Here is a 121,896-nt window from a genome sequence, read left to right as displayed (position 1 = left end):
ATAAAAGCTAATTTTTTTGTTGTTAGTATTTATCTAGCATTCCTAAGTACACAACCATATGGTTGAATGTGACCAATTACAGTGCCACTTTACCTCCAGTTTTTGTAGGCAGGTATGCTGATTAAACACTGATTAAAAAATCTTTGGGGGACGGGGGGCCCGGTGCACATGTGCAGGTCCCTTTGTACCCTCAATCTGCTATGTTGTAGTTACACCACTGGCCAGTTAGATAAATTTGATTGATTTTTTTTGCATTATTGGTAGAAATAGGTGCCACTAGAACTTCGGTGCAGTCGCTATGAGCATACATGCATCAGAATAATTGAACTTGGATGTTTGCACTGCAGCTTATCACCAAAAATATTAAAGCAGACTGGCAAATAATCTCTATATGGGTAGACCAAGTTAAAACAGGATTGTGTCATATTTAGACCAGGGGCTATTGGACTGAATATGTTTTTCCCCATTTTATATTAGGCCACACCATCCCCACAAAGAGTTTTGTCAGCATTTTGCAGTCTTGTCTTTGAAAAATGCACAAAGCTGTCTTTGATTGCTTTGAAAGTAAAAACATACAGCTGCCACAGTTATAACAAATCTGCGCAATATCATTTCAGCATGTAGGTAACAGTTGTGTACATGTAGGTAACAGTTATGTATATGCGCAAGCTTGCAGGATTTGTGCTTGCTTAGGGTGTCCGAACAGTAGTGAGAGGTAATAAGAGACAAGGGCCCTCTATCCATTACCCATTTGTCGTTCATGCTAGTTTCACCGAAACTTTCACGAAACAACAAAAATTTTACGAAATGCAGGTCATGCATGACTTTTTTGAGGTTGGCATCTTTTTTTTAGTGTGGCTCACGCCTTTTTTGATGCGGCTGCTCTTTTTTTTTATGTGGCCGCTCTATATTTTTGGTCAAAATTTTGCAGGAGTTTTGTAAACAATTTGCCAAATAAGAGGGACCAGGCCTTGGGTCTCACAGGTACAACATCTTTAAATCCAGCCCTGGTTTTATGATAAAAGTTATGGGCGTTAAATAATTAAGTAGTGCAGGAAAACCCTGACTAAACTATGTACTTTCATGTAGTTGCTTGTAAGCATTATTCAAGGTAACACTTCTCTAGAGTGCTGCTAGTATTTGAGACAAACTGGATATATTTCAGTTATATTTTCTATTTAGTTACACTTTCCATGCCAGTGTACTGGAGTGATTCTCACAATGTATAGTTTTACTCCCCCTTCACTATAGGGTCTAAAATTTTGGTCAGGGCCCCTCATACCCATAAACAATATTTGTAACATGCACGAAGATACTTTTGGGGATATATATAACAGCAAATGAAAGTTTACCTCAAATCACATCTTAACAGCCAAAATAGTAGAGCAAATAATAACAATAATGCAAATGTTCCAGGCCTTGATTTGACTGGAGAATGGAATTGCTATGCACAAGTCAAAGGATTCAGCACAATTAAATTATCACTGCTGGTGAAATGTGGCACACTGAGAGATTGCAGTGCCAGCTACAGGTATGTTGTTAAAGGAGATTTCTGATGGCAGAGATGGCACTTTTCTTGTCCTTTAAGACTGGGCCTATATAGCCCCCAATATGGAAATCTTTGGCATTACATTTTCTTTTCCTGATGTTACTGTGCATTCACTACAATTCCCTGCTTTTTGATATAGGGAAAGACTGGCTTGTCATGGACCAGAGGTGTTAATTTAAAGTTCATGTAGGGAGCCATAGGGTTAAGCTGCCCTATGGCTTTAAACCCTACCTCTTCCTGATTTGTACTGTTACTGTTTATAGTTATTGCACGTGCCTTATTGGTTTATTTGGTTGATCACACCCCTTGCACACCAATATAGTGTTTAGCAAGGAGGTGTGGCTTCCTCTTTGGCTGCCTCTGATTCAGAAATAAGCCCCAGTAAAGCCAAGCCATTTGCCCCAGAGCTTAACATCCACTCTGGTGAAGTCAGTGACAGGGCCCCGTGAATGAGGACTAGAATCTAGAATTGCAGAATACTGCAATAGCACTTTTTTTCACAGCAATTTGTGCACAGAGTTTTTCTAATTATGGACTTTTTTCTAATTGATGGACTTTTCTATAAATATTTTGTAAAAGGAAATATATGGTGATCTAAATTAATTTGGCTGGATATTTTCAAGCACCAATTAGTGCTTAGGAGGTGGGTTTATGGGTTCAAATGTTCACTCTGTTGTTAACTAGTTAAACTTGAGAAAGGGCATGATACAGCCCGAAACATGTTGTGTGCTGTGGTTTGAATAAAGGCTGAAGCAGTTCATCTGCGTGAAGGTGCTCTCCTCTTTTCCTGTGATACTGCAATAGCACTCTCTAGGAGAGTGAGGTAGATAGATCTAGATAGTAAGAGCAGTCTGTTCAGCTGGAAATACAGGCAATGTTGCCTTAGCCTAGGGCCACTGTTTTAGACGCAGGATACAGGTCAGTGTAAGGCTAATGCCACACCAGGCGTAGGGCTGATTTTTTCGGCAAGCGGAAAAACGCTTGCCTAAAATTCAGCCCTACGCCTGCTACTTGTGCCTGCACCCGAATGAATGAGATACGCTCGGGTGCAGGCACATGTAGCCGATATACGAATGAAAACGCGAGACTTTGCATTCTCACGCGTTTTCATGCGTATATCGGCTACATGTGCCTGCACCCGAGCGTATCCCATTTATTCGGGTGCAGGCACAAGTAGCAGGCATAGAGCTGAATTTTCGGCAAGCGTTTTTCCGCTTGCCGAAAAAATCAGCCCTACGCCTGGTGTGGCATCAGCCTAAATCCCTGATCCATAGTCAGTTATAGTGCCCATACTGGTTAAAGGTTATCAACCTGAGGATTGGAGTAACTATCCAGACTGGTGTCTCAAGGGGTGCTTTACCCTGCCAAGTCTCCCAAACAGAGGTGGGATAAACTGGTGGCATCCTCTCTTACCAAGGTGTCTGCTATCTCTCTGTTTATGTGAGTATTGATTGATCCCTGAATTGCTATATCTCTGCTTGGACAATAAAGAGTTACAGTTTGATGCAAAAGCTCCTGGCGTTCACCTTATCTATTAATGTAAGCAATTACACTACACAGTGGCAGTGGGAGGTGTAGTTTAACAACACCATCCAGCAGCTCGTTCAATAAAGAGAAGGCCCATTCCAGAGAGATGCTATGTACCCCATGCTCTGTCCATAGCTGGTGTTTAACAGGTTAACAGCCAAATAGGGGTTACATTTAGCTTTAACACGACTCAGTGGCTCTGTGATTACTTGCATGGATGTTAAACCATTGGTATGTTTCTCATAAGACCATCTGAAGTTGTTGCAATTGAACTTAGTTAATGTATTCAGTAAAATGCATTGGAAAACGTAGTTGATCATTTATGTAAGTAGGTAACACATTACACTTGTTGCTGCATATGCAGTTATATTGGTTATAAAATCTCTTGTCCCATTTAGATGAATACAGTGAAGGGACTCTATGGGACATGGCTTTCCCGTTATTTGGAGCTTTTTGAATATTGGGTTTCTGGATAAGTGATCCCATTCCTGTATTAATATTCTTTATGAGAATAAGCTTTAACTTGCAAGTGACTTTAAACCTGGAATATTCTGTAATTATAAACAGTCAATACTGTGTGTGAATCTTGTGGAATGACCCCCCCCCTCAGCAGATTCTTTACTTTCATAGTCCCAGTTTTGGCAATTGCTTTCGATTACCTCACAGAATCCCTCCCTCTTCTTTCTGCCTGCAGCTTCTTGTCCCCTAAGCTGATTTCTCTCTGTAATTCAGTTTCTCTGTTGTCTCTTTTCCTGTTTCTGCTGCTTTTCTCCATACAAAAATGATCTCCCCTCAGTGAGAAGCAGCTATTTCCTCACACAGGAGAAGCCACTCCTACCAGACTATTGTGTGCAAAATCCCTTTTTTTTTTCAATAGAAGAAAAAAAAACTTTATTTAACTTTTGGTGCTTATAGGAGTTGGAGACTGCGGGGAATACGAGCGGAGTGAATACTATGTCCAGGTGAAAACTGCCAGTCCATATTTTCAAGTTAGGAAAGAGAATGATGTGGCTATTAGCCAATTAAGTCACCAATCCCACCCCTGACATCATCAACTTTTATCCCCCATCCAGAATTTACCAGTGTAAAGGTGGCAACCCCAAGCATCAAACACTGAAACGCTTACTACCAATAACGAGGGTTGCTACCTCTTTTATCCATAATACCCTGTTTCACTTGGGACTGCGGCAATGATATCACAGTTTGCAGAGAAATGGGTGCATGGGGCATGCAAATGGGCAAGCCAGAGATAGGGCTCTTTTTATAAAGGGTGATCAGCAGTGTAGGGATTTATAGGATATTACAAATTTACCACTAATTACATTGCCATTAAATTTGTAATACTAGCCCTGGCCTTTGCTGGGCATTTATTAGCTTGGCCTGTCAAATACCGGCCACCTGTTACAGACAGAAAAGCTCAATGTAACAGGCAGAGAAGTCTAAATTTAAAAAATGATTTCCCTTTTCTCTGTAATAATAAAACAGTACCTTGTACTTGATCCCAACTAAGATATAATTAATCCTTATTGGAGGCAAAAGAATCCTATTAGGTTTATTCAATATTTCAATGATTTTTAGCAGACTTAAGTTGGGAAGATTCAAATTACAGAAAGATCCCATATCTGGAAAAAACCAGGTCCGAGCATTCTGGATAACAGGTCCCATACCTGTACAGGTGTTTTTTTCTTATGGGTTGATTAAGCTCAGGTGACAAAATGCACAGTGTGCCATGTTCAAAGGTGCAGATCATTACCTTTAAATCAGTTCAGATAGCAAGGCAGCAAACAAGAGTATTACCTAGCGGTTTATGGGTTCTCACACTTGTTTTAGGCACAAAATAAAACGTACATAACTTGAAAATGTTTATTTTGCTTGTGTTTATCAGTTTATTACAATTATAAAATTACTATCTAAAAACTACAGAGAAATACATAGTTAATCAACTTGATCATCTATATATATTTATATACATGTACACCAATTTATTTGGTTTATTGCACATTAAAGCACTTGCAAAATAAGGGTCTGTTATAAAGAAAAAACACACTATCACAGTTGAGAGTGAACCCATGGAATAAAAAAGGAGCAGTATATAAGCTCTGTATGTAACAGTGTACAAATGGTGAACCCTGCACCCAAGGCACGTGTGAGATAATAAAATAAGTGTTAAGTGTTTATTTTCTTAAGGATTCACTTTGTTTGTCTCTTTTAAAGTTCAAGGATTTAAATGTCTTAAGGTGAAGTAGAGGGAGCATGGTCCATGCTGGCATTTCATCACTGATCTTATAGATTGGGTTTCACAATCTTCATAGAAACATAGCCCTGTAAGAAATAAAACACATTTTGATGTAGAGGAAAATCATAAAAAATAAAAAAAAAAAACATTCAATTCACTTCTTAGATGCCACCAAATTCCTTTTCCTTAACCAAACCCATACTGCCCCGACCATTGACATGCTCGCCTATAAGTTAACTTTTAGTATGCTGAGTATATAGAATGGTGAATTCTTAGCAACTTTTCAATTGGTCTTTTTTTATTGTTTGTAGCTTTTGATTTTGCTTTCCTTTTCTGACTCTTACCAGCTTTTTAATGGGGGTCACTGACCCTGGCAGCCATAAAGCTATTGCTCTTGGAGGCTATAATTTTACTGTTACATTTTATTACTTATCTTTGTATTTAGACCCTCTTCTATTCATATTTTAGTTTCTCATACAAACCACTGCCTAGTTGCTAGGGTATTTGGTTCCTAGCAACCAGATTGCTGCTAAAATTCCAAACTGAAGAGCTACTGAATGATCAGCTAAGACCAATTAGAAATTGTCTCAGAAAAGCACCCTCTACAACATACTACTAAAAGTTAGTTTAAAGGTGAACAACCCCTTTAATGATAATGCATTTAAGTCAAGGTCAGAGAAAATTGGCAATGTCTTTCCTGGCACCATGCATTCCTTTCTTATGGTGGAAAAAAAAACACATAGATTCTATGATATACAGTTTACATAGGTTTAAAGGGGAATTAAAACCTTATTCTTCTTAATTTTTCAGTATACTTCAATTAAACCTTGTCAAGGCTTTAAAAGTAACGTGTATATGTCATTGCTATTGAAAGCAGCATGTGGACTACTGGTCCGTGAGTGCTTGCCAAGTCAAGGCTTTAAGATACAGATATTACAATACTGATTTTTCTCTAGAATGACTATATTGCACTTACTGTGTTACTGTAGTAATTTCTTAAATAAATATATTAAGATCCTTAAAGTATCTTATTTTGCGCTAAATGACAGCACTTTTTTAACAAGTTGAAAAAAATGAAATGTGATTATTATAAAATGAGAAGTATTTAAAACATATTTACATGCCAACTGATGTAGTTCAGAATAAAAATATATTATAAATGTATAAATAAAGGCAAGTCTTACCGGCAAAGAATAGAAGAAAACTCCAAGGAACAGAAGTACAAGCAGCAGGATGATGAGTCCAATAAACACCCATTTAAATCTGCGCCATATGATAAATTTCATTGTCTTGCATGGGTTTGTAAACCAGAGGAAGGAGGTGTCTGGTCGGCTGCAATTTCAAAGTAACAGTGTTTATTCCTTTATCAAACAAAGGGCTATTTTTTAATTATTTAGTTCTAGAGAATATTACGATTAAACTAGCAATGAACTTTGAAGAGAATAATGAGCGAAATCTAACTAAGAAAAACAACTGAACATTGATTATTTATGTAACATTTCAAATGGGCACTTAGATTTTCTTTTGGTATGTATCCAATAACAATACCAAATTCCTTTGCCTATAGCTTTATTTTCCAAGTGTTACTGGCAGTTTTAGCTTTAATATCCCTCTTTATTTTCTAGCTGTCCAGAGTTTTTAAATGTTTTCCCATTGCCCTCCTTTGTCATGCCCTTAGCACTTGGGAATATGGTGTCTTTTGACCTCCACACTTAAATCAACTATCACTGCTTTCCATGGAATACATTGGAGATAATCTGTCAAACCTGGGCCGAGGATTTAAAATAGGCCCTGGCATTTCAAGTACACAGAGGCCCAAACCGCCCCCCACCAGCCCAATAAATAGTGACTGTCTATAGCATCTTACAGCCACCCCTCTGGCAGATTGCCAGTCCGGATAAGCATTGAAGGGCAATTAAGATGTGTCTTTACATTTTTTTTCATAAGAAATGATGTGATGCCAATAACGACTTCAATATGTACTAAGCACACATCAGCCATTACATTTAATGAATAGTAGTCCTTTAAAATGATAATGAAACATTTTAAAAAATGATAATGAAACATTCAGGCCCCTGCCATCCTGGGGATGACTTTTAAAACCCTATTTTTAGCACTCCAGCAGCCTTAGCAGTCACTATAAAACACATGAAGTTGGACTGCTTCCTACTATTCTGTATGTGACTGTATAATACTCTACATTTAAACTGCTTCTTAGAGGGTCAGACATAAGTTTCAGGCTGCGAAGCTTTGAAAATAGGTCGGGCATATTAAAAAAAAATGTAATACAAAGTATAATGGTCATTTTTCACAATGTGTTCATATCACTTTAATCAAGCATGAATATAACTGACTGGATAAAAACAATGAAATGCCTGAGAGAAAGTGCTCACTTTGGTGGGTCTAACTTGGGGTTCATGTTGGGCTCATCTCGTCCCTTGCCAGCAGGCCTTTCTTCTGCATCTTTTTCATTCAGGACCTCAAGAGTCATCTCAATTTTCCCCTTTAGAAAACAAAAGCAAAAGCAGATTTAAGAAATTGGCTTTAACTTTTACACAAAAACTCAACAAGTCTCTCAAAAAGCGATGTTATTTCTATAAACTGATGGAAATCTGATAATATTATACCTACACTTCTTCAAAAATGTGTTTAAATTTGATTTTAGGTCTTATGAAAGAATCTGAAGAGCCATGTTTTCACAGTGTAATATACCATCAATATTAATATCTAATTTACAATGTGTTAATATGTATATATGTATATCATAAAAGGCACCTGAGAAAAACTGAACATATATTTGACAATGATCACAAGATATCCTTACAGCTAAAATCCTTTTCCCATCCTTCTCTGCATGGCATGGCCACCATCCCTTCATGGATTTCTGCTCAAACAGAGAGGCCACCTTTGAATGCTTGTCTTGATCAAGTAAGTTAAAACTGCATTTTTCTGGGACTTTCGCAGGGATTGTTGTTCGATGTAAATCAAGTTCTACAAAACCTAGAATAAATTTATAAGCATTAGATATGTATTGTTTGTAATGCAAAATTAATATTTTTATTGGTAATCTAATTATATATGAAATACTGAATACATAAATTGTTTATTTAATATACCCCAATGTGGGCAGTTTTTATTATCAATGTGTTATAGTTTTTTTTTCAGGAATAAGGCATTCTGTTCTTAATCCTTCCTGTGTAATCATCAAATAGATGCAGCAGGCACTAAGGCCTTCATTTAGGATCCCTATCATGTGGTGCAAGCAAGAGATGCTGCAGAGACTCATTCTGGGGCATTTAATAGCAGGAGTTATGGCTCCACAATTAAATTTTTTTTCACATTGCCTTTAAAATACACTGCTTGCAGTTGGTGAATTTCACTGCTTCAGGAATAGCTAACCAGAGATATCCAATGCACAGCTCTGTAATATTGTTTTGAGGTAGAGGTGAACCCCCTAAGAAAATCCAGGTAGTAACCTTTCATAATCCCATGTTTTTAACCCCAACTACTGTACATGACATCGCTAGTATAGATTGCTGTGTAATATGCATACAGGGTGCTTAGCAACTGGTAGTCCATTAAGCATGTACAGTTCTGTTAGCATGTACAGCCCAGAGTACAATGAGCATAAAGGTAGAGTGGATCATCAATCTTCATAGGTCTGATGTACATGTGGGATAGTACTAATGTAACCACTATGCTAAAGATGTCCAGTTGTAGTCTGACCCTTTCTTAAACTTTGGTTGGCCCTTAGCAAATACTGAGTACTGTGAGCTGCCCCGATAGCAGTTCTGGTAGTAGCTACACCTATTGGCGTAAGTTCTTTTTTGTGATAGCGCAGAACTCTACACACTAAGTAGCAAATGTATTAAAATTAGAAACAAACAAATTTTCATTTTGCTAAAACCTGGCAAACTTCTATATAACTCAATGCGAGGTTTTTAAGGTTGAAGCTATTGAACTAAAACATTATGTTAAATCTTCCTTTATTAAACAATAATTCTGGTAACTGATTTCTATCAGTTGGCTATGTTATTTACACCAGTCAAGGGATATCTTTTATGGTGAATGGGGCAGGGCACAAGGCCAATCAGTTATTACAATATCAGTGAACATTCATACCTAAGTAGTCATCCAAGGAGAATTTATCATTGTCCCATATTTGAAGAATTAGTTTGGGTGGGAGCTTAAATTCCGTTTTGTCAAGGCTCCAGAAATGTTCCTGCATAGAAATATAGAAAGAAGATGAATTATATATAATATAGCACAGAAAATTATTTTCCCATAGTAATAATTCTGTCATCTCTTATGCAAAAATTCCCGTTCTGCATCAAAGTAGTAGTGAATAAAATTGGGGCAAATTTACAGCCATATTGGGTACACTAGAAGCTGTGAGGCAAGGTGCCCCCTTTAGTTGTCAAAACATCCCACTAAGAAACAGAACAAAAAAGCATTAATTTGGCTCAACTTCACCACTATTTCAGTTTACACTGTAAGAGACAGTTATTCTAATATGTACTGATAGGCAGTTTTTGTGCATGCGTAGTAGCCTTCTATGGAGGGTTCAGAAATTTGAGTCTTAATGAATTGCAAAATGTGCCCACTGCGATTTCATAATGCTCTAAGGAACATCAGGCATGAATATACATACAGCACACCACCTGTTGGAAAACCTGTTACTTGAAGACGCACATATACCACTGCCTTCACTGAGCAACTTTATCTTGCGTTCCACCAGGGGTGCTGCTACCATGAGGCGAGTTGAGAAACTCGCCTTAGGCAGCAGCACCTCTAAAGTTTCCAGGGGCAGCAAAAATCTGCTCCTGGTAACTTTAAGAGCTTCATTTCTGGTATTTAAAACAAAAATTTGGCTCTGCTAGTGCAGAGAGTGCTATTATGCTTTCTACACTAGCGATGAGGCCCCCCCTGGATCCCCTCCGGCGCTGTGAAGGTGAGGGGGGGGAGGCATTGGAGGAGCCGTCTCGGGTGGCTCAGGGGCCAAAAACACCCCTGAGTTTCACAATGTTTTTAACTGATTCACAGAAAGGTGCAAACAGGTGCAAACCTCTCTCCTACATAACCTAGACCTTTCTGCAGTTCCCTGTTCTTTCTACAAACTACTCAACTGCAGATATCATGTGTCTACTTACCCACAGCCTTCACTCTACAGGCTACTACTGATCAAAACATACCTTTCTTTTTTGCCCTCACAAATCCCTGCACCCTTCCCTCCCTACAGCCTTCTGAGTTGCAAATTTCCTTCCACTGCCTTTCTTGCACCTCATGAAATGCTGGATTCCACACTGTGCCTGTCATGAAACGTTAAGGAACACAGTATCTGTCATGAAATGTTGGGGGGTCACACCCACAGCCGTTTTTTTAGTGGATTAGCCTATGCGCTCCATGGCTTGGATTCACAACAATTTTACTACTCATGTATAATGCACTGAGAGGAGCTGAAGCTGTTGCTACTGCCACCTACATCAATGCACAAGTAGCACTACGTTTGCTAGTGAGAAGTGATTTAAGTACCCACCTTCTTAGAAACAATGCACAACTGTTCGGCTGGAAGATATTCAAATGGAAAAACAAATCTCCAATTAAAGTTTCCTTCCCCATCCAGTGACCTGTAGTGTACGTCGGTTTTCTGCTTGTTTTCTTCATTGCCAGGAATCCACCTGAAAGAAACGTTTGCATGTATCTAGGACTTGTATGACTTTCTAGCAAAGAGTGAATAGTTTTAGGTACACCCACAAGTGCAGTTGCAGTCCCCACATGGTACTTGGATCAAAACTTACACATCCCTATAGTTACACTTGCTACCGCTTAGTCCTTCCTGCCTTTGCTCTGAATCAAGTACTGCTGCAGCAACTTGTGCCTAGAGAATCATACTCACATGTTACTTGCAAGGTGAACATCAGAAATTATGTCAGGTGGATTTCTATGCAGTTGCTTTTGATTTGCATGTGTAGTTGAGTTCATTTTGCTAAATTGGATGCAATTGCGGTAGGCACAGAGCAGCTGTAATCAAGTGCAATGACCCATTGCAACCACAATGATGGCAGCATTTTGGGGAAAATGCTGAATTTAAAAAAAAAAAATAGTGATTGAGCTCAAAATTGCACTTTGCTTACTGCACTTGTGTACATACATACATACATACATACATACTAATTTTGTTTAAAAAACTAGTCCCAGCGTGGATTTAGCCTACACCCTTGTTCTCATTCCTTGTTTGATTTCGAACACTATCGCATGTTGCCCAGCATTGTCCCATCTGATTTCCATTTGGAGCTGCCAAATTAGAACTAAGCATTTTGGTGGCTGAGCAGGAGATTTCAGCAGTTGACATTCCTGGAAAGCTTAGCGGGGAAGTCTGCAGTCTCGAAATTACATTGCTAGCCTGTGAGTGGTATATGATGATCATAAATTAGTAAAGGTATAGGACCCGTTATCCACAATGCTCGGGACCAAGGGTATTCCGGATAAGGAGTCTTTCCGTAATTTGGATCTCCATACCTTAAGTCTACTAAAAAATCAATACAACATTAATTAAACCCAATAGGATTGTTTTGCATCCAATAAAGATTATTTATATCTTTGTTGGGATCAATTACAAGGTACTGTTTTATTATTACAGAGAAAAAGGAAATCAGTTTTAATATTCTGAATTATTTGATTAAAATGGAGTCTATGGGAGACGGGCTTTCCGTAATTCAGAGCTTTCTGGATAACAGGTTTCCGGATAAGGGATCCCATACCTGTATCTTATTTTGGTAATGAGTGGTAGAAATAGGATTCACTACGCTGAATATGGACTCTATTACAAAAGATCTGGCTGAACTCCGGACCAAATTCAAACCTTTATTTGTATAGGCAAATTAGCAGAATTCACCAGTCATTAAAAAAAAAACAGCAAGTTAAAAAATTACCACTTTCATTTGTCTACTGGCAAACAATCAATTAGTACTAAGGGTTTGGATCTGTTCCTATACTATTGAATAACTGGTCCTTTACTGGTGGTCCATTAAGTAATTCTGACATTTTAACTGATAGGGGAGCTAAACCAAATGAATAAATTGATGGGTCCATACTCAAAGTGCTTCTCTAAACAAACTATAATCATTTTTTACCTTAGAATAAGTATTTCTAAGATATTTATGTATTTAGACTGTTAATAGCAGGGTTTCGACTTTACTGAACCATCCAAGGATTTACTAAATTCAGGAAGTTCTTACATAGAATGGGTCGCTACCATTCTGGGCCTTTAGAAAGAGCTGTTGAGCTAAAAGCCTGCTATTAGCAGTCTAATTAGTTGCTATGGGTTACTAGACCAGCACAGATGAACTTATAGTATCAGTATATGTACAGTAAATGTGTGTGCCCGCAATGATTGCTTACTTCAAACTTAATGAACACATACAGATGTCAGGTCTTATGATGCCCATGATCTACATGGCAGCTTCTTTCTGTTGGCAGAAAGCCAGTCACAATCTATAATGTATTAGTAAATAAATGGATATGAATTAGACATAGCTTACCCCTTCACGTAAATATCACTCATTTCTTCTCCAGTAATACTTTTCTCATCTAGAATGACATCTTTGGTATTCCAAACAATAACACGAAGTACATACCTGAGATACAAAGAGGGATATGTTAATCTTTAGTGAGAAATGGCCAAGGAGCAGATATTTTGCGCAAATAACAAAATCTTGTTAGAGATTCACCTTTGGGTTAAAGAATGTAGGCAGTGATATTGTAAGCCAATTTGTAATTGGTGATTTTTTTATTTATTTAGCTTTCTGTTCAGCAGCTCTCCAATCTAGTATTTTAGCATTTACTAGGTTTTTATGTAACCTAGAACCAGGCAGTGGTTCAAATAAGAGACTGGAATATGAAAGTGACTGCATAGTAGAATAAGGAACAATAAATACAAATTTTAGCCTCACAGAGTAGTTTTTTTTTTTTTTTGCTATAAGGGTCAGTGACCCCCATTTCAATTAAAAAAGGGGTAAAACAGAAAGACAATGTTGTAAAACTCCACAGTTGTGTCCTTACTTACTTCTTTGCTTTGCGTGGAGTAATGTTGAAAGGTGGCCCTGGAGGTCCTAAACTTTTTGGGAAAACATCAACCCACATTTCTAGTTTTCCCTGTTCAAATACATAATAAATACATAGTAAAAGACATAGAAGCACATTACATATATTAAATGCATAAGAAAACAGCATTTCTTATAAAATGGAATTGCTTTTAAAGGGGTAGTACACCTTTCAATTAACTTTTACTATGATGTAGACATTGATATCCTAAGACAATTTGTAATTGGTATTCATTTTATAGGTTTTCAGTTATTTGGGTTTTTGCTCAGCAGCTCTCCAGTTAGGTATTTCAGCAGCTATCTGGTTACTAGGGTTTTAATTTTCTTAGCAAACAAGCAGTCGTTTAAACAGGAGACGGGAATATGAATAGGAGAGGACTTGCATAGAAAGATAATAAGTAAGAAAGAAAAGAAAAATAATAAAATTGTAGCCTCACAGAGCTTTTTGAAGTTTATGACTTCCAGGGTCAGTGTGACCCCTATTTAAAAGCTGGAAAAAGTCAGAAGAGGAAGGAAAAAAAATTAATGAATAATGAAGACCAATTGCAAAGTTGCTAGGAACAGGCCATTTTATAACATACTAAAAGTTAACTTAAAAGGTGAACCACCCCTTTAACATAACTTACTCACAAGCTTTTTACCGGATTATGTGTTGCACTATACAAAGATATTAATATGTATGGCTTCATGTGTAACCTGTATGGCTTTATGTGCACAGGAATGTTCTCTCTTCAAATGTATGTACTAGGTAGTATAACTGGCTAGTTTTGTGTAAAGCCCATATTTAAAACCATGACTGGACATTATAAATTTCCTTTAAACTCACTTGGGAAATGTTTGGCTGGAAAGTGCTATACAAAGTTCTAGTTTCAACATGCTCTGGAACAAGCCCTTGAGTTCTAAGGACATACAGAGCAAGACGCTCGTTTGGTGGTCCGAGATGCTGGTGAATCTTTCTATTATTTTCTGAAAAAAAGTTGCAAATACCAATCAAAATCACTTCATAAATACCAAACCAAATCATAGTTTGCATGTTTATATTTGAGGCTATTGTTCCAAACCGTCAAACTATCAGCTTGTAAAAAGTAGTCTCCTGTTGCTCACTGCAGTGGAGCCATATGTTAAAAACAGGCTTTAATTTAGTGCGTTAATGTGCTTGGGTCCTGGAGTTTTTCATATAAGGGATATTTTTGTAATAAGATCTTCTAATGTCCGGCCAGATTTGGCTTAAAACTATATTTACTTAACAAAGGCAATTCGCTGACAATTGACAATTTTCTCTTTCATAGTTTAAACACACAGGGGCCCATTTATCAAAGTACGATTGCTTCCGAATACAAAAAAACGTATTTTTCTAAGTGCATATTTTCAACGTTGTTTATGCTAATATGCACTACTTTTTCATACTATCGGTATTGTTACTTTCCTTGGGCCAGGTTGGAGCTGCAGAGTGCCATTGAGCCCTATGGGAGGCTTTCCTTGGGCCAGGTTGGAGCTGCAGAGTGCCATTGAGCCCTATGGGAGACTTTCCTTGGGCCAGGTTGGAGCTGCAGAGTGCCATTGAGCCCTATGGGAGACTTTCCTTGGGCCAGGTTGGAGCTCCAGAGCGCCATTGAGCCCTATGGGAGACTTTCCTTGGGCCAGGTTGGAGCTGCAGAGTGCCATTGAGCCCTATGGGAGACTTTCCTTGGGCCAGGTTGGAGCTGCAGAGTGCCATTGAGCCCTATGGGAGACTTTCCTTGGGCCAGGTTGGAGCTGCAGAGTGCCATTGAGCCCTATGGGAGACTTTCCTTGGGCCGGGTTGGAGCTGCAGAGTGCCACTGAGCCCTATGGGAGACTTTCCTTGGGCCAGGTTGGAGCTGCAGAGTGCCATTGAGCCCTATGGGAGACTTTCCTTGGGCCAGGTTGGAGCTGCAGAGTGCCATTGAGCCCTATGGGAGACTTTCCTTGGGCCAGGTTGGAGCTGCAGAGTGCCATTGAGTCCTATGGGAGGCTTCCAAAATCATGCACAGAAGGATCAAAGTCAGAAAGGTTTTCCCACCATTTACGATCGTTCGGATACGAAAATTTAGTGACTTGGATTAGTGACTTGGAATACGATATTATCGTGACTAATTCGATTTTTTCTTAAGCATTTTCGTGACATTTGCGATCATCTGAAATTATTGTATTTAATCAAATTTTACCCATTTCGGGATTCAAACTCGTACTTTGATGAATCAGTCCCTAAGTTGCTAATAATCTCACTGTTATTTTGTCAGAAACCCCAAGGCAATGAAAAGACAAGATTTGTATTAAAGGAGCTATTTTTGAGACTTATATGGACTTTATATCTGAATAACTAATTACATGTATATAATATTCATAGTTAAAATAGATAAAATCAGTTCCTACTAAAAAAAACACACTAATACTGTAAGGAAACAGAAAATCATACCAAATTCCTCTAATGTATAGTCTTTGCTGGAAAAAGTAAGTCTTGTTCCATTGTCTGAAAACACAGGGGGAGGAGAGGATTTTAATCTGGCGAAGTTTTGTAGGATTTGGGTAGGTGTCAGCTGGTCCCTCCATTGGTTTATTCCTGAGCTGAAAAGGAAAAACTTTAATTTCAGTTCTGTGAAAGTAAAGGTTATAACATGTTCACGCATGAGGTGAGTACGCGTGTGCCTTAGATAGTACATGTATAACAGAAGAGTTCTCATTATCAATTATTTACTTGCAAAATGTATTAAAAGAAGAATTACAAATACAGCAGAACCCCCATTTTCCAGGGGGGCATGACGAAATTGTATAATATTAGAGAAATGTATTAAGGTAAAGTATTTATTAAAAATCTATGACTGCCTGTTCTTCCAGCATCTCTGCCGGCCCAACGTTCCAGTAGCTCTAATTACACTACATGGAATCCTGGCTCTAGCACAGGCTTAGTAGAGCAAGCACAGATCCTGCGCTGAAGCCGACAATCTCAATCCCTTGTGACTGTGATGAAGCTTGAGTTAAACGAGCATTGTTGCCAAATTCTTTGTATCTGACCACCCTTCTCAAGTCTAAAGCTGTAATTTTGTGTCCATTTCTACATTGACGTGCAACAGACAGTGGGAAGGGGGAGTATGGGGCAAGATGGCAGATGCGAGAATGGTTGGTATGGGTAACTTCACCGTTGGAATATAGCGCTTAATTTAGTAAATCAGCCTCTAAATGAGCCTTTTATTCCTGTAGTACCACTGAAGCAGGTGGCTTCAGAAGGGCCAAACCCAAGTTTACAAAGCTCTGCTTATACTAAAATATGAAAATGAATCTCCAAAGTACTGATTAAAAAATGCAAAAATGTAATTATATAAAAATATATTTGCAATAAATCCCTGAGATCCTGTGTTTAACTAGATGTTGTGCTTTTACGCAAATTTGAGCTTGAATAGATGTTCAATTATTGAAATTAAACTGAATGTTGCTCATAACTTTGCCTCGCACCTATTTAACCCATCTGCTACTAACTGACTGATTAAAGGAACAGTAACACCAAAAAATGAAAGAGCTTTAAAGTAATAAAAATATAATGCACTGTTGCCCTGCACTGGTAAAACTGGTGTGTTTGCTACAGTAACACTACTATAAATTATATAATAAGCTGCTGTGTAGCCACGGGGGCAGCCATTCAAGCTGGAAAAAAGGAGAAAAGGCACAGGTTACATAGCAGATAACAGATAAGCTCTGTAGAATACAATAGTGTTTTATCTGTTATCTGCTATGTGCTTGTGCCTTTTCTCCTTTGAATGGCTGCCTCCATGGCTACATAGCAGCTTATTTGTATAAATTATAGTGGATTTTCTGAAGTAAACACACAACTTTTACCAGTGCAGGGCAGCAGCACATTATATTTTAGTTACTTTTATACACTTTCATTTTTAGTGTTACTGTTCCTTTAAGAAACACATTACAACAAACTATTTCACTTTTGCACAAAACATAGTTGTCTATAAACAGGTGGTTTAAAGGAGAACAAAACCTTTGTACCAATAGGGATTTTTCGTTAAGCTTTAGTTCCTCTTTAAGGTGGGGCCCTATGTGAGGTAACTTGCGCAAGCAGGAAGGTAGTGACCAAGGATGTTTTTTACAGCCTACAAACCAGCCAAACATTTAGTGGGTGTTTCATTTATGTGCCTAAGGGACATATTTAATAACCTTGAAAAGTAAATCTATAGCAGTGGAGATCTTTAGACTCTGGTTCTATAAAATAGCTGCTGTCAAACCTCACTTACATTGACCAGTAACATATTGCAGTTTTTAATTAAGGGGGCAATGAAAGATTTCTTTTTAAAAATGTATTTATACCTCTAACCATACCTATTAATATTAAACTAGTGGTTGTCTGGCAATGCAGAAATGTGACACATAGAATACATTAAGACTCACATGCAGTAAGTCTGTGGCAAGCCACAATGGCTTCCAAACCGAGAGAGGAATCTGTTCTCCAGATCTATTGTTGTTTCGCCGACTTTTTCATCCCGGGTTAATGTATCATAATCATACACAGAGATCTTGAGGTCCTTTTCTTGAGGTAGGAAGCAGCTGAGTTCATACATTCTGCAACAATAATAAATACATGAAATGCACCATGAAAAATAATGATAACCCTTATTTCATATTAGGTCTTTATAAAACAGATCACAAACAAACAAAATCTGTTCATTCGGAATGGTGCCAGTAGAACAGTAAAATAATAAAATTCCTTACATATAAGCATTGAATGCAAAGAATTACACTGGTCTCTGTATGCCAGTTTACTTGCAGTTCACCAGTGTGTTATAAAGAGGCAGCATTTGGGCACAAAGCACTTGTCCTTGCATAATAATGCTATAATTGATATCCGTTAATTGATCTAGCAGTTTATCCATGAGGCAGAAAATTATTTGTTTCACCCCCCCAATACTTTGCAGCAGAAAGAAATACCTTTTACAAAGTACATTATAGCAGTGGATTTAGTTCACAAATACTATACCTGCCAAATAAGGGGTTCAGTGTATTTGGTATGTAGTGATCTCGATCTTCAATCACCTTTTTATTCAATGTAATTTTAATATATGGGTCACACTAAAGACAAAGGAAAATTAGTCACAACAAACCCATATTAAAGGTAACATTTGAGTAGCACATTTTATGGACATATTTCAAAGATCCCTGCATTGTATGGCAGATGGTATATCATATAAGGGTACTCCCAAATAATAAACGTTTTGCTAACTATAAACCCTTGTTTTGTAACACCATCAACTACTCTTTTCCTCCTGCAAGGTAAAGCATCAGTGCAGGGTATGTTAATCTGTCAGTGTTCCATAATTTGGAGTTATTGAGTTTTTAAATTGAAAATTTTTGACCTCTTCTCAATGCAGCCATGGGTTTGAATATATCTATAGATTTATTCCTAAAAGATAACTCTTCCATATGTCCTGGATGAAAGTGTATAATGTAGCATGCTCCTCATCGGAACAGGCTCAATCAGACAGTGTTTGATACCAAGGCAAGGTTAAAGAGATCCACAGCACAGATATGGATTATGAAAAAATATAAAGGGAATACTGATGTGTCTGTTTCTGATTAGCCACAGCTATTAAACAGGGTCTGTAGAAACTTTGGGAGGACATGATTCTTCCATTCAGCTGTATTGATAGCCTGTGAGGTTATTAAATCCCTATTGGTACAAGGATATGTCAGGTGATTTTCTGCCAGTGGATAAAATGTAAATGAAGCTGCCATGTTAGACCTTTTTGGGTTGCACCTATGAAGAGGGTGAATGTGGAGGGAGCCCGAGGCAAAAAAAAGTCCTCAAATAGAATATCATGGGGTAGGAGAGACAGAAGCGAGACTAGCTAGTGACAGACCACATCCCTTTGTGAGATAAAAGTTAGTTATCAGACTAGTCAGAGGCTCCAATAAGAAGGGTAGAACCACAACTATAATCTGCCAGGGACCAAAGCGGGTTGGATTTAGGAAAAGTCCCTTGTATGGCCTTGAATCCTAGGTCTAGGATCCCTGTAAGAATTCTACCACTGGCTCCAACATAAGCCCTGGCTTGCCTGTGGCACTCGGAAACAAGCCCAAATGTATTGAGAACAACTATGTGTGTGTAACAGCTTGAAAACATCCTTCAGCTTGTAAGCCCATCTGAGAGAGAATTTTCTCAGTGGAGTAGTCAAGAGCAGTGCATTACATAAAAGACCCGGACATATTTTTCCATTTCAAAATTTATTTCAGGATTTCACAAAAAATCACTATAACTTACCAGTCCATTGTTATCCTTTGGTTGCAGGTCTATGCCTCTCACAATGTATATACGAACAATACACTCCTGAGATTCAGTTCCTGGCAATTCTAGGAATTGTCGAGGAGGATATGGAATGTTTGGATCATCTGGAAGTGGGTAGATACGGAAGGAACCCTACAAAACAAAAATTTGACATCTTGGTATTTCCTCACTATCATTTGCATGATGCCAGTGCAAATATATAATGAATACACATACACACACTGCAGTTAGCCAATTTGGGTTGAGTTCAACCCCTACAAATGACCCCCAATGTGGTTGTTGGGGCAACCTAGTGACACCTAGCACTTAACATAAATGTAATTATTTTCATAACATCTACTGTTTCTTTGTACTGCAGTCAAACGGGACTTACTTTAAACTCTCCTACAACAGAAGGGTCATCACTGTCTTCTGCTTTTCCTCTGTACAGCTTGAATGTGTCACAGAAGTCTGTAAGGCCACGGAACTCAGAAACATTCTCCAGCTCACATTTATAGACCTATTTATAAAAAAATAAATTATACTCTTAGCCAGAGAACAAGAAAGCAAGAAACATAGCTCATTTCAAACTGACAGCTATAGTTCAACTTAAAACCGACTTTTATTATAATATAGACAATCAGTATTCTGACACATTGACTAAATGTTAAAGTAGATTAGTTAATGTATATCTTCAACTCCAGGACTATATGTATGCTATGGGGCCTATTTATTATTCGTGAACAAACAAACGCTAATTTACTAGAGAATAATCTTTGAAACTTTAAATAGTTATTTATTGGACTAAAAACCCACGAAAAGGTGCCAGAAAAAGCTTTATTTAATTCTTTTACCAGTTACATTAAACCATTCAAGTTTGCTGGTCTTAATAATGGATGGAATAATGTAATTCTCACTGGCATGATTTTTTTTTTCTGTGAAGAAATGCGTGTTGCAATATTCTGTCGTGTTTTTTCTTAAGCTAGCATTCAAGAAATATAGATGAATGAATGGTTGCGTTTGTGTTTTTTCTGAACTCCAAAAAGTGGTAAATATGCTTCTAAAATGTTCTAATTATTACAGTTACCTTTAAGGTGGTGTATCCTTTCTGAATATACTGCCCACACTTCTCAGTTTCTCCAGTTGAAGCATAGTATTTGCTCCACCAGTCCACTACTTCTTCCTCCTGTGATGACAAAAGTGTTTTTAACATTATGCATACAGAGGATTTACATTTACTAGAGAATCAAAGAGTCTGAACCACCATTTACAGTTTCTCCCATCTGCTTTTCCCATCAGATCTGCAATGGTTGTTTCTTTATTATAGAAGCTACACATTACAGTATGGTTCCTGCTACTACAAAAGCACCAGCGTTTATGCACATTTTTGGTTTTATTGCAGCGGTAATGTTTGCCCATCCATTTAAATGAAGTTGTACATTTAGAACTGTCAGCAGTGTAGCTGCTAGAGCCATGGTGTGATTTGAATGTTGGTGCATGCAGGAGTCTAGTTATAGGAAGTTAATGTCATAGATGTGCATATGTACATAACAGTAAACTGGTGACAAGATTGATAGTTGTATAAGCTACCCAGAATAGCACTACATGTTTTGTGCAACATATACTCTTATTCATAGTCTTGGGCACATGTTTTACCAAGACTTGTACGTTGGTTATCTCTGGATGTTACCACAGTTCATAAACCTACTGGGTGGATAATTGCCCTGTGATGACAACAGATGACTGCGTGTTTGGATATGTATTACAAAAATTAGAATGTATGCTGAAGGAAAACTTCTAGTCAGAGAAATGAGTCAAAACCAAATTCCCCGAAGCTACATTTTGCACAATGCAATTAATTGCTAAAGGAAAACTATACCCCAAAAGAATGTAGGTCTCTATAAAAATCCTATTGAATAAACAGCCCTTATGTAAAACACTGTTTTATCTACATAAACCATCTTTTTTAAAATATACTTTTCTTTTTAGTAGAATGTACTATTGGGTAATGCTAAATAAAAAAATTGCAATTTAAAGTACTTAGAGCTGCCCCCTTGGATCATATGGTTTACGATGTACCCAGGGAACACATGGACAAAGTTTTTTTTACTCCTACACACTTTTTGTTAGGTGATCTCTCTCTCTATATATAATAGTCCACTTAATAGGATATAAACTCTTTATTAGTTAAGTATTCATTATGGAAGTGTAGTTTTCCTTTAAATGTATCTGCTCAGTATACCAGCAATTTTGTATTTCCCTTGTTGTGTGTTTTTACCTTTTCTTGTAGCTGTTATTGAAACACAGGGCCAGCAAAGGTACACAGGGTGGGAGAAAAAGAGATCACATATTAGAAAATAATATATATCAGTTTTAAGACTGCGAAAGACAGCTCCAAAAGATAGAAATTCTTGTTATTATATACTGTATGTTTATTAAACACTAAACTTATTACAATACAGGAACCAACTATGCCCCATGGGGCATATTTACAGATACTAAGCAAATTAGCACATAGACAGTAACCCGTGGCACAAAAATGTAATTTTTGCTTTCATTTTGTTAATTGCAGCTGGCTGAAAAAGACTTCACTAAATGGTTTCTATGGGTTAGTGCCCAAATGCAAACTTGCTCAGACTTTATAAATCAGGAGTGACTGTTTTATGCTTAAAGTATGTAATAAACCAAACATTTTTGGGAGGTGAGAAGGAACATATCTGTGATAAGATGAAAAATTAAAACACAAAACCTCACACATAGATGTGTTTTCACTTTGAATGCAATTAATTGGACCAACATGGAGTTATAGTATAACTGTTGAAACAGTATTTGCATTTAAATTGACCTAGTGGCTTACACCATTTTTTTTGGTATTTAGCGCATTTTTAAATTGTAGTGATTGGATTGGGTCCCCTTATTAATAACTCCTTATTAGTCAGGCCAATAGTCTCGCACATCTAAGTGAAAAGGAAGGTGTGAAGCTAGCCTAAATTTAAACAGTTCCATGAGCATGCAACATTAAAACTTACCTTTGGAGAAATAATTAAATCTTAGATACACTGGAAACCATGTATGTTGCAGATGGTTTTAGATTATTGTATTGTAGAACACATTTTGTCATGCAACACACATAAATGGGGATTTTGGAGAGAGAATGATGTCAACTTCTAGTAAACACCAGCTGCAACCATGCCTTCCTGTAAAATCTTAAATTAGTTATAGGAGAACTATCACGAATATGACATATCAATATGAGCTTCATTTCATTAAAAGAATGATCTTTCTAAATATAATCAATTAAGCATTCTGTATTGTTTCAGAAATAAATAATTTATCTTTAATATCCCCCTCTTCCAGGAGTCGGAGTCAGATTTTATTGGCATTAGGTAAACTTCATTGGTAAGTACTTTGCCTAGACAATAAATTAGAGCAACACAAAGATGCCTAAAAAGAAGGGAATATTGAAGAACAGTATGATTATTTCAGAAATGGTGTCAAATTTTATATTGATTTTATTTAGAAAGCGTCTTATTTACATGAGATGAAGTTTGTATAACTTTACTGGCATGCACAGGGCCCTGGCCACAGCCCAAATGAACACCTGTGGGATGAACTTGAACACTAAATGCAAACTAGGCCCCCCTCCAAACTCACTAGTAGCCTTGTGGCTTAATACAAAAATATTGTTCTAACTGACCTTTAAGCTAAGCTTCTGGGAGTATCAAATCTTAACTGGCCATTAGGCTGGACCCCCAGCCCCAGGAAAAGCCACATGTTACTAAGATATTAGAAGCATCCCAGAAATCCACAACCTAAACTGTATAGAATAACTAATGTTTAATGTTTACAGCATCTCTGTAGTTTCAGATAAAACTCCCTCCAAAATCCCGATTCAAATGTAAGGTGAGATGATTTCCAAGAAACCCTAGAGCCCAGGTGTGATAAATACATTTGTTGAATAACATACATACATGCACTGTAGTTGGAGAAGCCATTTTTCCGATTGCTGTTGACATACTGCTTAACAACTGGAAATTGGAACACAGTTTTGTGTGACTTGTCTCTTCTATTCCTTTATTAATTTGTCACTTATCATTCCAATAATTTGTTGGTGAAACATGTAAAAGCAGCTGTTTTAATCTTTGTAAACCTTGTTCATATGATATATAGTCTTAGGAAGCAAAACACAGTAAGCAAATGTTGGGTAAAGTTTCACATTGCTTCCAGTCAGAGATGATGGATATCAAACTGATAAATGCTGGTGTGTCAGAAGCGCCAACATTTCTATTATCTACAATAGCTTCGAGACAATTCCTGAGACAAAACCCCATGTCTGCCATTGCATTAATTCACGGTACAACCCTACTCAGATACCTTGTGGAACTGAATGCTGGGTGTCAGTGTCAAAGTTTTGTCTTTAGTCCCCAGAAACAAGATCTGCATGTAATAGTGCATGGCTTCACAATTTTTAAAGGTAATTACATATGAATCACTTTAATCTTAACACTGGTTAATTAAAGCATCAAGGCAAATAGCTTTCTCTGCAGATACTACATACGGTGACGGAATCAAACACTAACTATTAGTACTGAGACACATAACTTTCATGCAGATTAAGGCCTTCTGTAAAGGCATGCATGCAGAAATGAAGGCACCTACTTACCGACAGATTTTTCCCGCCTAATATCCCAATGCCAGAAGATCCCTATGGTAAAGAAGCCATGCCCAGTTGGGATTAGGGAAATACCAAAGAAAATTGAATCAGGAAGCCCCCCCATGACACTCTTTCTCTACACCACCATTATTTGGCTTCAGGAAAAATACCATAAATATGAAGGATATATGATGAGGTGCTACTTATAAAAAAAATCACCTTTTTTTGTCACTATGCAAAAGATCATAAGAGACAGAATTGACTGCACTATGTGTGGTTCGTGGTTAAAAAAAGAGTGAAAGACCTGCCAAAATCTTGAAGATATAGAAATTCTAGGTATATAGTCAAAATTTGCTAAGTGTTTGATTTATTTTTTTTCCAAGCTATAAGGTAGGCGGGATTTGTTTGGTGAGCAGCACTGTTCATTGTTTTCTCATAGAGCAAAATGGCACTTGACTGCATAAAGCAGGAAATACATTACCGTGATCTATTGTCTCAGAATTACATTGATATTTGATTTGTTTTAGGCTTAACCTGCTCTTTCAGCAGCACAGCTTTATATTTGGTAAATGCATAGGTGTTTAATAAACAAATCAATAAAGTAGTAAAAGAAAATGTTGTTCTCACAGCACTACCACAAAGCAATATATAGTATTTAGTGAAACGTATTTCTAAACTTGTGTCTGTAAAACCAGAAAGGTATCGCTAGAAACATGGCTAATGTACAATACTATAATCACTTTCTATAAATTAACTATTCTCACCTACAGAGGTAGTCTTTCCCTGACACCCAGGGAAAAATAGCAGCGCTCACAGTACAGTAGGGGCATTTTAACCACCGTTGTTGCATCCCAGAGGGCATCATCAGCTAAACCCCCATGTGCAATAGGTTTTAGAAATGTGGGATTTGGTATTGGTAATTGGTATTGGGCTAAAGAGTTGTGCTCCATGTCATGTGGTTTCTTGGATACATTAGAGACAGATCCAATAAGAGACATACAATAACCATAAGTCAAGGCAAGGTAGAGAAAAACATGCAACAGGAGAAGCTAACCTAAAACCTTCCACTATCTCGGGGATCAAATTGTCAGAGCAGATTAAAGAAAGAGAATTAGTATCGGATCGTTGCACCTCAGGAACTAGTGTCAAGTCTATTGCATTTTTCATGCATATAAATTTGTGAGCTTGCATTAATATACTAAATATTAATACTAAATGCAAAATATTTAAAATACAGTTGCCCAATAGGCTTTTAAACAAAGATACATTTTTAGCAAAGCCCAACAACATATCATCAGAATAAATCAAATTTACTGACACATATGATCATACATAAGGGTCAGGCAAACTGGCCATTTTAAGATGTCCCATTAAGTACAAGGCTACTGTCAAACCTTTTGAGGTTTTAAATTTGAAAGCAAGTAAGCTAAAGGTAAACCTCAGCCCCTTAGTTAAATGTATATTGAAGCAGTAGAATTCTTAATGAATGGCATAAAAGTGAGTGTAGGACTGGCCAGACTGGAGATAACTTTGACGTAGTTGGCCAGCTTGTATATATTGCAATATATGGACAAACAAACCTGGAGGGCATTGATTGGTAGCTTAATGCAAAGAATGTCTTAATGCCCTATATATATTGGTAATGGCTGAGTGCAGAGGATCTCTTGTTGCTGTCTATATGAATATTGTGGTCACAGCCTTATTACTCCCCCGCCTAATGGTTAAAAATGTAGTGGTGAGCACAACTTTCCTTTGTGGTTTTGTTTAAACAGATAAAGGTAGCAATGTAATAAAAGTCCCTAAGTTTCCCCTAATTCTAATAACCTGCAGCAACAGAATTAACTGTATACAAACAAAATCAAAAGAGCAAAACCCATACTGGCACCTCCCCACTTAGTGATTACTAAATATTTATTGAGAAAGCAGAGTTTGATACTGAGACATTATTCATACATGGACCTATTATTGCAGGTCTAATCTAGGGCAACGTAGAGTCTGGTGGGCTCAGCCTCACCTCTATCCCTGCCTCTCTAAGGAAAAGTAATCAGGACACCAGTAAAAAAAAGCTTTGTCAAGGTCTCTTCCGTTTGATTTTGTTGGTATACTACTAATTTAACTTGCCTAGCACACCACAACTGCTGAACTGCAAATCACTGCATACATGGGTGCTACACTTAAACTTTGTCTACAAACAGAATTAACTGGTCAGGTGTTCAAGACTAAAATCTCTGCTGTAACTGAGGAGATTTAGTACAATGTATTAATTGCTGTGCTAGTAAAATAATAGGCTAATATAATTAAATGTTGCTGTGCTAGTAAAATAATAGGCTAATGTAATTAAATGTTGCTGTGCTAGTAAAATAATAGGTTAATGATAATAAAATGTTGCTGTGCTAGTAAAATAATAGGTTAATGTAATAAAATGTTTGCAAAGGTTGCACACCAATTCTTGTAACCCTTAGCAACCAGTCACCCGGCATCACTTACTGGGAACCTGTTTGAAATCTCATTGGTTGCTATTGGTTACTAGACTTAACACGGTGCAAGTTATTAGGCTTCTTTAGACATACATTAATATACAGTGCAAGTACATAGATAATTGCTTTTAGCTAAACATTACCTGATTAGCCAGTAATGGTTTTGTGTCTTCTACTTCTATCACAACATCCCGAAGTGGGGAGGAAGTTAAGCGTGCAACTAAAGGAAAAGGTTTAAATGTTAAAAGTTGGGAATAGGTATAATCTGTATAAATATTCACATGCCGTGCATAAGTGGTCAGGACAGGAGCACAGGGGTTAAGCTGTGAGGATCGTATATTGCCACACCTGCCTATTCTGAATATCTCCATTTTGATGTTGATACTTGTGTATGCAGTGGTGTACAGTAGACCAGTGCATTAATAGAACAGACTGGGTCAATACAATAATAAAATCCAAAGAAATACAAAATACAGTTATATTTCAAGTGCTAGATAGCATACTCTGAGGAGCATATATATATATATATATATTTAAATGACCTGTTTATAGGGGTAGATAGATAGGATTTCATTCTTAGGTTAGCACAGGAAAACAATTTAGCCTTTCTCTTGTTTCTTTAGGGAAAGCTTATGTATGCGCAGTTAGTGCCGTAATGTTGGACTAGGCTGCTCCATTTACAGTACACAGATAGCCATCCTTAGTTATGTTATGGGCTATGGCACTAGGCTCCTTTGCACTAGCCACAGCTTGTATTTATATGGGTTTAACCCTTTGTTCATCCTTTTTCAGAGTTACTTTCCCTTTTCTTTCCAAATTATTTTTACTATCAATCTTTTTACAATGCCTGTGTCACACAAAGGGTTGAGAATGTGTTTGCTTTACCTCTGAGTTCTGGAGCATCTTCGTGTTTAGTGAGGTAGGGATCACATCTAAACTCTTCCAAGCACTCAATAGTGCATTGTCCCACAACAGGTTTCCTTCCAAAAGGACGATGGTCAACAATTTTGATAATGATAGGAGGTACGTACATTTCATCTTTTGGCAGAAGCTACAGAGAAGAATATAATGTCATTGCATGCAATTACACAAATACATGTACAAAACCAATATTTGGGTTGTTATGTTGAGCCAATAAAAACGGTGTATTGGTATTGATACTTTTACTTTTACATAAAGGAATCTTTAGATTAAATTAAAAACATAGAGTATCTCTGCAAATGACAGACAACACAATTCTGTGTATGCAGATCCCCCCTTGCAGCACTTTGCCCTTCTGACTTAGCTGGTTTCTTTTCTCAAGTTAGCCTTGTTTACTCCTACCCTGACCTTGAGGACTAAACCAGCTGTTAAGCTGGTGAGCAGCTTCACATCTCTAAAGGTGGTTATATATAGGCAGATTTAAAGATGATAATTTGGTCCCTTCAGACTGATTTGGCATCGTATCTGCCTGTGTATGGGTCCCGCTAATGGGACTACCCGACCAGTATCGGGCAGAATTTAAACAGGCAGGTTTGATGTGGTCCTCAATCTGACTGCTTGCATTAAAGCAATTATGATCCTGAAGGCCAAACGATCAGATTAAGCCTTTATGGCCCATATATTGGTCAAAGATCTGCTCATTTGACAAGGTTTGTTTTTGTGTGCTTTGAAGAGTTAACTTCCTGAACTGCTTGTGCATCTCTTTACCAGAGAAAAGTCTATACAAACTTGAATCTTGGTGAATTTAGAATCCATGCAGCTTGTGTTTTTTTTTTCATTTTACAAAAAATAAATGCATTCAAAATACTTCTTTAGTTAAAAAAAAAAAAAACCCCATGGGTCTACTTGACTTCATAGCATTACCACTTTCATAAATAGGACAGAGCTATAAAAGTTTGGCGTTTTTTTAAGGTTCTTGATCACTGCAGTCTCAACAATTTCTCCACCACATTCAACAATAAGGCTCGGAGATGTCACAGACGCCAGCTGGTAACTTTTCATATTCCGCAGGCCCCAAGTAAGAATCTGTTAAGGCAGTAAGATCTGTTAACAAGATCGCTCATTTTCATACAAAATATTGGGAAAAGTTAGGTTAAGAGAATATGCAACAACCCGTTATCCAGAAAGCTCCGAATTACGGAAAGCCTGTCTCCCATAGACTCCATTATAAGCAAATAATTCAGAATTTTAAAACTGATTTCCTTTTTCTATATAGAAATAAAACAGTACCTTGTAATGGATCCCAATTAAGATATTGGATGCAAAACAATCCTATTGGGTTTAATTAATGTTTTATTGATTTTTTAGTAGACTTAAGGTGTTGAGATCCCAATTACGTAAAGACCCCTTATACGGAATACCCTTGGTCCCGAGCATTCTGGATAATGGGTCCTATACCTGTATTGTGTGGATGATATAAAAAATAGTTACCTCAATAGCCGTTAGTTGGACCACTGGTCGAATTCCTTGTGGCACCATGTATATCTGTGGTGCTCTCTGTGATGGAAGAATTGGCAAGTTGGACCCATCCTGTTTAAAGAGTATTTCCACATTAAACATATTCAGTATTAAACATTTTTTGCTTTTACATGCCTAAAAGTAATCTATAGCCAAAGAAGAATGACATATTGACTTATGTTATTCTTAAAATGGAATTTTCTTACTCGCACAATACCGTGTAGTTTAACTTTGGATAACATTGTATATTAATTTCATATTTGGAAGTGTGTAGTTTTAAAATAGGAAGTGAAATGAAAGGGCCACAGCTACGTTTGGAAACCTACTCACCTCTGCTTACAAGTTGCAGGGCTAGATCTTTGGTAATAAATAAAAAATAAAATAAACCCTTTAAAGACAAGGAAACCACTTACCTTTTCTCGAATGATAAGCTCTGCAGCAAGAAGGAGGTCCCCACAATGCTTATTTGAATTCATGACAGGATACCACAGAAGTTTAGGTGCAATATCAACCTCAGGATTCAACTTCACCATAGGCATGCACACACTTCTGCCAAGAAACTCGTCTTTTCCCTGCACAGAAGCATACAAAAGTTAGAAGCAAATGCATTGTTGATCAAATTCCACTGAAGCACAATAAAAGTACATTATACTTACCACTTGGTCGTAGTCAAATATCTCAATAACTACATTTGGAGGATTCTGTGCAACTGCATGGGGGTCTCCGTAGATATCAATAGTATTAAATATAAGTGTCTGATCCCATGTTGGATTCAGAGTGGAGCGGATGGTTTCTGTAGTTTTACTTCGGTGAAGGAATGATACATGTGCATATGGGTCTAAAAATAAAACACAATACATGTAACAGTGTATTAGCCAACGATTATGATTGATTTAATATTTTTAAAATGTTTTCTTACCTGAAAAGCTGTCTTTATCCAATGGCGTGAGACCCCGGGCTTGATAAATGTAGCAACGCAAGTGGTAGGTGTAGAATTCTTAGAAAAAGTACAAATAATGTGTTTCATTTTGTCAAACCAAGTTGGAAACCAATATTTTATTCAGTATATAGCTGCTAAATGTAATTTTATATTGAGCATTTCAGGCTTTATATATGCTCAAACTCCAAATGAGGACATTAATTTCACCATATTTCCCATGTAAGATGGCAACTTTTATTAAAGATATCTATAACTAGCAATTTGTGGTTACTTTAAAAAGCCAAAAGGGGTCACAAAGATCAATTAGGGGGCCTCAGCCAGCTCCAGAAATCATAAAGAAAAGGATCCATGCCATTCCTACACCACGCTGTCATATGATAATCACTTAGGGAGTTATGTAATAAGCAAGCAGAGTCAGACTCAGCCTGTGGGAGACAGGAAAGAAACCTGGTGGGTCTGCCTGCCCGCTCCTCCGCACGGTGAACCCCTGGCACCCCAGTCCAACACTGTAAGGAAGGTACTAAGTTTGCTCAGGAGCTGTAATGCATAGCAGCCAATCAGCAGGCAGCATTTACTGGTCACCTGTTTAAAATATAACAAGATGCATTTTACTTACTGTCAAATGTACAGGAAACAATCGGCGTGTTTGCACCAAAGACATTTGTTGCGGTCTGCTTTTCAGAACCTTTTTTCTCCTCATCTTCAGTCATATCAGTTCCCTACAATAAGTGAAGAATTAGTCTACATATTCAAAATTTGCATTTTCTGTGCATATGCAGTTTATTTGTTGTTACACACTGCTTAATTATACCTAATATGAAGAATGATATGCTATGAACACTTACTAGAGCACCCTCCAGTTTAAAGATTGCTGCTGCACCATGTTGATCAGAAGGAGCCATTTTCCTCCTCCAGCGTCTTCGGCGGAATGTGTCTGAGCTGCGTGGTGTAATGTGAAACTTCCAGCCTATCAGAGCAGCATATTCCCATCCTTCTTGTTCCTGCGGAGTCAACGCTGCCTACATTTGCAAACGAAAACATAACAGTTGAATAAATGCATTAATATAGATGTAGACAAAATGTGCTCAGGTTATTATGCAGGGAATATTTATTTTGAAATGTAATATAATTCTAAATTAGCATACAAGAAAGGGTGATGATTGGTCATCAGTTTATTCAGAAGTAAAGCAGAGTACATCATTTTGTGTTCCTGAGTAGCCAGTGTGTGCAGCAAATATACACTGAATTACCCAGGCATCCCTAAAATTTACAGGAAATGCTAGGAGGGGAAAGAACAGGGTAAATGCTTGTGTGGGTTTTAAATATTATTTCTATACTTTTCACTAATACTATGTAGATAACATTAGACTTTGAGGGTTGCTATAACATATCTATGATGCTCTTTGGTGTTGGTTAATGCATACCAATAGTTTTTTTTTATTTGTCTAAAATTCCCACTTTTGAAGGTAAACCTCTTGTAAACCCCACCCTATTTTATCTTAGTGTGTATACACTCTAGTACAGTTTCATAGAGATGTAATACTATCATCTCGACAGCTTGCAATTTTTACTTAATCAGTTATCCAGTAAAAACTATTACCTAGCCTTATATTTTCAGCATGTAGAATGTGAAGATAAGCCCTTTTCATGAATTTAATTGCTTCTACATAATCTTTCATTTATAAAACTGCGGTCATGTTTGACATCACTTGCAATGTGGTGCTACATTTTACCTTTGAGGTAGTTGACACTTTGGGATCTTTCTTTCTCTTCCGCACCAGCCTTCTACGTCTGTTTGTGTGGTACATTTTTTCAGCTGCAACCCAAGACTTTGGTTTACTGTCGGGAGGAATGGTAAGGCCGTATTCCCAACCTAAACAATAGAGGAAAATTAAGTGGCTTTTTTGGGGGAAATTTCTATAATAAAATAACATGATTAATACAAACTTGGGGAAGACTTAAAGGAACAGTAACACCAAAAAATGAAAGAGCTTTAAAGTAATAAAAATATAATGCACTGTTGCCCTGCACAGGTAAAACTGGTGTGTTTGCTACAGTAAAACTACTATAATTTATATAATAAGCTGCTGTGTAGCCACGGGGGCAGCCATTCAAGCTGGAAAAAAGGAGAAAAGGCACAGGTTACATAGCAGATAACATATAAGTTCTGTAGAATACAATAGTGTTTTATCTGTTATCTGCTATGTGCCTGTGCCTTTTCTCCTTTGAATGGCTGCCTCCATGGCTACATAGCAGCTTATTTATATAAATTATAGTAGACTTTCTGAAGTAAAAACAAAACTCTTACCAGTGCACAGCAGCAGCACATTATATTTTAGTTACTTTTATACACTTTCATTTTTTGGTGTTACTGTTCCTTTAAAATTACATAAGATATCCCATACCACCAAGTATCAGCAGCACTCTATTAGCTACATTTTACATAAGCAGTACATAATGGCTAAGATAAGTATGCCTCTGCATTCTTGTATAGCAGCAGCCAGCAGTTAAAAATGACACATATGCACACTCTAGAAAACATCTGAAGGAGCACTGTACTGTACTAAGAATCTGAATGTTACAGTTCGCCTGATTTTACAATTTCAGATCTGAGAACATTCTATACTTAATAAATAATAGAAAAAGTTCCTTTTACCTTATACTATACTTAGAAACTCACTCTGGTAAATAATATATCCTGTCAAACCAGAGTCCTTTTTTATATAGCCTTAAGTTTAATTATTGTATTGTTGCTATTGCTCATGCTATGGCCAATGTGACCAGTTTTCATATGCTGTCCTATCAAAACTTATTGGTTAACAATAAACCAGTTTGGGTTCAGGCTAAAGGCATTGAAGAAAATGCGATTGTAGCAAATGCAGATCAACTATACCATTTTCATCAACAGCTCGATTTATATCACGCATCCATCCATCATCATCCCAAATCCATCCAAATGGGCAGGAAAGATCACTAGGCGAGGCAGATTTTTCTCCATTCTAAAATGATAAATAATGCTTATGAAGCTTAGAATTTAATTTGTTTAAATAATAAAGCAGTTTTGAGCACAGAAACCTACAGATTTTTAAATGCCTAAAATGTGCCACTGTCGAACAAGAACAGACGTTACGTTTGAATCATCTGTGTAAATGTCCCTCAAGAGTAATATCTGTAGATAAGGCATTAATTAAAATTTGGGCCCAGGCACAAGGTGTTTATATTTGTAGCCTTCATTGTTCTTCATGAACCTACTATACCAAAATAGGACATGTCTTATGTACCATCTGATGGGAATATAAAAAATGATCATTGGGCATGGATTGAAGTTTGGGTTAATTGATCTTTAGCTGTAGGCCTAGCATTTATAGGTAGATTGAGTTATTATGGGCCACAATAACTATGACAGGTGTAGGTAAAGGCTTTTGAACATATATTGACATTATTTTATGAAGATAAAATCCTGTCCTTTTTATCAGTTTCAACATTTATTGTTAGAATTAGAATTTTGTATCATACTATTGACACAAGTAAATTGATAACAGTGTAAATACCTTTCTGTATATCTTTTATATTGCAAATATGTTAGGTAAAAGGGTAGATAGCACATAACTAAACCAAACAGAATCGTAAATACCTGTTTATCTAGGGAAAAAAACCTGTGGCAACTGAAATTAAACTTTATAATATACTGAAATGCTAAAAGGGGCACTGGCCAGGAATTCAAGGTTAGTGAGTGCAACTCCATATTTCCTTATAAACTGACATTTCAGGTTCTTGCCACTTCTTCCCTATAAGTATTAACCAATTCTCCCAACACTGGGAATCACAAACAAGTAACCCACAGTAACCAATGAGCAGATATTATTTACTGTTCACCTGCTTGAAAGCAAACTTCTTAATGGTTGCTGTCAGTTACTAGACCTAGTAAAAACTTTGCAACTCGTTATATTTCCATGTGACTCTGGTACAACAAAGGGATGGGTATGAAATGTACTTATAATATGAATATGGTCTAGTAATGTGCTGTAGTGCCTTACTGCATCAGTAAATGTTTCGTCTGCCTTCTTCCATTCACCACCTGGATAGCGAGCCTCATTTTCAAAGATTTCATCTGTAAACTCAGTATGACCAGCATCGGCTTCAGTTAGTAAGCTGCAGTGAATTAGGAAATGGTTACTGAAACAAGAATGCAATATTGCAAAAAAAGGAGAACCCCTACACAAAGTAACCAGATAAGAAAGTCAGATAATAGTGATTCCTATCAAGTTCACCAAAGGAGGGCTAAGGATCTTTGGCTAAGAGACATAATTTGGCTATTCTGAACTTTGGCCCCCAGGCCAGGGATTGGATCACATGAGGGCAGGTTAGATATTCATCATAGCCACAACTAGATGTAAATAACCTAAAATTTTGGCAATATACATAGCCATCAGCATTGCCCATTTTAGGGTGACAGCTTGCTTACTTTTAGGATGCTTATTAGATGGACAAAATGTGCAGCACTTAAAGTGATAGTATTCCATCAGTGCATCCACAGAATTTGTCATTGCAAATATAAGCAAATCTCACCTCCTTTCAGGGTCCACTTTCCAGTCATCTTCCCATTCCCATCCCTTTGGGGGCAAAAAGCTTTCTCTCTTTAGCTTTATTGAGCCAGTGACATCAGAAAATTTGTGGCGCTTGAGAAGACCTGTGGTGCCCCATTTCCCAAGTAAGAGAGCTTGATTTTCATACTAGAAGGAAAAAGTGTATTCGTATTACTAGTAATTCTATTTATGTTTAACAAATCAACGTTAAACAAATACTCTCTAAACCAGTCAGACTGCTGATGTAGGCTACAATAAACCAAAAAGTCCCCCACTTGAAATTAATTCAATTTGTCTTAAACAAAAGGTAACATTCAGTACACACTGCAAACTTTGAATATGCAGTTGACCCTCTGTTTGAAAGTGTAGAAAGAGACTTGCAAATTGATGACCAGTAGTTTAAATGCTATTTCATGATTATTGGCTTATTTCTTTGATTAACCATGCAGATAGAACATAAAATACGAGAAGGTCAAGGTTACCATTTCAGCATAAACACTAAAGGTTCCTTCTGAATAGCTGTTAAACTTCTTTTCAACTTCCGACAGTCCCAGCCAGATGTTCACTCGTAGCTCAGTAGGAATTTTTAAACCTTTGGTCTTGTCAAGTGGGTACTAGCAGACAGCAAAGCAGAATTAGACAATTGTTTTCTACTAAATTACTAAATACAAAGTCTAGCCAGATGGTTCTGTCTCTCAATGCAACTTGTTGGTCAGCCCAGGAAACTTGTAAGTACCCCCATTGTACTCTATTGCATTTATGCCAGTTAGAAGCACATCTATGCTGGGATGAAGTACAAGCTACTTTTTTATTATTACAGAGAAAAAGTTTTTTAAAAAAATGATAATGATTTGATAATTAGAATAATTTGCCAACAATGAAGTCTATGGGAAATGGCCTTCTCATAATTCGTAACGACTGTATCTGGATAACGGGTTTCCGGATCAAGGATCCCATACCTGTATAGCATTTTGTGCTACAAGGTAGAATATGATTGCATTAAGTCATGTTAAATATCTGTTTACTTTTATTATTAGTGCTCTTCACCATCCAGAAAAGATGGCGTGAACTTTCTCAAACTTTCTTTAGGTGTTGAGCTGATGGCGAGGAGTCTGACTAAAACCAGCACTAAACAGATAAATGGGGAAATGTGGTTAACGAAAACTTTTATGTACAGTGCAGAATTGTCTTTGCCAGTGTGTAGTGTACTGGAAGACCTTTAAGTCGATTTATAACCTTTTAAATGCCAAGTGATGCAGCTTTCTCTTTTGGGTCCACGTGCCAGTACCGAGAGCAATAATATTACAGTTTAATATGGAAGCACCCTTTGGCATTTAAATAATTCATAATGTTTATATACCTGTAAAAAAACAGTTTGGGTCTTTCCGCAGTATTTTCCACAGGCTTCCTCGCTGGTTTTGGAAAAGAGAACCTGATGAGCTGGGACACGTGCGTAGGCAAGTCTCTTCTCTGCTCGAATCATCCAGATGATCACGTCGGGCATGCTGTTCTGTGGCTGTGATGCAACAAGAAATGTTTCGTAATTAATAAGCAGGTCAGTATTTCAATACATTATTACAAGAGTTAAAACCTTTAAAATACACCAAGCCTATCAAAATGTATTGATTCTAATCACAAAAAAAGATCTTTTTATATTTCCTTCAACAAAAGGTACTAGAAGGATTGGTGACAAGTTAAAAGAATTTTCTTCTAAAGTTAAATCATATATAGAAACCAAGTGTCCTTTTGGATTTGTAGCATTAACTGTGTAATAAAACCATGTAATAATGGCTAAGGTTGTTTTACCGGGTATCAGGAATTATTGGATGTCCGAGGAGGTGGCTGTTTTTTTTGTAATGAAATACCTTAAAAAACAGAAATTATTTATAGGCTACACAAAATTCCATAAATGCTTGGTTGATCCACCATATAGGCCAATATACCAAATACCTAATCTAGATTACCATCCTCAAACTAACATGTGGAGGCTCCCTGCTTATATTTAGAGGCATTTAGGATATCCTTTCAAATCTATGGCGCTAAAACTGATTAAAAGATTTAAAATGAAATTTATTTGCAAATATTGAGGACAGCAATGGAAAGCTCAAAGGCACCTACATATGTTCTTTTGTTTATGTGATCACTAGAAGAAAAACAATCTATGAAATAATGCATACCTGTTTCTGACATTATTATGATAACAAAATTTGTGGTTTTTCAGAAGAAAATTACTTCATAGAATATAGTAATATCTATTGGCATGGGTAATGTTTGAAAAGTTCGTATCACGAAGAAAGGAAGACGAAAAAACAAGAACAGCCTCCTTCAATAGGAAATAGCATTTTCGTATTTTGTAGATTTCTGAATAATGGGATCTGGACTTTTGCGAGTCCAAGATTAATGATCCTCAGATATTAAATAGAACTATTTACAAAGTCAATCTGCTTTGTTGAACGAGGACCTAATACAACTTTAATGTCCAAAGACTTAAATACCCTCTAATACTGATAATTGTTTTTAAGTTTAGATTATGCTGACCGACCTCTTCAGACAGCTGCTGTAATCGATCCAACCAGTCCTCAATCTCCGTCAGTGTTGCTTTCACATCTGTTGCTTCCCCCCTCATTTTAATAGCTGCCTCCTGTATGTATTTGAGGGAGGTCTGCCGAAGTTTATCGCGCTGCTTATCCAGCACTGTAACATTGGCTTTTCCTTCCAGGGATGGCATTGGCCTCCTTTTTATGAAAAACAAAGACATGTTAGCATTCAGAAGTTTTGGAGATTCCTCTCCAGATTAAGGGTAGGTTGGTATATTTATTCCTGTAAGAGGTAAGAGTGTGGAGCAGTTGCATTGCACAGTGAAAATTGCAATTGTCCATGGTAGTTTAAATGTGTTAACAACCAAACTGCAAAATTGTGAAATACCAGACCAAATACAAAATGATCTTTCCTCTGCTTACATCATACTAACAGTTCATTTAAAGGGGATGTTCCCTTTTAAAATATCATTGTGATCCAGTCAAGGTACATTCAGATAAATTCTACTTACATCGTATCTTCAATAAGTTGATCAATAAGCCTCATCCATATTTCTGCAAGACGTACATCAGGAAGCTTTGCCTGTATTGCAGATTTCAGTGTGGATATATTGGATTGCTGGAGATAAAGTATTAAACTATTTGTTAGTACCACGCAGGACTTCAGCTTTATGGATATAATAAGCATTCCAAAATTATTTATTATGCTAAAATTTTAACCTGGTCAGGTTTTCAATTGAGTAAAATAATTGGGTGCCATTTGCCATCACCTGCTGTTCCCAGTACAGATTAAAGGGGCAAAGGCACGTAAGCATATTGACCGCAGCAGTAAAATCAACCCTTTTCACCTGTTAGAAATGAATGAGAAGTTACATAGCGAATGGACACAGAACAGGGACAGGTGGACCTCAGCTCTCCATGTGCATTCAATACAGATGCAAAACATACAAGCTTCTATTATGTCTATCCATGTAATCATCCATCATGGTATGTGTGCAATAAATGGATTGCATTCATAATGGTGTATACTCTTCATTTGTACTTTATCTTTTAAACTAGTGCCACGCAAGAAGGGGTTGGATGGCTTTTTAGCAAGTGAATAAATATGGGGTTATAGAAAATAGCTCTTTGGACAAGTTGATCTAAGAGCTGGTCTGATTGCCAACTTCGAGTCAGGAAGGATTTTTTTCCCCCTTTGCAGCAAATTAGAGAGGTTTTTTTTGCCTTCCTCTGGATCAAAGAGAAGTGAGGCGGTTATATATAGGCATTACGTTTGAACTTGATGTACGTGTCTTTTTTCAACCTAACTTACTATGTATGTTACTATGTATAACAGCACAAACATAAGAAATAAGGATAATAAAATAAAAATGACTCACCAGTCGATCTGTCATGGCTATAAGAATATTAACTATGTCCAGTCGATGGCTTATGTCTTCCCAGTAAGAAGTTAATGTTACAACAGGCTTTGTGAATGACCAGGGTAGGTAGTAATAATAGTTGCCTATAATGGAAAAAGAGCAAAACTCCTCAAGCAGTGGAAAGAAGGATGATATTAATAGAAAGGGAACTTCTGGCAAATCACACCATAGTGAATGGATTTTGTCCATGCAAACAACCCTTCTTTAGACAAAATGTCTGCCCGGAACATTCTTCTGTTCTCAGAATACTTTCCTCCTTGCATTGGAAAGATGGCCATAACAGAGAGTACAACCCTTTTCTATTTATTATCAACAAACATACATTACTTTGGGGGGAGAAGGAGCAGTACATGAATGAAAGTATTATAAGTGCCCAGCAACATAACTGACGAAGAGACATGGCATGTATAGGCATTGTGGGCCATCCCCAACAATGCCTTCGTATTTTTTGTGACATCTGTATATAGATGTCAATCTACTGTGCATGTCTGGCAGTACTGACTGCAAGATCTTGTGAAACCAAATTGTTAACACAGGTTAACTCCACTTACTACTTAAGAATATGAGGACTTTTTTTGGTTGGTTGGCTGTTACAAAAAAGACCTTATATACAGAAGGAGCAGGCTGCAAATACTTACCATCAAATATGGGACGGCTGTATTGGGTTGTAGATGCCAGTGGTTTACAAGTGCTATCAAATTTGTTGCCATAATTGCCAATGCTGACTTCAAACTGTATAGCTTCACCAATGTCTTGTATCATGGTGGCTGAATGGAAAACTGCACATAAACAGTATTTTCGTCTGCGCTGATATTTCTAAATCAGGAACATTTGAAAAAGTAGTTAACTTTAATACTCAATAGGTTATATTCAACCAATAAATCTTGTTTTAGTTGCTTTAAGCTTAGCTATCACAAAGATTCCAAGAAATTCATTTTTCATTTTACTTTTACTACTAAATTTGAAACATTTAATTAACAAAGTCCAAGCTGCTTCCATGAAGAACTTGTATTTGCTGTTCTTCAACATACATATAATCTCTTCAACCAGGGTAGGCTAGAGCTAGTTAAAGGGGAAGTATACATATATATTCTCCTTTGCTCATCTTGTAGATAGCACTTATGTTGAAAAAACTCCATATTTTCCATAAACTTTTCATAAAGCACAAATGGAAAATTATTTTGTTTTTGGTGGAGGGGCTTCTCTGTTTCAGTGGAGACAATGATCTTTGTATAAACAAACTAGCTACAGCCTTTAAGAGGCAGCTAATACAGATGTTCTATCTATGCACATCCTCCTCAAAATTAGGGATGCACCAAATCCACTTTTTCAGATTCGGGCGAACCCCAAATCCTTCATAAAAGATTTGTCCAAATACCGAACCGATTCCAAATCTTAATTAGCATATTTCAATTAGGTTACAGAAAGGTTAAAGGTCGCCATATGAAAAATTTTCAACTTCCATGTTCACGTGACACAACATTTGGTTCGGCCAGGAAAGTGGATCTGGACGAATCCTGCCAAAAAAACCCAAATCCTGGATTTAGTGCATCCCTACTCAAAGCAGGACCAGGACGCTGCATAGGAAGAATGAAAGTAAAAGTGTTTTCATTTTTAGCGCAGGATATAACACTGACGTTTCAGATCTGTCTCTCTAATGACAGATGTGTAGCATACACACAATAATAGCAATTCAGCATTTATGCAGACTTTATTAAGCATTCAGATGCAGTTTAAACAATTACCTCAACAACAAGGATGTCATCACTAGAAATGTCTTCAATCTTTTTAATTGAGGAGTTATCCAGTTTAGTAGTGAGTTCCACCAAAACACGTCCTCTATAAGCAACACCTTCCCCCTGGAAACACACACCATGTTATTGTGGGGTATACCAATAATAAATTCCAAAGTCCAAGTCATAACATTTCTGAAGCTAATACCAAAGTTAATATCATTTGAACTCAAAATGTTAACAAAAAAAAAAAAATCTTAAGTCATAAGGGTCATTTGGAAAACTCAGACACATTGTGATAACCGAACAGAAACAGTATTCCAAGGTATGGAAAGAAACATTATATGGTTAGGTGATGACTTAACATTTTAAAGACATATAAGTGTGAGGGCTCATCTTTCACTATTAATGCACTGCAATAGGGCTAAGGGGGAAAATGTAAGTAAATCAGTAATCTACAATCTACATGCTCCAGCTTTTGTTGAACTACAGTTTCCAGTTCTGTAAGAAGCTCTACAGTTCTAATTCAAAACATCTAGAGGCTTACATATTGAGCAATAATGATGTATGCACTTTAATCCAAATGCTACATAATGAAGCTTTTACCCTTTTTTTCAACAATTTTTCCCTTTGTGGGGAAGGTTGGCATTCCTGCCCCCCCCCCCCCATAAAATGGATTCATCTCTGCAGGTGGGGTTAAAAGCTACAGGGACCATGAACCTAGCTCTCAAAAAATCCATGGCTTTGTTTGCAAAGGGCAGTAAAAGCTGGCATAAAATTGAATATGAAAAAACTGCTGCCCTGATGTCTGTCAGCAGCTCAGGAGTTTATCTAAGTTCTGTGTTCACTGATCTACAGTCACTGTACTCACAGTGGGGTACATACTGAAAGCATTTCATTCTCCTGATCTTTAAGGCCATGGCCACTTACCATATTAGAGCACACTGTAGTCACCAGGTGAAAAATAGTTTACAGACCACTATACTGCAAAACATGTAAAGCCAATATCAGTAGACAGAAATACACATTACCTTCCCAAAATTCAGGTCATCATAGGGATCTGGGAACCCTGTATATTCTCTTGGGCTTCCATAAAGATTCAAGTAGCAAGGTCCAAATGTTGGCAGAAACCCTACTTCCTTTTCTGTGGTTGCTGTTTAGAAAGAATAGCAACATTTATTTATTTATAGCAATCACAAAACAATAATTAAAATCATTACTGCTAAATGATTATCTGAATAATTCAAGGTGATTAAATCTTGTGTATAAACATACATGGGAACTCTCAGGGTCCATGATGGTCTACAGTAAAACATTCCTTGATTGTTGAAACTGGGAAATTATAGTATATATTTTGGTGTGTAAGGACAGAATTAAGTACAAGTAGTCTGTAACAAATGGTTCTATTTACCATACTGTACCTTTGAATACATTAGAGCAGTGATCCCCAACCAGTGGCTCAGGAGCAACATGTTTCTCACAACCCCTTGGATGTTGCTCCCAGTGGCTTCAAAGCAGGTGCTTATTTTTGAATTCCTGACTTGGGGGCAAGTTTTGGTTGCATAAAAGCCAAGTGTACTGTCTCCTGTAGGCTGCCAGTCAACATAGGGGCTGCCAAATAGCCAATCATACCCCTTATGTGTACATTTTTCATGCTTTTTATATTTGAATGTGGCTCAGGTTGGGGACCCCAGCATTAGAGTTCCCAAGTATGTGTATAATCTGTCTCGCTATAGGATTTTTGAAGTAATTGTTTGATGGCCCTTACTGAATTACTTTAATTTGTTATCAGTCTAATGAAGAATTACATTTATATGACATGTTGTATACCATTTTCTGTTTGGATGAAATGAAGTTTTAGTAGAATGATTATTTTAATAATGACAGGCTATAATAATGATATCAAATATTAGTTTTTGTTCATTAGTACATTTGGAGGAGGTGTTCACCTTTAAATAATATTTTAGTATGATATAGATAATTCTTTTATTAGCAGCTTTTTAGTTGGTCTTCATTTTTAGCATCTACTTTAATTTTTAATTTTATTTTCTGCATACTTACATCAACTGATGTGTGCTTATCAGGGTCACTGACACTAGCAACCAAAAACAGCTGCTTTTCAAGTAGATAGTGCTACATTTTTACATTCTGTATAAGCTTGTTTCCTAAACCACTGCCTGGCTGTTAGGGAAAATGACACCAGATAAACATTGAAATTTCAAGCTCAAGAGCCACAGGACAAAATTTGAAAAACATTAAAAAAAAAACCCCACAAAGTAAGACCAACTGCATACTGCCTTAAATATCATTGTCCACAACATAGTAAAAGGTGAACTACTCCTTTAATAATATTGAATAAATGCAGTTTTTTGCAATATGGTGGCAAAATTAGAAGTGTTAATAGACAAAAGACAGAAACCTAAAGCACTTTTATTTTAGTGGTTTTTGTTGCTGATTTTGCACTTATGCCAAACTTTTCCATTTTCTAAAATGGCCAATTCCTCTTTTTCTAAGAGCACAATAATCACAGAAATAGAATTTATATCAGGTGGCCTTTTGCATATTAGAACACTAAGATTAACACGGGGGGTATTTTTCCCCTCAGTACATCTGCTGGCCATTATGAAAACAGGAAATGTGCACTTCTGCCAATTGGCAAGCAGTCCCGTTACAAAATGGACTGCAGCAGGGGGAACTAAAGTACAACAGTACTCACATCAGTATCAAACCTTCATTATTTCAGCACATAATTGGCTAGTGAAATCATTTTTTTCCTTGGAGTTTTTAATAGTATATAAGGACATATTTATCAAAAAAGGTGGAATTAGAGTTCACCATGGAAAAAATCCACCATTCTTTGTTCATTTCTAAAGGACATTTAAATATTTATCAAATCGTGAACTACATAATATACATCATTTCTGAGGTCCAAGACATATATACAGTATATATAAGAGCTGCCCTGGTATAGTTACCATAATGTCCATCAGAGCTTCGCTCCAATGATGTGGGGTGTAGGGACCACAAAAAGCTGTTTTACAACTTAAGTTGCACACTCTATGCTAGTGATAATCACCTCATCCCACCATGTCCTGAGAAGGACAGGTAATGGCCCTCTCCCTCCATCATTAATACCTTTAAATTCCAAGCATCAGACCTTACCATTAAACAATGTTTATTACTGCCACCACAGATATGTATTAGTCTAATAATACCTTTAAGTGTGATACGGGCACACTTCCCACCAGGTAGATTGATATGTAGATGCTTCAGCCAAGATAAAATATGTATATACAGCTTCTGCAGCTATAACTTGGTGAACCTTATGGACTCATGTCACATGAGTTGAATATTTAGTCAGGATAACAGTTGTTAAAAGTGGTGGTATTTTTCCCTATACTTTGCTGCCCTTTTTTAAGACATGTAGCCAGTGTACACACAATGTTCAGAATTGGCTTCTGCCAAGCTAATGACATTTTGTTAAAGGACGGCGGTTTAGCACATATGGGCCCAGGCCATTACATTTAAAAGTCCTGGATAACGCTTTATGCAGAAAGGAGAAAGTTACTGTCAATAAAAACTTTGGTATTAATCTGCAATTTCACCACTCCATACACTATAGCATGCACTATAGGATGGAAACCAAAGATTTCAGACATACAAGGATTTGATAGGCACATTGGAAAAGCAACAAGCAGACAAGCAGTGCCCCACTTCATTATAAAGACACATGTGGTTGATTTATCCTTGGGATACAACTTTTCACACAAATTAAAAAGGAAGAACATAGGAAATAGAAGCTGAAGAACTAATCATACTAAACAATGTATAATAATTATATTTAGTGATACTTACAAATTCCTACTTATTATAGGACTTGTCTTAGTATTCACTAATGAATTGCAGTCATGTGATTTACAGTCAAAATAGCTTAACTATTAGTATTACAATAAACAAAGGCAATTAAACTGTCCAACAATGACTCGGGGCACATACAATAGTAACACAATGCTCAGCAGTAACAAGAATAGCCATGCAGCACAGGCACAACATGCTGCTTCCAGTGTCAAAACTGTTCCGTTTGTGAAAAGTTTCCCCTTTATTACTCTCAATGGCTATGCCAAGTTTAAGCTACTCAACTGCAACCTCAACCATCCATAGTAAGAGTAATGTGTGAGTTCAAGCTCAACACATGAAGGGTTGTGAATACCTTCTTGACAGTGCTAGTCTATAGGACTCCTCACTGTGCAATAGAGACCTCCCTTGGCTGGGATTAGACATCCCTTTAGTTAGCACAAGACTCAATTGCAAGCCTTTTTATGTTTGCTGAAACATAATAAAGCTTCTCCCACCCATATTAATATTAGTTAAGATATTTCCCTGTGTGTTTAACAGTTTGGACAGTGGACATTAAAAATCATGACACACCAACATATAGACCTTCCAGTGATGAAGACCCAGTTCCTGTGGAGTCATATTCTATATCATAAAAAGAGAACAAATGAACATTACATCTTATAGAGCATTAAATCATATCATGCATCTCAAATTCCAGGGAAGCAATTTTAACGCATCATTTTATAATTTATGTAGTGTCACGTGTACTACATATTTATAGCCCATGAGATTTATTTAGGAGAACCTATAATGTGAATATCTGTTCTGTGCAATGTAGTCCCCAGGATGGAAGCCTCTCCTGATATAGCAGTATTGTGTTCATCACTTCTGCGAAGAGTTGATTTTAATATGAAATTAAACATTCAAAAACAGTCAGTAATTTACAAAGCTTACACATCTAATATAAAATAATAGTCTTCTGAGACTTGATGAGCATTCTAGTGTTCCTTATATTAACAGACATCGCAGTTAGTTATGTAACCAAAGGCTGTGCTCTGTCTATGAGTCTCTGAAGTCATGAAAAATAACCTTGTATATAATGAACAACAGTAGTTGTTGACTTAAGTTACCTTGCAGCGAATACTCGAAAACGATAGGCAGCACCTTTCCCACTAGATTCATAGCAGTAATTAATATGATGTTAAGCCATAAACGGGGCTCATTTATCAACATTGGGCCCTTTTGCACCTGGGCAGTAACCATGCAAACCAATCAATGATTGCAGGGAGAATTATGAAAGCAACAATTCAATTGGTTGCCATGCATTACTGTCTAAGTTCATATTTGCCCAGTGCTAATAAATGACCCGTGTGTATCTTTTTAATATATAAAGTGATGAACCATTGTTTTAAAAAACCACATATTGTTTTCCTGTACAGTAGTGATTCATATAATACATAGACTGTATTTGTTGCTGCAGCAATTCCCACCCATTGATGCTTCAGATTTTTAAAGGCACAAATCAGTTTAGTGTAATCATTTTAATTATTGGCTCTGGTTTAACAGTGACAGAACCCATAGTATCCACTCTTCAGGAGTCAACAGCAATCTTCTGCAAATCATAGACCTGTAAAATGGAATCTGTATTTAATTATGGTGCGTTGATTGTTTAACTTACCTTCTATTTCACCACCAGAAGCTGCAATCTTCGACAGACTTAGACATGTTGTTCCTACCGCATCATTTTTAGTAAGTCTATCCCTGAATATAATTTGGTATGTGTCAGACTGATGTCATTGTTATTGAAACCACACAAATACATAAAGGAAATTCAAATATAAAGAATAATCTTGCATGACTATGTACAATGCTGGGGGATTCTTTGTGGAGATCTTTAAAAGCCTCTCTAGAACATAAAAGGATCCTGTTGAGAATTACTTGACAGAAATGTGTTTAGTTTTTGTGGGATTTTCCAGTCAAGTATAAATGAATAGATAAGAAATAAAGAAGCAGATCAGAACAGAGCACAGTACTACAAGACTTGGATTTATTTTGGCAGAACATTGATTTCATGTTCATTCAGTATAGAGACATCTACATTCAGTAAGAGTAGATCATCAACATTGCTGTTCTGTTGCTTATATACAGTATTATATAGGCAAGCTATTCTAATCTATATACCTTTCTTTCTTACAGATGGAGGTTAAAGTAGTGAATACACAGGGCAAGAGTATAACCCATATATTCTCTTTATTATCTGGGTAATAAATGGTTGCAAACATTTTTGCATTTTTGCAAATCTTTAGGTCAATTTTGTGTTTTTCATATTTTATACAAAGTACAGCATCATTTTTACTATCCATATAAAATAAAAAAATCTTCAGATTAATGTGACTTTTTTTTTAAAAAAAAAGTTTGTTTAATTACTAGATTGTTTTACATTTGTTAAATGTCTAACAGAATGTGGTACAGCCAGAAATGGCAATGTTCAACCACTGCTGTGCTTTTTCAAAAGGCTTGGGGGGGTACTGTTGTGTGAACTTACCAATCATAAACGGTTAACTTTATATTCTCGCACATTGAAGGAAACTACAAGGAAAAGATATAGCAATTCAGTATTGAGATTGTACAATAATTATATATTGTTACAGCATGGAGGCAGTTTATGGTTTGCATTATTCTAACCTTTATTTGGAGATTCACAGCTTGATTCCACTCAGGATTGGCATTTTTCTCAATTCTGTTTGTGCACACCTATAAAATGAAAGACAAATACATTTTAGGAGGATATAACTTAAGGTGTAATAGGGTTGGTTGTTGACAAAAACCCTACCACACATTCACAATGTGATGAACTTGTACTTAACATTTTCTCTGTACAGTTATTCTTTTATTGTTTACCATTTTACCAGTCACAGACTGAGCAATATGGTCAGAGAATTCCCTTATAATGTATTTTGGTTGTTTTTACTATTCTTCAGCATTGACTGATCAAGCAAGAAATTTGACAATAATCGTGCCGCAAGTTTCATTCCCCAGAATCCTCCCCCCAGTCTTTCCCAGCATCCGCCATCACTCCCCCAGGGACCGGCGGCACAGCTCCATGCAACTGCTTTGGCATCCTCCTACTTCTGTCCCCACCCAGCATACTTTTATATGGTTGCGCCCCGTGCGGGCTAACGTTGTGCGCACACACGAGGCACAACCAATCAGGGCCCATATTTCTTTAAAGGGGCCCGTGTCGGCGGGCCGGATGTGGCTCTCGGGCTGTAGTTTGCCCACCCCTGTTATAAAATCATGTCATACAAGAAGTAATTTGTAGATCCTGGCTATGCTGTGGACCATAACAATTTGGCCCATGGGCATTCAGCCCTGTTCTTTGACACATGGGTTCATACGCGAGATGGCTGGTTAGAGAAAATGTCCTTACCTTTTTCCCAGCAAAAGACACTTCCACGAATGGATCAACCAAATTTTTCTTGTCTGAATCTGCTCCAAATATCTCTTTGACAGTCTGTGCAAAAGCATCATCCACTGCAGAGAGAAATGCCAAACTTACTATAATACAGCAAAGTTCAAATTCTATACAGTAAAAAACAGCAGGATTATTATTACAACAGCAGGAATCCTCCAAAACATATTTTACTGGAATAGTAGTTAATACAAATGCTAACATGGAACTGGTATGAGGCTTTTTTTATTAGACCATATTTCCCAATTTATTAGAATGGATTTAAAAAGTGTTATACTTTGTGAGCCTCTCGGTGTAGACAGCTGCTAAAACAAATACTAAAACAAGAGGTTACAATGCCTGTGCATACTGTATATCAAGCATGTAAACTAGGGGTGGGCAAACTATGGCCCACGGGCCACATCCGGCCCGCTGGCCTTTTTAATCCGGCCTGCCGACACGGTCCCATAAAAGAAATATGGGCCATGATTGGTTGTGCCCCGTGGGTGCGCGTGACATCAGCACGCACGGAGTGCAACCATATAAAAGGATGCCGGGGGGATAGAAGTCGGAGGATGCCGCAGGGACAGAAGCAGCAGGATGCTGGGGAGTAGAGCTGCAGGATGCTGGGGAGTAGAGCTGCAGGATGCTGGGGAGTAGAGCTGCAGGATGCTGGGTAGTAGAGCTGCAGGATGCTGGGGAGTAGAGCTGCAGGATGCTGGTGAGTAGAGCTGCAGGATTCTGGGTAGTGGAGCTGCAGGATGCTGGGCCAAAAAGTTTGCCCCCCCCTGATGTAAACTAAACCTGTCTGTGTGGTGTACCTATAAATAGGTTTTTGAAACCTGCAGTGTAGCCTAGATACCCCTCTCAGTGCAAGCTGATGGCTGGATGATGGAGTTTGCAATCCACCAGCTTTTTAATATGAGGTAAAAAAAGAAACTTTTTTTGTAACATTTATTTTTGTATAATGACCTTGCTATTTAAAGTCCAAGAAAAGCAAAAGGGGCATCGGTTTTTCAAGCATTGATGTAAAAAACCTCTCTCATTTTGAAAAATTAAATGAATCTTTTTTGGGTGACATTACTGACAAGAAAAAAACTTACTTTGGGGAATATCTTCAGCTCTGTAAATTTTAAGAAAGAACGTCACCCATCGCAGTGCCACTCCGGCAGGCAATAACAGATTACTTTCAACATCATCATCTTCCATTTCCCTGTCTCGTTTTTCCACCTGCAGGCATTACATATAACAAACTGATTTTTAGAAATGGGAACATTTCATAAGGGATAAAGTTAATATCTGTGTTACAAGGACACCGCTTCCTTGTTGTAATGCCAGATATAGTTCCCTTACAAACCAAATCAAAGAGGCATTATAGAAGGCTTACAGTTTTCACATTTTCATGGAATACATTCCAAAATTTCTGCACATGTACCTTAACCTGCACCTGTATTTGTCAGATCTGTTGGTTTCATACATGTATCTGTAGGATTTATAAATGTTACGTTTGATCACTGATTACCAGTGCCTGCTAGAGTTAAGCTGGCTATACACACACTGATTTAATAGTTTAGTGTGATGTCCAGACAGTGTGCGGGCTCCAAATGATCGTCACAATAATTTTCTTATCATGGCAATCGGTCATTTAGTCAATCTGACAGGTTTGAAAATTTCAGTCGGATGACCTGCACATGTATTGTGTATCGGACGATATCCTTGAGGGACCTGCAATGCATTTCCAGGAAGTCACTTTCGTACGATTGGTGTCTGCCAACTCTTTCATATTCAGAACATCTTCCGATTTGTTATTTTTGGAGCTTTATCCTACAATTTCAGTCTGAATGTTAGTGTTGTATTTAAATGTACAACCGATATCCGAACCTTTGTCGGAAGAAGACTAAAATCTAAACGTGTATGGCCACCTTTAATGTATGTTAAGAAAATCTAACAGATACCGTATATACTAGAGTATAAGCCGATCCGAATATAAGCCGAGGTACCTAATTTTACCTAAGAAAACTGGAAAAACTTATTGACTCGAGTATAAGCCTAGGGTGGGAAATGCAGCAGCTACTGCTAAGTTTTAATAATCAAAATAAATACCAATAAAGTTACATTAATTGAGGCATCAGTGGGGTATATGTTTTTCAATATTTATTTCAAAGAAAAACAGTAAACTAACTCTGTAAGCGGAGAAGAGGATCAACAAAAACAATATGAGTACTACCCCACGCTCATTGCACATTGGCAAACTGGCAGCAGACCCAGTCCCGAAGGAGATATAAGGGGAAATAAGTATTGCTAGTGGGAGCCTAGGCCAGGGCACTGGAGGGTCTGGTTGCAGGTGGGCTAATTTGCACACAAAGGAGAGAGGGTGCTAGTCTAGAGGGACCCATGGCACCCGACTTGAGTATAAGCCGAGGGTGACTTTTTCAGCACATTTTGGGTGCTGAAAAACTAGGCTTATACTCGAGTATATACAGTATGTTAGTATGTATCATGATTTCAACGCAGACCAAATCTTTCCTGGCCAATTTAAAATGTAGAAAGTTAAAACATATTTTCTCTTCATATCATGGAAGTTTTTTTTTTTTTTTTATTTGCTCTGGATATTGAGAACGATGGAAGTTGAGCATGGCTTTGAAGATTAATGCAAGGGTACCATGTCAAAAGTTATTTCTTTGCAAAACAAGCAAGCATTCTGCTATTTATCATGATCATTTTGCAAGTAGCTGATTGCAGAAAGATATTTCTATTCTATGGCATTGGCCACTTACAATTACACATAGGCAGATACATTAGATAAATAAAAGTAATATTTACTCACAGGCGGCTCATCTCCAGTCCCAACTACAAACATGCTGACTTTCAGATATCCCTTTGCACCGGAACTAGAGTCATCAGGATCATTGAGAAGAACCCATTTTCGCATAACTGCATGGCCTGCAACATGGGAGTTAGAGCAAAATGTATTCGCTTGTAGAATCTTACTGTGGTCTCAGGCTGTAAACATACTTACTAGAAGTTTTAGTGTATTATAAAGATTTAAAAACAAAGAGAAAGAGCTCACCTGGTTCATCATATATGTATCCAACATCAAGCTGATGAGACAAAAATAAAAAAGTTAATGAAGTTAGTTAATTTAAGACAGTTATTGGGTTGTCTACAGGGGCCCCTTTTTACATTACTTTCCTCATATGTATATTTTAAGTAATAATTCTAGGATACATAGCTGCACTTAGTCTATGGAACAGCCATGAGGTTCATACAACACTATAATACTATATTCGCATTTACCTTAAACTCTCCAATTAAACTGTCAGCTCGTATTGAACCAGAATTGAACAACTGCAGAAAAAAAGAGAAAATATTCAAATATAAATGTGTAACATATTAATAAAATGCCATTTTCATTCAACAGAGTCATATATGAACGCGTTTTTTCAGCCACCATGTACAGGTATGGGATCCATTATCCAGAAACCCATTATCCAGAAAGATCTGAATTACAGAAAGCCTGTCTCCCATAGACTCCATTTTAATCAAATAATTCAGATTTTTAAATTGATTTCCTTTTTCTCTGTAATAATAAAACAGAACATTTTATTTGATCCCAACTAAGATATAATTAATCCTTATTGGATGCAAAAAAAATCCTATTGGGGTTTAATTAATGTCGGAAAGATTAATTATGGAAAGACCCCCTTATCCAGCATACCCTTGGTCCCGAGCATTCTGGATAACGGGTCCTATACCTGTACTTAATAGCTAATACTGAGAAGTGATATCAACCCACAAGTTACAAATCCTGAACAAGTCAGCAAATATCCTAAAATTAATTAGCTAAAAGCAGTTATTTTGTGTCCTGAGCTGAAGATTGACTTCCCCAAACACTTTTCTCTGTAGTTGTGTGCATTTATGTTGCAGTTACTGGGACACAAATTAAAATAAATATGAGGTTTAGTCTTCCGATTTTATTTCTTGTTTGTTTCTTACCCGAAATATTACAGATTCATCAAGCAGTTCCAGAGGTGTCATGTTGACATTATAAAAGAAGATCTGTTTGTTGGGGAGAAAGAACATAAACATTACAATTGCCAACAAAGAATAAAGTAATTAGCTATTCATTGCAAAAATAATACCAGTACACTGGAGGTCTTAGAATTTCTTCAATTAACTAAAATCAATAGAATCAAATTGGTTTTCTGTAAGCATTTACAGTATGTGGCTAAGCATTAAAAGGCCTTAAGGCAGTTAATGTCAGACTTTCAGTTCAATCCCTCTTAGCAGTTCAGTCTTTGTTTAGGATCCCACCCTTAACTCATAGCAAGGATATAAATAAAGGTACAGTATATCAGACATTAAGCTTTAGTTTAATGAATATCTAGGATATCAGATAAATTGCTATTATTAACATTTATTTATAAAGCGCCAACATATTCCGCAGCGCTGTACAATAAGTGGGTTACATACATTGGACATACAGATTAACATATAAAGCAACCAGTAACAGATACAAGAGGTGAAGAGGGCCCTGCCCAAATAAGCTTACACTCTACAAGTAGAAAGGGTTGAGACACAAGGGGGCACATTTACTAACCCACGAACGGGCCGAATGCGTCCGATTGCGTTTTTTTCGTAATGATCGGTATTTTGCGATTTTTTTAGGAAAATTGTCGCAACTTTTTCGTTACTAATACGGTTTGTGCGAAAAAACCCGAGTTTTTCGTAGCCATTCCGAAAGTTGCGCAAAATCTGCCGATTTTTCGTAGTGTTAAAACTTGCGCAAAAAGTTGCGATTTTTTCATAGCATTAAAACTTGCGCGAAACGTCGCACCTTTTAAGTTTTAACGCTACGAAAAAGGCGAAACTTTTCACGCAAGTTTTAACGCTACGAAAAATCGGCAACTTTCGGAATGGCAACGAAAAACTCGCGTTTTTTGCGCAAATCGTATTGGTAACGAAAAAGTCGCGACAATTTCCGAAAAGTCGTAAAGACGCCGAAAAAATCGCAAAAAAAACGAAAAAGTCGCAAAATGTTCGTTTTCAAATCGGAATTTTTCCAATTCGGTTCAGATTCGTGTCTTAGTAAATGTGCCCCAAGGTGTGGGAATTGGCAAGATCAGAATCAAGCAATGTGAGAGGTGTGGCACAGGGTATTGCTTTTAGCAGCCTATTGTGTTAAACTAAATGAGGGTAAGCTTCTCTAAATAAATGGGTTTTTAGTGATCTTTTAAAGGCAGAGAGATTGGGAGAAAGTCTGACAGATTGTGGGAGTGAATTCCAGAGAAGGGGGGCAGCCCTTGCAAAATCTTAAATGCGAGTGATTGAGAAGGTAAAATGAGAGGAGTTGACAAGTAGGTCAGTAGAGGAGTGTAACAAGCGGGTTGATTGGTATCTAAAGATAAGTTCAGAGATGTAGGGTGGGGCAGAGTTATGAACTGCTTTAAACTTGAGAGCCATTAGTTAAAATTTTATCCTGGATGGTAGGGGAAGTAAGTGCAGGGATTGGCAGAGTGGCATGGCAGAGGAGGAGCGGTTGGAGAGGTGTATGAGCCTGGCAGCAGTATTTATTATGGACTGGAGAGGGGACAGTCTCCAAAGGGGAAGACCAATTAGCAGACAGTAACGGTAGTCTAGGCATGATATGATAAGAAAGTGAAGAATTTTGATAATGAATGATCGTATTTTGGAAATATTTCTTAGGTGAAAGTAACTGGATATCAGGAGTGAAGGACAGGGCAGAGTCGAGGATAACTCCAAGGCACCTGGCCTGAGAAGATGGGGTGATGGTAGAATTATTAGAGTAGAGTAGAGAGTAGAGTAGAGATAGCGGACAGACAGGAAGAGACACGAGTTAGGAGCTCTGAGTTGAGATTATGAGAGGATAGTTCTGAGTATCATCAGCATAGAGGTGGTACTGAACGCCAAAAGAACTGATTAGTTTGCCAAGTGAGGAAGTACAGAGAGAAAATAGTAAGGGGCCCAGGACAGAGCCTTGAGGAACCCCGACTGAAAGCAAGAGACACTTAAAGATCAATCTGAGAGTTAAGATGTAAACCAGGACAAAGCAGCCCTAATTTTACTTTCAAGATGGGGTTTTGGGTGTATCAATGACTACAAATAGGAATTAGTTCCATCCCTATATCTCACCCAACTGGCCTTCAGTCTGAGTCTACCCTGCAAGGGTTTCAAGCCCCCACCAAGAGCTCTGGCCATAACAATGTATGAAAAGTATACTTTTTTCTGCTAAACAGTGTTTGTTTCTCATCTATGGCTTAGCCAGTTTGTGAACAACCCCTTACCTCATCAAAATAGGGGTTATTTCCTCTCTTGATTCTTGTGCGGTGTGTCTGACCTCCCACACTAACTTTAACAACAGGTTTGATATTGTTACCAGGTAGCTGACGTCCTTCAATAACCCGAATGCGTATCTTTAAGATTAAGAAAAAACAAGCAGGCTCAGCATAACAGAAATATTATGACTTTAAGACACAAAAAGACATTTAACAAGTCACGTCCATCAAGTTCAACCTTTTATCTAAGTGATACCTGCCTAACATCTAGAAACCTTCCCAGATGCGCTTCTTGCCTAAAGCAGCAACTAGATGGCCTCAGAGTTGTTCTCTCTATACTAAAAGCCAAATTTATGGTTATATGTAAACTCAAGTCTTAAAGTCTCCAGGGCAGCTTTTTGCTATGGTAATATGCCGTCTGAGACACTTGCCTTATGGCAGAAATAGCACAGGACTTTCCAAACCTCTGTATTAGTTAACAAAAATCATGCCATATAGGCATATTACATTACCAATGTTAAAATTCCTAAAATCCTACTTGTGGTAGCCCTTCAATAATGTATCTGGACTATTTCTAGTTATGGTTTTTATTTCACAATATTCCTAATAAACAAAAACATGGGGTCTGCGGATTTGCCAACCCCCCACCCCCCACATTACACTGATGGCTGTATCAGTGTAATGTGTTTAAAAATGATTCTACATGATGTAAAAAGGGTTCTATTATATTTTAATTGTGGTGTTACAGAACATCATCAACCTATAGTAGTTGCTTTCTTTCCCTATTAATGAGGAAAATCTCAAGAGTACATTAAATTGCTACTTCTTGGTCTCAAGGCTCAAGTACCTGAAAGTCTTGAGGTTTATTTGAAAGGATTCTTCTTGTTTTCTTTCCTTTAACAAGTCTCCGAGCGATCTGGGTGTCAGTTTGTCCAGGAGCTCCAGGAACACTGGGGTTGAACCCAGCATCCACAATATCTCTGTCTTCTTCTTCATCATTTTCTAAATTGGCACAAAAACACTTATGTAAACATCTGTATTGTCACCAGTTAATTTTTAATAACACCGCTATATACGTTGGATACTTTTCATACAAATGAACAAATTAGATTTGGTCTAATTATCTTCTGACAATAATAAATCAAAATATACGTAACAATAACTCTCCCCTATTGTGATCCAGTTTAAGTTTCCCATCACATTCAAACAGCACGCTAAGGACAATTTCATCAAGTTGCAATTAACCTGCTATTATTTTGATTGAGCGTGTGAAAAGATACTTAAAACCCACACAGACAAACTTCTGGCTGATAACAAACGATGCGCGGAACCCAGTTTTTCAGGTTCGGCCGGACCCCCAAATCCATTGTATGGGATTTGGCCGAATACTGAACCGAATCCTAATCAGCATATGCTAATTAGGATACGGAAAGGTTAAATTTTCCACTTCCATGTTCACGCGGCAACATTTAATCCTTCAAATCCTAATTAACATATGCTAATTAGGATTCGGATTTGGTTCGCCAAGGACCGTGGATTCGGCCACAGAACCAACTCCTGGATTCGGTGCATCCCTACTGATAACGCATGATTGAAACTCCAGTGCTGCAAGACAGAAGTGCTAACCGCAGAGCCTCTATGCCACCCATATTGATTATTTGCTAACAGAGACATTACATTACATTAACACTTATTTATAAAGCGCCAACATATTCCGCAGCGCTGTACAATAAGTGGGTTACATAAATTGGACATACAGAGTAACATATAAAGCAATCAATAACCGATACAAGAGGTGAAGAGGGCCCTGCCCAAAAGAGCTTACAATCTACAAGGAGAAAGGGTTGAGACACAAGGTGTGGGAATGGGCATGACCAGAGTTGTGAGAGGTGTGGCACAGGGTGTTGCTAAACTAGATTAGGGTAAGCTTCTCTAAAAAAAATGCGTTTTTAGAGATTTCTTGAAGGCAGAAAGTTTGGGAGAAAGTCTGACAGTTTGTGGGAGTGAATTCCAGAGAAGGGGGGCAGCCCTTGCAAAGTCTTGAATGCGAGCGTGTGAGGAGGGAATGAGAGAGGAGTTAAGGAGCAGGTCAGTAGAGGAGCGTAACAAGCGGGTTGGATGGTACCTAGAGATGAGTTCAGAGATGTAGGGTGGGGCAGAGTTATGGACTGCTTTAAATGTGAGGGTCATTAGTTTGAATTTTAACTATCCATTACTCTACAGTCATAACAGTAGCTGTCTTTAACTTTCACGGATTATCAGCAAAGTTTGCAGCAGACCTAGTAATCCATTTCAACAAATAAGATGTGTTCTAGTATTGTAGTTAACTTTGCCCTTGCTATTACATAATGTCCCATTGGTCAGTTAAAAACAAAAAAAAAAAAGAGAACACTGAATGTTGGGATGTCTGTGGGAACATTTGTTTAGGCATTGGTCCCTACATATTGAAATTTGCCCACTGCTAGAGAAGAAAATAAAATTAGACAGACAGATAGATAGATTGATAGATAGATACAGTAGATGTTTCCACAGTATAAAGCAGGCACAATGCTTCCCTGGAAGAGACACACCTTTCTATGGATTTACTCTCACTACTACACTTGTTTGTAGTGAAGTGCTCTTTTGTATACATAAATACACATGCATGAAATACAAATATAATCATGCTCTGCAAAAACCCACTGAACCGAAAGCCACTGATATACTTTAAAACTGTGCTATGGCCTATCCTCTCCTAAATGGACACAAGGTACAAATAATACTCAGTCACACACAGAATCTGACCAGGAGAACAGGTTTATCCTGACATTTACTTTGCCTAAACAAACGGAAAAAACTAAATCATTACCTTTCCCATTACATTTTTAATAGAGGCAAAAGGAAGAAAACAGGGGAGTTTTTTATAAAGTTACTGTGCCTGTTCAGTGCAGATACAAGCTGAATGATCTGATGGCTTCCATTTAAAGACATGGTGAATTCATTTTGATCTCAAAGACACAATACCAAACACATAACAGGTCTTTCATATGCAGTAAAGTGCATTACAGTTCTCTTTGCATCACTGATGTGTTAACCTGCTACAATATTTGATTTCAAATGTGCGTCCAGAAGAAAAACCAATTAATGCATAGGGGCTAGATCAAATTGGAGTACACTGAAGATCAGAATTCCATCCCTGTGTTGGAAATATTCATTATTCCATTGCTTCTGTTTAATGAGCAAATCACTCAGCCATAATTTGTTGTTCTTTTTTTCAATGCAAATAGAAGCTGTGTGACTTTAATATGATTCAATATAGTCCCTGGTATTTCAAGTACACAGAGGCCCAAACAGCCCCCCCCTTCCAGCCCACTAAATAGTCACTGTCTATGGCATCTTACAGCAGCCCCTCTGGCATTTGCCTGAACCCACAGATTGCCAGTCCGGGCAGCCTGTGATTGCATATATTCACTTCTTTATTATTATTATTATTAACATTAAAATATATAGTTTCATATTAATCTACATCATCACTATAGGTATTATGCGTGTGGGTATATAATATACTTCCTTTGAAGGAATTTAAGTATACACGTACAAATATTCATTTTTGTATAAAATTATCTAAAAAAAAATACATAATGTGGATGTATTCCAAAAATAATGTTGTTGTTGGCACAAATAGATTTGAAAATGACAAAAGTTTAAGATGGACAAAAGATTTATTTAACTCAATGTTTTGGTCCCATATTAGGGCTTTGTTCAAGAGAACCCAAGGTTTCATCTTTTCTTACTGTTAATTGTTTATATATACAATATAAAAGAAAGCAATCAACACACATTGTATTGCACTGTATAATGGATCAGCACTCTATTCTTGTGCTGCTAATACTATTTGAGTTCACTGTGATTTACAGAATCTCATTATGATATTTTACTCATCCAAAATGTGCTTGTTTTTCCAAGATACAATAAACTTATATGTACAATGACAGGAAAGTGGGGAAGGTTTGTCTGGCAGACATGCAGGAATAAATTACACTCAAGAGCAAGACCTTTGATGTTGTCTTTCAGGATACATTTGTAATGAGCAGATCATCGTTATCAAGAGCAGTGCATGTTTCCTATGTCAATTTATAGTTCCCATCTAGCTGATATGTTTGGCAAACTGATACGTCTCTTTTCATACAGATCCACAGTATGTATAGGAGTAGAAAGAGAAGTAATGGAAATATTAAGACTTTACAAACTTCAAATATTAGACTCAGTAATAAAATATCTACACAGTACTAACATAGCCTCAACCCTACCTTGGGAACAGTTCCATATTTTGGATCATTCATTTATACAGTAATCTGTTGTATCAAAGCAGGGTAGTGCAAGGGTGGATAGTGCAAGGGTGGTACTCCTTTTTCCAACAGCCAATGTCAGCTACAGCAGTGGTGTAACTACCCCATCGGCAAACATTTTTCAGAGTGCACACAGCAACCTGCCCCCACACTCCTTGGGATGAGGGATTTCTACAACTATAGAGAAAGTTGATTCCGTGGTCCTACTTCATAAGAGCAGCACCTATAGCAGTTACAGATGCAGAGGTTCCCACCTCACTAGATTAGCAAGATTGCCAACATTACCAATTTCAAAAGTTGGCACACTCTTGGTGAAATGCTTCATAATCTACTTTTCCACTTTTAATTTTCTCATCAATGTTCTAAAAAATAATATTTACTCAATAATATGTGTTTACATTCAGAAAAATGTGTTTCCTATATTTATTTTAACTAAAAGACAAATGCACCTCAGGTTAGATCAGGATAACTGTAGTAAAGCTATTTTGTTAATGTTGTGATATCCATAGCTACCATAAACGTCAGAACTGGGGGGGAAGGGTGGACTATTATGTTGGCAAATTATTATGCAGGTGGCCGGGAGGCGGGAAAAGGTTTTATGAGGCAGACAAAGATCATCTGTGGCCCTTACATTATTGGCTAAGCCAGTTTTTCCAGGTTTGATAACTCATTAAGGTAAAAGGTTAGGCCAACTTTCTGTTGGCGAGTAAGAGCCACAGGCATTCCTTTCAAAGCAATAACCTTTCTATATACTCTACTACATGAATATATCAGGCATTTTCTAACTGTGATTTGTCTCATGAGAATTTGTGGTGACAAATATCCACATGCAAAACAGATGGCTTTCAAGTTATAGGATTTGGTATGTAGTTGTAGAAAACATCTTCATGCTTTGTAATGGGATCGAGCTCTACTTATAGTTGTTCCAGTCCCCCCCCCCCCCCCCCATGCAGGGCATGGTTCAACTAAATCAATATAAATAGTTAAAAAGAATAGCCATAATTGCATTTTATATATGGCAGTTAAGTGTATTCTTTTTTCCTACGTATGTTACATACAAATACTGGCCAGAACGAAGCTCTTAGGAGACAAAATGTAATTGATTCCTGTCTAGTAACCTATAGCAAATCAGAAGGTAGAATTTACTGGTCAGCTCTTTAAAAAATGAACATCGGATTGGTTGCTATGATTTACTAGATGTGGGCAAACTTTTTTATTACATTACCCCAATAAATTTAGCCCAATCAGAAAAGTGAAACGTAAGTCTGCTGTTGCTAAGCTGCTCATTAAACAACCCAGTTTTGGGACTTATAAATACATTAGAACAGTACGGGTAAACGCCATGCTTATGTTTCTGCCCATTCCTGTGTGTGCCAATTTTCTTACAATAGCTAGCAATTATTGCCAATGTTACAGTGTCTTGCATTTAACTACAATGTGATTTAATGCCAGTGCTATAAACAGAGAGGTGACTGGGACTTTTTGTTTACATGACAGAAATATCTCCACTTTTACAAATGTATTTGTTGTACAATTAAATATGTTTACCTCCATCTCCTTGAATAATTGTAGTTCCTCCTGGGTCTGTGGGGTTACTAATAGCAGATGGGGGTGGTTCATAGGAAATCATTAAATCAATGGTTGACTGTGTAGAGAAAGAAAAACCCCTTATTTTAGGAAATAATTTCTGTCAAGATCTGTGCCTTTAAAATAATGTACAACACATGAGTTTAAAGCATTTCCCTTAAGGATTTGTTCATGCTATAGAAAGCTTTTTGTCTATGGTGTAAGGCCAAATTAAAGGCATTTGGCTCAACTTGTTAATGCCAAAGAGCCCAGCATCTCTCCCTGGTTAACAGAATTCATTTTAAATGCTCACTTGCTATTCAGGCTCAAAACACATACATTCGAGAATTTTCAAGTTAGTGATGCGTGCCATAGGCCAAAATTTACAATGTTATATCAGGGGAATTCCTTCTTAAGCATATAGAGTGCCTAGTGGCCCAAATGTTAAAGGACATTGAGCCATAGTATAACTTTTATAGCAAATGAATAATGCACTTTCCATTTTCTATAAAATAGCAGAAACGTTATGGAAGTTCTCATAAGCTTGGCCTACTGATCTGTATAGTCGATATGTCTTCATCTCCATTTTGTTTAGTTATGCAAAATTTGTTGTAGCTTTATAAATACAATGTTATGTGGAAGTGCACATATTACCAGTTAAGCATATTTGCTATTTTTCTCAAATGAAATTGCTAGCTATAGCATAACTTCATAAATTTACTAAAGGTCAATAGGATAGCCTGGCATAACGGATAAATATGGCATATTAATATTAAATTGAAGCACTTACACCAATGGGTTGTCCTTTTTCACTCTGTAAAGCTAAACCTTTGAATGGAAGTGATCGAACTTGGCCAGCAGAGAATTCTTTTAGTGATACAACTATGGTTCCAATAAACCTGCAAAGAAAAAAAAGGAATACATTTTATGGAATTATAAATAATAATGCCAGAACTTGCAGCAGTGCAACCGCCTGGAGATCCTCAGGCTCAACATCAATGGTCTAGTATGTGTAAATACAAACTTGGGTGGGGCTGTGTCTCAACAAATTAAATCTGCATTGCTCTTAACCTTACTCCTTACATGACCTGGAGTAAGTAATGCAGTATTTGCAAATTTAAATGGAGCACGGAATACTTTGCTGGAATGTAGGGCTTTCACAATCCCTTTTTCAAGAGTCCTAAAGAAGAAGGTTAATTGAGCCTCTTGTGATTATTACATTCTTACTCCCCTTTTAGACAAATTCCAGCTGCACCCAACACACATAATAAATATGCTTAATGTGCAGCAATGTGTCCAACAATTTGCAGATTCCTCTGTGATTAATATGTCTTGGTTGTGTTAGGATTACTGGAAAAAATTGTATATACTAAATCAAACTGGAAACTATCGAACAGTAATTGCAAGCACAACCTATTTTAATTTTAAACAGCTAAATGTAATGAAAAATAACATTTGTGAAGAACAAACAGCCATTTGTAGAACAAAACAAATTGGGGTACAATGCAGGAAGAGCATGGATTGAAATGCAATGGAATTGGTGGGACCACAAAAATGGTGTAAATGCATGAATGTAAAATCAAAATTTGACTGTACAGGAAGAAAGGCATCAACCTTATAGCATATAGGATTAATTGTTAGTGCTATAGAATTAAAGCCTTTGTGACTAGGGTGTGGTTTAGTTATAATCAGGATACAGAAAATTAACAGTTGTTCGGATCTTAAACTACATTCATTATGGGGTTCTCTGGCCCGTGTTCTTCTTGAGGGGTAAACTCAGGGATGGCCCTCTCCCCCATAGATACCTCTGTTTTGTATATTTTTGGCATTATAAAAAGGCCCCTTTACAGGTACACCAGTCCTATCTGTAGGTTTAACTTCAGTCAGTAGGGATTTTTTTATATACTGTCATATGAGTCAAGATAGGAATAGGTAACTCTAAAAGAAAAATGTGGACCTATTACCTATTAAATTTACTTCTTATAAGACAGATCTTAATCTTTCATATTCAGACTTTTGTTTTTGTTGCAGCAGTTACCAGAAAATGAGAGCTATAAGGAAATAGGTTTGTGTGCTAATGGAGTAACATTTCTATTTATATCATTTATTCAGAGATGTTGCTTAATAATTATGTTCTATGTAGGGGGCAGATTTACTAAAACATTAAATTTATTTCCACGAATGTCTGACATTTACTAGAAAATTCAAACTGAAAAAGTGGGTACGGGAAAAAGTTGCAGAAACTGTGACTTTATCAAACTATCGCCATGAAAACTTGAATTTTTTGAATTGAGGCACAAAAAACAGTGTTAAAACTTTTTTTTGAGGGACATCTGCCACTGACTTCTACATGATATTGGCAAGTTCTAGCTGGTGATTTGTCGTATTCGGATTTTTAGCAGTTTGAACACATAAAAAAGTTGCAACTTTTTTTCCTATCTAGTATAAATAAATCTAAAGCAACTGGACTTGTTTGGTAATCATTGAAGACGTTTCACTACTCATCCGAGCAGCTTCTTCAGTTCAACTGACTAGTATGGGAAGTCCTCAGCATATATACTCTTCCACTAATCCAATCACTATGGCACTATGTAACTCTTCAGAAAGGTGACGTCTTCAATGATTACCAAACAAGTCCAGTTGCTTTAGATTTATTTATACTAGATATACCATGACCTGGATGAATGAAAATCTTCATAGACAACTTTTTTTCCTGCGACTTTTAGCTCTAAAAATCCGAAGGTCGGTAAATTACCCCTAATTTTTCTAGAATGACTGAATAGATCTCTTTGGTACATGTACAGTAAGCTACTAAGCTACTGAATGTTCCGCAAACCTTTATTAATCTCCATTCCAAGTGATTCCTTATTTAATAAAACACAATGCCTAGGGGCAAATTATGTTAGATGCTAAGAGAGCAGGAAAGCAGCACAACGGCAAACAGGGCACTAGGAAGAAAAGATTCCCTAGAACAGATGAAGTTAGCAGATTTTAGGGGTTTTGCCAGCTCGGTTTTGTTCTTTGGGAAGCTGCCACCTGGCAACAGCTAAGGTGAGGAGCTCACACCTAGCAGGTACATGTAGTGTGTAAGCCTACCTACAAGCTACTACCTGCAACTGCCCTGCAGAAACGCCTGCCTTTAGGTTGTGCTCTGTGGCAGAAAATTCTAGAGTTTAAACATAAAGGTAAGAGATATGTATAAAGGACAAATATTTCATCTCAGAAATGGTTTGTCTAAAATTCTTCCTCATTTATCTAACAGATATCTGATATCTGAAATGTAGGTATGGCAAAAAATAAAAAGAATAGTAAAGTGAAGTTATTATTTGGAGTGGTCTTGAAGACGTACATAATATTCATTTTGGTAGTATGGGTAACAGTAGTAATAGCTGAATGCAAAATCAAGGATCTTATCTGACAACTTTTAAGTTTAGAAAGGGCATAATTTTGACAGCAGTCCTGAACTGGAGGGTTATTCACTATTAATGTCACCTAAACATATTTTTATATTGTATTTGCCTAACGGAAATAAGAAGGTAATGGAACTTATGTTGCAGAGCTTTTCATTGCTTCGATGAAGTATAACTTGCTTTGCTTCAGGCTCTGCCTATCACAAGCACAGATACCCATTATCCAAAAAGTTCCAGAATGCAAGAAGGCGATTTCCCATAGAGCCTATTTAAAATATACAATTTTTTGCCTTGTACTTGATGGTAGCTAAGCTGCCCATATGGGTAGTGAAAGAACACCCCTAAATGTTTATCTTTCTATCTGGTAAACCCCAGGTCTCAATCAAATGAGTTATATTCATTAAAGTGCAAGATGCTATGGACTTTATTTTATCATTGCATAATTAAACATTCTTGTTACTCTTAAATACAATGGATTGTGTCAATTTAAATATGTGCTAAAAATAAGAATTGACTTTATTTGCATTTTGTTAGTACAGGTATAGGATCCCTTATCTGGAAACCCGTTATCCAGAAAGCTCTGAATTATGGAAAGGCCATTTCCCATAGACTTCATTATAAGTAAATAATTAAAAAAATTTTAAAATGATTTTTCTCTGTAATAATAAAACAGAACCTTGTACTTGATCCCAACTAAAGGTGGCCATACACAGGCCGATTCTAGCTGCCGATATCAGTCCCTTAGACAAATTCGGCAGCTAATCGGGCCGTGTAGGGGCACCAACAATGGGCCTGCCCAACTGATATCTGGCCTGAAATCGGCCAGATATCGATTGGGCAGGTTAAAAAATTTAGTCGGATTGGGGACTGCATCGGCTCGTTGATGTGGTCCCTGAACAGACTTTGCCTATACCAGTCGTTATAAGTCAATTGTTTGGCCCCAGGGCCAAGAGATCCAAATTACAGAAAGATCCCTTATTGGAGAACCCCAGGTCCCGAGCATTCTGAATAACAAGTTTAACACCTGTATCTTGATAACTATAGCAATAACATTTTAGGAATAGATAACCCCCAAATCATTATACTGCTGGAGATATTACCTGATAACACATGTGTAATTTCACATCCAAGAGGTCTAATTTTGACGGACTTTAAAATAAATGGCAGATTGGTTGCTATTGGCATTTGCGCTTGGGCAATTTAGCAACTGTAAAGTCTCCTTTAAGTGCTCATGGTGTTTCAGAGCTACTTATACCATAAAACAGTTAAAAGGTTATCACAAGTATGTTGATTTCCTATACCAGTTGGGTTTGTTGGGTGACTTCCTAACTTTTTAAAGGGAACAATATTTCAACAAAGCCTTGTACACACAAAAAGGAGAGGAAACAGTGGGGACCATGTGACAAGGAATCCCATTCATGACTCTGTAGGTCATATTCTAGCTGGTAATGCCCCTTAGGCAGTTTGAAGTGTGGTTATAAAGCTATATTATGCACACACACTGGCTGCCGTCAGCAAAGGACTTTTGGATCTCTGCAGTTCTCCCCCTGTAGAACTTACATTGTCTGCAAGAGGAATTGATGAAAAAGTGAGAGTAATATAAAAAGGCTTGGCAAGATATCTGCATTTTGAATTAAAGCCAAGTACGTGTTACTGCAAGAAAAGTTTTCTTTGGAATGAGATCATGGAAAGCAGCCAGTCTAACAAACCAGAACACAGATTATAAACATAAATAACAGATCTTTGCAGCAAAATGGCACACAGTCCTAAACCATTTGAATGTTAAAGCAAAGAAAGCAAGCATAACTGCAACACTGGAGAACAGAACCCAAACACCAAGCCAGCACAAGGTCAAGGGCGAAGGGCCTCAAGATTAGGAGAAACTGCCAAAATTCCTTCATTATAAGTCATCTCGACTGCTTTAAAAACAGAGGGCCTTAAACCAACAGCACTGCACGTCTTAAACCTTAACCCATGGCAGGTTCCAAAAAGCAGTTGTTTAATCATTATTTAAAGGAAACAGGAACAGTATTTAAAGCTACACAAAGGAAATTGGGATCTTTCAATTTATTTTTAAAGTGAAAAACATTTGCTCTTCAACAGGTGCCCAGGAAGGAGTCTGTTTGTCTGTTATTATCCTATGTTTTTCAAGTGTTTAAGTATCTTCTATTGGTTAAGAGAATGAAATTAAGCTTTTTGAAAGGCTCATGGTTTCCCACTGTAAACTGAACTCATATGACACTGCAGAGAGTATATAATGAGACCTATGGCATACTGGGCAGATTTCACCATTTTGGCTGGCATGTTTTTTTGGCCTGAATTGAACCCTTCCCCTTGTTTTAAATAGCAGTTTCCAGATTGAAATCAAAAGTGCCAGTTCTGATGTTTCAAAAGCTTCTACAAGCTGAAGTTTTTTTTACAGCAAAAAACAATGATTTTGGCTGCTGTTGAACGCAGGTGTTTATTCCCCATTTTAAACCAGAGGAAAGCACAATCTTCCTACCTACCACCATTGTCCCTTGTATGCATAATGGCAACTAAACCCAACCTGCTGAGAACTAATGTCGAGGCTAAATGGGCTAATGTGCAGACATCCTTAGCTTTCTGTGTGTAATAAGAAAGGAATTAAGCTAAACTCAGCAGAGCTAAAACACAGGAAATTACGCATGTAGCTCAAGGGGAAGGGCTTAGCTTACTGACTAAATCACTGGTAAGAAAAATTGACTTTTATATCAGATAGTTCTGATAAAATTCGGTGTACTAAGCTATATAAAATTTTTAAGCTGGAGAAGAATATCAATGTAGTGTGTAACACAGTCCATTGTTGCCAGTTCATTTCAGACCCTCAAGCAGATCAAGAACAAAACATCTGTACTGAAAAAGAATGCACAGTCTGGCCATATGGTTGCTGAGTAACCCAGATTTCCACATTACTTCTCTATTTATAGGTCCCTCAGAAGTATAAAGGTTAAATGCAGCAAATCCAGTGCCATAATTCTTCCTATTTATGAATATTGGATGTTGGCATCCAAAACACTTACCTTTAAGGGGCAATATACTTGATATTCAATAAATAAACAGAAGTAGGATTCTGTATATCTTAAATGGCTGATATAATATGAGCTGAATACAGGGCTTGGTATTAACCCTGTACACTGTGTAAATGATATATTGGGGGTATAAAAAGGAAGTGACACAAATATGCCGCACCTCCTCTGATGAAGCACCCATTGCGAAACACATTAGGAGAGTGGGTACCATGAGGCACTGGGATGCACCTTTCCATTGTTTGGTATAGTATGGTTTGATTTATTTGTAAATTGTTTGTTTAAATTTTGAGCCATTAAATGTTATTTTATCTCACTGAAACATTTGTTTGTTTGTTCTTGTAGGAATCTGTGCACTCATCTTGAAAAGGTCGTATACTTTCCCTTTATTACCAATCCTTTATTACAATTGGTTATCTTATCTGGTCACTGAATCCCCAGTAAACTGCTTGTTGGGCCAATTGGGAATCAAGCCATGGGGCTACTTTAATCTTGGCGAAGACAAGTTTAGTTGCTTGCTAGACATGCCAAATGGTAAAACTATACAGTTCTAGGTATAGAACGAGCTGCAGCATCAGCAGAAAATACTTATGCATATTGTGCATGTGGGGCTTAGGATGAATTAAATGAAGCATTATATTGTACAGAATATGTTGTATTATCCAGCCTTAAAATTTCCACTCTTGCTGAGCTGCATATTTTAAATTAATTTTTGTTAAAGGCTACCTAACCCTTCCTAGAGGCATGTAAATGTCCTAGGCAACACCATACTTGAGCAAAACCAGTCTAAACAAAAACATTTAAACAAACAATAAAAATGGCTGCTCATAAACAGGAATACTTTGCTGAAACAGGTGTTGTCTGACTCACTCCAGTGCTTGATATGTTAAAGGCAGACACGCTTACGTCATGCCTGCTGCTATAGATTTTACAAATTTACATACTTATGTTTATTCATATACACTGGATACTTTCTGGATAACGGGAAGTCCAGAGAAGGGATCCCATATCTGAACATCATCTTCAGTGTATACTAATGTTCTTGTTGCAGGGGAGTCACATTTTTCAATAGAATGTCCTTGAAAATCTGCTTGTTTAGGGTAAGTTTAACATAACCCTAACCCATAACCCTATAGAAACATTGTTTAATTTTTTAAGGTGACCATACACATTAACAACCGCTCATTTGGCAAGATTGCCTGCTCCCAATATGCCCACCTAAGGTGGGTGAGATTCGATTGTTTGGCCCTAGTGGTCAAAATCAAACCTGCCAGAGCAACACCTGGCCCATTTTTGGCATACACGGGCCACCAGGGCTGCCATCCCGGGGAGGAGGGTACTGCTGTGCAGCAGCACTAAAGTTACGTATAAGGTTACATAAAAGGTTAAGTAGAAACTTAGGCAACTTGTATACAAGATAATGCAGAGAAGGGGGAGACGGGGCAAACTCCACTGACCACCAATGAATTAAACAACATAAAGGAGAAAGAAGGTAAAAGTTAAGTAAAAACTAAGCTTGATCAGCCATAAGCACTCACAGAAATGCTGCACTGAGTTCCCTGTCAAAAGATTTGTTGTGTCTGTAATACATGTGCCAGAGACACGCAGCTCTCTTCCTTCTCCCCTCTCCTGCTCCCCCTCCCTCAAGAATGCTAAAAACTCACTCCCCCACTTAGGAATGTGGATCTGAGCCAATCAGCAGGAAGCGGACTCATAGTCTTACAAACTGAGCATCTTCTCTTGGTCTCAGTCTTGGTGCAGGAGTGAACTACTAATTATAGATATCAGCTGTTTATAATGCACACAAGGGGCGTGGCACTGTGCACTTGTGTTCAGGGGGGCACCATATAAATAACTTTAGAGGACCCCAAAGTTTCCAATGGCAGCCCTGATGGTCACCTTTACAGTGCCAAAATTCTATGGACTGCCATAAGTCATTTCTCATGGACAGCGGACAGAGAACAATCGCCAAGGGCGACTTACAATCGACCAGTGTTCCTTGGTGTACTAAACACTGGCAAACAAAATGCCCCAAGTGCCATACCTATTGCATCCACACACCAACTGGATCAATTGCCAGAATGCTACACTCGTAGATGTCAAGGACATGGCTGATAAAAAAATAAAATACAACCCAACCCCAGAGACATAACAAAACCATGTGTAGCATACCACGCCCCTGTGTTTCATACAATGAGGCAAATAACCTTTTCTCTTTCTTATCCTTTATGTTTCTAAAAGTAGAACTGTACATGTCCATTTCATGGTTGGATTAAGGTAAAACTAGAGAGTTATTCAGACTAACGTCTTCACATTCCTTCTCTACCAAAAGGGCGTGGAATGTGTTTCCTCTGCTGTTTCTATGGCACCATTACACGAGTGTACAAATATGCAGGCCACTGATAAAGCTAAACCCTTATGGTATTAGCACATTTTCTTTCCCACAAAGGAAACAACTTTGCATAAAATAAAGCCTTTTTTTTGGAACTTGCTTTACTGTCTCAGTTGCCTAAGGGTATGCATAAAAAAACTGGTATTTACATGCCATAAAAACTTATTGCATTACTGTCTGTAGTCCATCCACTCGGGCGAGCAATGTACAGCTATTCTAAACAAGAAGGCAGCTGAACTAAGTGATAAAATTCACACACACATATACATACATAGAGGTTTGGGACCTGGGGTTTTCTGTATAAGGGATCTTTGCGTAATTTGGATTTTACCTTAAGTCTACTAGAAATCATAAACCCCATAGGATCAAGTACAAAGTACTGTTTTATTATTACATTATTTATTATTGGCCTTCCAATAATTCAAAGCTTTCTCGATAATGGGTTTCCGTATTACGGATCCCATATATATGTATATATACATTATATAAATATCACTGGGCTCTAAAAAAATAAAATTGTCACATTAGGACCTGTTGAGTTCTGTACTTACCTAGTGTGTGTGCATGGATGCACTGGGTGCCATTATGAGAGGTTAAACAGGTTGGAGTATTGTCTTTGTTTTAAATCCAAATTAACTATGTAACTATTTAACCTACCAACAAGCAGTTTAATTGGCTCATAATAAAACTAGCCAAATACACTGGGGATGGGACTGATGTGTATGATATACAATGTATGTGAAGTGCTGCAGAATATGTTGGCACTATTCAAATAAAGAATAATATTGATAATATCTTACATAATATCTTACATACTAGATGATGTTAATATCAATCCTTTGGGGGGCAAAGTATTATTATTACTTAGTTCAGTTGGTCTATTAAATCCCTATGACAAATATCAATGTGATCTCCTGCAGTCACATTTGCCAAAAACCTGGAAGCAAATCCTGTAGAATATCTAGACCCAGTCCCACATGAACCCATGGTATCTTTTGTCTTGTTTTGTCTTACCTAAATTTAGGGTGACCTTAGTGTACAATATAATGCAAATGATGCATTGTATATTTCAAACATATATAGTACTGTAATACCACGAATATTCTAGGTTTATGCTTGGTTTGGTATAGTTTTGGTTTGGTTTTGGTATGGTTTGATACTCAAACTATGGTATATATACTTCGAATCTATCAGAACTAGCCTGGGTACATAGTTTAGGACTGTCTGGTAATTAAAAGGTTTAGCCTTTCCATGCATATCCAAAGCTTTGCAAACCTTATTTGAAGTTAACAGCCTACTATCATTCAGTTTGACCTTAAACTTGCTAACTTCCCCTCTGATGATGACTAGTTAAAGCTGAATCATGGGAAAGAGACATAATAAACCTGTCATGGGACACATGGTTGGAACAGATGATTCACACCTACAGATGCGGGGTTTGACCATGCACATGTATCTTAGAGTCATGGGCCCCACCTATTATTTGCCTTTCTTTATTATTTGTACAAAAGATAAGCCCTCCATATAAAGCTAAATAGTGCAGTCTGCACACACAGCTCTTATTTGACTAGTGAGGTTCTATATAAACTTAGGGAAACCGTGCACAAGAAAGGTTCCAATTACATTTAACCCCATTCAGTAACAATCACTTCCCACAGATGGCAATAAGAAGCTCTTTGAGTGGCCACAGACAGGGGCATTCTGGTCCCTAGATCTGTGAGAGGTGGCCAATGGGATGCCTTTTGCACCAGAGAGGGGTTGACAGGGTGCTGCATTGCTAGTACAGAGAACACAAAAATGCTCTCTGCACTAGAAGAGCCAAAGTTCTGATTTAAAAATCAGAACTTCGATCCTGATAAGATATCGGTATTTTTCATTTTCATTTCTCGTTTACTTATTTGATGCCTTTACTCACTGTTTTGTTTATTTCTCTACGTCACTTGTATACAACTGTTGCTATGGTTACGGTCACTGTGTTTTGGCGCCTTTTTTTTTCAGTGGGGTATGTAAGGGGTTCGTTTGTACACTGTCTTTTGGGTTGTCCCTGAGGAATATTAACACAGTAGAACTACTTCTGCCCTAGGCACACAAGGCAAATTAAAATGGCTGTATTTATAGGTCATGACAACAGGTGCAGCTGGAATGTTGTCCAAATACATATATAGCTAGCCTGCAAGCTCTGCGTGAAATCATTTATATAAGGATAAAATCAGAGACAATAAAAAAACATTAAAATTAGAGTTCAGATTCTGACTACAGCGGCTGAATCAAGTAACTATACTTATGAAAATATTGTGAAATAGGCAGCTCAGTGCCACAGCCTGACATATCTTTTCAGTGGACTGTTTTGGGCCCAGGCTGACTTCCATGCTGCAGAGTAACTACAGTGAGATTCTTCTACCAAAACCAGTATACTGAGGAGTTAATGTGTATTACTGCAGCTAATACAAATTATCCTACAGAGAGCTTTTCCTCATGTTTTTACCTGCTCATAATATAAGGAAGTGAAGTTCTTCTTCCCCTGCATCACATTCCTCCCTATTCTCTGCCCCCGGCCCAGCGTTCTCCTGCCTTGACTCACTCCTCACCTTATCACGACTACATCTGATTTTGCCAATCTCTAAACAGAAACCAGTGTAATCAGGCTGCTGGCCATTTGGATTCTTTGTCATGCAGCCCATACATTTATAGCTCCAGGGCTTTTCTAACAGAAGGCTGCAGCACCAAGTGCAACTATATGGCAGAGCAAGATGCAGCTTTTGAAACACCCCTTATAACTTCCCTGAGACAAACAATGTGGGAGCTCCCAGTCATGTATAAATGTAGTGTAGGGACCCATAGAGTTAATGTGCCCCTATGGCTATAAGCCCCACAATTTTCCTGTTACTAGGTGAAGACCCATGTATCATATTTGGTATTAGCATATACCCTGTTACTGGCCCAAGGTTAGACCACACCCTACCACACTTTAATATAGTGTTAGGAATAGGGGTGGTTCTGCCTTCTTGGCCTGCAGCATTTGTTCTGTGTGAATGCTCTGTGAAACCTGGGATCCACACCAGCCCAGAAGTCTAGGCCTCACGGGAGACCAGCACCCTTGGAGAAGTCGGGGAGCAGGGACCCCGGGAATAGCTGGGCAGACTATCTTGTGTCATAGAATGTGTAACCACGTGAGATAGACAGCTTGTTTAGTAAGAGCAGTTTCTGACTCCATCCAGGAGGATAGAGGATTAGTTCTCCTTTACAGGCACTGTTGCCTTATTGTAGGGACCACGGTTTAGATACAGGTTGCAGGTCAGTGTAAATCCGTGAACCGTCATCGGCCGTTTAGGATCCGGTCCAATAAGGGTGATAGCCTAAGGATAAAGAACTACTTTCCCTAGACCTTCCACAGTGGTGCCTAACTGGTTTACTATATTATCTGTACCATGTGCCATGCTATAAATCTTCATGGTCTGTGAGTATATTCGCTGAACCCTGCCTCTTTATGTTTTTGTGCATCAATAAACCTGTTATTTAGTTCACAGGTGGCATCCACCTGTTTAATTATTGCACTTTACACATAAACGCGGCAGTGGGAGGTGTAGTTATACAACACCCTCCATATCTGGTGAATCTCATCTGGTTACTGTTGCACTGGATGCACTGAGTACGTCACATGTAAAGGCCAAACATGAAGCAAAACCCAGCAATCACTACTGAGCTCAAAACATTCAATTATAGGCTTATAGAATTCCTTGCAGAATCCGAATCCTGCTGAAAAAGGCCGAATCCCGAATTGAATCCTGGATTTATTGCACCCCTAGTTTGCATTCATATCAAGGGATATATCATAGTAATACAGCAATTAGCATCCAGCTTCTGTAATTCAGTAGTAGTTTTTTATACTTGCAAGTATTTACATATAAATGCCTGAACACTTTTTACTCTCATTGTCTGTAAACTGTCCTGCTCTGTAAAAAATATGGCTTACAACATTGGGTTTATTTATATCTCCTAAAATGATTGAAGTGAGTGGACAAAGGTTAAAAAAAGATGACAAACAAATCATTACATACTTGTCTTTTCCGATAGTTTCGAAATCCTTGACAATAACTTCAAGCGATGCGCTGTAGTCCAGGGGTATTCCTTTTAAATCAAATTCCAGCAGCTGAAAAAGCAAAATTGAGGGTGTTGTGAAGATACTGAGAAACACTGAAAGGCTTTATATCCGCCCCTCGTCATAAGACTTTAAATGCAATTAGTAGCATGTATGCATAATTTGGAACACAGTATTAGTTGGTCACTGCTTGGACTGTGTAAATGAGCTGATGTGCTGATCACATTAAAAAGAGCCTCCTTATAATATAATCACAGATACTCCTTTTATATGTGTGTTATGCAGTCAGATGTAAATACATTCTCAGTAAAACTTGTGTCAGGAAGGTACACAGTGCTTTAGGGGTTACACAGTAAAACAGGGTAGTATGCTTTGCTCACAACATAATCTGAAGGATAAAATATCCATACACTTGAAATAGTAGTCAGCTCAATACTGGAGTACAATATTTTGTAGTTGCTGTTGGTAACTTTTATATGAATTTTAAATGTAATACATATTGCCCCATAGTAAGCCTTTTTGTATCCTTTAAAAACTTTCAATTTATAAAAGGTTAATTATTCATGATTAGGTACAAACTTTATCCTGTATATTCACGGTTTAGGCTACTTTTTGTTTTTTTCTATGCAGGCCGATTTATGGGCATTTTGGCATACATGTTTGGCCTACTATGGTCTGAAATCCACCCCTGTGCCATTGTCCTAACATGGAAGTAAGAACACAAAAGAAGAAATAATAACCAGGCCAATCTGGGCTATTTATGCCCTTCAGAGGCAATCTGGGCAGTTGTCTCAGTACAGACAGTAAGGGTCATTTAAAACTAGTGCAATTTCCCTGCAATCAGTTAAATGTAAAACCTCATTCATTAAATGTACTTGTGTCACTGCGCTATTGCACTTCTATATGGGTGCACTCTGTGCTGCTGCCTTCCTCCTTTTCCACATTGAGTGCGGCAGCGCCTATTGGAGCAGGGGGCCCTTGAGCTACCGCCACCTCTGAACCAATAATGTTTCCTTCCCTCTAGTTAAGATATTGTGTGGACAATGCAGTAAACTGTGTAGCGAACTTATTACATTGCAAAATGCAAATTCTTATTATTTTTCTTTTTTATTCTGTTCATGACTTTTATTACAAATAGCCATTAGAGTGTTAATCTCAGACTTGTCTGACACGTCTCTTGCAGAGTCTCTGAGTGACAGCTGCCAATGTCCATTTAGAAATGAAGAAAGAAATATTCCTTTCCTCATTTTCACCCCTACTGCTTAATGAATTTAGTAAGTATGAGCTCAGCTTTAATCACTTCCTTGTCACTCTAGAAAAGGAGAGATGTTCAAATATTATGTTGCTTAGACTAAAATAACAGGGAAGTGGGTTGTTACGTCACAATGGATATGAGGGGGGGTATGTTGGGCAAGACAATGACAATTCAAAAGCAAGTTACTTTAAGAGCTATGAGTTTTTTTAAAGGGAAACATTACCATTATAAGTATTTATTTCCTTTACATAATAAGAACTAAGCAATCAGGGCATAAATTAAAGCAATTATTGCTTAGCTCAGCAAATCTGCAGGAATAACAATAGGACAGCAATGCCTTGTTGTTAAATATAGATGCCATTGTTCTGATGAAGCTTAGAGAAAATAACTCTGGAAGCATGTAGTGGCCCCCACTAAAATATGAATGCAGACATACTTACAGACAGAAGGTCCTATTTACTAACAACAACCATAGTGCTAGATGCAAAAAGTCACAAATGTGCATCTGAATAAACTATAGAGAGCATATCCACCATGCCTCTGTAGTATTAAGCAGCAATCTTGTATTACTCCTATTCCCTTGTGTCATTTAATTGTGATCTGTTCCATCACAATATTTGTTTTGTCCCACTGTATAAAGGCCCGGATTTGTGGAGAGGCCACAAAGGCCCGGACCTAGGGCGGCAGAAATTTAGGGGCGGCATGCTGCCCCAACAAAATTTTGAAATTTTGCCCCCACACGGAGCAATGGGGAGCTCTCCCCACTGCTCCGTATGGGAGTTGAAAAGTTTGCGTATGCGCAGTCGAGCGACGCGGGGGGGTGCGCGTTTGCGCATGCACGCTCCGGGAGAGGGGCGGGGCGCCCAGAACGTAAATCCAGCTCTGACTGTATAGTGTGCAAGAAAAAACTCATTATACCGGAGCTTTGTGAAAACTTTTGTACATGTAAATTTGGTTGGGCAGATTGACCAATTTCTGCAGTATTGTCTGACAGCCTGGCCATGTATGTCACTTTCTCTTTGCTGTTTTAACAGCCCATCCAGAGGTTCTACTGAAATCATATCTGATCTATGCAAACTGTAAATTTCATTTGATGGTGTATAGTGGATCAACAAATGAGCAAGTCACAGCTTTCCTTCACTTCACTTTATATCCAGTGGCCTGATCGAGCTCAACAAGTGTTTGGCCATAACGGTGTAAAGCAGTGCATATTTGCCTATAGTTGGTCATCTACCTTGCAAGACAGTTCATATAATTCATATGATTTATAACAATTATAAATTTATAGGGGGCCTAAAAATGCCAAAGCACTAAAAGGGGCTTCAGCAACAGTCCTTAATGTAAACAAAGAAAAACCAAAGTAAGCCTTACTTACAATTAGGACATACAGTTAAGTTCCCCTGAAAATGTTATAATAAATTGAACCATATAAAAACATTACCTCATTCCATATTGGATTTAATTCATTGTCCACAGGCTTTGTTTTCTTCTTCTCCCCTGTATACAAAAGAAATTAATGCATTAAACTTCATTACCCTTTATTAAGAGAAACACCCCACTGGCAAAACATTTTATTTTTTTTGTGTTAAACACTGCTGTGCAATACTTCCGATATGTAGTCATAATACGAATACACAGCTAGAAGCAAACACCCTAACTAAAAATGTATGGACTTTCTAGGAAATATGCAATGATGTACAGTTACATCAGACTACTTGCTTATTACTTAAAAGGGGTATAATATATAATTTACACAATTCCTCTTTTGTATGTGTATAGTGAACATGTGACAATTATAAAATGAGCACACGTTAACCCCTAACAAGCTGAAACAGTTGGCTACAGAATGACTGCAGCTGATGTCTCACTTCTCATCATACACCATGGGGTGAAGGGAAACACATAAAATAAAAGCTAAGATCATGCCAAATCCCATTTGGAAGCGGTGACTCATCTGACTTGATTTCCTCTCTTTCTACTCCTACAAAGAACTTCCCAGGCCTGTATGCATATTCTAAACAATGGCCTTCAACAACTCGTTGCCTTATTAGATGTTTTTTTGGGATAGGGATCCTGCATATTTGCGCATTGTGCAACAATATTCTACCAAATTATTATGTGCAGTCTTTGTGAGTGTTTTAAGAAACAGAAACATTATGTAGAACAGAAAGGGGGGGGGGGGGAATGGAGAGGGAACATCTGTAAGACATTAAAAGCAGACAGACAAGCAACACAACTTGGCTCACTTTATCTTCACCAAAGTTTCCAAGCGCTTTTTGGCAAATCTCAGTTATACAAAAAGTATACTCCAGAAGCACCATGTCCACTTCAATTTCAGCATGATTCAGTATCTGAAAGGAATCCCCCAAACACAACGTAACTGGTAAAGGCACAAGCACTTTTATATGCACTCAGTACCCATTGTTGTGTTCTCTGTGAGTACATAATTATATACAGGACAAAAATTTCACAATACAGTTACTTTCGGTCTCATGCATATAATATATTGTTGGTGGTGCAGGTTTGCATAATGTCCAGGTATTCCAGCTGGATTGCCAAAATGACCTGTTACTATCATACTAATTGAACCCAGCCCCGAGGAGTTGCTGTTCAGGAAATACAAATCACAGGACTATAATCATTATCCACCTTTTCCTCCTTCTGGCAACAAGCAGGCAATAACCAAAGACAGCTAATTGGAATCTATGAATGTGGTTCTTTAATACAGTTGTACAAACTTAAAAAAAAAAAATGAAAAAATTACTTTGCAGGACTAGAAGAACAAACTCCAGGCTAAACTATATGCATTGCCCGGCCCATAGGATATTCACATTTAGAATATGTTATGGCCCATTAAACCTTTATTAGGGCCCCCTTTATAACATTTTTGGATGTAGGAAACATTGAAGTACACTGTACCAGATATTTAGCCATTGTTTGAAGAATATCTAGGTCAGCACCCTAACTAATCTTCAAGCTGTTTTTATAAGGGTCTCTTGGAGATCAAATAGGGAATCTCCCGACACTTCTCCAGGAGCCCCCAGGGGCTTACAATTTGGGAACCAAAGGACTAGAACATTTCTATAAAAACCAGCCATATGGAACCATAGATGAGACTAGATCCTCTGGGAGCAATAGAAAAAGATGGATTACATTACAGCACTGAATGACACATTTTTAAAATATCTACTGATCATTAAATCCCTACAAATGTATTTGGCCCTCCATTTCACTGGTATTCACTGATAAACTAGCTGTCAGCAATAAACACCCAGTTTACAAACAAGTGTGACCAAGAGCTTTCTGTGTAGGTGTAATATACACACAGGATGTTGGATGCTGTAAGTGCAGATTATCAGCGACATAAAATTTATAATCCTTTATATCCTTTGGGATAGTTCTGAAGAAAAATAAGGTAGAGTGCTAACAGTAACTCAATTCATAGGAAATACACACCCAATAAATACAGTAACTAAGGACTTGCTTCTGTCTGCTCTGTCAGTTTGACGACTAAGTAGATGGAAGTCTGTCCATTTCTATCTGCAAGCTACTCTACACTAACGCTTGTTGGCACTGCCCTTAAACCCTAAGAGGGTCATTGTCTCATTTCAGTATTTATTTTGTATCCATATATAAAACACCCTTCTAAAGTCCCTGGGAAATGCCAAGCTCCAGGCTTCAGATACAGTAACAATAAAAGCAGCCCTCTCAGCATTCCTTTGACTCAATTCTAGATAAGCAGGAAACAACCTTGGGCTGATTGCCTTTATGGAATTAGAATATGGAAAGGCAATGACAGTCACTACAATTTTGGGTGCTTTGGTATATTTTAGTAGTTTGGGAACTTCAGTTTTCAGTTAAAGACACAGAATACCATATTTCCAAGCAACAAGTAGTGGCACTTTAAAGAAGAAGGAAAGGCTAAAGCTGGCCATACACGCACGATTAATTGTACAAAACAATATTGTACGAAACCTCACTGGGGGGGGGGTGCCAGAATTGCTTACATTTTGTCCCGGGGCTGGAGAATCACCCCCAGTGATTTTTACCTTTCCTTCGCCTTTAATGTAATTGCAATAGCAAGCACCATTGGATAATTGCCTGCTGCAAACAAGCTACTAAAAATCACAGACACGAAAGTTGTGGCATAGATCTTTTCTAAGCAACACTTCAGTTGGCCTTCATTAGCTCATTATACTGCCCTACAACTGAAAATTATACTTGGTTGTTGTGCTTACTGCTACCTTGGCAACCAAAGAACAGATTGAGTGCACGGCTTTATATTTATCATTATTCTTTTTTTTTTTTTTAACTTTTTTATTGAGAATGATAGTTATATAACAGTGTCAGCGATAGTATATAGACTTACATTTGGTACATCAATAAACTGTTCATTTGTTAACCATATATATTTGTTGTGTTTCATTCTTTAAGGTGGGGGATAGAAGGGGGGGTAGGGAAGGGGTAGGGGATGAGTGAGGAGATAAGGGAAGGGGGTAGATAGGGGGTGAGCAAGTCAGGATCTTGCTTTTTTCAGATCCTGGCTTGCTAGGGAATGGAAGGTAAAAACCATAAAATTGGAACAGTTGGAAAAAACTGGTGTTATAACCAATCATTAAGTCAAATTGATCCTGTTAGAGTACTTCTTTTTTCTTCTCACCGAGATCCGGGTTCCACCTATATGTTTCTCTCGTCCATGTGTCCTTTGGGACTTTTCAGTTATCGTTTATTTATCATTATTCTTATTTGATATTTCTTATAATTAGGCCCTACTATGTATCTTCCATTCTGACTTCCACTCTGGTTTCCTAACCAGCTGTTAATTCCAAGCCAGGCAGCAGCGCAATGGCAAATGTACATTACAGTATACCAAAATAAACTTAAAAGTTTATTTTAAAGTGAACTACCAGTACACTGGCTTAAGCAATTGAAATGGAAACCCTGTGTTAGATAAAGAATTTATGCTTGTGTTGTGGGGAAAACCTTGTGTTTTCCTTTACGCATGTGGAGGTTCCTTTACAATTGTTCATGTCAAAAGGCTCAAGCAATCATAAATTTGCCCTTAAATTTTATTTGGGTTATATATACTTTATCTGACCTAGAAAATCTTGTAGCACATCTGCACAGAATAGCACAAAAACTTATGGGATTCTACAAAATCTGACCTTCCATGCTGTAATGTAAAATCTGATGAGATAAATTCATATGGTTTATTGTTTTGCCTACATCTGACAGTCAATGTATTTCCATTAGAAACAGCAGTTTGTGAGAATTAAAACACAGCATGCAGTCACTTGTTAGATCTGTAAATTTACAGATAAGATGTCCTGGTGGGCCCAGAACAAAGATCCCCAAAAGCCCCCAAGTCCAGCAAATTTGTGGCAATGCTATACCAATTCTACTTATTAAACACAAATAGGTTTATATTAGAGATCTCTGCTAGACAATAAGGGGTCTGGTAGTACACATTTAATAGGCCTAGGGAAAAAGAGGTATGACTAGGCAAGCACAGCCATTTGTTTAATATATTTAAATACTCTATGCAGAAATTCAGCTATTTCATTCTATTTTGCACATCATTTCCCAGGGTGAACTGTTATGTGAAAATTTTGTTTACAAGAAAAACAACCCTGTATTATGCACTGACACACCTCTATGTGAGAGACTGTGTAGGTCATTTTTTCCTTTTCAAGCTTCAAAATGAAAGCCAAATAGACACCGCTCTTTCTGTACTTTTACTCTATTTTCTCTTAACATACCCAAACCTATTCCTATACAGCAACTCCTATGTTTGGACAGGGATAGGCCTGCTAGTGTAAGGTGTGCAGTTGCTCTCTCATAGTCGAGAAAGAGTGCCACCTAAGGCAAAGTTCTCCCCTTGCTTAGGCACCTCTGCATGCATTATGTATGTGTAACCCCATTTTGCTAGAATATCACTTATCCAGCTAGTTAGGTTAGACGAGCAAGGGGTACATTGGATTCTTTTTCAAAGGATGGGCCTTCATTATGTGGAAGAGTATGTATGAAGGGTGTTATTCTTTTTTGATAGAAAAGAAGTACGCCAGGAGTTTGCTTCCAGCAAACTGGAACTAATAACTTTTATTGTCCAAGACAATAGCAATGCAATGCAGGGTAATCAGTACTCACAATGCAGATGGAATGGCAGCCAAATAAAGGTACAAGGTGCATCAGAATCAGAATAGTGCACCACTATGGACTGTAGTTGGTAAGCAATCTTTATCCTTAGGGTTTCCACCTTAATGGTTTAGGGAGAAGACTATGCCTGATACCCTTGTCAGTCCTGCAGTCCCTACACTAAGGGTCACATTTACTTACTCACGAACGGGCCGAATGCGTCCGATTGCGTTTTTTTTGTAATGATCGGTATTTGGCGATTTTTCGGAAAATTTTCGCGACTTTTTTGTTGCCATTCCGAATGTTGCGCAAAATCTGCCAATTTTTTCGTAGCCTTAAAACTTGCGCGAAAAGTCGCAACTTTTTCGTAGCCTTCACGCCGAGTACGAAAGATTTGGATTCATTCAAGCTTCAGTATGGTGACTTTTCTTGGGCCAGGTTGGAGCTGCAGAGTGCCATTGAGTCCTATGGGAGACTTTCCTTGGGCCGGGTTGGAGCTGCAGAGTGCCATTGAGCCCTATGGGAGACTTTCCTTGGGCCGGGTTGGAGCTGCAGAGTGCCATTGAGCCCTATGGGAGACTTTCCTTGGGCCAGGTTGGAGCTGCAGAGTGCCATTGAGCCCTATGGGAGACTTTCCTTGGGCCGGGTTGGAGCTGCAGAGTGCCATTGAGCCCTATGGGAGACTTTCCTTGGGCCAGGTTGGAGCTGCAGAGTGCCATTGAGCCCTATGGGAGACTTTCCTTGGGCCAGGTTGGAGCTGCAGAGTGCCATTGAGCCCTATGGGAGACTTTCCTTGGGCCAGGTTGGAGCTGCAGAGTGCCATTGAGCCCTATGGGAGACTTTCCTTGGGCCAGGTTGGAGCTGCAGAGTGCCATTGAGCCCTATGGGAGACTTTCCTTGGGCCAGGTTGGAGCTGCAGAGTGCCATTGAGCCCTATGGGAGACTTTCCTTGGGCCAGGTTGGAGCTGCAGAGTGCCATTGAGCCCTATGGGAGACTTTCCTTGGGCCGGGTTGGAGCTGCAGAGTGCCATTGAGCCCTATGGGAGACTTTCCTTGGGCCAGGTTGGAGCTGCAGAGTGCCATTGAGCCCTATGGGAGACTTTCCTTGGGCCAGGTTGGAGCTGCAGAGTGCCATTGAGCCCTATGGGAGACTTTCCTTGGGCCGGGTTGGAGCTGCAGAGTGCCATTGAGCCCTATGGGAGACTTTCCTTGGGCCGGGTTGGAGCTGCAGAGTGCCATTGAGCCCTATGGGAGGCTTTCCTTGGGCCGGGTTGGAGCTGCAGAGTGCCATTGAGCCCTATGGGAGACTTTCCTTGGGCCGGGTTGGAGCTGCAGGGTGCCATTGAGTCCTATGGGAGGCTTCCAAAATCATGCTAAGTCTGAAAGTTTCGCCCGCCGCTTACGAGCGTTCAATTTGGATTCGTGGGTTAGTAAATGTGCCCCAAAGGCAGCAGAGCCTGTAAAGTAAAATACCCCAGCTATTCTCTCCTTGTTTGAGCCAGAAAGCTGCTCTTGCTAACTAAGGGTAAAGACACACGGAGCTACTAGTAGCAGCTACTTGTCAGGGCTACAAAAATAGACAATGTTGATCATTTACTGATAATTGTCTCTAAAGGCAATTCTCACTACTGTCTATGGAAGGAAATTTCTGGTAGCTGCTACTTCTTCAAGGCTACTAAACTTCAGAAAATACCCTGCCATAGACGATACTGGTCATAAGGCATATAGTCCAATAATAGAGAACATTCTTATAGCAAAACAGATACACAAGCATCTGCCCAGTAATAGTTAAATAAGGAAGTGTAGAGATTTAACGCCATAGGGACTGTTAACCCTATAGGTCCCTACACATGCAAAATTACAGCCTACACTGACTGACTGTGTGAGGAACTTGCAGTAAGAGAAACTACTAAACATCTCAGTTATTATCATCCTTTATTTATATAGTACCAACATTTTTGCAAACAAAAACAACTGTTGGAATCTTTTGTCGGGGGGGGGGGGGCAGAATTCCCAGGAAACCTATGAACATGGGTTTCATTAAAGCAGATTGTGCCCTGGTTGGAGTCAAACTTAGGACACCAAAGCTAGAAGGCAGTAATGTTAATGATATTCCATGCATATTTTGAGAGCACTGGTGGGGGTGTTGCCTGAAGTTCAGTTAGTGTTAGGGAGAATGGCCATCTCATAAATACACCTGAACGTCCAGCTTAAAAGGTCAGTTATGGTAAGATTTGTGGCAATTGTGTATTTTCATTTTTGAAACCATGCTGGGCCTTCAATTGGAACCTAAGCCCAAGTATGGATTTTGAAGGGGGGATTGAACTGAAAAAGTTTGACAACCATTGACCTATGCTAAGGGCATAATAAGAACACTATTAGCTGTGCCTAGGTGTAAATACTGAGTTTATTTAAAGACCAACCTGAGGTATATTGCTGATACACTTTAAACAGTCTTATAAAGATTTTCCCCCCATATTATAGCTGATACGATGGCTGCATTACCACTAATTTTAGTTTTATGATTTTATTACAAGTAAATGCTTGACCACTTTTTTGGGGGGATCATCAATCTCTCTATCGCTCTATCTGGCTGCACCTTATTTCTGACACTTGAGCTTTTGCTCAGATATTCAGTAAAACACTATGCTTGGACCATATTGATAAGTCCTAACTCAAATCTGTGGCCTAGTCCTTGCTAAACAGATAACACTCCATTGTCCCTGGCTGGAGATAAAGTCACATGGGGTTTCTATAGGTAGCTAATCATTTTTGTCTGGGAATTATTGAGCCCTTACTCAAAATAATTAATCTTTGAAAAATATACTTTCACTTTTAAGTGCATAGAACTTGACATTTGTGGGTGTACAGTAAGCTCTTTGGGGTACATTATCTATTGTTTTTCTTTTATAAGAAAAAGGTATTACACAATCATGAAAGTTTAAACATAATTAATGAGTTAATGTCTGTTTTTTTTAAGGCTTCAGCTCAATTTAGTAGCTGAACCACAGGTATAAGCAGAGACAGAGAATACAGATACCTCCACCTTGCAAACAGACTAACTTAATGGTATTAGTTCTTGTGGGTACATTGCATGGATTTTGTTTCTGCGGTTTAAAGGCTGGGAGTGGACTAAAAAGGAGCATTTATTAGGGTGTGGTGTGGCTTAAAGGTGAATAAAAGAAAGATCCCATCTGTATAAGTCATACCTTAGGTCAATTAGAAGCAGTATTTCCACAGCGAGAGTCAGATTATTATCTTTACATATTTATTAAACACCAGCTATTTTTTTAGCCCCCTTTACCAATCCCCCCTGATTTCCATTAAAAATACATCAGCACAGGGTACTTTATTGCCTAGCTATTCCCTGACAAGAATGAGTGGGTTGATGTGCAGTACAATCCATGAAACCACCCAATCCCAAACAATGAATAGCTTAGAAATGAACATATATGGCCATCCTAGCCAATTACCCCAGGCCAGAGCATACTTTTATAGAAGAGGTGCACCAGCCCAGGGTAGCAGGTTAATATTTTGGAATGGGGTGCCTAACATATTGGCATGCTCCAGGTGTTTTGTCTTGCATCTGCCATTTCATTGTTTCCTTTAAAAGTTCAGATTTGTGCTACACATAACACTGCTGTTTTAAGCTTATCAACTGAAAACACCTTCATTGTAAATAGCTACAAAACTCATCTTAACATAAAAAGGTGATAACAAATGCCAGGCAGGTCTAGTTAAGCCGAACTTCCTCCATGAAAACAATGGCCTAAGTGTGCACCATATGAGAAGAAGCAAAGGGATCAGCTGTTGTGCATGCCTTGTTTTGTGTGAGCACAACAGATACCTCAATATAGCCACCCTAACAATACCTGCTCCTGTGCACACACCAAGCTTCCTCCGGCACAGAGGCAAATGCACTGCCTGATGGTTATGTTATTATAGCTGGATATTGTGCTAATCATCTTGTAATCTTCTTATAGTTGGCTTACGAAGGCAACTATCTTTATCTGTAGGTGGCTCCTTAAAAGTCACACCTGTCAAGGACGCCAAGTACATGGTAAAATTGTTTTAATGCAATGCATACAGTGAAATTCTTTAGGATTTTTCTGTAGGTGTTGTCTCATTACATTTACTAAATTCCATTTTTTTTGCAAAATCTCTCATTATCAAGTGACCTGATTCACATGGTTGACTTAAAGGGGAACTCTACTCAATTTAAAAAAATAATGAGAGAAAAGGTAATTCCTAGCAACTTTCAAATGCTTTAGAGATGGATTAATATTTGTACATGGTATTGGTATTCAATGCAATATCTGTCTTGCCATTTTCTATTCTTTGTACAGTTTTTCCTGACAGCAAAAATCAGCTTTCCTCTCAGCCAAGATTAATTCCCACAATGCCTGGCATGTGTTTTTACTGTTACTATGCTACTATTATTAGGCAGAAGAAAGACAAAAGGAGAGGTTGGGAGATCGTAAAGGGCACCTATCACCCCTATATTGGGCAGGATTTCCGAAGACTACAGTTCTGTATGTGCATGGCTCCTTCTCTCACAGGTTAAAATCTTGGAGCAGCAACCACTAAGGATTGTCACCGCAGAGTGAACATTTTGACCAAGGTATCTTAGAACTCTACTGAATTACTTACCCAGTAGAATTATTGGCATTATTGTTGGTTGGAACAGGCTCAGGTTTGACTCCCCGATACAAATTATATTTTAGTTCTTTTCAGAAAGTTCCAATTACAGAAAGCCAACTCCCACAGGCTCCATTATAAGCAAATCTAATTTTTAACAATGATTTAATTCTTCCATGTAATTAAACAGTACCTTGTACTTGATCCAACCAAGATATAATTAATCCTTATTGTAAGAAAAACATTTCTATTGGGTTTATTTAATGTTTAAATTATTTTTAGTAGACTTAAGGTATGGGGATCCAAATAGCGAACAGATCCCTTATCCGGAAACCCCCAGGTACCAAGCACTCTAGATAACAGGTCCCAGTACAGCTAGGCGCCCATCATGCTGTAGAATAAACAGAAGTAACTGGGTTGGAAACTAAGAAGGGCAGAGAGGTGTTTCACTGAGTTACCTTAGTGATTCAACAGAAAAGTATGTCAAAGTGGTATAATGTTTTATTTCAACATGTTAATCATAGTATTTATTTTTCTTTTTAGCATTACTTATGATTGCCAGTAATAATACTTAAACCAGAGTTAAAGGGGAAGGAAAGTCTAAGTCACTTGGGGGTGCCAAAATGTTAGGCACCCCCAAGTGACTTAAATCGCTTACCTTTTACCCCGGGCTGGTGCCCCTGTTGGGAGAGAACAGCACCAGCCCGGGGTAGCAGCGATTGCTTCCTCCTTCCTGTATCGCATGCGCAGTAGAGTGAAAAGCCGAACTTTGAATAGAGAAGTCGGCATTTTGCTCTACTGCGCATGCGTTTGTCCTGGACAATTGGCTGCAGCGTGAATAGGGAAGAAGGAAGTGCTCGCTGGAGGTACCCTGGGCTGGTGCAGTTTTCTCCTAACAGGGGCACCAGGTAAGCGTTTTAAGTCACTTGGGGGTGCCTAGCATTTTGGCACCCCCAAGTGACTTAGACTTTCCTTGTCCTTTAAAATTGTAGAAAGGTAACTTAAAAGGCCAGTATTGGTTTTTTGGGGGGAAAGTAGTGTTTGGTAAGACAATTAAAACATATGTTCTAAAGTTAATTGTGCTGAAATAAAGTCATCATAAGATCAGTAGCCTCATAAGGTGCCAGATACAGTTAGTTTTAGTATAGGTAAGTTTATATACCCAGTGATGCATCCATCTGGGTAATTATATACACATCAAATTGACCTGCACCCCTGTACACTATATGCCACTGCTGTAAATCCCCATGTGCAGCTACACTAAGCCATTAGATGTAGATATTGGTATCATTCTTTCTATATGTTCGACATACAATGCTGTACAGAGATTGTTTTTTTTATTACATAAGGCTCTGCCCTTGTGAGCACATGAAAAATAAAAACACTATTTACATATAAGCAAGAGATTGGCATGTCCAGGTTTACTCATTTTTCTTATACATCCTTCTGTTTTACAGAGCTGTGGAATATATTCTTGGTTTATAAACAGTGGGTAATAATAAAAACAAAAAAAGGACAAACCTTAGAAGCTGAAACCTATTAATATATACACAGTAGCTATAGGCATGCTCACCAACATTCTTTATACCTAATTTTAGAAACCCCTTTCTTTGTCTTAAGCTGGCCATACACGTTCAGATTTTAGCTGTCTTGCAACGAACGTTCTGATATAGATTGTACACTTTCATGCCAGATGTCTTGGCCATTAATTGTTGCCAGACCACAATCGTACGAAAGTTATGTCCCAGAAATACATTGTTGGTCGCCCATGGATATTGACAGATACACAATAGATGCAAAGATATTATCATTATCTGACAGAAATTTTCTAACCTGTCTGATCAACTAAACAACCGAGCGCCATTGTACAAAAATTGTTACTCACCCAGTTTATTAATTGTACAAAACTTGTTTTGTAGGATTATATCAGTGAGTGTATGGCCAGATTTACAGAGTATAATCTATTACATTTATAAAGCAATGCTGAATGGCAAACCAACATGTCCTGCAGGAGGAGAGTAAAGTTTATTCTGTTAAATGAATCACAGCAATAGAATTAAGTTATAGGTCACCCAGGTGATTTATGGAGATGAACACAGGCTAGGTGAATATGATTGCCTGTTACTACCTTCTGTTATATGGTCTTGCATTTAACAGATAATCTATCGGAATGTATCTCAAATGTATTCTATTTCTAAAAACACCCACTGTGTAGTATTGTATAGATATGTACAGATGGTATGCCCTAGCGTAGAGGTGCAGTGAGCCCAACTATAGTGAAACCCAAGGGCTATATCTACTGTATTCTGGTTGCCGCATAGAAGCTATATATCAGGCAGATATAATCATATCTTGATCCATGTTTGTGCATCATGCTTTGGTCACTGTTACTGCCCCATTATAGGTGTGCACTTGTGTTAGGCCTCAGTGCCTCAGCTGATGCTGTTATACTAAAATTCTCAGCATCCCAATAACATCCAAATGCCATTGAGGGTGTGGGGACTGGTTAAACAACAGCCAGAGGGCTATAGGTTGCCCAGTAATGATACATTCCCTACATTCAGCTCCCAAAGACATGTATTTAATCGTGCTGGAACTCACTGCAGCATGAATAGAAAGCAAAACTCTGTACGTACTTGCCCTATGGAGCCAAACTGTGCCAAAAACTTTCCTCTCCTAAATTCCTACAGGAAATTAGTCACATGAACCATTAATTAGAAGCAAAAATTCCCCCTCCTCGTGCCCTTTTTTATAAGGTTACCCGGCCATTCAGGCTGCACTGATTGCATTTTCTAGAATTGCCTGTAATATTCCTTGTGATCTTCATTGAATTGTTTCCCCAACAAATACGCTGCGACTTTCCTACAAGACTCCATATACAGTAGGGAAATATTACACAATAAAACAAATCCAGACCTGTTTATTTCAATGCTGTACCCTACAAACCAGTTGAAGCTTCGGAAGCAAAATAGGTCACAAAATTGCGCAGGTATGGGATCCATTATCTGGAAACCTGTTATCCAGAAAGCTCCGAATTACAGAAGGGAAATCTTCCATAGACTCCATTTTAATCAAAATTTTAAAAATTATTTCATATTGCTCTGTGATAATAAAACAGTGCCTTGTAATTTATCCCAACTAAGATATAATTAATCCTTATTGGAGGTAAAACAATCCTAGTGGGTTTAATTATTGTTTAAATTACTTTTGTAGATTTTTGCAGGTATGGAGATCCAAATGTGTAAAGACCCCTTATCCAGAAAACCCCAGGTCCCGAGTATTCTGCATAATAGGTCCCATACACTGATGCCAAACCGCTAAAAGACAGAACTGTTGTGTATTTTGCACATAATTAAAAGAAATGCAATAAAACTATTCTTATGTATAACCACAGTGGAACAACAATACAAACACCCTAGCTATCTGTAGCACTGAACTATGTTTTTATTTACATTACACAAGGTTACCTTTAGTAGCTGATATAATGTTGGAGTAGTAGGTGGCTGACTTTTATACTAAGAACTACTTTTGCAGCTGCAACTACTATTGCAGCTGCTAAATTGTTAGCACGCAGTCTGCAGTTGCAATAGAATGTGTCTGCTTGAGTTGCAAACACTCGTTTCTGTTGTTGCTTCAGACCAATCTCTTAAAATCCGGGCACTTTCAAAAGAATAAATGTACCGAAGTCTTCTGTGTAGGTCTCTTACCTTTAAAGATGATAGTTACTATAGGGTCTGGCTTCCCAAGCTTGGTTTTAGGGATGTTAGCTGCAGATTCCACAATGACTTTTAGCATTCTTGCAGATTTAGGGTGGGCTAACCCTTAAGGTAAAAAAAAGCTAGAGAGATATCAGCTGGAGACAGGCTGTGGTCCTAATAATGGGGCAGGCACTGAGCACTTACATGCAGAACTGATGAGTGTGGAGGAAGCACACACAGATGGGAATGTGGTTACTTTAAAGAGAAAAAAAAGTTGGGTGGATCTATGAGTAATTACTGCTGAAAGGAGTAGGCAGAACTGCAATGTAAACTGATCTCTGCCTTTCCACATAGCAAAACAGGTCCTGGCCTGACTTTTTTTTTGTATAGGAAAAAAAAAAAATATGACTGTCCTGGGTTGCACTGAAGGGGTTAACGTGGCTGAAACAGAAGACGCAGACTGACTGTACTTTTCCTATTACATGTTTATACTTTGGCTTCTTGCCTGTTTAGCAGTTCATTGTTAAGCAGACAGGCATTTCTTTCCCCCCTCAACCGCAGCAGCAAGAAGGTTCCTGGGATATTAGAGGGCTTTTGTTACATTATGGCAGCTCATAAGATAACAGTTGTTTTATATTGATATAGGTACAAAGCAAGTAATAATTCTATATTATTATCAAATTCAGCAATTATCCCTTTTACTGGGCTAACTAAATGCTACAGCAAAAAGCACTCCTGACCTTGGAAAATAATATTATAATCCTTTATACACAAATAGGGTTGCCATCTCACCCCTTTAATACCAACCACATACTGAATCCACTAGTTAGCAATTCATTTAGAGGCATGATGCATGGCTGTACATAAATCGGTTCAGTCTACGGCATGCCACTAAGTTAATTGCTAGCTAGCCACACAGGATATGGATTCAGTATGTGGTTGGTTTAAAGGGGTGAAATGGCAACTCTATTTGTGTATAAAACAGAATGTATTTACTGTATAAAGGATTAAAATATCCTTTTCCAAGGTCAGGAGAGCTTTTTGGATGGTGTCTGTAGGTTGCCATAAAAGAGGACTCCTATGTAAAGCATATATTGATTCCGGTTGTACTTTGCAGGATATATTGCACTGGTGCTGGGGACAGTTGTGCTTTATGGCAGCCCTTTCAGGAGAGAACACTCTGCCGTGGTGGAACTTCCTGATACACCACAATCTGCAGTAGCTCTCAGTTATACTGCCAGAGGGTGTATTTACAATCCTGCTCCAGTATGTTATTAAGGTGTGTTCATCTTTCTGGTTTACTTCAATATGTTTGTTTTGCTATTTATTTTGAACTGTCGTTCTATTCTGTGAGGTTTCCTGCTGTGGGAAGATAAACACAGTAGTTAAGAAAAGTAAAAAGACTGTACATAAAATGTTTCCTAATGAACCCGTTAATCCTTTCTATGCTGCAGACTGTAGCCGAACCCAGAAGCATGGAAAGGGTTAAAAACCCATTACACAGGATTTAGTAAGATAAACTGAGGCACATGCTACACAGAAACCAGTACAGGTATGAGACCTGTTATCCGGGGTCAGAGATCTTTTTGTAATTTGGATCTCCATACCTTAAGTCTGCTAAAAAAAAAATCATTTAACATTAGAAAAGCAATAGGATTGTTTTGCCTCCAATGTGGATCCATGCAGCCTAATTCTCTTAACAGAGAAAAAAAGCAATCACTTTTAAAAATTGGAATTATTTGCTTAAAATGGAGTCTATGGGAGATGGCCTTTCCGTAACTGAGCATTGTGGATAACAGGTTTCCGGATAATGAATCCTACACCTGTATAAAGCATGCATCTGAACTAAAGTCCAACATGCAATTTAAGTAAGGAGACTTTAATTAAAATTCCTTGTGTGGGGCTGCTGAACTCTAGGCAGCCTCAAATTCTAAGATGGATCTAACCCCATGTTAGTAGGGCGATAAAGATCCACACCTACAATTTTTGAGAATTAATTTCATTTACCATTTAGATCAGGGGGTCCCCAAACTTTTTTTTTTTTTTTACTCGTGAGCCATATTCAAATAATGTGGCTCAGAGTTAGGGTGCAACGCAAGCATAAAAATAATTACTTCATATGTTCCTTCTGAGCCATGCTGAGATCTGCAAACATAACTAATTATAAAGAGATTATGGATAGATATTTTTTAATGAAAACTCCTGAATGCAAGGAAATCAGAGATAACACTAACTGCAAGCAAGTATTCTATAAGGCTGATGTCAGACGTGGCGTATTCTCGGCAAGCCGAAAACCCTTGCCGAGAATACGCCATGTCTGACATCAGCCTTAGATTCATTTCCTAAGAGTAGGCTCAACCACTAGATGTAATAATGCGTGTGGAACTGCATTCATTGTGTAATGCACTAAAGCACTTGCACCTACTTGTTCTCTTGCACACCAGTGAATTTGGGCAAAAGGCACCCTGTAATTAACATGGGACTTGCACATCTTACATGTTGGAGGTAATTTTTGCCCAGCTGTGAGCTAATCAGCATCTGGTACAAATGTTAGTGCTCTAGAATTTGGCACAGAGATTTTCTAAAGTTTGTGGAAGGCACAATTAAGATGAAATTCTGGAAAAGAATAATTCAGTGTGATCATCTGCAACAGGTTTTTGCACTTTTCCCATTTAAGTAAATGTTATACTACCTTGATTTCACAGTGCTGCACACAAACTAGTTAAATACTGCTCTCACTTTTAGGGTGTTTATACATTCCACCACAAAGGGAATACAGTCATTAAAGTGATACTGACACTAACACTTTTTAAAATATGAATCTACATAAATAATTACATGATGATCATTTTTTGCTAATAGGGTTGCTTTAAGTTCCTAAACCTGACTGTTTTGCCAGCCTGACTGTCCTTTCTTGTCCTGTCTGTTATAGCTTCTAATTCCAACAGACTAGTGGTGCACAATATGGCAGCCCCCTCATAGAGGGACGTGGGGGATCAGATAGGTAATGTAAAATCATTGGACAAATACTTTTATGGCAAAATTTTAAATAGCATGCAAAGCCAATGTTGTAAAAAAGGTTTCATTTCTGGCATCAGTATCTCTTTAATGTAGCCCATGCTTTCCTATAGGTCTGTTCTCACTGCACAGAACTGCTGAACTGCTAAACACCAGTGGAACACAATTTGCTGCATTTTACCTTGGTTTTGGTGGTTCTGCATGAACATTTGTGTATAAGTGCCCTTATTTTTGCTATGGATTCTAATTCCCAGCATCCCCTATGAACTTCTAGCATGCATGTTTTAGAAATAAGTCAACTGTAACTGTCTTCATCATCTGCAGACGTCTTGTTCTTAGAAGCTTTTGATCACACCCAGCATGACTTACAGCACACTAATGGCTGGGCAGGTAAAAATGCCCTTAAAGGATTAGATTCCTTAGATAGTTTACATGGAATGCATTACAGCTGCCTTGTTATAAATAAATATAAATAAAATAAATATAAATTGGGTACATCCATATGAACTCAGAAGGCATTTGACATATCTTATAGGTTCTGTGGTCCAAGAAAAACATTATGATGAATTTTGGAGCAATTCTATATGAAACCAAGTCCATCATGTTTAATGCAGCTATCATGATGCCTGTTGAGCATGGCATTCTTGGCACATACTGCGCATACAAGGGGTTAAGGACTATATATTATAAAATATGGAGCCAGCCCTTCTTACAAAGCATTCCAGGCAGAGGGTTCCTTATTAAAACAGTACAGCTATTTCTGAAAGCTCTTTCTATGCCACTTTGATCTTAACCTCTTGCACAATTTCATTAATGAAGTGGGGTTTGAAAAGAGGCAGCTTTTTTCTACTTATTATCTCTTGCAACGGACTGTAGCAAAGTCTGGGATTATTCTGGACCAATATTACAATGTTTTGTTTAGTGCTGGCTTATTACAGTAATTAAAGCTATCTGATTTGGGATTAAAGGTGCAGTTGAGTTGCGTGGAAGATAATATTAAGACCCAGTACTCTATCCCCTTACTGAGAAGGGGAATTGTGTCCTACATGTTTCATAAATTACAGAAATGCCCTATTAGTAGCCACTAATGAGACTACAAGGCTTATGTACATCCTCAATTGCATTTGTGGTCCCTGCAATTTTTCACTTATGTATAGTTGCACTTGGCACAGCTCAGTCCTTCCTGCCTTCCATTCCAAATTGAGCGCTGCTATGCCTATTGATGCAGGGAAACTCTAAAACTACCACCACCTCTGTACCAGGTGGCAGCTCCAGGGTGCCCTCAGTGCCCTGCAACCTCAGGTGAGCAGGAGAACCCTGCCGGGACAAGTCTTCACCAATACTTTTTTGGGGCCCTGGAACTTTGTGCCTTAAGGCACAGAGTCAATAACTAGGAGATCAACTTTGAGCTAAAAGGCTTAGGCAGGAATAAATCATTTTTAAAAATTAGAATTATTTGCTTATAATGGAGTCTATGGGAGATGGCCGGAACTTTCTGGATAACGGGTTTCCGGATAAGGGATCCCATACCTGTATAATTTTTTGTTATTTTGCTCCTTTACAAAGCTATTACATATGCACAAATTCCCATTTATTTATTATTTTCTTGTCATGAAATTATAGATATTTGGCACTAATTAGAAAAAAATATATACCTGTATATAATCTTAAAAATCATTTGCCTTTTATTCAGATGTATTCTGCACATGTAGACTGTGTTTTAATGTGAAATACAACAGAAGATTATGTCCTGTCAAAGCATTCATTGTTGGAAGTGAGACAGGTGACTCAATAGGTAGGATTTTGGGTGCGGCAAGGTCTAGCAGTTCACCAGATCCCTGCTTTTAAGGCATATTTTCAGCATAGTCGCTTCTGGCTGTTTTTTTGTTTTAGGGGGCAAATGGAGAATGTCACTAACAATTTATTTAAAATAGTGACAGAGCAGTCTTTGGGAAAGAGTTAATGTAAAGTCATATATTTACATTTATATGTTAGGTTACATTTTTGTTTTTAATAAAATTAGAAATGTGACCAGTTGGAGTATATACATTGATTAAGGGTTAAAACAGGGATGGTTAAGTCAAAGTAGGTTCTATAGTAAGGCAGGTACAGACTCAGCATAAGCTGCTGAGATTTAATAGGATGGAATGTGTTGCTGACCATAGCTGGATCCTGCCATGTTGTATATGGTTTGTGTCAATGTACAAAATTGTTCAAGGTGTAACAGAATATACTGTCAAGAGGTGTGGAGAGATATAGAGGGAGGGTGAGGATAAAGTTGAGAGGATGACAGCTGGGACAAGGAGGATAAAAGGCCAGAGAAAGTAGAGTAAGATTCTGTCCCAAGAACCAGTCAGCATTGCTCTCATGTAAGATGTTATGCTAAGCAGTGTCAGACTTTATCTGTGTGTGAAGTTACCATTTGTTATGAGAAGCTGTAACTAATTGTTATTTTCTTTGTGTTCTTCAATAAATTAAACTGAGCAGAACTTTTGAAGCTCCTTTTTATTGTTGGAGACTTTGAAAGCTTGAGGTCAACTCTTTTTCACCTAATAGTCCTCCGGTATATTAATTTAATATATATTTAAAAACCAGAATATCTAACCTCTCTTGTTTTTGTACCCCTCTCTCTTTATTCTCTAAATAATAAAATAAAGGCTGTTTAAAAAAAATGTCCCGCTATCATTTTTAACAAGTAGGCCCTCTTCACTGCCCCTCCCCAATGACATCAAAGCAACTCATGGAAAAATACCATTTCCCCCATATATTTCTATCTGACCAAAAGTGACCCAATAGAATTGTCAGCTTCATCAGTCTGGCTTTGATTGCAGACCTAGTGCATTCTCAGTTGCTGGCTTCCAGTGCGCATGATCTTGGTTGGTCACCAGTGCCAGGGACTAAAAATTATAAACTTAATTATAGGGGGTTCCAACCCTGCCGTGCACTGCATTTGGCCAAAAGGTACAAGAAAAACAGCACTTTTCACATATCACTTTGTTGCTGTTATAGACAGAATTGTGCCGGTGCCATACTGGTTAAAAAGTAAAGGAATTAGTTCCCCTTAAAGGTTCTAGCAATGACTGGACCTTATAGAGTGGTACCTCTTGAAACCCACTATTGCTGTTCTACAATCGATCTGATGTAGAGAAAATGAGGAAAAAGGAGGAGAAATGAAAAACATTTAGAAAAAGGAAACATATCAAGGGGATTAAAAAGAAAAAGAAAGATCAGAATTACTATGTGAGTTGACTATGAGGGTCTGTCTTACTAGGTAAGCTGGATAAAAAATAAAAGGAAAGAAGTACAAAAATACAAAAAGAGAAGCAAAAGTAAGAAGGGAAGGGATAAGATAGAGTATAAAATTAAAATAACAAAAGAGAGAAAATGAATGAGAGTGGTTTGAGGGCCCTTGGTGTAACTCCGGGTTCTGCAATTGGCAAGTTGATGATTGATGTTTCAAGGGGGCCCTTGAGGTCATAGCCTCGGTGGGCCCCCGGACACCCCAGTCCTACACTGTCTGAGCAGACCAATGTATTTTCAGTTTAATTGAAAAGTTGTATTATGATGCTGTATTAGCCTCCATATGGTAGCCTGTGGATCCAGTGTAATAACTACAGAAGCAAAACATTATAGAAAAGCAAGTAGAGAGGGCAGTGCTACACAGGGATAACTGTGTGGTTATAGCGAGAAATTACTTCTTATTCATCACCACTTTATTACCTGTTGATTATTTGACTATGTACAGATTTTCCTTAATTACTGCCTTATATTAATGACATATCAGTGGTTGTTGGTTATTTCTTTGAATGAAGCCTAATCATATGGGCCCTGTCTGTTCCCACAGTACTATGAAATAGTTGTTAGATCTGACAGCCTTAAGGGAAATGCCTCAAAGTGTGAAAGAATTGTATAGCACAAGCACTAACCCACAGCCTGAACCTGTGCCAAAAATTGTCACATTTAGATTTAAACTCTTCATTAGCAGGAAACAATCACAAGTAGAATTGTACAGGTATAGGCAGGCCCGGATTTGTGGAAAGGCCACAAAGTCCCGGCCTAGGGCGGCACAAATTGAGGGGCGACATGCCGCCGCACCAAAATATTAAAGTTTTTCTCGCATACGGAGCAATGGGGACCTCTCCCCCACTGCTCCGTATGCGATTGTAAAGACCCACGCATGCTAGATCGCGAGTTTGAGCATGCACGGGGGGTGGGGGGGTCGTGCCTTATATCTACTAAAAAAATCAATACAACATTAATTAAACCCAATAGGATTGTATTGCATCCAATAAGGATTACAGTATTTATATCTTAGTTGAGATCAATTACAAGGTACTGTTTTATTATTACAGAGAAAAAGGAAATCAGTTTTAAAATTCTGAATTGATTAAAATGGAGTTTATGGAAGATGGGCTTTCCATAATTCGAAGCTTTCTGGATAATGGGTTTCCGAATAAGGGATCCCATACCTGTACTAATCATGGGCTACAGAGTGAGAAAGAGTACAAAACAGTATCTGTGATAAGTGTGCTGAAGACATCCCCTTCACCATATATCCAAGCATCCCTAAAGATGCAACCACTTCATATAATTCCACTTGTTTATATAAGGATTTTTTTGTTTTATTAACATTACAGAAAAAAAGATGATAAATTTAAGAACAGCCTTTACATTTCCTTTATGTTTAATGTACTGTAAATTCAAAAGGGGCAGTCAGAGGAAGGCACGTAGGCACCCCTTCTCCTGCCCTATAACCCTACCTTGCTCATCATACAGACATGCAAGTTAGGGAGAAGGAGAGGCGGCATTGGGTTACTGTCCTTACCACCTCCCCTAGGAAATAGCCTCACTCTTGCACTTCTTCCAGAGGGATTCATTAATGACCCCTTATATTTCTTTTGGAGGACCTCCTAACTTCTACATCGGCATTTCTTTCTGTAGATTTATTTTTTTCCACCAAAAGTTTTCTGATCTCAAAACAGGGGGTGTTGCCGATTACCCTAGAAGCATTGTATAAAGTCATTGGTGGCATTGAAATAAGAAGGACTAAGCAATGCAGCAACTGGAACAATCCCATAAGTTATCTAATAGTTTGGACATTTAGGAGGTTATGTAATAAAAGACACTAATTTTACCCAGGAGCAGTAACCCATAGAAACCAATCAGCAGGTAGAATTTACTGGTCACCTGTTTAAAAAGCAAATATCTTATTGGTTTCTATGGGTTACTGCTCCTGGGCAAACTTACTGCCTTTTATTATATATGGGGGTAAGATACCATAATAAGGCTTATGTCTCACCTAGGTATTCCCTTGTAGAAATCCTAGGCAGTAATAGTAATAGTGATTTGCACTGTTTGTACTTCTTCAAACAAATCCAGACCTTTAAGGTGGAGGTCATTATTTATATAAACTGATTAAACACATAATGATATCATTTCCACCCCACCTATATTTATTGATGGCATGGATATTACACAATCTCAATAAAAGCAAAATACTATGGAAAAGCCCTACATGAGCTCAGTCTGCACATATTATGGCTAATAATGCACGAGCCAAGCAATGTGAAATGCTGACCTACTATTTGCACGTTGATAAGATGTGCAAATAGTGGGTCAGCATTAATAACCTCTCAGCATTTCAGAGAATGTGGACTGTAAATAAAATATTCCTAAAACCATAGAAGAATGTATTGTATGGCCACACAATGGAGTTCTCAGTGTGACACACCTATGTGCACTACAGAGGTGTAATAATAATAGGGGAAACCATCCCTACTGGGCTGGCAGATTGGGGCATATTTGTCAAGGTGAAACCACCAGCAAGAAATGACACCCCTCTGTGTTCACTTGTATGGGATATTTATTATAGGTTAACCACTTTCACCCCTAATACCCCCATACAGTTGCAATGAGAGCAGTGGAATATTCCGTTTGTGGTGAGCTCTGTGTCACATTTTGATAAATATACCCCAATATATTCAGATAACAGGCAAGCCTATTTACTCAATGGCACCATACATCTGTAATGTTATTTAGGAACTGGACCCGTTCTGAACTAGATGCACTTTCCCTTCCACACTAGCTGATTTGGCACTTGTCACAAGCCAGGCAAGCTGCAACTCCCTGTGGAGCAAACATTACACGTAACTTAGGCACCAGTGGTTCTAAATAATGTTTATTTGCTGGAACATTACAGCAGTCTCTTCAGAGCAATTAATATATTCACTTATAAGGAAGTGAATTCTAATAACATATTCTGTTTCCATATACTTACTGCTTCCACATTCCTACTGCTGGGTGGGACAAATGGGCAATGTAATGTTAAGGTTCAGCTACAAGTTGATTTTTTATTGTATACTGTTGTCTTATTGCTATCACTAGCAATATCCACGTCTAGTTCATAAAGTTTATTTAAAGAGCAGGAAGTGGAAGTCCTTTGGCATTCTGGCAGTGGTTTTATCAGGGACAGCAGCCTCTTGCTAGGGAGAGCTAGGCCTCAAGAATATGGTCTTTTAGGAGAACAATTGAGACTACTGCAGATTATTTCCTCTGTAACCGGTGCTCTTCAAAGCTACAAAAGTGCTTTCCATTATGTACCCCCTACACACTTCCCAATCGACACAGGCAGGGTTGTAGTAGTATGTGGTAGGTTTCCTTATCCGGAAAACTATCATCCAGAAAGCTCTGAATTACAGCAAAGCCATTTTGAATAGATTACAGTTTAAGCAAATAAATAATATACAGGTATCGGACCCGTTATCCAGAATGCTCGGGACCAAGGGTATTCCGGATAAGGGGTCTTTCTAAAGTCTACTAAAAAATCAATAAAACATTAATTAAACCCAAAAGGATTATTTTGCATCCAGTAAGGATGCATTATATCTTAGTTGGGATCAAGTACAAAGCACTGTTTTATTTTTACAGAGAAAAAGGAAATCAATTTTAAAAATCTGAATTATTTGATTAAAATGGAGTCTATGGGAGACGGGCTTTCCGTAATTCAGAGCTTTCTGGATATCGGATAAGGGATCCCTTACCTGTATGTATGTATGTATATAAATATATATATGTAATATTTTTAAATTATTTCTTTTTTTTACTATGATAATAAAACAGTAGCTTGTACTTGATGGTAATTGAACTGCATGAATCCTTATTGGTGACAAAACAATCCTATTACTTAAAGTATGGTTTTCCAAATTACAGAAAGATCCCTTATGCAGAAAAGTATGCCAAATAATATATCCCATACATAGTAGCTAGCCCTCACATTAACTAGTCCTATATTGCAGATTTTCTTCTCCTATTGAAAATCACTGACTCATGGTCTTCAGCACCATGCACCCTTTCCAGAAGCATAGCCCAAAGCACAAGAACCCTGGGAACCTTATCCAGGCAAGTAAGAAACTCCCTGTTTCCCCAGTGCATGTCTTAACCTGAGTAAGGGGAGGATAAATCCCTAAGCCCCTTAAACATCCATTACATGATGTTTTCATCCCTATACCTATAAATATTGCTCTCCTAGTGTATAATGAACCTAGCAGTCAGGATTTGTTCAAACATCTGTTCAAACATGTTATAGCTATCGGATCTGTTAGCTGCAATACTTGCAGTAACAATTATGAGAAATGGCATTGCTGTATTTCAGAGCTTTCTAGATAAAGGATTTCTGGATAATAGATGGCCTGCCTGCAATACTTTTGTTGCACTGTACCAAACCAGTAAAACTCTGTCTGCTTCTATAAGTAAATACCCCTTATTTTCAACAATGTATTTAAGGCAGATCAGAAGTGAGGATTATTATATTGACATTGTGTAAAGTAAATATTTGCACAGAAAAAAAGAGAAAAAAAACACTTTCTAAAAGCCGGTCACAAGTACAACAAAATTTAGCTCTGTCTGTGTGCTGATTGTAGCCTGGGGGCATTTACATATGGGCGTTTGTACCTGTGCCACAGTGCTGTAGTTATTCGTTGTACCACACAAGAAAGCTGATATTAACCAACCCCATTCTCGTCTATGGGGACTGTACCATGAGAGTGCACTGAAACCCCCCACGGAAATGGATGGAAAACTGCATGTGAAGTTGTGGAATTCCCTTCCTGAACCAATCGTACTGGCTGATACTGAGGGAATACAGGGTTATGGGAGATAGCTCTTAGTACAAGCTGATCCAGGGACTGGTCCGATTGCCATCTTGGGGTCAGGAAGGATTTTTTTCCCCTCTGCGGCAAATTAGAGAGGCTTCCTCTGGATCAACTAGAAGTTAGGCAGGTTAGATATAGACATTATGGTTGAACGTGTTGGACGTACGTCTTTTTTCAACCTAACTTACTATATTACTATGATCATCTTTAAAATATAAATTAAACCATTGGCTGGCATGTTTCTGCTGCTAGCAACTGGTCAGCATGGCATGGGTTGGACTGGGCGCAGGTAACATCTTAAAGGACAAGGAAAGGTTAATATAAATTAAAAGTAAGTCTAAAGGCATTCTTTTTAAGTACTTACTGCATATCTAAATTCCCAGATCCCTGCTTGCTTCTCTGAGATATGGTGCTGGCAGCCTACAGCAGTGTGAAGCCTACAGTAGCAATGCACATGTGTGTAACTTGATCCTTGTCTCCTGTTCTGAGCTACACATGCCCACCAGCCAATCAGAAGCGGATCTGCCGGGGGGGGGGGGGGAATGAAAGACATGTGCAGTATGAAGCAAGGAGGGAAAGGAAGGGAGAATACCTTTTTAAAGATGGCTGCCTGTTCAAGGAAACAGATGGAAAATGTGAAGTAAGTGTGACTGAGTAAATATTTGATTAGGTGAGCCAAAAGTGTGGAATGCTTTTTAAATTTTGACTTGCATTCACCTTTAAAGTAAAGACCTGATGTGGTCTATGTAGAGCAGACATGCCCATGACGTAGATCGCAGTCTACCAGTCATTACTTTAAAGATTCTGGTAGACCGCGACCACTGTGTTATTTAAATGCGTGCATCATTCCCTTCCTACCCGCTTCTCTCCAGTTCATTACTCCCACATTCCCACAAGGTGGCTACGTGCCCCATCCCTGACACAGATATATGTTGTCTCCCAAGATTAGACTTGTGACAGCGCAGTTAGCTATTAGATGGGAAGGTGCACCTTAATATCATTGCAGGAGGTCTCACCTGCCAGAACCCTGACACTAACCGCATGGGATAGGTCAGGTTAAGTCCAAGTTTAAACAATATAGGGAACAGGAATATAAACCATTTTACCTTCTTGAATCAGATGTTTGTTTCCGGCTGGTATTTGTGTATGTGTGAGCAGTTTATACAACAGATATATAGTAAGCTAAAAAGACAGAAGTTGTGACAGTAATCACTATTTAAAAATATGGAGTAATATAAGTATGGAGGTTCTTGTGTATCTATACTTTATGCTTTCTAGATTTCAGGAAAATGATATAGTGAACAGTGGACCCCCTATTGTAAAATATAAGGATATTATAAGTCACTGAGGAGCTCCATGACCAATAAAAAGGCACAAGGCCAAAGGCCGTTATAGTATAATAAGGATGTATAATATAATAAGGATATAATTTACAGGATATTAATATATTTATATATTTACGCAGACTGGGCAAAGAGGGAATTATAGATGATAACATGAAAATGATTAGTAATAGCTATTGTGGTTAAAAGTCTGGCAGTAGAGTAATACTTTTTCATGTGGCTTGTGCCATAACAATAGATTGCGCTTTATTTTTATTAAGGTAGATCTCATGACTGAGGTCTGGTAGCCAGAGTGGATCACAGGATGACAAAGTCTGGGCACCCCTGATGTAGGGTTGCCACCTTGATGTCAAGGGGGTGGGACAATAACATTAGGGGAGCAGGAAGATGCTGTTGGAAATTGAGGTGATGTTAAGAGGGTGATGCAATTATGCATGGGTGCTGGGCGTGGGCAAATTAGGGGGTCCCACCACAAGAGGTTTTAAAATTCCAGGTCTGGTCATTTCGAATCTGGCATCCCAATGAGAAACTAAGCTTTCCCGTTTAAACCAGGCAATTTGTAATCCTGTGTTCATGATAACAATGTCGATATATGTGGCTAAGTAACAACAATAAGCATATAGTTATCTAATGCAGTCAGAAAGTTAAAAGTCATTGAAGGTTGGCCCCACATGACTTTTTTTTGTTTTTTTCCCATCAGCAGACCTCTCTGGAATAAATGGGTCATTGTGCCTGTGCATGATTAATTTTGACTTTCCATTATTTTTGCAGAAACAGCACAAAATATTTTCCCCAAAACAAATCTTGAAAGGAAAATATACTGTATGAAACAGGATTTACCTTCCATTTATTTTGCCCATAAATAAAACTGAAACCATCAGGGCAGTAGTTATTGTGTAGATAGAGAATTTCTTTGGTATGTAGTCACATAAATTACGTGAGCAGGCACTTGCATGTTCCTTGCATCTGCCAGAACACTCTGTTTTTTAGGGAAAATCTACCCTCTAGTGGTCATGCAGAGATGTTCATGAGTACAGAAAATGCTTGTTACGGACATGTGCAAAGCAGGTTCCAGCACCATGAACTGTGTTTATTTCAACACCTAGCCATGCCAAAATTCCCACCTCAATTGATCACCACCCAGAAACTGAAACAATGTCACACGATTGTCTGGTTGGGACATATTGATTAGTTTGACATAACCATTGTCCATTATCGAGCCTCTGGAAAATCAGTTTCTGCCCAACTTTAAGAAAATGGGTGGCATGCCTCTACAGAATAGAGAGGTTTCTCTCATAGGTCAATGTGTAGTTGATTTTGTGCACATCACAATCTCCAGAATAGGGATATTTCTGCTGCTGTTTCACTGGAGAGTTTATATACTTTAGCTTTAACCTCTCATGCAGCCGTCTCCTAATATAAACCAACCTGCTGTTCTTCCACTTCAGCTTATTCTTCAGCTTTTTCTTCTTATTCAACACCCAAAGTCTCCACAAAACTTTGCAGAGTTATGCACCAGGTAACTGCTGTTCAAGGTTGGGAAAAGTAGGCAGAGCCACCAACAGCCAATCAGATTTCACCTATTGAACTTTATTGGTTTGATGCCAGGGTCAGTCACTGGGTGACTACATACTCAATGTTAGAAAAAGTGGTCGGGCCGCCAAAAGCCAATCACATTTTTCATTGTTTTCATTGGGTAAATTTTAACTGCTGCCATTCTCACATGTTTAATGTCATGTAATAGTGTTCCATCACCTCATACAAGCCTGATATACCTAAATGGCTGGCTCTTATAGATCTCCTTAAAAAGGTGGGTAGCAAAAGTGGTATAGAGTAAATGGGAAAAGTACCACATATATGTTTATGCTCCATTGCCTTGGCTAAAATGGAATTGAATTGGATTCATTAGAGTTTATCAGCTTTGCGTCAACTTTTGGGTACACAACAAGAGCACAGTTAATAGAACCTGAATTGAAAATGCATTTAAAATCCATATGTTAAATATTGTTTGCCATTATAAAGCATGTGTTTTATTTTCCATCAGCCGTATTGTTATAGGGATAGTTAACCTGAAGGGTTAAAATGTCAAATTCTTGCTAATCAAGAGGTTTTAGAGTAGGGCTGACGGCAACGCACCAAAAGGCAAGTTCTAGAATGTACCCAGATAGCCTGTCCCAGACTGAACATCATGTCATGTCAATGCAACCTGCAAACCTATGACCTGAGCTATGTTTGCAAAGCATTTGTAATTATCTTATTGGCTGGTATGTTAGGAAGTATAAAATCTACAGTATTAAAATGTGTCCTTTGATCTTTTAGCTCCTTGAAGAGAATCCCAAACAACGGCTTGGTGCGCATGGAGACATCAAGTTCATTGATTGGGTGGTGATTGAAGAGAAAAGGGCCCAACCACCTTTCCAGCCAGAAGCAGTAAGTACATGGTTTGTGAATACCAATTAGAAATGGTTATAGCCCTGGGTGAATAACACTGACTAGTGAAATAGATGGATAAGAAAGCAGTGGGTTTAGTGTGTGGAAGTTTTATTTAAGAATTAAACACAAAAGTCTCACACAGCCATGACAGCCCATGGGAAACCTATACACATAATGTTGATGCCTCTGCCATAACAAGCAATATGTCACTTCCATTACTAATGGACTTTTATATTGTAATAATAATGGACATTTCTATTATATAATAAGAATGTAAAACACATGGCAAACTGAAACACTAACTGATCTAGAATTTAAACCCTACTTATAGTACATATTATGTATCATATTGACTAAAATAATGTATTTTTCCTTTCATGCAGCCGTCACCTGAGTTATTTCGGCCTTATGATGGAAAGCCCCCGCTTTCATATCTTGAGCCACTGAAAAATAACAGAAACAGAAACTTCTTGTTTTTACAAACATGGGCAGGGGCATATCTGTGGGCTTCAGGATCATCTCCACCTGCTGCACAAAGGCCGTATCATTGTCTGCACTCCCTGGTCACACCATCGACTCCACCTTTAGCTGGAACACCAACTTGAGATTCCTTGGTAAGGTTTTAAAATCCTGCAATGCAGTGGCTCAACTGGGTGGCACTAAGTAAGGTAAGTACAGGTAGGTATAATATATGTGAGCGAATGGTGTGTGACTGTGAGAGAATGTGATATATGAAAGGCTAAGGGTGTAACAAGAAGGCAAGCAAATACTAAGATCACAGCCTGCTTTGCCTTCCTGCACATCATGTCTATAGAACCCATACCCTGTTAGTTATGTATAGAAGCAGGAGGATGCAGGTGGGGGGGAGGGGGGGATCAGGAGAAAGTATGTGGATGCTGAGGGGGAGCCAGAGGAATCAGGAGAAAGTATGTGGATGCTGGGGGGGGGGAGCCAGAGGAAGCAGGTGGACGATGGGGAGGATCAGGAGGAAGCATTTCCTATAAGTGTCTGTACAGTATTAATAATAATAGTAATAAATGTGATTTAACAAATATCAAACTCATTTGTGCAAGTGCTGCTTAAATGAGCCAGTACTGTGTAAATAATAACAATAACTATAACACTGTATTGAAAATGTTTGTATTTAAAGTGCATTCAGGCCACCAGATGTCAATATATGTAAATGCTAACAATTCTAACCATAAAAACTGCAAAAGATGTCCCTATAGATCCTATAGGCACAGAACTCTACCGCTCATAATTACTGGGCCATGGTTTGTAATGTGTGTGTATCAATCACCTAAGCATTGCATTTCTGGGGAGAGAGAATGATGCCCTTGGGTTATGGTTTTGATGTAATATTACTGCATGGCTGTTGGGCAGATTCATATGCTCTGGGCTTAACATTCTTCTATAGAAAGCTATGTATACATACATACAGCGAGAGAGGTGACTGCAATCACTTTTATCCCCATCCTTAGCAAGTTGCCTGAAATAAATGAAAAAACAAAAATGTAAAACCATCCTTATGTAAAGTACTTTTTAGCTAAGAATAAGCTGTTGGTTCAATGTAAAGAATCATAAAATTTGGAATATACAGGGTCTTTAACTATAATGATTATTATTACTATGATCAACTGCAATTTCCAATACAGGCATGGGATCCCTTATCTGGAAACCTGATATCCAGAAAGCTCCAAATTAAAAAATACCATCTCCCTTAGAATACAGTAAGGACCTGAATTTCTATGCTGTTCATATCAATCCTGATATTGCTGTATGGTGATGTGATGCCAAAAAAAGTCCCACTAGAAAGTTGAATGAGAGGTGTGTAGGTGAGACTCTTTCATACATAGAACTATGATTCCTATCATCCTTGGGCAGCAGTAACACAAGAATGAAATTCCTCCTTTTGTAACCACCCAATAGCTAATGTACCAAAACCAACACTAGCAACTGTAGTAATGATTAGAACTCAGTAGAGGGGCTGTCATGGTACATGACGTGAGCAACGTCGGATCTTGACCCACCTTTCTCCCAACCCTAACCCCTTTACCTCCTTTACTTACCATCCCCAATAAACACACGGACACCGATTCTTGGGATAAAATGGCCGCAGAACATTTATTAATAACAATCAAAGTTTTAATTTAAAACATATCATAAAGAACAAATAAGATACAAAACATCTCATGAACACAATACAAATGTTTGTATAACAAACAACCAACTTTGAATAACCATAAACCATAACAAGCCAATAACTGCGCAGCGCAACTGGAGCTGCCAGCTGCCCTTCCAGCCCGGAACCCCCTACCCAACAAAACTCACCTCCTGATCCACTTACTTACCCCTGAGGTTCCAGGCATGCCAGCCCCAATCAACTATCAAACTCCCTTCCTAACCCAACCATTGTTTTCCCCCAACTCAATCACCCCGCCACAAACGCGTGCGCTTGACTCCTCATGCGCATCGTGCCCCACCTAGCCGCAACAAGGCCCTGTCTATTCCTTCACCCAAAGCCAGGTTAAAGAGGTCAAATCCGACTTCCGAAAGGTGCACTCCATCCCGGAAATAGTAGCCCGCTAGTTTCTCCTCCAATGCTCTGCCTCACTACCACTCCACCACACTTACGAACAAAGGGTGACACCAGCTTATTCACTTTCTTCCTACACTTCTCAATAGCCACTGCATCCCTAGCAAATCTCCACACCAACTGGGGTATTATCTCTGACCATACCAATACGATGTCAGGAAACCTCAACCTCACAGCATCCAAATCTTGTTTCATCCTGGCCACTAGTTGTCTTTGTGGCACCGCCCCCAAATCATTGCCGCCCGCATGAATTACCAAAATGTCTGGTCTGTGGCCAGCCCGGACTGAGTTAAACAACATTGGCAGCATGCCTTCCCATTTTAGGCCAGGGACTCCAAACCATTTCAGTGTCACGAGGTCCTCCGGAAAGCCCAGCTGCACTCCTGTTCTTCTAACTGCCACTCTCCTTCGGGCCCAACACATGTACGAATGTCCCATCATCCAAACAACCGTTTTGCAGCCTGCCAAAATAAAATAAGGTAAACCAACAGAAGAAAACAGTACCAACATTTTGAACATGGGATGGTGACCTATCCACCTCCCCTTACACCAACAGTGCCCCCTCACCACCTTATTTCACACTTGAACTGCCTTAGATCAGTAAGCCCGGCCACACATAGCTTTTGAAGAGCTTGGACTCCCATCTCCCGATCTGCATTACCGGTCGATCTCCCAAACTGAGCCTTGCTGCCTCGGTTGCTGCCCCGATACGAAAGGAATGTGTCCCGAAATTCCTCCGGGATCACCCCTGACATACGCAAACTCTTCTTCAGGATGTTAGTAACTGAAAACGTGTAAGAGGAGTTTGGTCATCGTGTATGAGGAACACCTCGGCTCCGTCCTGCCGTACCCTTAAGAACCGGTGTAGACAGCCAACTGGGCATGCTAACCCCCCGTTAACCTTGAAGAGAACTATATCCCTTCCTTTTCCCAGGACGTCCGTCTTTGACCTTCGCAGCCGAATCAAAACCCTATCATCTGTGACTTTTACATCCTGAAAAAACAGACCGACCATGGGATGCCTTACTCTTACTCACTAGCTCCCCCACTCTCAGTGCCCCGAAGAATGCCAGCACGAACGCTGCTCTGAATAATGTAACTTCATACTCAGAGCGGCAACAACTAGGCAGGACGCCCTGTAACTTACCCAGTAACTCAAATGAGATGGGCCTGCGCGAATCCCGCGTCCGCTTACCTCTTTTTATTCCCTTCACTGCCTGCTTAATCCGGAATTCCTTTGTGAGATCCTCCTCACCTAATAGCTTAAACTGAAAGGCCAGCGCTGCCATGCGTTTTTCAATAAATGCCACAGACTTACCCTGTTCCGCGAGCCACACTACATACCACACCAGGCCTAAAAGCTTGTCCTGCCTGTTACCAAACCCCCCGGACCATTCCACCAGCTGCCTCCAATCGCTCCAAGCCTTGCTATACGCAGCCCATGTAGAATCCGCCACTGAAGCTTTTACAAACTCCAGCAGTCGACGCTTGCTAACTGCCAGAGTGGAAATTCGAACGCTTGCTGCGATGCCTCGGGCGCCGCCTCCCAAAAGCGCTCCCACTGAAAGCGAGAAAGTGCATCAGCTATTATGTTCCTCTCCCCTTCCACATGCACTGCCCTGCATTTTACGTTCAACTGGAGGCACCGCAGTACCAGTGCTCGCAGCAGCCTCAAAACAGGTGGGGAAGAAGCTGACCAGCTGTTAATGGCCTGTACTACTGTCATATTGTCGGAGTGGAACACAATTCTGCGGTTCCTAAGTTCTTTTTCCCAGATGTGCATCGCCACCACTATGGGGAACAATTCCAAAAAAGGCTATATTACGCACCAATTCTGACTCCCCCCACTCCTGCGGCCAAGGTGCCGCATACCACTGGCCCGCGAGGTAAGCCCTGAAGCCGGAGCTCCCCGCCGCGTCCGTGTACAGCTGCAGTTCTGGTGTAGAGATCTCTTTGGCTTGGAACAGTACCTTGCCATTGAAATCCCGCAAGAACTGCCCCCACACCGCTAAGTCCGCTTTGACTTCTCTACGGATGCCCAAGTGGTGGTGTGCCACCCGCACCCCGGCCGTCGCCTGTGCTAAGCGTCTGCTAAAAACCCGTCCCACTGGGATGATCCTACAAGCAAAGTTCAGTTTTCCTAAGAGCGATTGGACCTGTCTCAGCGTTGCCCTCTTCGCCCTCCGCATCTCCGTTACCGCCTGTCTCAGCTCTGTAACCTTACCCTCCGGTAGCCTGCATTCCCCTGCCACTGAGTCAATCTGGATCCCTAGGAACTGAATAGATGTGGTAGGGCCCTCGGTTTTCTCTGTAGCTAGGGGGACCCCAAAAGATCGTGCCACTTCCTGTATCGTCTCCAGGATATAAGCGCAAATGTCACTGTTGGCCGGGCCTATGCAAAGGAAGTCATCCAAATAATGGACCACTGAGGTGTAACCTGATTTTTTTTTTGATAACCCATTATAAAAACCGACTGAACATTTCGAAGTATGCGCAAGAAATGGCGCACCCCATTGGAAGGCATAAGTCTACAAAATACGAGCCCTCAAACCTGCAACCTAGCAGGTGCTGGCAGTCTGGGTGTATCGGCAGCAGGCGGAAGGCTGACTCAATGTCCACCTTTGCCATTAGCGCCCCCCGCCCTGCTATCCTCACCATCTCCACTGCTTGGTCAAAAGACGTATATGACACGGAGCTCAATTCCTTGTCAATGTCATCATTCACCGAGCTCCCTTTTGGGTACGACAAATGATGAATTAAGCGGAATTTGCCCGGCTCCTTTTTTGGGACCACCCCTAATGGCGACATCCTCAAGTTGCTCAGTGGCGGGTCAGGGAAAGGTCCCGCCACCCTGCCCAACTCAACCTCTTTTGCCAATTTTTGCCTGAGTACCTCTGGGAATTGTTCTGCGGACTTTAGATTGCGTGGGGCCGGCAAGGGCCCTTTTTCTTTGAATGGTATCCTGAACCCTACCCGAAAGCCCTGTTCTAGCGCCCATGCCTCCCCCCTCATACCATAGCGGTCTAGCCAGGGCTGCATCCCGCTTAGCCTCACTGGCGTCCTCCCCTTTTGCAGACTCCCCTTGTCTCCCTGATGTTTTTCCCCGCTTAAATCACCTGCAGTAAGCATGCGCTCCTCCGCACCCTGAACACTCGTGCTTGTATTTACAAGTGTTTCCCCACTTGCACTGGCTGTCATTAAACAGCCAGCAATATCCGGGCTTGAATGGGGCCGAGGAGCTTCCTTTTCCCCCGGCCCCCTTCTGAAAGGGGGTGTAACGCTGCGCCATCATGAGCCGGAGCCAGAGGGTAATGTCCATCTGGTCCCACCTCATGGTTGGATTGGGCGCTAGTCTTTGATGAAACTGTTCGCCGTAGCGCCACCAAGCCAGCCCCCCGTACACCCTAAACGCTTCCCATATGCCGTCTACGTAGCAGAATAGCGCTGAGCATTTTTCAGGCGCTTTCTCCCCGATGATACTGGCCAGGATACAGAATGCCCTTAGCCAGTTCCCGAATGTTTTGAGCAGCTTCCTGTACTTCTTTTTCTTTTCCTCCTCCTCTTTTTTGCTGTCCTTTTTGTCCTCATCTTTTAGCTCGATTACCTCGTCCAGGGGGAATAGAGAGAATAACTCGACAAACTCCCCTTTCCAAATTTTCGCATCCCTCTCTGCCTCTCTCGCTTTGCTGCTGTCCTCTGGTTCCCCCTGGCCGTGTCCTCGCCCTTGCTCGCCGCTGTTTCCCCTGCCTGTGGGGTTGGGGCCGTGCTGGTTTCTGCCCTGGCCCCCGTTGCTTGCACACCCCCTGTCGAGCCTATTGCCGCGGTCCCTTGCCTCGCCACCCAGGCCCTGGCTGCCCCTTGGCCCGTGGGGTTCCCGCCTCCCCAGTTCTCCAGGAATTGCCTAAGGCCCTCCAGGAGAGTATCCGTCTCCTGTCCCTGTGGGGTTCCACCTTGCTTACCTCCTGGCCCACTGGGCGCGGTTGTCCCCTGGGCCGTGACTGTGCTCTCCATCCTTACGCCTCCTGCCTGGTGTTGCTGCTGGCTGGTGCCGTGCTGACCTCCTCGGTCCCCATCCTGGCCGATAGACCGTCTCCCGGGCGTCCTGCTGTCCCGTGTTGGGGTCCCCACGTGCGAGATCCATCTTCCTGAACCACAAGGGCTGCTCCTACAAGACAACCGACAACACGCGTGCCAGCCCCTATGCGAACTGCAGCGTGACCGTGACCTACTCCTGGTCTCCCTTCCCCGGTCCCACGCTCCATGTGCCCCTTTGGAATTCTTAGCTTACTTCTATATTTAGGGAGAAGGTACGAAGGCGTCAGTTTGATAAAGCTGCTAATTACTGTCTATAGCTCATCTCCCTCCATTTGTATTTTAATGCTTGGTGTTATTTACGCAAGGATAACAGCTAATTTTAGTTTTATTCCTTGCAAGTTTTTTGAGGCTCATTTAGCCCATCTGCAAAACCTGCTATTTAACACCCTATAGCTTATGTGGCAATTTCTGAATGTATTATGAATTCACTAATAATCAATTATAAGTATCATCAGACTTACTTCTTTTCACTTTCATCTTAAAAAACTGACATTGCATTTCACATACTATAACATTTCTGGTGTGAAACTGACATCAGTTTTGTTCTTATTTGGCGAATATTATGGCAATAGTTTTTAGTGCACCTTTAGAAAGAGTTTACACAATGTGGATGCAACAATAGGCAATAACATACAGTATTTGTGCACTGAAAAATACACAATGACAGAAGTGATCCCAGTTAGTAAGCTGGTTGTGGGTTTTCTTCTTCTGTTTGACTGGAAATGGGGCCCAAATCCAAAACATCTGAACCAAGCAAAGAATTGGTAGAAGGATCACACTCAGTGGCTGCCATTTCAAACTCCTGATGTCATCAGTGACTAGTGATGGGCGAAAAGTTTCGCCAGGCATGGATTCGCGGCGAATTTCCGCGTTTCGCCATTGGCGGATTGTTTCGCGAAACGGATGAAAAATTTCGCCGCGGAAAAATTCGCCGCACGTCCAAAAATTGTCGCCGGCGTCAAAAAAAGAATAGTCGTGGGCGACAAAATAATAGCCGCGGGCGACGAAACAATAGCGCGCGACGAAACAAGAGCCGCGCGACGAAACAAGAGCTGCGCGCGACGAAACAATAGCCGTGCGACAAAATAATAGCTGCGGGCGACGAAACAAGAGCCGCGCGCGACGAAACAAGAGCCGCGCGCGACGAAACAAGAGCCGCGGGCGACGAAACAATAGCCGCGCGACAAAATAATAGCCGCGGGCGACAATATTTTTTGTCGCACGACATTTTCGCCGTTTCGCGAATTTTTCGCCGTTTCGCGGATCTTTTCAAAGATTCGCGAATTTTTCGGCGAAGCGAAACGGAACAGATTCGCTCATCACTATCAGTGACAAGTGGGGAGCCCATGTGAACTGCGCATTATCACTAAGGGGAACACTTTGATTTGTCCTGGGCCTTTGGAATGGAAATCTGTGTATGCTTCATTCCAAGGGTTAATGGGGCAGCATCTAAATTCATCCAAAATCTCCATCTAAGTCTCCTGAATATAAACAGCTAAGATTAGGGAACCTTTTCTTTGGGAATGATGCCAATTTGGCAGTCACAAGTAGCCCACTGTATGTAATTCAACAGGACTTTTGCCGTGACCTTAGGATGCACTGTAGTGCAGATAATATAAGCAGCCAGTGCTTTCAATAGCATTTACATTTGCTAGTTTTAGGTTTGCAGATCCTAAAGGGGTTGTTCGCCTTTAAACCCCCCACCTGTCTGGCTTCTGTGACTGTTTACCTTTGTCTAAACTTTAAATACTATCAGTACAGAGATTAATTGCCCCCCTGCATTGTTCACACCTCAGATTCAGGCTGTAATCCCTATATCCCTGCTCAGAAAAGCAGGTGCTTTTTTGATCTGACTGCAAGAAGGGACTGGCAGCTACTATAAGGGCAGTGGTAGAGGGGTTTTAGACTTTTTGGCATCCAAATATTTCATAATTCTGCAGGCATCGAGAATCGCACCTGGAATTGTTCCATTATTACTTCACTGGCTTTATGGTTCCGACCATTGTTGGAAACATGGCAGTCAGCATTTCTTGGCGCCAGTAAGTGAGTGCATCTATGTATACTTGTTATCAAAAATCTTCAAGGAGCGAGAAGTAAGTAAGTGTGTTTGTGGGAGAGTGAGGGTCGAGCATTAAATAGAGAGCAGGAAGTGGATAACAGCAGCGGTGAATGTGGAGGGTAGGGGAGGGTGGTAAGATGGGAAGCTCTGGGTGAGGAAGCGCCAGTCCCAGGACTATTGCCTTGGGTGGAAATACTACTTGCAGTTTCCCGTAGGGGCATGCAATATTGCAGCAGCAAGGCAAAATATCCTTTGATATGACTAGGACCCAAGGCTAAAGTTTAGAAAGCTTTGTGTATATCAGATTTGATGGTCCTGGTGAGCAAAATGCCTTCTGTGACTTTTCCCTTAGTGTAAGACTGCACAAAGTAAACTGAGCATCAATCCAAAGGCCATGGAAGTTAGTGGGCCGCTTCCTACTGATGGCAAAGGGAAGAGTTGCAAGAAGCCACATAATTGGGTACACTAAGTACAACCAGACTGATGTGACCCATAGTGCTGATCGCTGCTTAGTGGAAATATACCCCCTGTGCCCTGTTCTTTAAAAGATGTCAAGTTACAAGTAAGTGTGCTTGCCTTGCTACTAGAGGGCTGGTAAGACTCAGATACTCAGTGATCAAATTGCCCCTTCATACCCTTTAAAACCAAAAAAGTTATTTTTGCAATACTCTTTATAATAATTTCTGTATGTGTCCCTATTACAGTAGAACTTTTCTCACAACAAAAGTGGTGTAAAGGCAGGCTCAGACTGGCCCACCGGGATACCGGGAAAAATCCTGGAGGGCCCCCGGCCCCACTACCACTACAAATAAAGCCTCCGCAACCACCAAAACCTTACGTGCCCTGGCCGCTCCAAGTCGCCCCGTTCCCCTTACTTCCAGGTCTGCTGCCAGTGTGCCTGCGGACGTGCGATGATGTCACTCACATGCGTCCTTCCCGCTGGCGCGCAAGGAAGGGATAAAGTGGCGAAATTTTCGTTTCCAATCCGAATTTTTGCTATTCGGGATTCTAATTCATGCTTTGGTAAATCTGCCCCTAAGTATTTGCTGAATGATGCATCATTGTATTAAATGTTAAAGAACAGTGGCAATGTGAATTTGGGAATTTTCACCTGCAATGCAATTGGTTCCTCACAGTGAGGGCAGTGAGGTTGGGGAATGCCCTTCCTAGTGATGTAATGGCAGATTCTGTTAAGGCCTATAAGAGGGGGCTATTGTTATCTACAATTTATTTGGGCAATTGCATGAATGCCTGTTACCGCTGCTTGATAACACTTTTCGGTTCTGTGTTTTTAAAGTTTAATATATTCTTGTTCCAGAATTCTGAAATCATTCAGTTTCTCTGTGTAAGTAAGCCTGGTTGGTGTGAAACAAGTTATTCAGTGACATGCAGGCAGATTATGCCCTGAAGTTATCAGGGAGTGAAAGACAAGATTTGTAATGGCTTGTCATCTGTTGTTATGAGGCAAAATGCGCATGGTGTGATTCTTTCTTTCTCTAAAAATCATTTTATTTTTGCATGTTTTAAAGCATGATGCTGCAGCATGATGGCATGATTTTCTTTTATGCATGGTGTGTCAGTTTAATGTTCTCTTGCCTGCATCACAATTTTTTAGTGATTTTTTTTTTTCATGGTTCACAAAAGTTACAAATTTAGGGTTAGGGGTACTAATACACACAATTAACTCTTTATTGATAGGAAATCTACAATGTCTTCTAAAAGAGGATCAGAGTCAAAAGATAAAAGCAAGGAAGCCATTCCCAAAAAGAAGTATAAAACAGGGGCAGAAAAAAGATTACAGGCTTCCAAAAAAGGTCTAAAGGTCTGCACCAGGGCAGCAAAAGCTGTGGTAACCAAAGAGCCAGCCCAGTTAGAGCTCTGCAGAACTTGAGGTCTTATCCCAGGAAGATGCCCCTTTGCCAATAGTGATGGCTTCTTCATCATCAAGAGTTGAGGATGAAGGTGAAGGGCCCTCATTGCTTATAAGAGAACAGGAAGGTGAACAGAAAGACCCCTCTCCTATCCCTGAGGGATCTGATAAAGACTCAGATTCTGAAAGTGTGGCTGATGTTGAGTCTGATGTGCTTTCTCCCGTTACTTCCACTTCTGCTAGCTGTAACCCATTCAGTGCACCAGACCCAATTTGCAATATATCTGTTAAATTAGATTTTATGAAATACCACCCAGTGCAGCCACTTTCAGATGCTTCCCATACACTCCCTTTCCAAGCACACAAAGTAAGTATACTTCCGTTTAGTGCCTGGTGGGAGTGCAATTCAGAGAAAATGGCTTTCTTTCTGTGCTGACCAAAAACTTTACTGCTCACCATGCATGGCTTTCTGTACTAATAGGCGAAGCGTGTTTATTAGTGGCTGGCCAGTAAACTGCATGTCAATGAAAGGGTCAAGGACATGAGGAGTCTGCCCTGCATCAGGCATCAGTAATATCTTATATGACAGCGGAAATAAAAAGTGATATTGAAACACTAATCAATGTAAATTTAGTTAACAAACAAAAAGAAAAAATAAGGAATAATCGTTTGATCATAATGAGGTTAATTGACATCATTCAGCATATTGCAAAACTGGGCCTTGCCTACAGAGGACAGGATGAAGCTGCACAGTCCTTACTGAATAGAGAACTGAACCATGGGAACTTCCTAGAGCTAGTTCAGCTTCTCAGTAAATATGACAGTGTTCTACAAAACCATGTCAAAGAGGTAGTAGCACTAAGCAAGGAAAGAAAAAGGAGACATCCTCAGAGCAAAGGAAGAGGTGGTCTGGTAACATTTTTAAGTAAAACTACAATAAATAATTTGATTATTCTCATGGGAATGATGATAAAGCAAAGCATTAGCCATGAAGTTACAGATGCAGTAAAATTTAGTGTGGAAATGGACAGCACTCAGGTGTCACGGTCGGCACCCTAAACCAGAACAGATGCCAAGTTCCCTGGTCTCGGCTCGGCTTCCCCAGTAGTGTGACCGCCTTTGGCTTCGGGAGGAGCCCTCAGCTACTCAGATGCCACCTGGACTTAACGAGGGGAACAAGGCGAGAAGTTCTGGCAAGCAAAGGGGCACGACTGTAGTAAAAGTCAGTTAGGCCGAAGATCACGGTACAAAAGGGTTAGGCAAGTTCGTAGTCAGGCAGGCTGGGTCGAGGCAGGCAGATATATATGATCGTCAGACAGGCAAGGGTCAAAACCGGGTAATCAATCAGAAGGGTGAGGCAGAATCGAAGTCGAAGCACAAGCTGGGGTCAAGTTACGGATATCAGAATAGTCAGGAAGCAGGCCGGGTCAAACACAAGAATACACAAGCAGAATACCAAGAACAAAACTCACAAAGGCTCAGGAAGGCACCAGGGAACAATCCTATCACGGGCAACGAAAAGTAAACAAAGTCCCTTTAAATACTTTTAAACTTCGCGCCATTGCGCGCTGACGTCATCACGCCAGCGCGAATGCACCTATAAATTACAGAGGTGCACGGCGCGCACTAGGAAGATGCCAGCACAGGGAGAGGACGGCGCGGCGGGCGTCCCCGCCGCGCCGGTAAGTAATATTTTATTACATCAGGATGTTGGTGTCATGGAACAGTGTAGCATCATTCTGAGATATGTGAGAGAGAGAAATGTACACGAAAGACATATTGCTCTCATAAATGTTAAGAGCACAACAGGTGAAGCACTTTACTTACTGTATCTCTAAAAGAGCAGCTGAAAAAGGTAAAAACTTTGAGTGTAAATAACATTATTGGCTGCTCTTTTGATGGTGCTGCAAACATGAGTGGGTGCTACAATGAGGTTCAGGCCTATATAAGAAATATGAGCTGCAGTTCAGTTTATACCTGGTGTTATGCTCATATACTGAATCTGGTAATTATGGATATAACCCAGTGTGTAACACCTGTAAAGTCTCTGTTTGGCCTTTTAGAGAAGACTGCTTGCTTTTTCTCGGAATCCTACAAGAGACTGTCTGTGTGGACAGAGCAAGTCTCTTCCCTGCGTCATGAGCAGGTAAAACTTTCAAGACTAAAAAAAATTGGTGACACCTGTTGGTGGAGTAAGCCGATTTTTGGATCGTGCTCCGATCAGTCAAAAGAATTGTACAGCACACTAATTTACTGTCTTGAGCACATTTCTTTGTCCACCCAATTTGACAGCAAAGTGGTCAGTGAGGCTAATTATTTAATTTATGGTTGGACAAGATATGAAACATTGCTTATTTCATTTCTTTTCATGCAAATTTTTGAAATTGCCACACCTGTTTCAGATTATCTCCAAACTAGTGGGCTGGACATCCTGCAAGCTTGGAGAATGGTAGAAATGGCTAAAAGCCAGTTTGAGAAACTGAGACCATCCTTTGAAAACCTTGTAGCACTGGTAAATACTTTTATTAAAAAGATTCCTTCAATACAGTTGCTGATTTGGCTGGTGTGGATTCTGTTAAGTTAAAATCTGAGCTTTTGAACTTTAAAGATAACTGTCCACTATTAAAAAAAATCCAGCCTTCCTCAAACAGCCACTGTCACTATAGAGGAAAGTGATGATGATGAAGAAATAGCCAGTGACATAAAAAAAATGTGTGTGAAAACTGTCTCACCTGTTGCTACAGGGTTCTTTATGACCATAACTTGCACTCTGCTGCGTACACCAACCTCTTTGCACTGCTCACTTTAGCTTGCACTTAGGTTTCCTGTGAAAGAGTGTTTTCTAAGCTGAAAATAGTAAAAACCCGTTTAAGATCTATGATTGGACAGGAGCTGCTTGAATCATTTTTGCTGATTAATATTGAAAGGGACATTGCAAATAATTTAGTTTATGATGATATCATTGATAACTTTGCAAAATCATCTTCCCTCTTGCAGAAGTTGCTTATTTGAGATTAGTTGCTCTGTTTTGTGATTAGTTGCTCTGTTTCTGTAAAAGTACGCAGGGAGTATGTTTTTTTTTATAGGTAACGAAGAGTTATACTCATTAATACTGTATGTGCAGTGATTTAACTATATTTTCTTTTATACAACTTGAATAACATTGTATTTTTCAGTTATTTATTTAGCAGTTGTTGCAACTTAATGTTATTTAATAGTAATTTAATGCGTCTATTCTATTTTTTTATTTCATCTAAATAAAAATGTTCTCTTTGGTGTGCATTTCCTTTACTTTCCCTTTTTCTCGAGTAAATGGGGGGCCCTTGAGATCAAGTTCTCTGGGGGGCCCAAGGTGCCCCAGTCCAACACTGTGTAAAGGTGATACCTTTATTGGCCAACTAGGATGATAATCACAGCTAGCTTTCAGAACCATTCTGTTCCTTCTTCAAAGCTGATTACTTTCTGTCTCTGTTACTGTAGAGCAGTGCTGTCCAACTTCTACAGTGCCGAGGGCCGGAATTTCTCTAACGTATATGGTGGAGGGCCGCTAATGGAAGCCAGTTTTGACCACTCCCCTTTTTGAAACCACACCCACTTCAAAACCACACCTATTTTATCACAATGGTGGTAGCACAGCAAAATCCCAAATGCTTGGTCCTTACTGTGGGGATATCAACCATCATTCATATGTGAAAGAATTATGTCATATTAAGATATACCCTTAAATTCCATATGCCTCCTCCTCCCCTGTGGATAGCAGAGCAACCCCCAGTACATAATTACACACCTTAGGGACCATTTAATGGCTATTTCCAACTGCTAACAAACTCCCACAACAAACCCATGCCAGGTTCACCTCCCACAAGCAGCATAGGGCAGGCAGAGTATGGCACACACAGGCAGCACTCTGCCTGTCCTATGCTGTCTGTGTGTGCCATACTCTGCCTGTCCTACCCTGCCTGTGTGTGCCATACTCTGCCTTCCCTAAGCTGCCTCTGTGTGCCATACTCTGCCTGCCTGTGTGTGCCATACTCTGCCTGCCCTACCCTTCCTGTGTGTGCCATTCCCTCCCTGACCTATGCTGCCTGTGTGTGCCATACTCTACCTGCCCTATGCTGGCTGTATGTGCCATACTCTGCCTGTCCTACCCTTCCTGTGTGTGCCATTCCCTCCCTGACCTATGCTGCCTGTGTGTGCCATACTCTACCTGCCCTATGTTGGCTGTATGTGCCATATTCTGCCTACAGTACCTATGTCTGAGGTGTGAAGAAGTGAACAATGGGAGTGATTACAGTCTGAGCCTGAGGTGTGAACACTGCAGGGGGTGAAAAATGCAGGTATTAAAAGGTGTGAAAAACACAGGGGATTACATATTTAAACAATACAGAGGGATTACAGCCTGAATCTGAGGTGAGAACCATGCAGGGGGCCAGTTAATCTCAGTACTGATACCATTTAATGCTTACACAAAGGTAAGCCATCAAAGCAGCCAGACATGTGGGGGGCCACACAGAGAGGGGCCGCATGCGGCCCGCGGGCCGCCAGTTGGACAGCACTGCTGTAGAGTACTGTTACTGTTATTTTCCTATTGGCTGCCTTTGCTTGGTAGTCAAAAGTGTCACAACCCTTCAGCAAGACAATCAGATCAGCTATACAATTATAAAATCAATAAAGAAAAACTAATTAGCAAAAAAAAAGACTTTATTTTACATCACCCCAAGTGTGGGTGGGAGTGCTTTTTCACCCTAAAATGCTTAAGATGTAAAAGAATTTATACACTCACTTCTGTGAGGGGTTCTCCGACCATAAGTGTTTGGAATCAGTTAGCTTAAATGTGTTTTAGTTAGTTTTATAGTGAGAACAGCAGTGGGTACTGACATCCCAGGCACATTATATACTGTCAGATGCAGTCTGTATTTACAAAACCAGCACATTATATACAGTGGGTACTGATGCCAGATATTCAGGCCCTGGCACTATAACATTGGCACTAAAAACCAGGGATGCATAGAGCTCCTTCTGGTGTCGGGAGCACAGGGAAAGTCTCTGCTCTACCTTAACCAGCCCTGAATCTTGCACCCTCAAAGGAAAACTATACCCCCAGAATGAATATGTAACCAACAGATATTTATATTATGTTAAGTGACCTTTTAAAGAATCTTGTCAAACTTGAATATATATATAATTAGTAAATATTGCCAATTTACATTCTTTCCCTTTATCCACCATTTAGTGATGGGGTAAGATCACATGACAATAATTCAGCTGTATCTGTAACAGGAAGTAGTGTGGGAGTAAAAGGCAGAACTCTGCCCAGTAATTGGCTGATGGGGCCTAGCATGTATGTGTGCCTTGGCTTGTTTGTGGGCACTGTGAATCCTATGATCCCAGGAGGTGGCCATTAATTCTTAAAATGCCAATTCTCTATTTAGGAGTACCCAATAGCACACACTACTAAAAAAAGTACATTTTTCTGAAAATGGTTTATTTAGATGTAGTATGGTGTTACATATGAGCTTGTTTATGCAATATATTTTTAAAGAGACCTATAGTTTTCCTTTAATAAATGAGTGGAAACCCAAGTCTGATATAATCCAGAATATAGAAACTAATGCAGTGTACAGTGTATAAATGTGGATTGACTCCACTGTTCTGACAGTATATAAAGTTAATATCCTTTATTTCTAACGACCAACATCTTATGCAGTAAATTATAGAGACTGTTTATTGTGTAGATCAGTCCTTGCCCCTCTGGAGTTTACAATCCCACACAGACACCAGAAGCATTTTGTCACCTTTTCACAATATTTTTTGGAGTTTGGAAGGACCCCCCCACGCAGATATAAAAACTCCTATCAGAATGTATCCTGGGCAGAGTCAATGCTAGGACCCCAGTATATGTGAAATGATTCCCCTTTACTCCTCAGTTTTGCTCGGTACCATTGCTCACAATGTACTTGTTGACCGATTGCAGTGCTTCCTATGAATTTCTGTTACTACTTCTTTAAAATTCTGTATTTTCCACTGAAAGAAACATGTAGACTGTGGGTGCCCCAGACTGCTAACCTATATAAGGACATTGGGTAGCTGTTTGTGCACAAGGAAATGCAAGATTGACTTATCTCAGAATTCCGTCAGTGTCAGGTGACAACCCTTTGAAATGCTCCTTATTCTGTAAACAAACCAACTGACCCTGGCATTATCAGGGATCTCTTTCCCTTATCTCATGGCTTGGCTTCCTAGTGGGCTCTGCAGTCTGTCTGTTCCAATGCACAGTCAGAGGGGGAGCAGTAATAGCAATGTACCATAGATGGCATCTCCTGATATGGCTGCCATGTTTATATTTGGCATCTGGCATGCGTATGCTCTGGCGTATGTTAAAAGTAGAATCATGTCTTTTTGAGAGGAGATAAGGGGCATCCCACTGGGTGGCAGTGACAGCTGGGACAGGAACATTCCAAATAATCTCTGCATCAGATAACTTGGCACTGTCATATCTCCTACAGGCGACAAACGGGAAGGCTCTAACTGCAGAGGTGTGAAAGGCCTCACCTTCCTGCTCTCCATTTGTTCTCACATTCTCCCTTTTGCTTTCATGAGGAAAGCTCAAAAGAAAGTCTGGGAACTACTTCCAAAGAGCTCCAAAAAAAAAAAACCCATTTACATGAGTTTATTCTATGGGTTAAAGCTAACCCCCTCTGGATTATTAAATCAGAAATCAAGATAATATTTATTCTTATTCTTTATGGTTGAAGAGACTGTCTCATACATTCGCAAATAGACAAGAGGAATTCTGGGAACTAATCACAAAGATCTAAGAATATCATCTTGTGACTGGCAGAAATGATTGTGAGAACCATAGGTCTCTTCCCTCAGATTATAATTACTCCTGTTCCTTTAGGAATAATTTCGGGAGCAGGTCTTCCACACTAATCCTGTTCCATACAATTCCATGCCACTTATCTCAAATGCTTTTACTTTCGCCCATCTTAGCCAAGCACGAAAATGTTCCTGCACTCGGTCATCACATCTGCATGAAAACTCCTTCAGTAATTGCTTGCTTTATCCTTCAGTAATTGCTTGCTTTATTGATCTGACTGCAAGAAGGGACTGGCAGCTACTATAAGGGCAGTGGTAGAGGGGTTTTAGACTTTTTGCCATCCAAATATTTCATAATTCTGCAGGCATCGAGAATCGCACCTGGAATCGTTCCATTATTACTTTACTAGCTTTATTGTTCCGACCATTGTTGGAAACATGGCAGTCAGCATTTCTTGGTGCCAGTAAGTGAGAGCAGCTTTTCCCTTAGTGTAAGACTGCACAAAGTAAACTGAGCATCATTCCAAAGGCCATGGAAGTTAGTGGGCCACTTCCTACTGATGGCAAAGGGATGAGTTGCAAGTAGCCACATAATTTGGTAGCATTAACAGGCAGAATGCTACGCTAAGTACAACCAGACTGATGTTACCCATAGTGCTGATCACTGCTTAGTGGAAATATACCCCCTGTGCCCTGTTCTTTAAAAGATGTAAAGTTACAAGCAAAGTGTGCTTGCCTTGCTACTAGAGGGCTTGTAAGACATTTTGCAAGATACTGAGTGATCAAATTGTCCCTTCATACCCTTTAAAACCACAAAAATGTTATTGCAATACTCTTTATAATATAAGTGGCAAAATAAGCATGTGTCCCTGTTACA

At 39.0% G+C, this 121,896-nt stretch overlaps 1 protein-coding gene across 9 annotated transcripts; it reads right to left on the bottom strand.

The window, feature by feature from the left end:
* Positions 1-4,925: 4,925 nt before the first annotated feature.
* myof.1 (myoferlin, gene 1) lies at positions 4,926-88,884 on the bottom strand. 9 transcript variants are annotated; one of them, XM_031904680.1, is made up of 56 exons: positions 88,646-88,884; positions 75,607-75,662; positions 72,870-72,961; positions 60,753-60,861; positions 59,945-60,041; positions 54,916-55,070; positions 54,078-54,206; positions 51,769-51,831; positions 51,070-51,120; positions 50,843-50,873; positions 50,600-50,715; positions 48,876-49,002; positions 47,752-47,855; positions 47,007-47,075; positions 46,867-46,910; positions 46,000-46,082; positions 44,913-44,963; positions 41,516-41,637; positions 40,497-40,610; positions 39,390-39,567; positions 38,710-38,834; positions 37,843-37,949; positions 37,336-37,528; positions 36,154-36,309; positions 35,276-35,407; positions 34,777-34,940; positions 34,245-34,359; positions 33,101-33,206; positions 31,941-32,080; positions 31,053-31,226; positions 30,824-30,926; positions 30,187-30,264; positions 29,924-30,105; positions 29,681-29,839; positions 29,241-29,339; positions 28,674-28,835; positions 27,714-27,879; positions 26,972-27,048; positions 24,361-24,402; positions 23,669-23,725; positions 21,976-21,987; positions 20,785-20,883; positions 20,092-20,217; positions 19,695-19,850; positions 18,414-18,505; positions 17,828-17,998; positions 15,852-16,000; positions 14,241-14,380; positions 13,378-13,466; positions 12,854-12,949; positions 10,849-10,990; positions 9,435-9,534; positions 8,137-8,312; positions 7,706-7,815; positions 6,497-6,644; positions 4,926-5,398 (listed from the first exon to the last, which is right to left on the bottom strand). In XM_031904680.1, exons 1-56 carry the CDS (start codon positions 88,731-88,733, stop codon positions 5,360-5,362), a joined length of 6,261 nt encoding a protein of 2,086 aa, XP_031760540.1. In that variant the 5' UTR covers positions 88,734-88,884; the 3' UTR covers positions 4,926-5,359. The 9 variants fall into 9 exon arrangements, with proteins under 9 accessions (XP_031760540.1, XP_012821274.1, XP_031760543.1 ...); XM_012965820.3 differs by having other exon boundaries at positions 44,925-44,963; XM_031904683.1 differs by lacking the exon at positions 23,669-23,725.
* Between the last annotated feature and the right edge of the window lie 33,012 nt (positions 88,885-121,896).

The sequence above is a fragment of the Xenopus tropicalis genome, chromosome 7 (genome assembly GCF_000004195.4).
Source record: "Xenopus tropicalis strain Nigerian chromosome 7, UCB_Xtro_10.0, whole genome shotgun sequence".
Lineage (NCBI taxonomy): Eukaryota > Metazoa > Chordata > Amphibia > Anura > Pipidae > Xenopus > Xenopus tropicalis.
This window is presented reverse-complemented; position numbering and strand designations above follow the sequence as displayed.

Coding starts and splice junctions, on each gene's coding strand:
- myof.1 (XM_031904680.1), bottom strand. CDS start 88,733: ATGCTAAAAGTCATTGTGGAATCTGCAGCTAACATCCCTAAAACCAAG. Junction 36,310..37,335: donor TACAGCAGCTGTCTGAAGAG/GTCGGTCAGCAT, acceptor GTTGCATCACAG/CCACAGAACAGCATGCCCGA. Junction 29,840..29,923: donor TATTTGACTACGACCAAGTG/GTAAGTATAATG, acceptor GCTTCTGTGCAG/GGAAAAGACGAGTTTCTTGG.